Consider the following 118,731-nt stretch of genomic DNA (forward strand, 5'->3'; position numbering starts at 1 on the left):
AGGAAGAAAGAAAGAAAAAGAAAGAAAAAGGAAGGAAGGAAGGAAGGGAGACAGAGAAAGAAAGAAAGAGGAAGAAAGGAAGAAAGAAAGAAAAAGAAAGAAAAAGGAAGGAAGGAAGGAAGGGAGAGAGACAGAGAAAGAAAGAAAGAAAGAAAGACAGAAAGAAAGAAAGAAAGAAAAGAAGCCTATAATTACTATTGACATTATCTTTCCTGGAGAAGAGGTAGGAAGACTGAGTTAAGAACACTGTACCTTTTCTACTGTTTTTTCTAGCCTATGAGTTATTTGATCACTAACTATTCTCATTTTGACAAAACCCGTTGCAGTGCAGTTTCCCTGGAGTGCTATTCAAATAGCAGAAATTTGAATTATCTACTATTTTCAGAGCAATTTGGCTTAATTTTTTTTTTTCTGAGACTGGTCAACCAGGTTAAGCTTAGGGAAAACTGTGCTGTGAGGTATCAGGAAGAATTTAGTTCAGTTTCTGGACTTGCCTGATCATAGTCAGTTCTAAAAAAGAAACACTAATGAAACCATGGGCTGTCAAAAGTAATTTAGTCATTCAGTAAATATTTATGGAGCACCTACTATGAGGCAGGCCCTGTGCTGCATACAGATGGCTGCCTGTCTGTGCACTTTTATTTTTATAATAATAAAAACTCACCAATAATTGTTCCTTAAATAATCAAAGAGATAAGGACAAGGTCTTGGATCTGGAATGATGTAGAAACTTATTTTTCAATGTGTATGACTTGCCATATATACAACAGATAAAAGAAAGATTATCCAGATTATATAAGTATTGTCTAAAATCCCACTAAAATCATACCAGAGAATGGGCAATTTACAGAAAAGAGAACCTAAATTGCCGGTAAACACATGAAATATACAGTGGAAGATTATGTAGTATTTAAAACGAATGAGTTAACATAAAAATCTTCATATGATCCAGCAATTCCACTTCCGGGTATTTACCCCAAAGAATTTAAAACAGGGACTCAAACAAATCCGCACACCCGTGTTCATGGCAGCATTGTTACCAATAGCCAAAAGCTACAAACACCCCAAGTGTCTATCAACAGATGAACAGGTAAACAAAATACACAAACATACAACGGGCTCTATATTCAGCCTTTAAAAAGAAGGAAATTCTATCACACGCTACAACTTGGATGAAGCTTGAAGACGCGATGCTAAGTGCAATAAGCCAGACACAAGAGGGCATATGTTGTATGATTCCACTTATATGAGGCACTAGAGTAGTCAGATTCATAGAGACAGTAAGTAGAATAGTGGTTGCCAGGGGCTGAAGAGGAAGGAATGGGGAGATGGTGTTTCCTGGGTGCAGAGTTCAGTGGAAAATGAAAAAGTTCTGGAGATGGATGGTGGTAATGATTGTGCAATGATTGTTCAGGACTTAATGTCACTGAACTGTACACCAAAAAATGGTTAAAATGGTCAGTTTTATGTTATAGATATTTAAACACAGTTTTAAAAGCATTTCTAAACTTGGATTCCAAAATAACTATTTTTTAAAATTTTTAATTAGGCTTATAGGATATTCTTGCTTCCCCTCCCATCATTGAACTTCCTCAATGAGCCTTCACTATTAAAAATGCAAGAGGAAAAAAAATGAACAAGGTCGACAAAGAAAGAGGTCTAAGATAAATCATTATGTGAAAAAGGATGATTGCAAGTTTGATATATACAATATTTTCCAGGTATACTAAGGAAAAGAAACACATCTTATGTGTAAAAGGATAGAGAAATGTCTCCAAGGAAATACCCCATACTGGTCACAAAAGTTACTTCTCAGGAAGAGAATGGGAGATAAATGAGAACTCCTGATTTATCTTTATTGTTGAATAATTTAAAATAGATCCATAATTTCCCAGTAATGGGGAGGAAGGCTGGGGTCTCCTGCCCAGTGGGCTTGGCAAGTGAGGCCTCGGACTGCCACATCTGACTTTGATAACATCCTACAAAGTGAAAAACAGGCTACTGCATGCCAGGGGTATAAGGAGACCATTCTGATTGCAAATATCATGAACCAGTGTCTATAAAAATAGAAGCATATCTGTGAAGTCCCCAGTTTCAGTTTTCAGTGTGGAAAATATTCTCACCACGGTTCTACTTGGGTGGTAACAGCTCAGCTTTGAGCCAGAAATATAGGAATCTAAATACACATTTTATTGGTGTGAAGTAGGCAGACTTAACCTCTCCAAACATCGGTGTCCTCATCTGTAAAATGGGTATAACAAAAATACAGATTTGGGGAGGGGGTGAGGATTATAAAGCATCTAGCATACACCAAGCACCCAGTAAGTACAATTAATATAAAATAATGAAGTCTCATTTCTTTAAAAGGGTACTTCAAGTTAAGGCCTCTCAAAAACCAAAGCCAAAGCTATTTCTCTCCCTTGCGCAGTAGCTGGCATTTAGAAGGCAATCAATAAATAGAACCCAGGGCCTTACCCACTGGATCCTTGGTTCTCAAACCTCAGTGGGCATACAAATGATCTGAGGAGCTTGTCAAAAATATAGATTCCCAGGGGAATTCCCTGGCGGTCTAGTGGTTAGGACTCCATGTTTTCACTGCCAAAGACATGAGTTCAATCTCTGGTTCGGGGAACTAAGATCCCACAAGCCGTGTGACCAAAATAAATACAGATTTCCAGAGTCCATACTCAGAAACTGTGATCCAGTTGGGTTGGAGCATGACCCCAGAATCTGCATTTTACCTTCGGTGATGTATAAAGCGAAGTTAAGAAACCCTGCTCCAGGAGTAATATTTGAAAAAGGTGAGGCAGAGTTCCCCACCAAAATGTTCTTTTCTCTACTCTGTCTCCCCCTCCTTCTCTACAAGAAAATGATTACTCCTTTTCTTCTCCCTTCTCCAGAGTTTTGGGAAGTACAGTTTCCAGAAAGGATGGCCTTGCTATTTCTTGACAAAGTCTCAACAGGACAGTCTTTTGCTTTTTTTTTTTTTGCGGTACACGTGCCTCTCACTGTTGTGCCCTCTCCCGTTGCGGAGCACAGGCTCCGGACGCGCAGGCCCAGCGGCCATGGCTCACGGGCCCAGCCTCTCCGCGGCATGTGGGATCTTCCGGGACCGGGGCACGAACCCGTGTCCCCTGCATCGGCAGGCGGACTCTCAACCACTGCGCCACCAGGGAAGCCCATCAACAGGACAGTTTTTAAAAGAAAAGGGAGGGGAGGTAAGAGAAGTGGCTAAGGAAGGAAGGAAAAAGAGACAGCTTCTTGGAGATAGGGTGGAGGAAGTAGCAGAGAACTCAAACCGAAAAGACTAAAAATCCTTAAATGTCCCATCTGATGGGCAGACAAACCCTTTCTATCCTCCTGGACAAAATCCAGAGTTCTCCAGTTGGGAGAAATAGCGGAGATGAGAGATAGAGAAAAAACAAAAACAGGCTGGAGGAAGGGGGTGCTGATGGGGAGGGAGGGAAACTGATGTCCTGCGGTCGGTGGTAGCAACATAACTATGAGTTCAGGCCAAGGCAAAGGGTCTCCTTTTCAGTACCTTTTGAACAAAAATAAATAAATAAAAATAAAAACTCACCTAATGCTTTTTTTTTCTGGTCTCCCGCTGCTCTGCAAACACCAAGTAATGAATTCATCTGCCCAGGACAGCCCCTCCAGAGGGAGGTAAACAGTTACAGGCCCTTAGGCCCCATCGGCTAAGTAAACCAGAACTACAATGGGCTAGAAGTTAAGCAGCTTGTGTGAAGAGAGGCTGCATAAAGTTAATTAATCGTGTCACGGCTGTAGCTGATAAAGCAGGTCTAGTGGGTGGTTATAGTTCACAGTCACGCAGCTTTAGGTGAAAGTTGAAAATTAAAACAGCTGCTTCTCCAGTAGATTTGAGGTTCCAGAGTCAAACCCTATTAACACTAGGGCTTCAAATGAAGGGGCGGGTTGATTAGAGAAGCACGAGGACTAGGGGTGGGGGGTTGGCGAGAAGAGGGCTTGTTAAAGTCAGTCACTACGGCAGCCATTAACCTGGAGTTTTAATTCAGAAGACAAGAAAGACACGTGAAGCAGTGCAAGGCCTGTGAACAACATCCAGAAGAATCCATTTGTCTCATTCTACTTCCAGAAGCCGTGCAGCTCTGACCCCTCCCCCGCCATACCTACCCTCCCTCCGTCCGATATGCTTAATCTTTTTTTTTTTTTTTTTGCTGTACGCGGGCCTCTCACTGTTGTGGCCTCTCCCGTTGCAGAGCACAGGCTCCGGACGCGCAGGCCCAGCGGCCGTGGCTCACGGGCCCAGCCGCTCCGCGGCATGTGGGATCGTCCCGGACCGGGGCACGAACCCGTGTCCCCTGCATCGAGCAGGCGGACTCCCAACCACTGCGCCACCAGGGAAGCCCCTACTTCATCATTTTTAAAACCTTTTTATTACGGGAGACTTCAAGCGTACGTATGACCCCCAGGCTCCACTTCAACCTCAACAATTACGAACTCGGGGTGAATCTTGTTTCATGGAAACCAGTGGTTCTCAGACTTGAGTGGGCATCAGAATCACCTGGGGGGCCTGTTAAACCACAGATTGCTGGGCCCTCCCAGTAATCTAATTCAGTAGGTCTGGGGTGGGACCTGAGAATTTGCATTTTCAAGTTCCCAGGTGTTGCCAATGCTGCTTGTCAGGAAGCACACCTGGAGAACCACTGAGCTCTGTACCCAATCACTTTCTCCTTCAGTATTATTATGAAGGCCAGTCCTAGGACAGCATATCATTTCATCCGAAATATTCAGTGCTCTAAAAGGTAATGCCATTCTCTCACACCTAAAAAATGATGGTAACTCATTAATATCATTAAATATCTAGTAAGAGCTCAAATCTCCAAATACCCCATAAATATCCTAGTTTTTTTTTTTTTTTTTTACAATTTGTTTACTTTAATCAGAGTCCAAATAAGGTGTACATATTGTGACTGTATGATAGGTCTTTAAGTCTCTTTTAATCTTTAACCATTAACATTCCTTGAACTCTTTTATTCCTTGCAATTAACTTGTTGAGGGACCTCTATTATTTTTTAAGAGGTAGAACATGGTGGTAACCTCTCTGGAGTCTTGGCTACATCACAAGCCTTGTGACCTTGGCCAAGTTAGTCAACCTCCGTCAGCACAGAGGTACTGGTAAATGTTTAACAGCCAGTCCAGGGTGGGGCGGGGGAAGGGTACAAGCCCTAATTTGTACATTTGCCAATTTCTGTGGTGTAAATGCCCCCACCGTGGCCTATTCAAGCCACCGATGTGATGTCACAAAATGGAGAGCTGGGAAGAGAAGTGTGCAGTAGCACATTATTACACAATATTTCCACCATGCAGGTAAAACATAAACCATCTCCAGAGCACAGATGCTATTGAAAAGTAACAAAATAGTTAGGAAGTGATGAATGTTGGGTATTTATTACCTTTGTTTTTAATGTAATTTATTTAATTATATGCTTATGTATTTAATTTTTAATAACAGTTGTGTTTAACCACTAGCTTGCCGAATTCCTGAAAGTTTACCAATCAGCCCTGGCTCCTGCACACAGCTGTCTCTAAGTCTCGTCTTTCTTACCTGGGAAATGGGTGATGTAATAGCAATAACGCTTAGCGGTGAGGATGGAAGGAGACGGTGCCCTTGAGCACACAGTAGAGATTCAGTGCATGTACCTGGTGAGGTGGATATCAGATAGAGAGTTACTTGCTCCCCCTGGCTGGGCAGGGAAAGCAGCGATGTGGGGCTTGTATCAGATCACTAGATACAGGGGAACCGTTTTCAGAATTCCAAGGGAAGCAGCAGCCAGAAAGGTGGGAGCTTGGTCACCTAGGCCCAGGAAGTGGCCCTTGGCCCTGCCTTGATCACCACGCAAATTCCAACTGCCCAGAAGAAATGCACTTGCAGTGAGGTGATTCAGGCCCGCTCCACCCCTCCACTTTACACAGAGGCCACTTAAACTGTTTGCTAAAATCAAGACCCTTCTTTTGAGGTAGATCAGGTTACCCAGCAAGGTGATTATTGCTTCTAATGGTCTGCAAACAGGTCCTCAACGGTTAACCCCTCCATCCTCTGGGGACACTGGGCCAAGCCGGCCTGGGCAGAAGCAAACACAAGCGCCAGGGGCTCAGGGGTTGCGAGATGCTAAAAGAATAAGGCTGGACATAGGAGGGCCCATTGCTAGCTCAACTCCAAGATGAGTGCTTAGTGCCTCCATAGTTCCCCAGACAGCCTGTGGCCCACTCCTGGAGGTCTCAGATCCCTAGGAGGCCCTGAGTTTAAGCCAGGGGCTGGAGAATTCATAGGCAGACCAATCACTGTCCACAGAATAAGTAAATAAAAGAAGCAGGAGGGAGTGGCACTAAATCGTTCACGCCTGTCAGACTTGGAGTTTTCAGGTCACTACTTCCCTTCAGTGTGAGCTTGGACAAGTTATTGAACCTCTCTGAGCCTCCATTTCCTCATCTATACAATGGGGATAACACCGGTTTCCACTCTGTAGAGTTGTGGGGTGAATGAAAGATAACATGCGTAGAGCACTTAGCCAAATACCCAGCACATAATAAGTACACAAGAAATAGTAGCTGCTAGGGACTTCCCTGGTGGTCCAGCGGTTAAGACTCCATGCTTCCACTGCAGGGGGCACGAGTTCAATCCCTGGTTGGGATCCCACATGCCGCAAGGTGTGGCCAAAATAAAAATAGTAGCTGCTATTATTATTTTAACGCTTGTAGATTCTGTCATAGTTAATAAGATGCAAATCAATTTAAAGACATTACATTTAATTTGGAACATCCCTGGTGGTGCAGTGGTTAAGAATCTGCCTGCCAATGCAGGGGACACAGGTTCGATCCCTGGTCCGGGAAGATCCCATATGCCGCGGAGCAACTAAGCCCGTGCACCCCAACTATTGAGCTTGCGCTCCAGAACCCGCAAGCCACAACTACTGAAGCCCGCGAGCCACAACTACTGAAGCCCATGCACCTAGATCCCGTGCTCCGCAACGAGAAGCCACTGCAATGAGAAGCCTGCGCACCTCAACGAAGAGTAGCCCCCGCTCGCCGCAACTAGAGAAGAAGCCTGCATGCAGCAATGAAGACCCAACACAGCCATAAATAAATAAATAAATAAATAAAAGACATTACATTTAATTAAAAGTAGCTTTCCCTTTCCATGTACTTTCTCATTCAATAGATATTAAATGTGTCGTAGGGAATGTCTTTGGGGTGTTTAGACTTGGTCCTCATTCCTGGGGAACCACTGATCTAGCTTCTGGGAGAGCAGCGCTTTCTCCATGCACCTCAAGAGGTCTCAAGCCCATAAAAAGTGACAGTGTTTTACACAGCTGAAATGGAAAAAAAAAATGCAATAGGGATCAAACAGCATGACCTTAGATGTGGAGAAGAGAGCGTCTGGGATGAGGTGGAATGGGAAGATCTACCTCCCTTAAGAGAAAAACTAACTAGAGTGTGTATTTAGAAAAATATGATGTCATCAGAGCATCCTTTTACCCCTTAGTGGTGTCCACGAACTCTTTCTAAGCACTCTAATATGGAAAAACAATTAATATTTAACAGGAAATTGTTGACTCAGAAATGGCCATCTTTATCTGGGTGTTTAAGACACAAAAAGCCTTCCTTTGGCTCTGTGCATTGTCGTGAAGCAGGGTGCAACCCCGTGGATAGGGTGAACCCGTTTATGTGGAAGTGTATGCCTAGAAAGAGTCTCTGGCAAGTTACTGCATGAAATAGCTAACAGCAGTTGGCTCAGAGGTGCAAAATTTGAATGTAAGAAAATAATAATTTTTGCTTACTTCATTACTTCAGTATAAAGTTTTGCAACAATCATGGACAAAATATTTTTTTCTATTTTTTTAAATTTAGATATAATATTAACATGCACAGATATACAGACTGATCAGTTTTTAAAAATGCATATATCCACATAATCCACACCCCCATCAAGATACAGAACATTTTCATCACCCCAGAAAGTTCCCTCACGTCCCATCCCAGTTAATCCTCTTCTCCTCTATACCCCTTATATCCCCCCATTCTTCCAGCCCCTCCAAGCAAACACTGTTTGCACTTCACATAAGCAGAACCATACAGTATGTACTCTTGTGTCTGGCTTCTTTCTTTTTATTTTAGAAGAAAAGTATTTTTTTTAATTAATTTATTTTTTGGCTGCGTTGGGTCTTCGTTGCTGCACATGGGCTTTCTCTAGTTGTGGAGAGTGGGAGCCACTCTTCATTGTGGTGTGTTGGCTTCTCATTGTGGTGGCTTCGCCTGTTGTGGAGCACGGGCTCTAGACACGCGGGCTTCAGTAGCTGTGGCATGGGGGCTCAGGAGTTGTGGCTCGCGGGCTCTAGAGCACAGGCTCAGTAGTTGTGGCACACAGGGTTAGTCGCTCCACAGGATGTGGGATCTTCCCGGACCAGGGCTTGAACCCGTGTTGCCTGCATTGGCAGGCAGATTCTTAACCACTGCACCACCAGGGAAGTCCACGTGTCTGGCTTCTTTCACTCATCATAATGTCTGAGAGATTCATCCGTGTGGTCACGTTTATCAGTAATTTATTCCTTTTTATTGGTGAGTAATATTCCATGGCATAAACCACACTTTATGTAGCCATCTGTCAATGGACACCTGGGTTGTTGTTTTCAGTTTTTTATTATTATGAATAAAGGCCAAAAAAAATTCACATCCAAGCCTTTTTGAGGGCATGTTTTCTGTCTCTTAGGCAAATACCTAGGAGTGGAATTGCTGGATTAAAGTTGACTGCTTTATGCATTCCTCCTCAGGGACTCATAGGCCACTGCCAGGATGAAATGGAGGCAAAGAGAGTTGGGGGGAAAATGTAAATCTGAAACGAGGAGGATGTGGCATTTTAAGGCAGAAGATACCATAGATGGTAATTTGGGTGACCTCAGCCTCAAACTGGCTCTTTGTCTTTGGGCAAATCAATTACTCAGGGGGAATTCCCTGGCGGTCCAGTGGTTAGGACTCCACACTTCCACTGCAGGGGTCACAGGTTTGACCCCTGGTTGGGGAACTAAGATCCCGCCTGCCGTGCAGCGCGGCCAAAAATAAACAATTAATTACTCAGGGTTCCAACTTTCTCATCTGGAAAAGAGGAGCAGTAATGTTAGAGATGGAAGGTAGGAACAGACATTTTCAGGTAGACATACCAAGAATGTGGGGAGGGGTCATTATCAGACCTCTTACCCTCTGAGGTGGGAAAACATGGTCAGCGTCTCCAACACTGAGCATAAGTGAGGAACAGATGCTGTTCATCATGGCTTTCTGGATGTGGCCAGGGAAGAAATGAATGAGTGATGAATCCAGCTCTGTGGGGTCTCCAGCGCACAGCTTGCCAGAGCCAGTTTCCTATCTTCTGCACCTCTTTTTCCTTCCTCGGCAACCCAGCAGAGCAGGGGATCCAAGCCCAGATTTCACACGCAAATATCTAAATTCTCCAGGGGATGAACTTGGTGCTGGAGTGGGGCGTGCTGTGTGGATGGTCGAGGAAGGCTCAGGGATGCCCTTTAGTGCTTGTCGAGGAGCGCACTGCCAGTGAGACTTCAGCCCTGGACCCCAGGCAGGCAGCACAGCAGAAGCTGTGAGAGGATCCCTGGTGGGTCATTGATCACTATCTCCCAGGTCCTGTAGTTACTCCTGCACATGTTTGGTCTTCCCTGCTGCACTATGATCTCCTAGAGGTTCGGAGGGCTGTGTTTGCCTTTCATATCTCGTCAAGTTCCCTGGAAATAGTGAGGGTCCACTGACTATTGAATAAGTGAATGAACCATCCTTTGGCCGAGGCAACATTTTTCAAGCCATGCAGGATGGCTGCCCTGCCCAGGTGAGCTAATGCTGGGAACGTTATTTCCCGAGTGTTAGATTTTCCTACCGCCCATTCCAATATAAGTCTCAAAGTTCTAAGTCCCTTCCATGAAAATTTCCCCTTTGTTTATAGGCAGGAATATTTTCCCTCTGTGTTCCTGCCTCCGGCAAGATCTTAAACATCATCAGGGCAGAAAAGTACACACTCAAATCAGAACTTTGGGCAGGAGGGTGGGGAAAAGGGAAGAGGATGTGAGCGTTAGGATTTTACAGATTTACCCACCCGGCCAGTGGTATGTCTGTGGCTCTGATCGTGGTAATTTCTCCTGGATCTATTAGCTCTTATTTTGTCAAAATGACTCGCTCTTGCTTTTCTTTCCTTGCTCCTGAAGGCATGGCCTTGGGAGGGAGCCGGTTTGGCAGCTGTGAGAAACGCAGGAGCGGGAGGGAAGGCAGAGGCCTGATGGTAACGCCCGCCGCAGCTCCTGCATGAATGCTGAGGCCCTCTGATACAGTCCCCAAGGAGCAATGGCACCATGGACTTAGATTTTGTTTCAAAAAAAGAAAAAAATCAACCTAGCCTGAAAAGTAATCTCAGGTTCTTTGGATTGCAGTCCTGGCCAGCGCTAACCGGGGTAGCCTGGACAAGCCACTTCACGTCCAGGCGCCGCAGGGAGCTTTCCTTCAGAAACCCGAGGAGAGCAGCTCGATGACACAGATGGAGAAGTTTGTCCTCAGAGGTCACAATGAGAGGCACTGAGGACTGAGGTTTAGGGCCGCAGAGAAAAGCAACTCGTGAAACCCTGCACTCAGCTACTTCCTGTCTCCTCCCATCTTCTCTCTCACCAGCCTTCTTGTTCCCCAGCCAGCTAGAACAGCCCCCTGGCCACACACACACACACACACACACACACACACACACACACACACACACAGTGATTTCCCACTGGGCTCCAGGTGCACTTGATCTGGAATGCTCTTCCCTCACCCCTGCAGGGTTGAAGGCTTCCCAGCCAGGCCCTGGAGCTCCAGGATGAACAGGGTGTAGACAGGCCTGGGGTGGAAGGCCAGCCCCACTCACTACTAGGCCTAGGTGATCTGAGCGAGTTACTTAATCTTACTTTCCCTGTGTGTGAATGGAGCCAGTATTACCTTCCTTTAAGGGGTATTGTGAGGGCTAAATTAGAGGGTATATATTTAGCATACTGCCAGCACATAATAGGCGCTCAAATAAATATTTAAGTGAATAACCGTCCAGAATGACCCATGGGTGTTTGGGGAGCCGTGAAGTCTTGGATATGAAGAGGAGCTGAGATCATGAGCTCTGTGAACTTAGGAACCACATCTGTCTTAGTTCCCTGACACGGTGCCTGGCATAGAGTTGGTACTTGATTGGTGCTCGTCCAATGAGTTATTACATAGGGAAAGCCGTGGAGGGCAAACTAAAAAATCCGGGGATTACTTTGTGTTTTTACTTAACTAACATTTATTATGTGCCGACTATATGCCAGGCAGCTTCTGGGGGGGAAAGAAGCCAGGCTCTGCCCAGAAAAGCCAGGGCTTAGGATCCAGTTGGTGGCAGGAGCAGGGATGAGCGTTGGATGAGCTGGAGAAGAAGGATGAAGGAGGCTGGGGGATGGGAGGCTGGCCTGCCAGCGCCCAGCAGGGCTGTGAGTGTGCCAGAGGCACTGGTGTAGGAGATAAAAAGGGGAGAACACTTAGCAGGTGAGGGGACAGGCAAGACCTAGGGTGAAGTCAAATTTTTTTTTTTTGGGGGTACGCGGGCCTCTCACTGTTGTGGCCTCTCCCGTTGCGGAGCATAGGCTCCGGACGCACAGGTTCAGCAGCCATGGCTCACGGGCCCAGCCGCTCCGCGGCATGTGGGATCTTCCCGGACCGGGGCACGAACCCGTGTCCCCTGCATCGGCAGGCTGACTCTCAACGACTGAGCCACCAGGGAAGCCTGAAGTCAAATTTTTGTAGTCATATTTTCTCTCCCTGTACTTGGCCATGGGAAAGTGAGACCTCATTTGCCCCATAGTGACAGATTGCTTGACCTGGGAGGAGGAAGCCTCCTCTCCTCCCAGAAAGGCAGCAGGTTTGGTGTCAGAGACTCCCACGGACCCGGAATTCCAGAAGCTTATCTGAACCTGGAAAGCAGGGGACTTCCCATTGCCCCCGGGAGACGGCAGCAACCAACCCCACCTTAACTAGAAACACTGTCCTGCCCACAGCAAATGTAGAGAACAATTTCCCAGCGTAACACAAAATGCCATAGTCTGAGACCCAAGGCCTGGAGACTTTCTGAGAGGGATAGGAGTTTGGGCTGAGTTCAGGAGGCGCTTAACTGATTATTAAGCAAAGACCTTTCACTATACTAACTCAGGGTGTTTCCATCTGTGCCTCCTTAATGTGCAATTAACTGTTCCCACTTTATTCCATATAATTTCTCCCCCTCTGTCTCTGTCTCTTTCTCTCTTTTCCTCTCTCTCTCTCATCAATCGTGTGAGATTTGTATTTATCCATTCATTTAATAGTTAATTATCCATTGAGTGCCAACACGCTGGAGATGAAAACAAGTTAGAATTCCGGCTCTCTAGCTTGGCAATAGTTATTAAAAAGTTAAATGTCATCACAGTCTTTGATTCAGCAGCTCAACTCCCAAGAATATATTTTAAAGACATATACCCACAGGTGTCAACACTTATATGTAAAAAGATAATCCCTGAACCGTTTGAAATAAAAACTCAACATTAGGAACAATGCAAACATCCTAGGGAACTGATAAAATAGATGGTGAGAAATCTAAACAATGAAATACAGTAACTGTCAAAAAAAAAAAAGGATAAATTTTATGGAATGAGAAGGAAAGATAGCCAAGAAAGCTTATTCAGTAAAGAAGCATGTATATTATATACCACTTTTGCTTTTTAAAATTTGTGTACTTATATGTATACAAAGTCTCTCTAGATTCTACAGCTCAGCTGTTCAACATGGTAGCCAGTAGCCACATGTGGCTATTAAACACTTGAAATGTGGCTAATCTAAATTAACCTAGCAGTGCAAAATTCACAGCCAATTTCAAAGACTTAGTATGAAAACAAGAATAGAAAATATTTCAATAGTTATTTATTTTGATTACATGTTGAAATGATAACATTTGGATATATGGAATTAAATAAAACATAATATTGAAACTGATTTTAGTTTTTAAAAAAACTGGATTTTTTTAGTGTATTTACAAGAAAACGTAACATTACATATGTGGTTCACATTATACTTCTATTAGACATCAAGCTCTATTTCTAGGTCAGGAGCCGGCAAACAATGGTCTCAGGGCCAAATTGGGCTGAAGCCTGTTTTTGCAAATCAAGCATTATTGGAACACAGCCATGCCCATTTGTTTAGGTGTTGTCTATGGCTACTTCCCTGCTATAAAGACAAAGGTGAGTAGTTGTAACAGAGACCATATGGCCGCAAAGCCAAAAATATTTACTATCTGGCCCATAACAGAAAAGGGGCCTCAAAGTTGCCCCAACATTTATTTTACAGGAATCTATAGAAACCACAACCTACAGTGATTATCTTTAGGGGCTGAGATGAAGCAGATTTTTAGATTTTTTTTCTGGTATGAATGTATTATTTTTATCAGCGGAGGAGAAAAACAATTAAAATAACTTCAAAAACCTTCTTTCGAGGGGTGCACATTCTAGTAGGGGGTCAAGCAAGTAAATAACTAAAGAGTCAAGGGAAACTACAAGGTCACTGTTAGATGTTGGAATGTCAAGTGGACAATAACAATAATAATCACCAGTGATTACTCAACACCTAGTAGGTGTTGGCCACCATGTGCAAAGTAAGGCTTTCTATATCTTATTTCATTTTATCATAACATCCTCGTTTTACAGTTGAGGAAACTGAAGGCTGGAGACATAAATAACTTGCTCATGAAACAAGTGCAAGCTGTTAACCACACTGGACTCTTCCAGGGAGTCAGCCTGGAGAAACGATCTGGGTGACCTTTATTATCGCTCTCCTTGACTCTATTTATCTCTCTAACTAACATTTTCATCTGTTTTCCTATTAATAGGCTTGAGCCTGAGGAAGGCAATGTGGGTGTTCTTCTTCTCTGGGATGTGCTAAATGCCTTTAAGAATCTCTTCATTATAAGCATTAACCTGTTGGTAAAATTCTGCAACTATTCAAAAGCAAAAAGTATCTTTCCCATTCCAAGCACCCTCCTTCCCCACATCCCCTGTGCCCTAGCTGGAGGGTGTCCTCTCAGACTTCATACTTAAAGCATATATAATGCTTTTAGCAGAAGCAGTGCATAATGATACTGTCAGGAGAACTGCTTTTATCACTTAACACTAGAGCATGGACCCCTTTACGTGATAGTGCTCATAATCTACTTAGTTTTTTGTTTTTTAATAGTGGCGTGTTATTTTCATAACCCCTTTTTAAATGAAAGCATCAATGAAAGTTCTGGCCGAATACTAGAAAAATAACTTTTAAGAATCACTTTTACCTTGTAACCTCTGTTTTCAGAGAATGGATTTATGTGTATGATTTCTCCATGGACACAGCAGCAGGCTGGGTACAGCTCTGGATGTGTTGGAAGACAGACTCCACATCAGTTTTCAGTCTGCAGCGGCAGCCTGCCGACGAAGAGATGCAATGGAACACAATTGTCTTTGGCTGTTGATGTACTTACACAATCAACAGTGTCATCATACACCTGTAAAACCCAACATAATAACTGTCACAGTAATTATGACTTGGCAGGGGAATGTCAAAGTCATGTCCAGGCAGGGTAGGCTGAAGAATAATGCCTTAGTGTCTGCCTCTCTTTTTCTACTTTTCCAGCCACTGAGCTAGCTTAGGCCCCTTCACCTTGTCCCTGGACTCCTATCTAAGTCTCCAGGAGTCTCCTAACCTCAGACCTCCTCTGCTACAATCCACTTGTCATACAGTGGCCAGATTACACTCCCCCAAACACTGCCCCTGGCCCAAATACCTGAACTAAATTCCTGGTCTTTATCTTGGCATCCTAGCTCCTCCTTAGTGCTGCCCCAAGCTATTATTCTGATTTTAGCACTGAGTTGCTCTCTAAACCCATCTCCCTGTCTCTAGGCAAAGTGGTCCTCTTTGCCCCCAACTCACCGTGCTCATTCCAGACCCTGCCTCTGCTGAGTTTCCTGCCTGGCTCCCACAATCCTCTCGTTCTATCTAAATCCTTCCCTAACTCAAATGAAATTCTCCTGAAGACTCCTGATTCCCTCAAGCCCAAATGTTTCCCTTGTCCCAACATAAGGATGATTCCATGTTCATTCTCTAATCATGGGATGGTTTCAATTGTTATCTTTTATACATAAAGATCATGTACCCCCCCCAACTAGACTGTACTAGATCAAAGTATGTATCATTTTATATCTTTCTCATATCATTTATATCTTCTATAGAACATATCACAGCACCTTTCATATGATACATAGTCAGTAAAAGTCAGTACAGATCGATTAAGAGGAAACTCACTACCTCTGATCCAGTAAGTCAAGCTATGTGATCTTCTCTTCCTGGAATTGCAGAGACTCCGTCCGTCCTCTCCATGGGCTCTATGATACCATCGTCACTTAGCAGGAGAACTTGGAAATGTTCCATGTGAATACTTAAAGAGCCTTTTCCTTCCCTTCCTTCTTCTCCGCTTCTACCTTCCTCATCGTTGCATGCTAGTCTGTTCTAAGGGTGTACCGTAATTTATTTAACCGTTTCCTATTGATAGTCATTTACATTATTTCCAACATTTTACTATGAATAAATGCTGCTCTGAATAATTTTGTAATCTGTGAATATTTCTGTAGAACAAGTTCCTTAAGTTAAAATTGTTAAAACAAATGCATGTTCATTTGTAGTTTTGAAATATATTTTCAAATTGCTCTCCTTGAGGGGATATAACAATCTACACTCCCACCTATAAAGTTTGAGAGATAGTCATTGTATTTAATGTTTGCAAAATATTCTGTTGAACAGAAGACCCATACTTGATTAAGCCATGCCCTTATTTCTGTATCTTTAAGCTCTGTCCCTATTCAATAGAGAGACCTACTTCCATAGCCCTAGGAATTAAGAACTTGATCCTTTGACTTATAAATCACACAGCTTCTCCACAAAACCACCACAACAACAGCAACAAAAAACCCCAAGCACCCAACTCTACTTTATATGCAGGGATGTCCTCCTAAAACAATACGTAAAAATAACATTTTTGTAAATAAAATCAAACAACTAACAAGAAAAGTCAGCATAATTCGGTAGAAACAATACAGATTTTAAGGTCAAAGGAGTAATTTTTCATCTTTCTAAGTTGTATGATCTTGGACAAGCCACTTAATCTCTCTGAGCTATGATTTCCCCTCTGAAAAAGGACCTAGTATTACGTGTTTTGACATGATTGACAATGTGCGGAAAGTGCATCTAAGCTGAGCTGATATGCAGCTGAGGAACCATGTCTTACTCACTGTTTCACCCCCTGTATCCAGAGCAGCTCCTGGGATGGAGCGTCTACTCAATATGCAGCGGATGAATGAAGCATATTTCCACTTGTCCACAGGATAAGTGACCTGTCCAAGGTCAGGTAACAAACGACCAAGAAAATTTAAAGGTAGCCAAGGCAGGAGTCACACAGGTATATCTGACTGTTATCTCTCTAGCTGACCAAAGACTTCATAACTGTCCTCAGCTTTGCTTTATTCCAAGTGAAGAGCTGTCAGGAAGACATCTTCTATAAGGTTTTTCACAGTCACTCGCCTCCCTTACTTATTCATGTATCCCATACTTTCAAGACAGTGTTTTTTTCTCTAGAGAAGTGAGACTTGATTTTATATCTGGGCTCCAACTCTGCCTCTTAGCCTTAGATTAAACCTGTTCTTTAAAATCATCCAATTCCCAACTCCGTGTATCTGGCCCTTTCCTTTGGGTATAATATTATATTTATACCCAAATAAAATATTCTCTGACCTCTGTCCCACCTTCCCTATCCCTTTCTTAACTCCCCACCAATGAAGTTCTGGGACCCATATTAATTTTCCGATATTATCTCAAGCTTTCACGGTTTTGAGTCTGCAAGCCAGCTCTGTAATTTGATGGTAAGACCCAGAAAATTTAAATTATCTGCCCAAGTTTACAGAGTGAATTGGGGGCCTGGATGGACTTAAACTCAGGTCCTCAGGTTCCAGGTCCAGAGCTTGGTCAACAGCCTCTCCCTCATGCTCACTCCCCACAATTTTACATTTGCGATGTGCTTTTGTTTCTAGTTGCTCAGGTAATCATCATAATAATCTCAGAGGGCATGGCCTCATCGCAGTTGCTGGGGGGCAAACCACCTCAAAATTCAGAGGCTTAAAACAAAAAGCACTTCCTACTCTAGCTCCTGCATCTGCAGTTCATGTGAAGGTTGGATAGGCAGACCTGCCCATCTTGACTGGGTTTGTTCCTGCAACTCTGGGTCGGCTAGGCGACTCTGTTCTAGGCTGGGCTGGGCTGGGGCAGCTTCCTTGGGGCAACTCTGCCCCATGTATCTCTCACTCCGCTCCTGGGACCAGTGGGCCAGCCCAGGCATGCTCTTCTCATGGAAATAGTAAAGATGCAAGAGACCGCGTCCAATGACACAAGCACAATTTCAAGCCTCTCCTAATATCCTATTGACCAAAGCAGGTGTTACAGTCAGAATCAGTGGTTTGGAGACGACACTCATCTCTTTATGGGAAAAACTACAAAGTCACATGGCAGAGGGCAGAGATATAGGGAGGGATGGAGATTGGGGGCATTAATACAATCTACCAGCTCTCAAATATCAAGCCATCCTAGGTTAAGCTAATTTTTCTTCACACCTCCAAGCACAGGCCAATGCTCTAAAGCATGGTCTCTCCTTCTCATAGGTATCAGAGCACATGCGTGTAGCAAGAACGGGTTCTGACGGCACTTCCTTTGCTGGTAACTTCAGCACAAGGCCACACTTTGGCCTGCTGCAGCAGGGTAAACAGAGAATGAGGGTGACAAGCCGGCACTGGCTCCAACCTCCTGGCTCTGTATCTAGCTGCGCCCACCCTAATGGCTTCTTAGAATGTGATTCACTGCTTTAGGAAGAGAAAAGTAATTGACAGTGTAATTTAGATTGGGAAAATTGCTCTGAAAAAAAAATTAGAGAGCAACAGACCAAACACTTTGGCTTGAAGGGAGTTTTATACCAAAAATCCAGGGAAAGTGAACAAAGCAGGAAAAGTGATGTGGCGAAATGGAAGGGTAGTTGGGCACCCTACGGAGGCAGAAGCGAGAGGCGGGGGAGAGATCTAAAACCAGGAAGAACAATGAACAATACAAAGAAAGTCCGAAATAATTACAGAGGAGAAATATGGAAAAGCAACAAGCCTCACGGTTTCTGTGATTTGTTTTGATTTCTGGAAGGGCTCAAGAAGGAAGACTTCCACATGTAATGCCAAGTTTTTAAGGAAAACGTCTCCAAGAGATTTCTTGCACACCCTACACTTTCCGTTGCCAGAATAAATACACTAGGAAGCTGATCACCTACGACATGAAATCCAAACAAACTGAACAAACTCAGGGAAACCTGAGAAGATCCAATTTCCCACTCAGATAACTTTGTGATCATCAGTTCTGTCTGGTTTAGATTAGAAGCTCACTATACAGAGACCTTCATAATTATACAAATAACAATATTCACATGTGAATATGCTGCGAATGTTAAATTAAATAATAATAGTAATGTCACTAGCCACAAAGTTGTACTGACTAAGGCCACACACGTGTGCATCTGTGGGTTAGGAGAATAGCTCAGTGCCCTTAGCTGCTCGATGAAAGCCTTACCTAGCCTCTCCCCCAGGAGTGTTTGGACTTTCTCTAATTTTCTCTCATTCAGCTTGTTAAACCATCCTAAATCTTTTTTTCTTGGCCCATTTCCTCACCTGGGAAAGAAGGAAATAAAAATACATGACTATCGGGCTTCCCTGGTGGCGCAGTGGTTGAGAGTCCGCCTGCCGATGCAGGGGACACGGGTTCGTGCCCTGGTTCTGGGAAGATCCCACATGCCGCAGAGCGGCTGCGCCCATGAGCCATGGCCGCTGAGCCTGCACATCCGGAGCCTGTGCTCCGCAGCGGGAGAGGCCACAACAGTGAGAGGCCCGCATACCGCAAAAACAACAAAAACAACAACAACAAAAATACATGACCGTCAAGGTCCACTTCAGCACACATAAGTAATGCTGTGATTTTTCTCCACCGCCATCCCGGCTCATTCCACTGTACATTGAAAGAATGAAATCAGTGTGGCATTAATCTTTGTCCAGGTATTTAGTAGCAGAAGTCAGTTGACACACATATCTAAAATAAAAACCATGATTGACATAAAAAAATAATAATAATAAAATAAAATTAAAACCTCTGTGGTGGTACAGCATGAAAAATCTCTTCAGCTTAAGCTGTCCCAGTTACAAACTGTGTACCCTTGGGCAAGTTACCACATCTCTTTATGCCTAGCTTTCGTCGTCTGCAACATGGAAGAAAGAAGAAAACCTACTGGTATTGGGTGTTATGAGGTGTGAAGACTGAATGAGGTCATGCACAAGGCATTAATGAGGGACTTGATCCGTAGACAGCACTCCATACATTTTTTTATTATTATCAGTAAATGTGATTTTGGCACCCCTTGGGATGGCTGGTGTTCTTTCACTAAGGTGTGAATGCTGAGAAAAGTTGTTTATAAATGAAAGATCTTGTTTAAAAAAACAAAATTTTTTCATCCGTCTTGACTTGCTAACGTGAAATAAGACTTATGCATGCAACACGGGAAGTAGCAGCCTGGGTTGAGGCATAAATGTAGCCTGGGTTTCTTCTTATTTTCTTTCATTTTGGTTTATCTGTTTCTATGCATTTAGTTTGGTTCATCCTACTTCTCTACTTTCTACCAGTGAGACAGTGGTTCTCAATGGTGACTGCACACTAGAATCATTTGGGAGCTTTGAAAATCTCTGTACCCAAACTATCTACGCTGTTAGAAGTCAGGATAGTGGCTGGGGTGTGGGAGGAAAGGGGAGCGGCTAAAAGGAAGCATGATGCCAACTTCTAGGGTGCTCATGAAGCTCTGATTCTTGAGCTGGGTGGTGGTTACACAGCTACCTTCAGTTTTTAAAAATTGTGATGTATACTTAGGTATGTTCACATTTCTATGTGTAGGATATACTTCAATAAAAAGTTAAACAAAAATCCCTATGCTGAAGTTGCACTGAAGAACAATTAAATCAAAATCTTTATGGGTGGGACCCTGGTGTCAACATTTTTGTAAAGCTTCCCTGGTGATTGCAACTTGTAGCCAAGGTTGAGAGCTGCTACAGAGGTTCTTCTGACCACAGTGGGCCCAGATCTCAGAAGTGGCATTCAAGCCAATTGCAGCAAGCCCTTTGGAGCAGCCAGGAGTCAGTGGGACTGACCTGGTATTTGTTTAGGCAGGTCCCAAATCCAGGTGGTATTACTGGGGCAAGAGCTTTGGACCTGGATAGAAATCTAGGTTTAATATCCGGCTGTCATTCTGGACATTGAGAGACTTTGGGCTAGTCACATAGATAACATCACAGAATTGCTGCTTCCTCATCTGTTAACTGGAGCTCACGCTAGGACTCCTCCTTACCTTGGGTGGCTGTTCCTTCCCGTACATCAAGGGCTCCATAAGTGAGCTATTATTATAAGATGTTGCGAATTTGCTAGTGACCCACAAGAAGCCACTTTGTCTTTGCCTCAGAGATCCTGCAGAGCTGCTCGGCAGTGTTTTTACATTGTCCCTGTTATTGCTCCTACCACTCAAGAGGGTGAGTGCACCCTCTTGTACTGGACCAATAAGGAAGGAAGAGGTACTGGTTTAGGTTTTTGTTGTAATCAATGACTTGCTCATTGCACATTGATTTGCAACCGCACAGACTCAAGAGCACGTAGATGGGATAGCGGCTATTGCGTGGCTGCCTCTGCCCCTGCGTGGCTGCCTCTGGGTATTCCCTTTGGTGGGGCTTAACTAAGTCAACCCAGTGTTCCATCCCTTGAGAGAAGACCCTAATTTCTCTTGTCTGCACCTTCTGCTTACCTCACCAGAGAAAACATACAGATGGCAAATAAGCATATAAAAAGATGCTTCATGTCATATGTCACTAGGGAATTGCAAATTAAACCAACAATGAGCAATTGCAAATTAAAACAACAATTAAGACAAAATTAAAACTACATGCCTATTAGAATGGCCAAAATCCAAAACACTGACAACACCAAATGTTGGCTAGGATGTAGATCAACAGAAACTCTCATTCATTGCTGGTGGGAATAGAAAATGGTACAGCTACTTTGGAAGACAGTCTGGAAGTTCCTTACAAAAGTAAACAGACTCTTACCATACTTTCCAGCACTCCTTGGCATTTACCCAAAGGAGTTGAAAACTTATGTCACACAAAACCCAAACACAGACATTTTTAGCAGCTTTATTCATAATTACCAAAACTTGGAAACCACCAAAATGTCCTTCAGTAGGTGAAGGGATAAATAAACTCTGGTATATCTAGACAATGGAATATTATTCAGTGCTAAAAAGAAAGGAGATATCAAATCATGAACAGACATGGAGGAACCATAAAATGCATACTACTAAGGGAAAGAAGCCAATCTTAAAAGGCTACTTATTCTAAGATTCCAACTAAATGACAGCCTGCAAAAAGGCAAAACTGGGGATTAATGGTTGCTAGGGGTTGGGAGAAGGAAGGGATTAATAGGTGGAGCATAGAGGATTTTTAGGGCAGTGAAAAGATTTCTTATGATACTATAATGGTGGTTACATGTTATTATACACTTGTCAAAACTCATAGAATACAGTACCAACAGTGGACCCTAATACAATCCACGGTCATTGGTGATACTGATGTGTCAATGTAGGTCCATTTATTGTAACAAATGTACCACTCTGGTGTGGGATGTTGATGATGGGGAAGGCTGTGCATGTGTGAGGGCAGGGGGAGTATATGAGAAGTCTCTGTACTTTCTACTCATTTTGCTAATGTTTTGTTATTTGTAATTTCTTCTAAAAAAAAAAGAGGATATTAAAAAAAAAAAGAAATGAATTATCAAGCCATGAAAAGACACGAAGGAACCTTAAGTGCATATCGCTAAATAAAAGAAGCCAATCTGAAAAGGCTACATACTGAATGACTCCAACTATATGACATTCTGGGCAAGAAAGTAAAAAGATGTGATAGTCAGGGGTCAAGGGTCAAGGCAGGGTGAGGAAGTGATGATTAGGTGAAACACAGGAGATTTTTAAGGCAGTGAAACTATTCTGTAGGACACCGTATCGATGGATACATGACATTATTTGTCAAAACCTACGGAACTGTTTAACACAAAGAGCGAATCCTAATGCAAACTATGGATTTTAGTTAATAATGGTATATGAATATTGGTTCATCAATTGTAATAAATTGTAACCGCACTAAGGCAAGATGTTAATAATAGGAGAAACTGTGAGTGGGAAAAGGAGAGGATATATGGAAACTCTCTGTACTATCTGCTAAATTTTCTTTTTTTTTATTTTATTTTACTTTATTTCTTTATTTTTGGCTGTGCTGGGTCTTCGCTGCAGCAGGCAGGCTTTCTCTAGCTGTGGTGAGCGGGCCCACTCTTCGTCGTGGCGTGCGGGTTTCTCACTGTGGTGGCTTCTCTTGTTCCGGAGCATGGGCTCTAGGCACGCAGGCTTCAGTAGTTGTGGCATGCGGGCTCAGTAGTTGTGGCTCACGGGCTCTAGAGCGCAAGCTCAGTAGTTGTGACACGTGGGCTTAGTTGCTCTGTGGCACGTGGGATCTTCCCGGACCAGGGATCGAACCCGTGTCCCCTGCATTGGCAGGCGGATTCTTAACCACTGCGCCACCAGGGAAGCCCTATCTGCTCAATTTTTTGTAAACCTAAAACTGATTTAAAAAGTTGTTTATTAATTTTTAAAAAAGTGCCACAGATGGCTTGAGCAGTGCTGTATATGCCACTTCCTTAGGCAGTAAATGATCTCTGCAGAGCGCCTTTGGGCAACAAGAAATGATGCAGCATAGCCCACATAGACAGAAGGGTTTTGAAGCCACCAAGCCTTCAAACTCATCCCCCCACTAGAGTGTGAGCAGGAATGACAGAAGGGGGAACAGAATGTGGTGTGTGGAACCCTGGGTCCCCCTTTTAGCTACAACCAAGAAGTCACTGAGCACAGGAAGGCAACCTTGCAGGGGTAGCACCGCTCTAAGAAACAAGCGACACTTCTGATTTGTTTTACCCAAATAACTTAAATAAGCAAACAATAACCAAGTGATACATCCTACATGATCTTCGGTTTTCCCATTGATACAACTGACGGTATTATGCATTACAGATGCTGCTGTGTTGTTTTCAAGCCTTCCCTGAAAGCCTTAACAAAAACGTCAAAACATACTCGCATATGATACTGATGATAAGGAAGTGGATATGTGTGATCAAATGTGAGATATCTTATTAAGGAAAGTGTGGGAGGGTTCTTCTTTAGAATATTTTCAAAAAGCTCTTCTAAACACTAGATACGTTTTTTGTTACTTTTACTGCTGTTAGTCTCCTACTTGTTAACCTGGAGCTTTGTCTAAGGACCGCAGGGGTTTTCTTAACCTTACAAGTAAGTTTCTGTTAAACAGGACCTTGTCACGCCACTTGTCGCTATTGATAGAATTTGTTAACCCAGCAGTGAAAGCAATCTGTCCTCTCAATGCATGGTAGCACCTCAATAGTGGAGATTCTGTAATGAATTTTAAAATCAGAGATGAGAAGCCTTTCCCCCACCCACCTGGCATTGGAAAGAGAAAATTCAGTAAGACAGAACAGGATGCAGAGATTAAGAAGTGGGTTAGAGCCCACGAAGTTCTAAGAATCACAACTGTTGACGAAATATTAAGCAGACCAGACAATAAGTGAAATGAGTCCAGGTTGAGTGAGACTGAATGCTTTCCCCAAGTCCCACATGGTAACTGCTTTTTTTCTTCTGTATGGAGATAAAGAATTGGGAAGAGATTTCAGATTTCTAGAGATTCACTTGAATAGTTCCTACTGCACTGCTCACTGGGACAATATTCTTTCTCCTCCCCAAGGTGGCCATATGCAGCAGCAGTTCACCCCATCCATTCACTCTCATCACTTAGAATGGAGTTGTCCCCATTCAAACATCGAGCAATGGCACCGTGAGACTTGATAGGCTCATGAAAGCAAGGCTGATGGGAGCCCTGGGGTGCACCCCCAAACTAAAAGGACTCAGGTTGCAAGATCTGTCACTTAAGAGTCACAGCAGGATATATTTTTGGTAATTGAAACCTAATTTGGATTGTGTTTTTGGAAAATGATAACATTTGTTTCCTAAAAACTAGAAAATTTTTTAGCAGGGAGTGGTGGTTCTCTCCAACTCCACTTTGAAGCTAAAATGGCAAACTGTTTAGAGTACAAACTTTTTCTTCCCATGGATTTATGTAGTAGATGTTTCAAAATGACTGGCAAATACATAGAATAGAATTCATACAAAGTTAGAGGCAAAAGGGTGCTCCAGAACCCTCTGGTTGAATCTCCTCACTCTATAGTTGAGGAAAATGCGATCCAGAGAGGATAAGTGTTATGCTCAAGGGCACATAGCTGGCTCGCAAGATGAGACTTGAATCTGGATTGCCCATGTACTGGCCAATGCTCTTCCCTCTTTACTGTGCTCTACTTCCCAGCACCACAAGAGGACACCTATTGCGTCTTGCAGAATCTAGACTATTTTTTGAAAGCTTGGAACTAAACTTGTGACTAATTAGAATACAGTGTTCCACCACCTTTAAGTCACCAGCTAAAATCCACTGTTCCCTGTCGCAGCACGCCCGAGGCCTTCTGGGTAACCAAAGAAAGATTATTGTCTCAACTCAGTTCTCTGTGTCTAGGTACCCACAAAATGGAAATCACTTTACTTGGAGAAGAGCAAGAGGACAAGATGAGATGAAAAGGAAGCATGTTTAAAATGGATAAAAGGAGGCACTTTTTTCCCACTACATACAATTGAACTGGGGAACTCACTGCAGCAGGATATTAAGATCAATGGTGAAGATTTGTGTTTTAAAAGATTAGACATTTCACATGCATATCATCAACAGCGACACTCAATAGGATGAAAGTAAGATGGATGAAAGTTCTCAAGCTTCAGTGCATAAGTTGATCACCAACTGGGTCAGGTGAAAAGAAAAAAAGTTGTCTACTGGGTTAAAATTTCACAGAAAGGCAGATCTGGGGGGTTCCAGTCATTGCTGCTGTGTGACAAACCACTCCAAAGTAGTGGTGTGAACCAACAGGCATTTTATTATTCACATGGATGCTGTGCATCAGGAATCTGGAGAGGGCACAGCAGGGATGGCTTGCCTATGATTCATGACATCTGGGGTAGACTTGAACAACTAGGGGTGACTTGAGGTTGGGGGATGGAATCATCTGGAAGCTTCTTTACCTAACCTGGGATGACTTGAAGGCTCACTCAGCTGGGACTGTCAAGTGGAGCATCTATATGTAGGTGTCCCAAGAAAAAGCACTTCCAAAAAACAAGTGTCCCAAGAGACCCAGATAGAAACTACATGGCCTTTTATGACCTATCCATGGAAGTTTTAAAGCATCACTTCCAACACAGTCTATGGGTAAAAACCATCACAAGCCCAGTGAGATTCAGGAGGAGGAGACTTAGGACCTCCTACATCCCTCCCCCATGGGGAATGGCAAGATCACGTTGCAGAAAAACCTGTGGGATAGGAGAGGTTTTTGCAGCCATCTTTGGAAAATGCAATCCCCCAGGGAAGGGGTGGGTGATGTGAGGTTACAAGAACACACAATCTAGTGGAAAAAACGGACATATGAACAGAGAATCACAGTACAATAAAATAAATTTCAAAGTAGTTATTTCCCCCTCTTTTACAAGAATTCTTTTTTTTCCCTTTGATAAGAGTCATCACATTTAAATTTTTTCATTCATTTTCTGTCTTCCACTAGATGGGAATCTCCATGCATTTAGTTTCCTACTGTAACCCCTGTGCGTAAAACACTACCAAGCCCAAAATAGGTACTCAATAAATATTTGCTGAAAGAGTATATGAGTAAAGTGCTGTAATAGAGAAGTAGTGGGAGGGCTGTGGGAGTACAGGCAATAACAAAGCACTCAGCTTGATGGAAATGACATTTGAGTGGGTCTTGAATGCTCTTGAAGGATAAATAACAATTTTTCTGGTGGAAAAAAGAGGGAATAAAGTTTTCTCCTTAAATCTCCTCCAGAGACTTCATTAGCCAAGTGTAAGTGGGCAGATCCTCATCCTAAGTGTACAGACTGCATGTAGTAGTTACAATGCTCTTGGTTGCAAGTGAAAGAAAACAGGGACTCAAATGTATTTAAAAATAAGCAGTGTATTGTATCATATAACAAGAAGCCTGGAGGCCAACTGTTCAGGCAGCCTCAATGCCATCCTTCTTCACTGGGTCAGCTTAGCTCTTTTGTGGCTGCAAGATGGTGCCCACAGTGGTAGGCATCACAGGCAGACGAAACAATACCCAGCAGGGGAGAGGACTATTTCTCCTTTGGAGTAAGATCTTTCCCATAGGCCCCTGACAGACTTACCTCACATTGGCCCCCACACCACGCCTTATTGGCCAGAACTGTGTCCCATGCATGTATGTAACCTAAACGCTGATAAGAAGAAGGGGAGAAACACGAGCAGTTGGACTAATCACGTGTTACTCCTTGGGGCTTGATCTGAAGCTCCTGCCTCTCCTGAAGCACAGGGCTATGCAGAAAAGGGTGGATTCCCCAAGAAAACAGAACAAAACAAAACAAATAACGGGGGTTTTGTTAGGAAGGAAAAAGGGGAGATGACTCTTCGGCACGTAATCAACAGTGTTTGCAACATTAGGCTTGGAGAAGGTTAATGTTCTGTTTTCTTTGTGGATGGATATTACCTAACACTTTTATTTATTCTTTTTCATGCTTTTTGCTCCTTTCCTTTCTCCTCTGCACTAGTAGTCAGCTGAATAAATCCAGAGCTGTATCAGTAGGAAACAGTGTCATGTGTGCAGTGTACATACGAATCTAATTAATCAAAAATATGTTGATTAGACGTGAGTGCACTTTCAGGTAAAAACCTTGATTCAGATGCTTCTGATAGCATAGCCATGCCCAGCTGTTCACCACTTGAATCATGCTCTTTCATGGCCTTGTACCCGTTACTTGTGCTGATTCCTCTGTCTAGGAAGTCCTTCTCAATTTCCTTACCTATAGTGGATACTAGGGATTGCCTCTCCAGCCTCCATTCTATCCTCCTAGTAATTTGCTTGAAGAGATTGAGAACTGCAAAACTACTTTTTTCAGACTCCCTTGCAGCTAGGGTCTTGATCTGAAGTAAGTTCAGTCAATCAGGTGCACTTGTGTAAGATTTGGAGGCAGATGCAAGGAGAAGGCAGCAATCTGTTGCTGTTGCTGTTGGCCAGCAAGGTTTGAGCAATAATGTTAAGAGGCATTTAATGCTGTTGGACTCAATGTCCTGTTTCAGTGGCTAGTCACCAGTTTCATGGGTGTGAAGAGCCCTTGCTGCAGCACCATCCCCACTTCTGGAACATAGCTACTGTGGTAGGCCCTTGAACTCAATAGCCCAGGGGTACCCCCCTGACTTCTGCCCCTCCAGCTCATCAATTTTGTAAGCCTCTGTTTGGTTCTCAGTATTAAATATTTCTCTGTTTGAAACACCTAGAGTGGTTTCTATTTCCTGTAATAAACCCTGACTCATAGATCACTTAATTCATATTCAGCCTTCCAGGCACAGCCTGGGTCTTCCCTGAGCCACCAGGTTGGGCCAGGTGCTTCCTCGGTTCTCCCACCATGTCCTGCCTGGTAAGCCCATGCCTCTTCATCTTTGCACCCCTGACACCAGTGTTTGGCTCACAGCATGTGCAGCATCAGCATTTACCGAACTGAAGCTCCCTCTGCCAAGATACCAGAAAGGTCCTGAAATCTAGTCTAAAGGGTGCCCACCTCACGCCTGGTCTGCAAAGCCCAAAGAACAAGTGGCTCTAGACTTATACCGGATTCTAGATGAACCCAGAGCCCTCAGCTTTTCCGTACTTTAGTCCTCCACACAAGAGGCCACACCAGAACTGAAAATTTGACCTGGTCCCCAGGAAAGGGATGATAAGGAACAAGGGAAGTTGCTTATCTCAAGAGTTACTCTCTGGTGGTTTTCAGGACCCTCTACTGCTGGGCCTACAATGAGGTCTGCAATCAATGGCAGCAAAGCCTTTGGAGCGAGGAAAACCCAAGTTGGAAGGTGTGTGCCGTTGTGTAGCAAAAGCTACTTTCTGAACCTCAGATTCTTCATCTATAAAATGGGGTTGATAATATCAACCTCACGGGATTCTTGGGGATAAAAGAGATTATATATGTAAAATGCTCAGCACGGTGCATACACATTGGAAATGCCTAATACCCATCAGTTACTCTTATGGCCACCATTGTTGTTGACTGTGCCATTACTGTACCACAATTCTGTTACATATTTTTTACTTCGTATACATATACTTTCCTTCAGCCCAAACAGACTCACATGCAATTAGACTAGAATGTGCTTCTCTATACTTTCTCCCGAGGTGTTCCACTTTACATCATGATGTGATTAACCCTTTTCTGCAGAAGATCCAGCTAGGCCCAAGTTTGGGGCTGTGCTGAGGAAATAACAAAACCATCTATGTCAGTGGCTCTCGACCCTAGCTGAAAATCAGGATCACCTGGAGAGTTAAAAACAAAACGGCAACAAAAATAAACAAATAAAATGAAACCAAGAAACAATGTCTGGGTCCGTCAACCAGAGATTCTGATTCAGTAGGGCCCAAGCATCAGTATATCGTAAGGCTCCCCAGGTGATTGTAATGTGCAGCTGAGAGCCATTGTTGAGAGTGGGAAAGATTAGTACTTCCATCGCCTCTGGGAAAGGACAAAGAAGCTCTTACTTTTCTATGATCTCCACCACAGTGGAGGAGGGGAGAGGACTAAAGATTATATTTGAATGATTCCACTCATAATGTGAACAAGGCATTCTTACTATGAACCTGGATAAATGACTCATCATGTTAACCCTCTGATTAGTGTCTGGGTTTCTCATCCAGAGGTGTCTGATCTGATGAGAAGAGGAGTTATCAGGAATGCTCTAGGACATGGAAAAAGCTAGTCTGGAAATACCTGTGAGGGATTTCAAGTTGGCTTGTGGGTGTCTGTCCTGTGCCAGCCCTGTGCACACTCGCACACTTGCGGGCTGGGGCTGATGTCAGGTGTATGCACTTTGATCCAGGGCAAGTGAAATGATCCCTGCTTTGGCATAAAATCTAGCTAATATCTAAATGCTAGAGATAGCTGGTGACAGCTGGGAGTGTGCTCAGACATAAAGTACAGGGATACCTCATTTGATTGCGCTTTGCAGAATTTGCTTTTTCACAAATTGAAGGTTTGTGACAACCCTGAGTTGTCAGATGATGGTTAGCATTTTTTAGAAATAAAGTATTTTAAAATTAAGTATATACTTTTTTTTAGACAGAATGTTATTGCACACTTAATAGACTGAAGAATAGTGTAAACGTAAGTTTTACAGACATTACTGGAAAACCAAAAAATCCATGTGACTCACTTTATTGTGATATTTCCTTTATTGCAGTGGTCTGGAAGCCAACCCACAATATCTCTGAGGTATGCCTGTACCTCTAAAAAATGTAACTTTTTTCCCATTATTAAAGTGATACACAAAAGAAAATAGAGTGGGAAAACAGAAAAATAGCATGAACCCAGTAGAAACTAATAACAGACTTAAATAGAGTTACGAGGTGCTAGACATGGTTTTAAGCTCTTTACCATATAAATTCATTTACCCCTCACTACAACTCTATGAGGGGTAACTCCACTTTACAGATGAGGAAAGAGGACCTGGAGCTGTTGTGTGACTTGCCCAAAGTGGCAGCTAGTAAAGGAAGAGCCAAGGTTTGGACTCATGCTGCATTTAACAGGGTATGGTCAACCTCAGAGATATATATAGCTCATAAGGTAAGCTTTATCCAAGGATTCAATGCCACTTGCTAAAGTTTAAAAAGTTAATCTCAGTTGCCATTTATTCATCCATTTATTTCACAAATATTTACCAAAGGCATCTATGGGCAGCATATTGTTCCAGGCTTGATTATCAAGATATTGAAGAGTATACAGAGGCTACCTGTCCAGTCATTCCTATAGCATTGAACTCTCAAGTGTCTCAACAGACTATACATGCATAATAAATACAAGTCTACTAAGATTAGAAATGCGATAACTATTCTCTGATTACAAAATCCAAAACCAATACTTCAAAACTTTCGAAATGTCACAGTCTTACTAGGTGGAATGTTTAGCATGATCCTCTGTATTTTCATCAATTAATAAGTACACCTTGGACAACAATTTAAGTTGAACCTCATGAATTCCACCTTGTAGCAACATGTTTAATATAGCAGTAGTGTCTTCAAGTCAGAAATTCGGTGTTTTTGGATGGATGGATGGATGGATGGATGGATGGATGGATGGCTAGATGGAAGGATAGATGAGTGAATTAATAGCTAAGAATGCGTGGCAATGTTCTAGTTGCTTAAAAATTGCATCTTTAAAAACAATTCAGTGTTTTCCAGTTTGTTAAACAATAACTATGACTCAGAAGAAAATTGTGATTTCTGTCCTTTCCATGGACTAAATATGTAACTTCAAGGAAGCCATTATGATGCCAGTTCCATCTGATGTGAGGATCAAATGAGCTAACTGAAATGAATTATGTAGCACCCTGCCTAATACATGTTAAACAGCATATTTTAAACTGCCTTTAAAGTGAAATACTATATGTAGAAAAGCAAAAATTCAAATGATACAAAAAGCTATACAATGCAAAATACGTTTATTCTGGCCAAGTTTTCCTGCTATTATTACTACTATTATTAGAGATCTCCAAGCAAAAATAACGTCTCCCTGTTGATTAAGAAGGGAGAGGTTTACAGACTAGGAGATAACATCCTTTGAGTCAGAACCAAGTGAAATAACACGTGTATTCTGGCTAAATTCCAGCATGAGTGATTAACATTCTCCAACTTCAAATAATTTTTATTATTAGCCAACACTTGTCCATCCCCAATAATACACATGTTGCATACAGGCCACAGAATGAGGCAGCCTCTCTTGGCATGTTCACAATCTGTGCATACTTTCCACTGAGGGTTTCCCTTTCTTCTTGATTGCTATTCCATAGCTTTTCAACTCCCACTACTTTCAACCCTGGGATGTTTGCCGACACTGAGTGCCAAGTAGTTCCAAAGAAACAAAAAAAATATGAGCACCTGTAGAATACCAGGGAATGAAAGAGGTAAAGTACATTTTAAACATATTTATTAACAGTTTTGATGTTTGTGAAGCGATTTATATTTATTTCTTTGAATTTTGAGGCTGGGATTAATACACATATTCCTCATTATTTTTCACAAAGTCTTGCTGATAAGCAGGAGGAAGAGGGCTATTCTGCAATTTTGTCTCCCCGTCTGTATAAGTGGGATCCAGGACACAAGAACGACTCAGTCCTAAAGTGCAGTCCTGAGTCCCTCAAGAACTCAGGCCCTCCTGCCTTTTTTCCGCCTTCTTCCCAGTAGAAGGAAGGGGTGGGGGGAGCGGGAAACAATTCAAACCCTCTTTGTAAGCGTGTGAATGAATCTCAAGAATGCTAAACACCTCAGTCTTCCAACCTAATTAGAACATGTAGAAAAGAGACATTTTTAGGACATTTAAAACTTGCAGCATAATAAGCCATCTGGAGAGCGCCACAGTGCGTCCCAGTGGTCGAGGCGCCCAGCAGGTCTTCGCGCGGGCTACCCGCTGCTCCGTGCGCCCCGGATCCCCGGCGGCGCGCGGGTGCGCGGCTCAGCAGCGGGTAGCCCCGGGGGGGGGGGGCAGCCCCTGCCCATCACAGAGCCCGGAGCCAGTGTTGCTTTTCTCTGCGGGCGACTTCGAACTGCCTGGATTTTTAACCCGATAAACTGATAAAGGACTAACACGTCTGGAGTCTTCCAAAGACGGAAAGAAAATCACTTTCTTGTCGCAACAGTAAGATTTTGTTACGAAATGCAAAAGTAAAGGTTAAAGCCTGGGAGATAACCGGTCGCATATGGGGGGACGGGGGAGGAGGTGGTAAAAATTGTGGATGTCGCGTCCCAACTATCTCGGTTCGAATCCCAGGTTTGCCATTTGAGAGCCTACTCTGTGTTAGGCGCTCGGAATACCGCGCTGAACGAGATTATCTAGGTTGTGGCTTTCTTGGGGGAACTATCATTAGCTCGGTTGCCTTGTTACGCTTCTAAACTCTTGTTTCTTCCCCTATAAGGAATGCCTGCCTCCTAGAATTGTCGTAAGTTTCTGAGACATCCTGTATTAAGATGAGAACGATTAACGCGCCGTCTGACACACAGTAGGGCTCAGTAAGCATTTGTACTTCTCTCAATTTGAGCTCACCTGGTGAGGGCAGCGCAGAGAGGAGACAGGTGTCACAGTTAAGAATGATTCTTTGAGCAGTTCTTTTAAACAAGCGCTGGACTCTAAGGATGCTTACCTGCAGATAGGAGACCTGGTAGGTGCCCTGGAAGCTAGGGTTCATAAGCGAGAACATTACGGGAAAGCGAGCCCCGCACCAGTGGGAGCCAGCAGAGAACTCAGGAGGGACTTCTAGCTAGGGTTTCCCGCTCCGGGTCTCAAGAAGGCGTGATTAGCATTCGCCCCGCCCCCCATAGCTTCCCGGCCGGCGATTGGCCCACGCTCCTCGGCTGCCAGCTCCAGGCGGGGCCGGAGGGCGCCTGGGGAGAGGCCGAGCCCGCGGGGCAGTGGGCGGGGACGCGCGGAGAGCGTGGCGGGGCGGCCCACCAACCGAGCCCCAGCGCGAAGGGGCGGGGCCGGGGCGGAGCCTCCCGGCGGGCATTAGAAGCAGGTGACCCAGGCTGGGCGGGAGAGGCCAGTCAGCTCAAGGCAGTGACTCCGCTGCGGCCAGCGCCGCCGCCGCCACCGCCGCCGCGCGCAGTTCAATACCCGCCGGAGGTGGGCCAAAGGGTGCTAGAGCGCGGGGGAGGAGCGGAGCCCGGCGCGTCCCGGGAGAACCGCCACCGCCCCCAGGAGTCCGCTGGAGCGCGGATCCCCCTGCAGGGGAGGAGGAGAGCGGCGGGCGGGACGCGGCGGCGGGCGCGCACCATGCAGTCCCGGCGGGGCCAGCGCTGGCTGCTCGCCGTGCTGTGAGGCGGCGGGATCCCCCGGTCGCCGCACACCGCCTTCCTCTTGCCCAGGTGCTGCCAGGCGCGCTCGCCCTTCGTCCGGCTCCCGGACCCTGGTGGAACGCACGGCCTGCCCCGCGTCCTGCCCCGCCCGGATCATGCGGGGGGGCCCGCAGGAGGTGGGGGCGAATGACCGGTCTGCGGCGACCTCGTTCAGGGGACGACCCCCTCTTTGAGACGCCCCCACCTGCTGCCATGTGCTGCCTCCTCGGGTACCCAGCCTATCGCCAAACTTTCCCGATGCCAGCCTGTCTCTGAGTCGCGTTTCTGAGCGAAGTGTCCCAGAGACGGAGGGCCCAGGCTGGCTACGGACTATCTGCTTCTCTCGGGATCCTCAGAGGTGAGAGCCCGCGCCTTCCCCTTCTCCCCGTTCTTTTCCCGGCCCTCTGCCCTTTTCCCGGGGGCTGAGCGCTCTGACCTTGGGGTGCAGGCTGGCAGGCCCTGCGAGAAGGGAGGCGGGGTGAGGGGCGGGGAGTCTGTAGTTTGGTTCCAGGAGGTGGGAGGGGAGGGGAGGGAGATAGGTTAACTTAGAGTTTTGGAGACCGCTTGCGGGGATAGCGCCTTTGACACCTCTCTATTTGGGAGTGGTTGCAATTTTTCTTCTCCTCCACCTTCTTTTTTAAAGAGTACTTTCCTTGGAATCGGAGCCCTAACCGTCCCTCCCCAGCCCTCTCCAGCGAAGAGCTGAGCGCTCCCTGAGGAGGCAGCGCCCTCACGAAACAGTTTATCTTTGGACGGATTTCTTTAAAAGAAAAAGAAACCAACAGGTTGCCAGTCCCGGCGCCACACAAGTCGGCGGAGAGGGAAGCCCGGATCCCGGTTTCCCCTGCCTGAGCTGGCCCCGCGCTGGCTGCGGGAGACGAGGGGAGGGAGGGGGCTATGGCTCGGCCAGACCCGTCCGCGCCGCCTTCGCTGCTGCTGCTGCTCCTAGCGCAGCTGGCGGGCCGGGCGGCGGCCGCCTCCAAGGCCCCAGTGTGCCAGGAAATCACAGTGCCTATGTGCCGCGGCATCGGCTACAACCTGACGCACATGCCCAACCAGTTCAACCACGACACGCAGGACGAGGCGGGTCTGGAGGTGCACCAGTTCTGGCCGCTGGTGGAAATCCACTGCTCGCCGGACCTGCGTTTCTTCCTGTGCTCCATGTACACGCCCATCTGCCTGCCCGACTACCACAAGCCGCTGCCGCCCTGCCGCTCGGTGTGCGAGCGCGCCAAGGCCGGCTGCTCGCCGCTCATGCGCCAGTATGGCTTTGCCTGGCCGGAACGCATGAGCTGCGACCGCCTCCCGGTGCTGGGCCGCGACGCCGAGGTCCTGTGCATGGATTACAACCGCAGCGAGACCACCACGGCGCCCCCCAGGCCCTTCCCGGCCAAGCCCACCCACTCAGGCCTGCCGGGGTCGCCGGCCTCGGGGAGCGACTGCGCCGCCGGGGGCCCGTCGGTGTGCAAGTGCCGCGAGCCCTTCGTGCCCATTCTCAAGGAGTCACACCCGCTTTACAACAAGGTGAGGACGGGCCAGGTACCCAACTGCGCGGTGCCCTGCTACCAGCCGTCCTTCAGCCCCGACGAGCGCACGTTCGCCACCTTCTGGATCGGCCTGTGGTCTGTACTGTGCTTCATCTCCACCTCCACCACGGTGGCCACCTTCTTAATAGACATGGAACGCTTCCGCTACCCTGAGCGCCCCATCATCTTCCTGTCAGCCTGCTACCTGTGCGTGTCTCTGGGCTTCCTGGTGCGCCTGGTCGTGGGCCATGCCAGCGTCGCCTGCAGCCGCGAGCACAGCCACATCCACTACGAGACAACGGGCCCTGCGCTGTGCACTGTCGTCTTCCTGCTGGTCTACTTCTTTGGCATGGCCAGTTCCATCTGGTGGGTCATCCTGTCGCTCACCTGGTTCTTGGCGGCTGGCATGAAGTGGGGCAACGAGGCCATTGCGGGCTATGCGCAGTACTTCCACCTGGCCGCGTGGCTCATCCCCAGTGTCAAGTCCATCACTGCGCTGGCACTGAGCTCCGTGGACGGGGACCCGGTGGCCGGCATCTGCTACGTGGGGAACCAGAACCTGAACTCGCTGCGCGGCTTCGTGCTGGGCCCGCTGGTGCTCTACCTGCTGGTGGGCACGCTCTTCCTCCTGGCGGGCTTCGTGTCGCTCTTCCGCATCCGCAGCGTCATCAAGCAGGGCGGCACCAAGACGGACAAGCTGGAGAAGCTCATGATCCGCATCGGCATCTTCACGCTGCTCTACACTGTGCCAGCCAGCATCGTGGTCGCATGCTACCTGTACGAACAGCACTATCGCGAGAGCTGGGAGGCTGCGCTCACCTGCGCGTGCCCCGGCCCGGACTCTGGCCAGCCGCGCGCCAAGCCCGAGTACTGGGTGCTCATGCTCAAGTACTTCATGTGCCTTGTGGTGGGCATCACGTCGGGCGTTTGGATTTGGTCCGGCAAGACTGTGGAGTCGTGGCGGCGCTTCACCAGTCGCTGCTGCTGCCGCCCGCGGCGGGGCCACAAGAGCGGCGGCGCCACGGCCGCCGGGGACTACGCCGAGGCGAGCGCAGCGCTCACGGGCAGGACCGCGCCGCCGGGCCCCGCCGCCGCCGCCGCCGCCTATCACAAGCAGGTGTCCCTGTCGCACGTGTAGGAGGAGGCCGAGGCCGAGGGACCGGGACCGGGGCCGGGAGTTGAGGGAGGGAGGTTGTTTTGTTTGGTAGCTTTGCCAAGGTCACTTCCGTTTACCTTCTTGGTGCTGATGCCCCCTCCCGGGGCAGCTTGGAGAGAGGGGAGAGGGACGGTTTCAAGGGGAGTACCTGTCCCAGGACTTCTCAAAGGGGCTCAGCTCACGTCTGTTCTATCTTACTGCCTTTTCAAGAGGAACCCTGTTTTTAATTTATATGTAGTTTTCTTAATTTTTAACTTTGTTGCATTTTGGCAACAAAATTTACCTTTGCTTTGGGGGCTTTACAATCCTAAAGTTGGCATTATAATGAAGTTCCACTTGGTTCAGGTTTCTTTGAACTGGGTGGTCTAAATTGGGAAAATATATTTCCTATACTTGTCTTTAAAAATAATGTGAACAGTGAAAGTTGCTGTGACTGGGAAGTTGTTCCGTGTGCTTTTCCAGGTTGTTTCTCCTTCCACTGCTTAAAGTGTCCAAGATGCTTTAAGGTGAGCTGCTTGTCCCTGTTTATAGTTCCTAAGTTAGGGGACACCCTAAGTCATACCAAGGAGGGGTAGCATAATGTGGTTAGGGCCTCCGGAAAGTGACAAGGTTAGGCAATGTTTAGAGATTCTAATGTGACCGTCCTAGCTTCGTTTAGCAAGCTTCGGTTTCTTTTTTATAGTACTTGTAATCATTCTCGTTCTTAACAGTGCCAGCTTTGCTTGAATAAGTTAGAGGTAGCATTGCAGTGTCCGGAATAAATATTTGGAAGAATGTGAACCTAAGGGATGGTGATTGGTTGAACTTGAATTCTAGACTGTTAAGATGGCAGCTTTGTGCCCGAGGAGTGGGTGGTTCTTTTTTTTTTTTTTTAACATCTATAGTGAGTGGTTCTTAATAGGCTTTGGTGATGCCACTTTTTTAAACTTGTGTTAAAACTTTGGTAAAGATAAACCCCCTTCCTTCTCTTCTGGAAGGACTTAGTGATAGTGCTGAAGGGGGTTCCTTTTTACATTTAAGGACTAAAATGGATATAACTCCTGTAATTAAGTAAATTTCCAACACCTGTCTTATCTGCTCCACACCCCCCCCCATCCCACCTCCTTTATCATGTTAAACAGTCTTTTTGCTTTTCTTATTCCTCCTCTCCTGGAGGGCTGTGATTAGAAACCACACCCACCCTTGAATGAGGTGCTTGAACGGGGGGAGGGAGGCTGGCTACCTGTGAACAAACACTGGCAGCGATGAGGGAAAATAAGTGTCCCTGGACTTTGGACTAGATTACAGCCAGATATTCCAAAAGCATCGAGACACTGCTCTCTGCGGCCTCTGGAAACAAATGAAACCCATAACACCCTTGCATAAGCTTTTAAAACATGGATCAGTGTAGCAAAAGGAAAGCTGTTCCCCCCGCCCCCCTCGCCTCAATATATTTTTCTCTTCCTCCTCTTCTGAGAAAGCCTATATAGTGATGAGCACACACTTTACTGTTAGAGAATTCTGTTTGCTTTTCTAATCTGTTGAACCATTCCCTCACTTATATATGAAAGCCTATGTATTGATGAATACACACGTACACACACCACGCACACATACTTTACTGTTAAAAATTCTGTTTGCTTTCCTAATCTATCTAACCATTCATTCAAGAAGAGTGTGAGGCCATTACTGGGGAAGGGGGTGACAGTGCATTGGCCAGCAGAATACCAGTGACCAGGACTGAGTGGGAACTAAATTTAAGAAGCTAAAATGGCAAAAACAATTAAAATTTGGGGATGTCTCCCTAGAGAAACAAGTGTAGGGATTTGCGCTTCATTTATACCAAAGTTGGAAAAGTCAGATTTAAGCCCAGGCCAGTTTTTACATTGTGGATATTAAGTAAACAAGTGTATACTTTCCATAGTGGATTTAAGCACTTTGCTGGTGGAAAGAAGCCTGTTGTTATAGTTTTCATGGACTTTCAAAAGCTATTCACGTTTATAAAAACGCACTGCTCTTACACACTCATCCTCTGAATCAAAATGTCAGTATATTCGACAAAACCTTGTACACAGAGCTACAGAACTTTTTGCACATCTAATTCCTCTACTTGTTCAGAAGAAGCTTCTTAGAACCTTGAAATAGATCCCCTGCCTGAGGGCCAGTTCCTCTCTTGTTTTTCAAATGAGGAACTTTTCTGATCACCTTGACCTCTTCCCTCAGTTAACATGTCTTCCCAGAAAGCACATAGATTATTCTGCTGCCTTAGGTCATTGTGACTAATTTGGGTTTTTCCTCTTCCTTTTTTTTTTTGTGGAGGAGTGTAAAGATGACGCAGAATGTATCTAAAAGTTGTGGGATGATGTGGTTGAAGTGATTTAATTCTTCCTTTTAAAACAACTATTTTCCATTTTGGCAACATACCAAACCTAAAAAGAACAACCAATTTACTTAAAAAAAAAAAAAAGACAGTTAAGACACAGGATACTAAGCCAAGGAGAGGCAATACAGGTAATGCATTTGGAGATCTAGGTCCAGGCCAACTCTCAGAGCTGCCTGTTTTCAGCCTCTGTTTTCACCGCTGCTCTCCCCCTCCCTTACCTCAAAGATGAAGCCCACCTGCTTCCCTCAAGTTTTACCTCAGCCACCCCTCCTGCTACCCAGGGCAGAGAAGCCCATCTATTTATGGTCGCCCCCTATTTCCATCTCATATGCTGTTTTCTTCTGATTTTTATTTTTATTAGGCAAACAATCCGTACTCATGAAAACAGTTACAAAATGAAAGGTTGTGGGTTGGTTTAGCAACTTCTTCACAGCCAGCTCTGTGATTTTAGGAAGGATTTAAGGCCCAGTTTAGTTTCACAGGTACAGCTTTTGGGCTGTCCCTTTCATGGTTCAATTGTAAGCAACGTCCCCCGTCATAGATTTTAGGGGTAAAGATTTAGAAGGAACTAATATGTGACCTCTCAGTAAATCAGTTGCCAAGACTTAGGAAGTTGTTTTAATTTATATTCTTAACCTCACACTTTGAAGTTGTCTAAATTGGCTGAAAATAAGTATTCTTGGTGCCTTATTGGTTTATCCTTGCAAACCTTTGTCATGTTTTCTCGTAGTCATTTCCAGTGATAAGCCTGTGTGTGTGTTGTGTGTAATTGTGAGCAATGTACAAGCTTAAATAATGTGCTGACAGCACTGTTTCCAAGTTGGTATTCATTAGGCCGTTTCCTCCTGGGCTAGGGCTGCACTAATCCTGACACCGGCTGCCAGGAGAAAACCTCATGGATCCCACACCGCACCTTAATAACAGCATCCGTGACCTGCAGTCTCAAGTACAGAATGGGAACCCCAGAGCTAGGAAATGTAGTTGTATATTTTAATGAACTGCTATCCCTGCTAAAGAGGCTTCTTTCACTTTTGTGCTCTACAGAAAGACCAAGGGGGGTAGGAGGGACAAAGCTTTGAATAACTGCTTTCTAACACCGAATGTGGCCAACAGGATAGAGAACATCACAAATCTAGGCAGGTGTGAGGTACAGTGGCTGAGGATTTCCTGCTCCCCCTGCATGCCCTTTCTTGCCTCCAAAGTCCAATCAAGTGATCCTGGGAAAGAAATACACCTAGGTTGAGGAGGGTGGTTTTGAAAGCAAAAGCTACCAAGACATTAAAGCAGGGTGAATGAAGGGTAGGCAGGATGAAAGTAAGTAACCTGGCTCAGAACTCTCAAAAGCTTCTAGCAGCTTGATGACAATTACAGGATTTATTTCAGTCTGTGGTGCATCGTTTGAAGACGATATTACTTCATGTTGTTACAAACTGTATGTATAGTATGTATGTGTTGTGGGTGTGTATATAAATAATATATATTATATATATGAGAGATTTAGTGACTTTTGATACGGGTTTGGTGCAGGTGAATTTATTACTGAGCCAAATGAGGCACATACTGAGTCAGTAGTTCGAGTCCAGGGCATTCAATACTTTTTCTGATTTCCGTGTATGTGTAGTGCCTGTCCCATGCGGTATTGTCAGTGTCATGTCAAATCCAGAACTCAAAGCAGAGCCAGCGATATTTTATTTGTAGACAATCAACTAGCATCTATAAAATGATTACTGGCAGATGATTTTAATTCCAGGGTCCCTAACACTAGCAAAAGGAAACCCAGAGCATCTTGATAAGAAGTTTTCTGTTTTTGTTTTGTTCCTGGAAGTCAGTAGAAAAGCAGTTGTATGTGGTTATATTAGTGTCAAGATACTTAATTTGCTGACCTTATTATTTCAGAAAAAAAAATGTATGTATTATATTTGTGGGAAGTTAAAATAATGCTTTGAGATTTTTATCAAATATGGAGAGTAGTTATTTATGAAAAACAAAGAAATGTCTATTTTTGTTTCTTTGTTCCCAATTCATGTAGATAAATTTTAAAGTGCATTAAAGCAATGGTAAAGCAAATAAGATGCTGTACAAGTATTTTTCTCATGCTTTTATGGAGAGACACTGTTTTCTAAGAGTATCTGAAGGAGGTATGTGCATTCTAATTTCATGATCAGATTTCTCAGATGTACTTTGAATATAAGTGGCAATGTTTTTATTGATAATAAAATCAAGGAAATTCCAATCACCAGAAGGAGAACTAATGAAAACATGTTTTACCTGAATATACTTCATAGGTTTCTCCTGCTGATCCTGTGATTGTTTCATGATTCACTTGAAGAAATGAAGGAAAATACACGTAAGAACAGAGACATTGCCTGAGATTGTGTTCTATTTTATCAACCCTCCATCTATACTCTGTACTGAAGCAATTTGGATAGAAGTGCTGCTCTTGTGTGTGTCTGGTTTGCAGTCAGAAACCCCCAAAACTTTATCATTCAGCAGTTAGATCCACAACTTTGTATTAAGGTCTAAATACAAGTCAGGGAACCCAGATAAGATAAGAAGATGTATGGTTCTCCCTCTGTATTTGTGGGTAATTGGTTCCAGTAGTCTCCCTCCCCCCGTGCCGCCCCACACCAAAATCCATGGATGCTCAAGTCCCTTATATAAAACGGTGCAGTATTTGCATATAACCTATGCACAACCCTCCCATCTTCCCCTGCACCCTCCTTTGTACTTTAAGTCATGTCTAGATTACTTATAATACCAAATACAAATCCTAAGTAGTTGTAAATATAATGCAAATGGTTGGTGGTGTGCAGCCAATTCAAGTTTTGCTCTCTGTAACTTTCTGAAATTTTTTTCCCTAAATATTTTCAATCCATGGTTGGTTGAATCCACTGAGGCAGAACCTGTGGATACGGAGGGCCAACTGTAAATTGATTTAGAGTCGGCACTTCCCTGACAATGTGGACAGATGCTTAGTAAACCTGAGATAATTAATTTAGCATCAAAGTGAGTACTATGAACATTATTAGATTGGTACATGTTAGGGCATTTGGGAGAACAGAAAATACAGCAGTTGAGCTGGATCCTGGTGCAAGAGCCACTGTGTCTTACCCATACAGGTCTCTAGTTGGCACATCTTCCCAATGCTTTCTCATTGTTCATTCCCCCCAGTGGGAAAGGGGGGCACTGTTGGACTTAGGAAGTTGGAGAAATAGGTAATAATGCTTCTTTTAGTGATTTAGTTACAGAGCTCTTACGTGCAACAGAATGAGCGGAAGTAGAATGGTTCTGTGCATAGACTTGGGAGCTAGATTGATTAGGGATTCAACTCCCAGCTCCATCATTCATGGGCTGTTGATCCTGAACAAATTACTTAAGCTCTTAGTACTTCATTTGTGTACTTCATCTTAGTACTTTCTCATCTGTGAAAGGGGGATAATGATAGTACTTATATTTTAGGGTTGAGAGGATCTAAAAGATTAAATCAGGTTAAGGTAAGTAAAACGAGGAAAAAGCAGCCATTCAGGCGTGGAATGGAAAGGGAATTGAAAGACTAGGTTTCAAATTTGTGTCTGCATAAGAATCATTTGGGGTTCCTATTAGAAATGTAGATTCCCAGGCTTCAGCTCCAGGAATTGAGATTAATTTGGGATCCAAGAATTAGGTCTTTTTGTTCTGTTTTAGTAAACTTTTAGAATTATTTTAGGCTTACAGAAAAGTTGCAAAGATATATCCATTTTGCCCTAATATTAACATATTATCATAGCACATTTGTTAAACTAAGAAGTCAACATTAACGCTCTACTGTTAACTCCAGACTTTATTTGGATTTCACCAGATTTTCCACTGATGTTCTTTATCTGTTCTAGGATTCCACATTGCATTTAGAGAAGCTTCATTTCTTACAGGGACTTTCAGCCCATGAGAGGCAGGTGTGGTCTGGAGACCACATCTTGAGAAACACTAGGACATGTCAAGGGCTGAGGAAGGTCAAATTGCCCCATCCTCACCACCATCCTGGTGGTGGTGGGGTTGGATATAGAAATTTGACTTGAAGAGTCGGGATGGAATCCTCTCCCTTAGATGAGAGGGGTTACCTTAAGAAGTGAGGCATCTATTCCTAATGCCAGATGAGTTTTGGAGTTCGGAAGGTGGGGTTGCTGCCTAGCCTGAGGAGATACATCTAGGGTTGTGGGCAGATCAGGGGAGTGAGTGCAGCAAATTGGGAACAACTACTTTGTGGGAACACAGGAGGGCTCAAGTAGTTGATTAAAGGGGATTACCAGGGGCCAGTTAGCCTGTGAGACATATAACTCCTGTATTTCCTGGAACCTGGTGATAATGTTTTAGAAATGGGTCATAGTAGTAACCAACATCAAGCACTGCCACATTGGACACGAGCAGAAAGTCAAAGGGTGAAGCTGAGATGACCTTGTTGAGAGAGTGCAGCGGGAGGTGGACGAAACACTGACGCCCTGTGTTTGGAAGAGTCGGTTCCCCCAGTGAGGAGATAAAGGGCCACCATCTGGGGAGCTAGAAGTAAAGGTCGGTAGAATTGAGAATGGTAAGATGAAGGAATAGACGTTGTAAGAAAAAGCTAGCAGAGTAATTTGAGGTCTTGAAGTAGAGGTCGACCTATTCTTGAGGACCTTAGATTCTGAGGCTGTCTCTAATCACATTCAAATTACTTAGCTGCCCTCACAGCAGTTAGTCATCACCTAACCTGTTCCTTTTTTTTTTTTTAAAGAACATTAACCTCTTTCCATTTGACTCTGGATTTCTAATTTCTGTGCTACTTCACTTTCCTGGTTCTTTCTGCATGTTAGAGACCCTAAACCATAAACTGGTATTCATAACATTTGTTTCATATGAAGTGCATGTTATCTCATCTGCCAAACCCATTTAAAATGGACTAGTGGAAATTGCCTCAGAAGCCAAACAGGTTGCACCTGTGTACAAGGGACAAGGTGTCTCTGAAGGGCTCCTAGATCTTTTGTATTCTTGCTGGCAAGGTGTCAGGCTGGCCAGGTTGGTAAGTGGCTAACAGTTAAGATTTTAGGTGATCTAATCCTTAACTTGATTGATAGATGCTGGGTGTAATCTACAGATTCTGCATAGAAATTAGCACTTACCTCTGGGAGAGCCCCTACCAGCTGTCCAGTGCTTTACCAAATAGCTCTATACTCAAGAATGTGGCTTCTGGGTGAGGGAACAGTCGTAGTCATTTTACATGTGGTTAGAGAGAAGGCTTGGGTGATGAAAGATTTTAGCTAACCTACACGCTATAGGTAAACATTTTCGAAAACATTGCATAACCTGAATACAGAGTGAATTGTTTTCCAGTAAATACTGGCTTCAGCATTTTTCAAACATCAAGGAATGGTATATTTTATAGAATGGGAAAACTAAGAAATGAAACTTGACCTGTTGTAAAACTAGGATTTAGTGCTGTTGAATTTCAATAATGGGCATACAGGGTACATTAGGAGTAAATGTCAAAGAATAGGGTCATGATGGGATCTGACACAGGGTGGAAAAAATTTCTCTTAACCAGAAACACTGGGCCCTAAGAAGTTGTCTTGGGGTCAACCATATGAATTTAACATACAAAAACGGCAATTTAATTTGGTTCAAACATACATTTCAAACCTCTGTCTTTTCCTTGTAAAGAATAAAGTTCAGTTCACGATATGCCAGAGTTAAAATTGCACAGGTGTCAGTATTCCACTAGAGAAAAAAAATTTTTTTTAAAAAGCGAAAAAATAAAATTTGAGTTCAGGTAGTCAGATATTCTTTTATAGTCTTACTACTTTAGGGAACAAACCCTTCCTAGGTATAAAACCCTGGAAAAAAATGCCATAGTTGCCACCCTATTAGTAACTAGTTTCCATGCCCCATATTTGTCGGAGAACCTACTTTCAGTGATGTTTAAATTTTTACCTTAATTTGCCTCAATTTCCCATTTATTAAAATGACTATTGCCTCTAGAATTAAAGCTGAAGGGAAAAAGCAATTTTTAGTGATTCTCCTTATTCTACCAACTTGTTCTTGAAGCTACAGTCATGTCCAATGTCCCTACCCCCAATTTTTTTTGTTTTAAACCTTCGACCACTCGAGATATGTCAGCATTTCTGCTAACTGGCATATTATTACGCGGTGCAAACTATTGATATAAACAGTGACTTGTGATAGATTTTTTTCCCTTCTGTACTAAATAAGATCATTTCTCCTAGTCAGCAACTTAACAAGAACAAAGTTAAAGATCTGACCTTAGGAAGGAAATTAAGGTGGATGAAAACATGGCAATACTATCAGGACTGATGGAATATTGCTCAAGTGCAGTGGCTAGGGTCTAAAAGAAACTTTAGAGATCTGGTATGTTTCCAACTGAATGTAAGTGAAATAGCATGTTAAAGTCAAATTACGTGGCTTGTTTGAAAGTCACCCTCTTAGGGGCTTCCCTGGTGGCGCAGTGGTTGAGAGTCCACCTGCCGATGCAGGGGACACGGGTTCGTGCCCCGGTCCGGGAAGATCCCACATGCCGCGGAGCGGCTGGGCCCGTGAGCCATGGCCGCTGGGCCTGCGCGTCCGGAGCCTGTGCTCCGCGACGGGAGAGACAACAGCAGGGAGCCCCCCGCCCAAAAAAAAAAAAAAAAAAAAAAAAAAAGTCACCCTCTTAACAGCAACCACAATTCTACTGCTTCCTGTTCTTCCATTTTCTTTCCTGTTCAATTGCTTGAAGCCCTCAAACAACTCAAGTTCTGATTCTACAGTATCCCTGTAATTCCTTTCTCTGTGTATTTACCTACTTTTATCTTTCAATGTGCATTTCCATCTTGGCACCATAACAATTAAAAAATGCCATCTAATGCATTATGCCACCGAGCACTGTAGCCAGTGATTTTAAGTGTACTAGATTTTCTTCAGGTTGAAAAGAGCGTAAGCTGAACAAGTGACTACATCTTAACTAAAGGCAGGGGTCAAAACAACTTATGGTTAGTTTGAAAATGGTTTAAGGCCCGACTATCAGAGCTGATTGAAAACATCTGAGTTAGACAGAGTTGTTATGTGAATAGTGAGAAGTGTTACAAACACAGTAGCCATATATTTTAATTAAAATAGAGTTTATTAGCTTTTCTTTTAATATAAACATGAGGAAGAAAAACCACATAAGTTGTAGCATTCTTTTCAAAATAAAACTGCAATCAGTACTTGAAGCTCCAAATTCCATAAACAATATTTTTTGAGGTGGTAGATTGTAATATTTTATATACCGTAATTTATCATTTATGTCTCTGTCCTTTAAAAATGATGGAACCTGCAGCACTCAATATAATGTGAAGCCTTGCTATAAAGAGAGAAAGTATTTCTGGCCCAGAAATGCTTTGTTTACAGGCAAAATTCCTAGGATTACATTTGAGAAGGTAGGAGGAGAAAGATTTCACATAGTTGAGAACACTAACTTTTTTTTTTTTTAATATTTCAAGTTTAGGTGACATCGTTACCAATCTCCTAAAAGACTGATTACTGGACCTCCCTGCCTTTTAAAGCCTGAGGTAAGGGTTCCTAAGGTTTACATGTTTCCTCTTAAGTAGCAGAACTTGAAGTGAGACACCTACACACAGGTTAACACATAGGATAGAAAAGCTGTTTCGTATCACTTACTCTATCACTACTATTAGGGTCCAGTTCCTTTCAATTTATTACATGTGAATTAACACTGTTGTTCATAATTCCTTTACCAAATCTAGAAAAAAGAAATGTAGGTGATCAAGCAGGTAAGCAGCCCAGCCTTGCAAAGGACTACTTTAGAAAGAGGAGGGCAGGTCTATGAAGATACAAGGTATCCCCTTAAGTCTTAGTGCAATTTTAAGCTTTGAAACTTGTAGAAGTATAAATGCCACAAACTTACAAAACATCATTTGAAAGTTTAATTGAATTTCTTCTAAACTCATTTGCTTTACAGTGGTTAGTTTCTGCTTTGTAACAAAGTGAATCAGCTGTACGTATACATATATCCCCATTATTTCCTCCCTCTTGCATCTCCCTCCCACCCTCCCTATTCCACCCCTCTAGGTGGTCACAAAGCACCCAGCTGATCTCCCTGTGCTATGCGGCTGCTTCCCACTAGCTATCTGTTTTACATTTGGTAGTGTATATGTGTCCATGCCACTCTCTCACTCCGTCCCAGCTTACCCTTCCCCCTCCCCGTGTTCTCAAGTCCATTCTCTATGTCTGCGTCTTTATTCCTGTCCTGCCCCTAGGTTTTTCACAACCTTTTTTTCTTTTTTAGATTCCATATGTATGTGTTAGCATATGGTATTTGTTTTTCTCTGACTTACTTCACTCTGTATGACCTCACTACAACTAACTCAATTTCGTTTCTTTTTTATGGCTGAGTAATATTCCATTGTATATATGTGCCATATCTTCTTTATCCATTCATCTGTCAATGGACACTTAGGTTGCTTCCGTGTCCTGGCTATTGTAAATAAAGCTGCAATGAACATTGTGGTACATGACTCTTTTCGAATTATGGTTTTCTCAGGGTATGTGCCCAGTAGTGGGACTGCTGGGTCGTAGGGTAGTTCTATTTTTAGTTTTTTAAGGAAGCTCCATACTGTTCTCCATAGTGGCTGTATCAATTTACATTCCCACCAACAGTGCAAGAGGGTTCCCTTTTCTCCACACCCTCTCCATTTATAGTTTTTAGATTTTTACTTTTTTAATATGGAACGCTTCACGAATTTGCGTGTCATCCTTGCACATGGGCCGTGCTAATCTTCTCTGTATCGTTCCAATTTTAGTATATGTGCTGCCGAAGCAAGCACGTTTGTAGATTTTTTGATGATGGCCATTCTGACCTTAAGCTCTTAATTTTTTATTTCAGCCCATTGTTTGCTATCCTCAAGAGGGGCTGAAACAAAATATTAATATTAAAAGCTTAATGTTTAAAATTTACAAACCTAAATGAGTTTAGAAGAAATTCAATTAAACTTGCAAGTGACGTTTTGCCAGTCTGTAGCATTTATACTTCTGCAACAGTGTTCTGGAGTATCCAAGCACACTATATTCAGGCTTGCAATTGCACTGAGACTTCTGGGACACCTTCTAGTTCACTGCCAGCTTGTTAATTACTGGACCACCATGTTGGCTGGAATTATGAAAATATCCTTTAATACAAGTATGTAACAAAGAGGAAAATCATCACAAAATCAGAAGCACCATCATAGTTAACAAGAAATGCAGCACGGACCCAATAGAAGTAAATAACCTACTTTCTCTGTTTATGATCCCACACATGCTAATATGCTAATAAGTACTGCCTGCAAAGAATGTGGATGACAAGTGTTATTCAGCAGCTTTTTGGTTTAAACTGATTGCCAATAATGACTAGCAGCTTCAGTGATATAGTAGGGAGGAAGAACCCTTCAAAACCTAACGATGCTACAACAGTCTGTTCCTAAGTTTGGCTTTATGAGTTGTTAGGAGTCGCATTTTTTAATGGTAATACTGCACTGATTCTAAAGGAATATGCAGCAGTATGGGACAGTGAGGCAAGAAAAACAGGAAAAATTATATAGTTAGTGTCTTTAAAGTCTAAAAATTTAAACTATTAATTAAAAAACCTCACATAGTTCACAGCTATCGGCCTACATAGTAAGCAGATATTTGTGCGTGGATTGGGAGCTTTTAGCTTTGGAGTGGTTTTTGTAACTCTGTTTACATTAAAAAGGACAGAAGAGTGTGTTACATTGACGAGGTCCCGTTCTTTCCTACAGCATAATCTTCGCTTGTCCATGAGTCTCTTGAATTCAATGTCTTTCTTTAAGGTGAAAATACTAACTTTGCTGGTTTCTGAGCAGGAGAGGTGATATTTCTCCAGTCCTTGTTACGAGGGGTTTATGATGTTACAACCCCTCACTTCTCCCTTAAGAGAGGATGGCATTGGAGCGCTGAATACCAATGAAATTATCAGCGCTGAAAGACCTTCTCATAGCAGCTCTACACAAGTCTTTGTATTTGTCTTCACACAATCTGGAAATGGCCTAGGAAAGTCAATCAGGTAGAACATAGGTACAATTAGGGGAAAAAAAAATGTTCGGACCTTAAAAAACCAAAAAAGCATCATTGATAAGGCACACATCTACATTCGTTTAGATAGTTCATAGTTACTGCTACTTTGGATAGCTGATATCTACACTAACTGACAATTCCCTAAGGTAATAACCTTTAAGGGCTATGATTAGATTGCTGGGGCAAGGGATAACTTGCCCTAATAACTTGGAGTTACTTAAAAATTGGGTTCCTAATGATAGGCTCCTAATAGCAATATCATCTGTTACCTACACACTTGATCCTTAAACGTAATGGACATACACTTGGGCAAAATCAGTGTTTACTCAGCTATTCAACTTCTATTCAATTTTCATTAGTTATTACGTACTCTAAGAAAATTTTAATGAGGTAGGTATGTGCTCAAGGTAGGAGAGGTCTAATGACTGAAGCGCTGAAAGGTGCTATTTCACTTGCACATAAATTATGGTAGAAAAACATCGTATTCTAAAGTACCACCAAGGTACCACAGAAAGTATCAATTTTAAATGTGTTCATTTCAGTTGTGAATTTTGCTGTATACCCACCAAAAATCATAAGCCATAAATATTACTTTGTTCCATGTACGTTACCATTTGCATTAAAAACTCATGTACTTTCTACATCCAGTATCTGAACCCACATTATACCTTCCAAGTATAGGTCTCTCAGCTTAGCCACCGATGCTTTGTCTAATAAACTCATGGGACTGAACTGTGATACACACACACACACACACACACACACACGAACTGCAAGCTGAGTAAAAAACAGTTAAGAGGGACTTCTCTGGTGGCGCAGTGGTTAAGAATCCGCCTGCCAATGCGGGGGACACGGGTTTGTGCCCTGGTCCGGGAAGATCCCACATGCCGAGGAGCAACTAAGCCCGTGCGCCACAACTACTGAGCCTGGGCTCTAGAGCCCGTGCTCTGCAACAAGGGCAGCCATTGCAATGAGAAGCCCGTGCACCGCAATGAAGAGTAGACCCCGCTCGCCGCAGCTAGAGAAAGCCCGCGTGCAGCAGCGAAGACCCAATGCAGCCATAAATAAATAAATTTATTTATTTAAAAAATCAAGACAGTAGAAATAGTAGAAATAGTCCAAAACATCAATTATATATATAAAAAAAAAGACAGTTAAGAGTGGTAAGTAGATTATGTAGGTACATATGATTAGGGATACAATTTTAAGAAATTATTCATGTATGGTTATATGTTAAGTGTAGAGGTTCAAATGGAAAACCATTAAGAACAGATTAAATATGACTTAAAGTATTCTGAATTATGGTTACAGAAGAGACAATTTTTTTTATAATGTGAGATCCCTGTATAAACCATAAAAGACACAGGAAATATGATGCCAACGGGTTAATAAGCTCTTCAAACTGTTAACAGCTTTCCATTTTCCTAATCACTGCTTAATATAATTTAGCTACAGATGTGGCTTCGGTGGCTGACAGAAAACCCCAGTTAGTGATTTCACAGCCTTACCTCTAAGTTCTGTGCTCTTTCTTTGCTAAGAGGAGTGAATAGAAAATTCAGGTTGTTGTCATCTGCTAAGGAGCGAAGGTCAAAGTAGTATTTGGCATACACACTGGCGGGAACATTAATATTAAACTGAAGTAGCTCCAGGAAGTGCCTTTCCATCTCATTCCTGGGGGAGGAGAAGACAAAACCAACACAGGACAATTTTAGTCAACTGGGCTATCTTCAAAAATACCATTCTGAGCTACTAGGATGGCTCTAAATACTGTTTTGAAACAAATAATGGCTACCCTGCTGGATTAATACCCTAATGTTCAAACAAGGTACAGCTATTTGTGGTCCTTTCTGTGTCCCAGCACTTTGAGTTTGGGACAAGGGGGAAGAGGTTATGGCCCTCTTATGCACTCATGCTGCTGACTCAGGGGCTCATTCTTCAGAGTTCCATTAGTGCAGCTGTACGATTCATGCTCCACACTCACTCACAAGGCCCCGCTATAGTGATCAGATGAAAGGAATGATGTATGCTGTTTATTAGCTCTGAAGAACTTGCAGACATTTTCACCGGGCTGATGACAGGAAGGGGCTTATTGAAGTAGATGCGAGCCAACAAAAGGAGTGGGCACATCACCACGGCAACAAATGGATCCATCGGGAGCCACTGCTATTATCTCTGAGGGGGGAAAACTCTTGAGGCAACAAGGATTCATCTCAAATAAATAAATAAATAAGCTACATTCGATGGGAAAGGGAATCCCCCCCACCCCCGCCACAATGCATGGGGCTGTGTCAAAGGACATAATGCAAGTTTCTGTTCACCTTAACCTTACTAGGGTGAGTTGTTGTCACCATGACAGGACAGGATGCACTTTTTAAGCTTAGGAAGGCAGTAAGATTATGTCTCAGCTAGACTAAACCCACTTTACGATATGACCTCTGATAGAGCAGTTGTTTTCCCCCGGTGTTAGGAGAGCAGCCCAGGATGTTCAGACCTACCGCCCCCTGCCAGGTGCCAGGACAGACTGCACACGCCCACAGGGGGCAAATTCAATGAAGTGGGAAAGCAGAGTGTTGGGAGCAGGCTTCTGCTATATGACCATATCCAGCCATTTGCTTGCCAAATGTTTAATAACTATAAAATTAGAGTGAATCTTACCACTTTTCACAGCAATCACTTTAGAGAGTTGATTATATAAATAAAAATGATTATATAAATAAAAATGATAAATACCCAAACAAACATGCGAGTGGCTTATTTTACAATACATTTGGTTTCTTGGTTTTAAAGTGTTAATATTTTATCCATTGGATAAATCAACAAATGCTCCATGTTCTCCTGTATGGAGAGCAGAGTATGAGCAGAAATGAGGTTTCTCATTTGTTCAACTTTAAACCTAACTGAACCTACTTCCAAAATTAATTTCCTGTTCGTAGGGCCAGAAGTCTATAGAAATGTAAATCAGATAATGTTTTGATAATCAGCTAATCAGGACTTAATTTACTACAGGAATAAATGCACTTCACTATCCCTTTTATATTTTCTCCACTAATACATTTTAATTGTGTGGAAATACAGTACTTCATAGGATTAACATGTCTATTAATAGAGCTTTAATCACTGAAGAAAAGCATTATGCCTATAGAATATGCATCTTCTGTGTTTTTTGTTGTGTTTTAAATGGCTAGATGGCTGAAGAGCATACCATTTACAGGCGCAGCAAATTTTCTGAACAGCAGCTGCTCAGTTTAACTTACTCTTTTGAAGGGAAATATATATTTAACAAGACACATAGATGTTAGAAAGTTTTAAGGAAAAGCAGATAGGCAGCAATTTTTCAATTCAGACTCAAAATGAGACCATTACAAATAGTGGTCAACAGCAGAGGGATGAAACAAATGTGTATTAAACACTTTGCTGTAATGCTTTCTGACTTCCAAAGATCATAAACAAAAGCAGCCTATTATAAACATAACTCCTGGTGATTCTCTGTTCTACACGGAAAAGCGTTGTTTAGAATTAGTTTCTTCATAGCTGGACACTGCCGCCAATGCTCCTGGGTTCGCATCTATGAACACCCACACATTTCCCTGCATGTTCTCTGATGTTGTACCTGGAACCAGAGCCCCAGTCGGCTCAGTTGCAGATTCTGAGAAAATTTCAGCTGCCACCATGGCAGGGATGGTGTTCACGATTACAAATTTTCCTTCCTTCAAGGGACCAGTTTAAAGACTGATGATAGTGTTGGTCAACGTCACTTTAGTTTCTGCAACTTCCAAAAGTACTTCTATTCATTTCAAATTCATTATCTGCTGTTACACTGTTTGCTAAGATTGCTACCAGCAATATCACCATGACCACCCGGTTTACATTATCACTGAAGTGGACATTTTCACCAAAAGCCACTTTGACAGCTACTGACAGTCACTGGTCCCATCTCTTAGTCACAACTTTCCTCGCTTCAGCTGTAAATATGCACTTTGGTAATTGTGAATTATCTAGAGTAAGGGGCAAAGGTAACAAAAACAAACTCTTGCTCCTGCCTGCCACCTTGATCGGCCTCTGCTGTCCAATATAATCAACAGGTGTCCTTTCACATTTTCCTGCATGTCACCCACAAAGACATTTTCACTGTCAAGCAGGCACTTCGAGAGTCTGCTGGAATTACCTCTCTGGCTCATCCTGCTTCCCACCCTTGGGGCCCTTCACCAGAGCCAGATTGGAAGCCTGGTGTTTCATGCCAATGTGAGCGTGCCATCTGTGAGGAGAACCTGCCTAGTTAACTCAAGGCCCCACAAAGTGCTGCTGCTGTGTTTGCTGAGTGCCCTGGGTGAGGCCCCAGTGATGCTTCCCGGCCTACCTGAGAGGCAGGCGTTTCCTAACTCAGCAGACTTTAGGGGAGGAGACAGGAACACAGGGATCTGAAACCTTTATATGTGGCTACCTGTACATCACAGTTTCTGTAACAACAGAACCTCAGATAAAAAGGAGAAAAAGACCAGCAAAAGCAAATACACAATGTGTGACTCAGGTTGAAATTATAACCTGTCAGTAGTCTAGAGGCCCTAAGACCTTAACAGTGGCCACTTGCTTCAAAGTCCAGGCATGTGCCCCTTAAAAATGGACTGGACCTGGTAGACAGCTTTAAGAAAGCTGTGAAGTTACTTGCTGTACCATGTTGTTCTGGTAGTGAGCTTGTAAAATGTTTGGCAAAAACCACCAGAAAAACAATTTCAAGTTATCAAGCAGAATATTACAACAATAACACATCAAGACCTACCAATTAATGAGGGGAAATACAAATTGTTATACTACAGCTAGATAGAAAGAAGTCTGCAATTTTATGTCTATTTCAGCTCTCTGCACAATATAACATTTCTTAAAATGTAAACTTTATGGGAGCAAATGAGGCATTGGAAAATGGTTACAAAGTTCACCGTAACCTTACAAACTCACATGTCCTCAACTGTAATGTCCTTGAGGATCTGGCAGTAGTCCACATTCCATACAGCCTGATCGTCCCAAACCTTGGAGGCAAGAAGAATGGCTCCCAAAACAATTCTTTTCCAGTTAGTGGGGCAAATGTCGATCTCAGCATAAGTTAAAAGCCTTTCTAAGTAAACCTGCAAAAGTAGAGCACTGATCTTTGATTTTAGTTCAGTTTAAGTGCTGTGATAAGAATTGTTAGGAATGACAGATTTCATCTCTTTTTGACATGCCTTTTATTCCTAGGTTCTACAAAGACTTTGCTCAGCCAAGCCAAGGCCAGAGGCCAGGTCACGGCTGTAAGTCAGACATTTCTGTTAGTCTGATATTTCTACTCTGCCCGTGTGAATTTCCAACCCAATTTTGGTCACAGGAATGAAAGGACATCTCGGCAAAGGGCATTCTAAAGACACGCATTGTATTATTACCTACCCACTTGTAAAGGGCAGCACATACAGCCCAGGGTCGATTTCAACTGTTCAGTAAATGCTTGAGTGCCTACCACGTGCAATGTACCTACCAGACTGGTGGTGGTTGCATGGCGATTTTACATAATGCTTGAGTGTGTAAAATTCTGGTAAGACTGAGCACATCTTTATCTTCTCTTCAGAGTAACCAGTCCTTTTGTGGCATGAACTTGAAGATAAAAACTGGTGGTCAGGAGAGCCTCCCAGTGGCTGCTGTGTGGCACAGCAGGACAGGCAGTACAAAGGGGCTTTACAACTGTCGAGTATTCCCATATTTTAGTGCCTTTTTAAGGAACACACATGCATACAAACGGTAGTCCTTTTCATATCCCCTATTTTTCACATCTCCATTATCATTTCATTATTCATTTCTGTCTTCCATAATCTGCAGCTTAGTCAATTCTTTTGGTTTTAAGGTGGGAAGAGCTGCCTGTGTCTGTATCCCTGGGGCTCCTCTAAAACCTGCTGGTTTGTGAGATGATTTCATGGTTTCTTTTACATGTATCAAATGTCTATCCCACAAAGAACTGGATGGAGTTAACAGCTGAGTAAAGATTATAGAGGTAAGCTGTGATTTGTTGTTACCTCTGCCGAAGAGTATATATGCCATTTGACAAAAAGAAAAATGTCCAGTTTTAAAAAGTATGTTTACTCTCTGAAGGGTTATCAGATTGACAGCTCAGATTCGCCAACGCTCCCCAAACTCTACTGTGTTTTCAAACACAGGTATTGAGATTATATGTTCTTAGTGAAATTCTGCTCCCATTCCCCAGAGAACTCAGCACTCTCTAGTACCCTAAGAACGACTCTCCCTGCAAGGTTCAACTCTCTACTTTATGGGACTAATCAGAGGCACTGAAACGACACTGGCAATCTCTCAACTTCCTCTCACCTTTATACTGGCAAACTTGGTACACGTGCCGATATTCATTTATCCCACTTGCCCTCCTGTCTCGGAGGAAGCGAGATTTCTTTCTTTTCACTGAAGCTAACTCTTCTCTGAATGAAGTTGATCCCATCTCACTTCCGCAGAACACTGTTCGCACAGTCTCTTTTTAAACAACTTCACCCTCTCTGTCAGAGGCTTCCTCCAGTGTGAATGCTTACATGTCCCCAGCCTGTCCCCCGTCTGTCCCCCAGACGGCGTCCTCATCTCCCATCCTCTCCTTAACCCACTTCAGTCAGCCTCCTGCCGCTACCACTCTACAGAGGCTACTCTTGCCATGGTCACCGGTGCCTTCACACAAACAACCCAGAGCTCTTCATCCCAGAGCTCCACTCCCCAGGCCTTCCCTCACACTGAAAGAGCACTGCCACACGCCCAGTCGCTGGGACCAAAAACCTGCACTTGAGTTATCCTGCTCCAATCTGTTAGAACTTCTTGTTATCTCTACCTTCACTGGTACCCTGACCGCTTTTCTGTCACTTCTGACTTGTATCGCTGCCACTGCCTAACTTCTCTGCCTCCACTCTGCCTCCCAACAGAGTACAGTCTGTTCTCCCCAAAGCAGCCAGGAGAGCCTCTTAAATTAAGAGTACTTTATGCGGCTGCTCCAGATCTGCCAGAGGTTTCCCATCAAACAAATACCTTCTTCCCGTGGCCTGCAAGTTACGAGGCCCTGTGCGGTACGGCATTGTCCTTCTGTGACCTCATCACCTATGTTCTTTCCCTCGTTCCTCACTCTGATCACAATGGCCACCTTGCTTTTCCTTGAACACACAGCATGTTCCTGTCTCAGAGCCTTGCCCTCGTCCCCTCTGCCCGTAATGCCAGCGTTCCTGCTCTTCCTCAGTTCAGCCAGGTGCTGGGTTCAAACATCACCTCTTCAGAGAGGCTCTTCCTGATTTTTCTAGGAAGCCCCTCTAATCACTTTATCCCTTTACCTTGCTTTCTCTTCTACCTTGCTTTCTCTTGAAATAGTCATCTTTTAAAAAATACTCATTGGGGCTTCCCTGGTGGCGCAGTGGTTGAGAGTCCGCCTGCCGATGCAGGGGACACGGGTTCGTGCCCCAGTCCGGGAGGATCCCACATGCCGCGGAGCAGCTGGGCCCGTGAGCCATGGCCGCTGAGCCTGCGCGTCCGGAGCCTGTGCTCCGCAACGGGAGAGGCCACAACAGTGAGAGGCCCGCGTACCACAAAAAAAAAATAAATAAAAATTAAAAATACTCATTAAAAAAAAACATAGTTTGCTATACACCTGAAACTAACACAACACTGTAAATCAATTGTACTCCAATTAAAAAAAAATACATTTACGTCTTCCACAGTTGCTCCATAAAGGCAAGAACTTTATTTATCCAACCTATTCTCTCCTCCACCCCCCACATGTAGAAAAGTGACACAGAGTACGTATTCGGTGGGTATTTATGACATGAGCAACTTCTTGGTAGCATTTAGCGTTTAGACCACATTCTTCTTGAACCTCTCCTGGTGTCTCTTATGATTTTCTGCTGGGTTTCCTACCACTGTAGCGGCTCCTCTGGGGATTTGTCCCTTAAGTGCTGATAGTCCCTACAGATCTATCTTCTACCCACTTTTTTTTTTTTTTTTTTTTTTTTTTTTTTGCGGTACGTGGGCCTCTCGCTGCCGTGGCCTCTCCCGTTGCAGAGCACAGGCTCCGGACGCGCAGGCTCAGCGGCCATGGCTCACGGGCCCAGCCGCTCCGCGGCATGTGGGATCTTCCTGGACCAGGGCACAAACCCGTGTCCCCTGCATCGGCAGGTGGACTCTCAACCACTGCGCCACCAGGGAAGCCCACCCACTTTTCATTTTACATACTTTCTCTGCATTTGAACAGCTACACTTAATTCCCTCCCTCTAGCTCAGATTCATGCTCCAATCCTATATATTCAAATGATTACTAGACACTGCCATTCTGCTGTCTCGCAGGTACATCAAGCTTAGCTTGGCTACAAAGAAATGCCCCTCTTCCAACCCAAATGCTCTCCTTCCTGCATTTCCTAGCTCTCCACATGCAAGCACCATTCCTGCCTCTCTCAAGCATGTGCTAAGCACTCCAAGTGGCCTGTAGCTCCAAGAAAAGGCCTGTGTCTGATCCAGTACCCACTGAGGGGTCTCTTTTCAAAAGGACAAGCCTCCTCTCCTAAATTCTGCCTTGATAGGAGCAGGCAGTGAATGGCCTAAGTATTCCTTCCCTGCAGGCCATGCAGCTGACTTTCCCCCCTACAGGTTTGCTATAGGGAGGAGTAACACAATCCCAACTACCTCTCACTTGAAAATGATTTATTATTCAAATGATAAAATCTTACCATAGGAATTCAGAATGGATGACAGAAAGGTCCTTACAGCTGTCGCTTAGCAGGCTAACTAGAGTAAAGCCTTTTGAAGCACTACTGGCACCCTAATCCTGGGCAACTTCACATGCAGGCAATAGGAGGACAGCAGGGATGGTTAACACCATTATCCGAGGATCAGGACACACATCAGAACTGCCTAGGCAGTACAGTCTGGGACTCAGCTTCAAACTACACGGAACCTGTTTCTGCCTGTGGACCAGATAGTTCAGTTATCGCCCCACCCTACCACCACAGCATGCGTCATCTGTGTGTGCGTGTGTGCACTGCACGTGCATGTGTGTCCTCAGGTGTGGAAGGAGAAGCCAAAAATCTCTCCTGCTGCCTTTAATAGCAATTGTTTTGTGATGAGAAAAGCAATGGCAACATTTAAAATCATAATGATTATTAAAGCTCAAATGTGTATACTTTACTTTCTTTTGATAGGTTTCTCTTAATAAAGTTCTAATGATCATTTCAGGAACCTACTTTCATTTGGGAAAAACAGGACCATACCATGTGTACAAGACAGAAGTTTCTACAGACGCTTTAGGAACGAAAAGATCTTACCAGAGTTACTATTGCACATTCAGCCGTTAGTTGTGCGGCACTAAAAAGAGTGCGAACAAATCTGTAAATGAATTTGTGTTCAGGATCATGCTTAAAGTATTCCTCTGGAACCTTTTCTCGCTGAAAGGAGAAAACATGCAATATAAGTATCCCTTGAAGAAAAATACTTAAAAGTACCCTTAAGATAGCAGTCTTCACACTTGGGCCCACGTGCCCCTCAAAAGAATTTTGATTGGGTGATATGTCTTGTAGTCTTTTAAACATAAACAATGGGATCCTAAAATACCACAGAGATCCAATACTCACCACCATTCATTAAAGAAAAATACAGGCACAACCTCAGAAAATTTATATATTTCCACCTTCCTCCCCACAGAATTCTAACCAAATGTAAACTACTGGGTTGGCCAAAAAGTTCAATTGGTTTTAAGTAAAAATAAAAGACACAGTTTTCATTTTCACCAAGAATTTTATTAGACAATATATTCACTAAACGAACAAAATTTTTGGCCAACCCAATATTTTTAGGCTCAAAAGTCTTGCTGATCACCATATGTCACATTTTCTGTCACACATTTCCAGTGTCCTGTAACCATAAGGCTCTAAGAATGTGCTGTCCTATACAGCAGTCACCAGACACATGTGGCCACAGAGCACCCGAAGAAGTGAATTTTAAAACTTTGTCATTTTAATTGGTTTAAAATTTAAACAGTTTTCTAGTTTTCTTCTTAAAGGTCTTACCATATTAGGTTTATTTACAAATATTTATATTGTTTGATGCTATGGAAAATCATCCTTTCAAAAGATACATTTTCTGTTACTTGGGTATGTTTACTTACCTGCTCACTATTCATACAAAGTGCAACCCGGTTCTTATCCATCAACCCCTTATACAACATGCCTTCGGTAAAATGACTAGACACAACATGGCGGGGGGAAGAAGACTTAAAGGAAGATGAATTTGACTTCGAGCTGGAGGAAGTAATTTTCTTCTAGTAATTAATTTCAAAGCAAATCAGCATGAAATAAACACAACTGTATAAGAGAAAAGTACAACTTCAATAAAACTGACACTTACTGTGAGTGGATGTGATCTCTCATCAAAAATATCCAAGGATCTATCTGCATCTCTATAAAATAAGAATGTGCATTTAAAAAATTAATTCAGGAGTTACTATCTTAGTAAAATATCTGCTAGGAGTAGAGAGAGGGGTAGAGGAAGCTTAACCTTCAACAAAGCAAACAGTTGTATAAACTCTTCTCCTGGATTCCGCCCTTAGAAAGGTTTCCTGACCTATTTTTACTCAGCACATCAAGTTCTGTGAAATCTTTTCTACAACAACCAGCCAGAGTTGCCTTTATAAGCACTGACCCTCCCTAACAGGCAATGCTTGTAAGCCAATATATTTTCACTCCTCTAACCTCACACTGGAATATGCAAGAACATCTTATAAAGCAGTGGTGGTGGGCAATAAATTCTAACTTCAATGAATGTGAATATGACATTCACGGTTTTTTCCCGTTTTTTTTCTCTTTAGCTCTTTATTGTGTATTTCTTCCTGTCTCTTTTAAATAATTTGTTAAAAATGTAATTGTCTTTTTATTTTAAAAGAAACCAGGCTTTTTATTTAAAATTTCACCACACTAATACATTGTGCTCATTTAAACAGCGGTTCTCTAAATGTGGTCTGCAGGCCTCTGGGATTCTCCCCTATCCCCTCTTCGGGAGGCCCAAGAGGTCAAAACTGCTTTTATAAGAATACTAAGACACTACCTGCCCTTCACATTGTGTGACATTTGCTATGGATGTATAAAAGCAAAAGTGGGTAAAACTGCTGGTTTCTGAGCATGAATCAAGGCAGTGGTACCAAACTGAATTAGAAGTCATTCAATTATTCACTGCCACTTGCAGTTAAAATTCTGCTTTAAGAACATCCTTGATAATAGAGTAAAAATTAATAGTGTTCTTAAACCTTGGTCCTTCTTTTTAATATTCTGAATAAGTGGAAAGTATGCATTAAGCACTTTTACATACTGAAATATGGCTGTTAAGGAAAAGCACTTGTGACTTAGTGGCAAGTCATTTTTTTCATAGAACATCATCTTTATTTGAAACACTTTTTTCATCGAACACCATCGTTATTTGAATGTACAACTGACAGTCATTCTTTCAAATATGAACAAAGTGAGCCTGTCACTTCAAGGAAAATAACTCTAAAGTTACTTGTTGTCAATGATAAAATTCAAGCCATCAAGCTAAGAATATCAGGATTTTTGGAAAACTTGTACCTTCTATTGTGAACTTGACAACTTCTCAATACTTAAAAGACTTTTCTGGTAAGATTGGTGGTGATACTAACAAAAGTGAGTTTTTGACACTGTCTAAAGAAATGTGAACCAATACTTTCCAAATGACCAACGTATAATATTATAAAGTCACGTACAGGTAAAAAGATCTACTCAGTATGCATGACAGATCAATGGGTATTAATTTAACACAGTATTTACTACAAGTTCATTGATATGATTTAGAATTCCATTTTAACTAATTTAAGAAACTAGCACATGCAGACTTTTGGTATAGTACCAAAGAATATACCAAATTATCTGAAGGCTTTAAAAATACACCTTTTTCCAACTATATATCTGCACGTGACTGGATCTTCTTCATATGGTTTCTTCAAAACAAATGACTGAAGACAGAATAGATATGAGAATCAGCTGTCTTCTATTAAGGAGATACTTTTCTCTCAACATTTTTTGTTGTGGAAAATAGTTATTTTTCATTAAAAAAAAATGACTTATGTTAAACACTGGGGTTCCCAATCAGGGGTGATTTCGTCCTTCTGGCCATGGCTGGAGACAGTTTTGGTTTTCGTAATGTGGAGGGAAGAAGGTGCTACTGGCAACTAGTGAGCAGAGGCCAAGGGTGCTGCTATGTATCCTATAACACACAGGACAACACCCCAAACAAAGCATTATCTAGTTCAAAATTTCCATAGTGCTAAGGAAAACCCTGTTTTAACATACAATGGATTTAATTTTTTAAATTCTCAATTTCAATTTCTAATACAGTAAATTATCAATATAACCCATATAAACAAACACTCTTTGGGATGCTCGGTAACTTAACAATTAAGAGTCCTAAGATAAAAATGATTCATTTCAATATTGTAATAAAAGCACTCTAATAATAAAAGCTTATGCCAGTAACGTCTATAGTTATTACCTAACACTAAACTTGATACCTTGTAAATTAATTAGCTGGAATAACAAGATAGGTTTTAAAAGAGCTCACCTGTTCTTTATGTGGTAATATATTGCTAAGGTCACACTGTGGAGGGAAAAAAATACATTGTAATAACTGATTTTTATCATATCAGGCCTGAAGACATTTTTAAAAAGGGGTTAGCAAGGAGGGAAGACCTTCCAGAGGCCCAGTGGCCCTGAAATCCTCTAATTCAGAACAGTACCACATGGGTGCTTTCCCCCTTGTTTTAGGTTCTTCGGCTTTTAGCAAAATTAGGAGACCCAAAATGCTAGATATGCTGTTAGAAGGCACGTTTTGGTTGATTATTATAATATATAAATTATTACATATTTCCTCTGTCATTTGTCCTTCTACCCACAAAACCTTCTGTCATGTACAAGTTATATCTATCTAGACACATGCTTAAATTTAAGCCATATAGTAGTTTGTATGTGTGTGTATGGGGGGGGGGGTTTTGTTAGCCCCTGCATTTCAGTTGATTTAGTTCGCTATCCACCTACCCATCCGTTTTCCATTATTTCCCTAAAAGTAAATAATAAAAGCACTCTATACCAAAATGACTTAAAATCACTTTTACATAATTATTAGAAAATTTCATAGCAAAATTTTATAGCCACAAAACTGATGATAGGTCTAGCTATCCTGAAATAAGCAGTGCTAATAATACAGCATAATACTACACAGTATACTATTAATGACAGGTATTTCCAAATTATTTTAAATAAAGTATTAACGAACAGATAGATACAAGTCCTTAGGTACTCTTTTTTTTTTTTTTTTTTTTTGCAGTACACGGGCCTCTCACTGTTGTGGCCTCTCCCATTGCGGACCACAGGCTCCAGACGCGCAGACTCAGCGGCCATGGCTCACGGGCCCAGCCACTCTGCGGCATGTGGGATCTTCCTGGACCGGGGCACGAACCCGTGTCCCCTGCATCGGCAGGCGGACTCTCAACCACTGCACCACCAGGGAAGCCCCTTAAGTACTCTTTTTTAAGTTACTATATTCCTAAGTTATTCACAGATGTTGTATATTAGGCAACAAAGGGGTTCTCTGGTTAAGTTTTATGCTCCCCTTTGCTCTCAGTGTCTAAAATGAAACTCAAAATAATTGAGGGAAGGCAAATCTGAATTTTATAATAGGTCTATAGAATCTTAGCACTTGTATTAAGGCCTGTAACACTGTTAGCATCAAAGATGGATACTTCTATAGTGCTTCAAAGTTTCATCTTCAAATTGATTTTAAAATCACAGAATTAGAAGTTTTATGATGGAAAGGACCACTGAACCGTAGATGACATTTAATTAAACAACCCATTTTACAGATAAGGGAACCAAGGCTTAATACTGACTTACCCAAGGTCCCACCAATTATCAGAAGCAGTTCTCTTTCTCCTGCCCTCTAACCAAATAGTGGCTCCCAAGCTCGGCTGCACACCGGGATCATCTGAGAAGCTTTAAAAACTGCCTGGCTTCTGCTTCAAGATGTTCTGATTTAACCGGCACTGGGTATGACTTGGGCATCAGGATTGTTTTTAAAGATCCCCAGATGACTGCAGTGTGCAGCAAAGTTTAGGAATGAATGAGTTAGGGTTAAGATCAGAGAATCACTCGGGATGCTTTTGTCCATATGATCATGCTTCACATCATTCCCCATCCTGTCAAAAGGTGTGTGTGCATGGGTGAGAGACAGACAGACAGACAGGCAGACACTGTGTCTTGGAGGCAGGGGCAGGCGGATGGACTTTGTGCATCCTGAAACATATATCTTGAAAAGTTGCATAAGTGATTCTAATAAGGCTCACCTACCCCACTGAGAACAACTACCCCACTGAAAACTAACCCCATGATAAACATTTTCAAAATCATTCCTAAAAGCCAACTGGCCCTATTTATTTTCTCAGTAAACCTTTATTTCACCAATAATGTATGTGATGAATGATCATTTTAAAAACTTAATGAGAGCAAATTAAAATTTACTATACTTCCAAAAATTAGACTAGGTTGGAAAAAAAAAGGATGAAACCTACTTGTCTGAGCAAGGTTAATCTTTTTTTTTTTTTAATTTTATTTAATTTTATTTTTGGCTGCGTGGGGTCTTTGTTGCTGCGCACAGGCTTTCTCTAGTTGCTGCAAGCGGGGGCTGCTCTTCATTGTGCTGCATGGGCTTCTCATTGTGGTGGCTTCTCTTGTTGCAGAGCATGGGCTCTAGGCGCATGGGCTTCAGTAGTTGTGGTTCGCGGGCTCAGTAGTTGTGGCTCGCGGGCTCTACGGCGCAGGCTCAGTAGTTGTGGCGCACGGGTTTAATTGCTCTGCGGCATGTGGGATCTTCCCAGACCAGGGCTCGAACCCGTGTCCCCCGCGTTGGCAGGTGGATTCTTAGCCACTACACCACCCGGGAAGTCCCTGAGCAAGGTTAATCTTCAAAGTACTTTTGAATTATATACTGGACATCAGACTCTTTTGAATTCAAAAGAAGCTGTGACTCTAGCCAAAGTAGAGTGGTTTTTGTACCCACAGATTCAGTGTCTTCGCTGAATGAAAACATTCCGAGATTATGTGATAAGTGCCCAAACTCAGGACTTTAGAGAGAGATGGGGCTCAGTTTTTGCTGAAACATGATTTGACTGCAACTATTATTGTAAGCAAGAGAGGAAAGTTACATTATTATGACTGTGAACTTGCTGTCTTTAATTAAAGTAGAAGTTACTGATAATTTAAATAGCTAAAAAAAAAGCTGGCACATTAAAAACCAATTAAAAATATAATTAGCATATAAACTTAAGATGAAAAATAAAATTAAGGATAAGGATATTAATATTTTCAAATAGCATTTCCCAAACTGTGTCCTGGAAAATCAACGTTCATATCCTAAGGAGATGTTAATGTTTCGTGGACAACCGCGAGGGAGGAGGCAAGAAGCTCTGCATCCCGTTTGGTTTTTTTCTCTTAAATAAACTTGAAAGGTTCATCATTAGGGTGTTTTGAAAGTGCGTCTCCAATTGTGGACTATGAGGTGCTCCCAGAAATTAAGGAATAGTTTTCGTCATCATGACACTGTTCGTGTCTTCTTAAGTATAAGCCTGACCACAGACATGTTTCTGAAACCTCATCTCTTTTATTGTTCTCTGCTGTGATTGATACGGTTGTGTGTTGGAGATATATTTATATATATAAACAAAAATTAAATCTATTAAGTTAAAACCTCAGTTGAACAAATTTCTTCTACAAAGGAATTAAGCTTGAGTGTATATTTCTTAAGACTGGTTTGATATATTTTCCCCCTCTTTGGGGGACAGGAAGGAGAAGTAAAATTTCATACAGAAATAGTGCAGGAAAAAAAATGCACAGTGGGATAAATCTGACAAAATCCAATTAAATTTAAATGCAGATTCACTTTGGTGCCAGTAGGGGACAATCTGTTCCTTCTTCTAAGAGTAGCTTCCAAAGTAGTATATGTTGTTTTAGGACTACAGCTCATAAAGAAATAATTTTTTCTAGAAACAGCCAATAAAAAGTACCTCTCTTTCTCATTATGTTCAACAATGTCTTAACAACAGAAATGCGTCAAATAAAGATTTATACTTTTTCTGGGATTTCTTATTTGCTAACTGGCTTTCCCTTCTATCATGCACTCTAAGATTACAATGGAAACTGAAAATTCATATTTAGGTCCTTGAAATCAATATATAGTTGACACCAGTTTTTTAACCTGATCACTGAAAAGGACAATTCAAATGGATGAAATTATGTATGGCTAGGATGCTTTTAGCGATAAGGGGGTCTGTCACTCAGCCCTTGGCAACCTAGTTGTACTCACCATTTTATTGTGGTTCTAAGATTAGGCTGGCTGACTGTGCTGTCATCTAGAAATATTGTTGAGCATGAGCTATACTTTTTAGTAAGCTGCCCTGGAGATACCTGAAGGGGAAGGGAAATAGAAGAAAATGTCACAGTAAGTTAAACCTATAAAAGTGTGTTTTTTTCCTTGGTTAAAATGTCAAACGATAAAGCATTAAGATTTTTCTTACACTCCATGAACTCCCTGAGTGTGATATCATGTGCAGCTCTATGGGAAACCTCTATACTCTGACTTCCACAGACAAGCTTTGAGAAATGAGTTATAAAATGCTGCTTTGATATAGTACCTATAATCAAACCTGGCAAGCACCTATTACAAATTACCTTTATAATAATGTAAAAAGTTTAGAATAAGATTTCAGGGTTTTCTCCTTAAGCAATGAAATGCAGCTGAGATTTCCTATTTCTATTCATTTACTACAATAAAACGTAATGCTTTATATAATACCGACATAGGAGTATTTCACTGCAGTAAATGAACACCAGTAATAAATGTATTACTTCAGGAGACAGTGTGACGAAACAAACGTTTTCGAATCAGAGGCTGGGCATGCCAGAGCTGCTCTATCACTAAAAAGCTGGGGGCCGTAAGTCTCTCTGGGCCTCAATTCCCTTATCGGGAGGACAAAAAGGTATTGCTTAAAGATCCTCTCGCATCCAAAAAAACGGATAAAACAACTCGGAGAATTTAACTTCTCACTTCATGTTTAAGTAAGACTGCCATTACATTACTCAAGTGAGAACCTCAGAGAATACTTTCCATTCATTTCAAAATTGTGCTAATTCTGTTCTGTGTGATATCTGACACTCCTGCCTCACCCATGCTGCTCTCTGCCTGCAATGCCTTTTTCTTCCTCCTGTCCCAGCAAGCTTGACCCCATCTTCCTCTAGGATCCCTTTGCCAGCAGGCATACCACAAAACTTCTCACTTTCTGCACACTCACACATCTAGTTTACCAACTGTTCCATGGTCTCAGCTGCTTGCATAGTACTACTCTCTTAAGTAAACAAGCTTCTCCAGGTTAGGAAGATTCTTCTCCTACCTCCAGCTACTGAGCACAGAATCTGGAACAAATTAGGATTCAACAAGGGTTTGAGAAATTATTTAAGATCAGTTACAACTAGAAGGTAAATCTTACTAAAGATACAAATTCGTGAGAGTTTATCTACAGTGGTATTGGATAGGTGACAAAGAATTTTTTGAGACCCTCTAGAGAATGAACTCTCTTTAAAACACTTTAGAAGTATCCATTTATTTGTGAAGAGCCCATGAACACGGCAATAATCAAATACTAAAATGGCCTAAACTATGTTAGGACAATTCTCTTCCTTAAAGTAAGGCCAATAACCAAATCCCAATCACTGAAAGCAACTGGAAGGAACAGTAGCATTCTTTAATACCACAGAATACAAACAATTTTAAAGCTGGGTTTTGTTTTTGGTTTTCGTTTGTTTTACTAATTCAGATGAGCCTTCCTTCCTCCTACTAATATAAAACAGTCTTCACCATGCTGTCACACTCTCCCATCGGCGTCCTCCACAAATACGTGAAAGGTGAGGCAGGGAGAAAATCTAGTTGATGCTTTTTAAAATACAGAGCATTTAAATAAAAATTGCCAGTATCCAATAATCAGAAATATCCAAATGGTACATAAAACACCATTTTGCTTGTTTCAGATGCTTTATGCAAAGCCACTTATTCCTTATTAACAAAAAGTTCTAGATGTAACATATTTGAAAAGTACCACTATTTGGAAGACTAATTTCTCCTTCAAGCTAGAAATGTTTTAAAGTAAAACTCTGATATGGCCCTTAAGCTATTTGGTTAATGTGTAATTTTAGAATCTCAAAAAACAGATACAGCATGAAAAATGAAAATTCACTCATTCAAATACTTTGATTCTAAACGAAGCAGGTTATCTTTTAAGGTCACTACTATTAGGGTATAATATGACATACACTACACGTAATAAAAGTCAATTCTGACCAAAAATCTATATATATGAGGGGAATAAAAATAGTAAGGAAATGTACCAAAATATAGACTAGTTGGTAGAGCTCCGGGTGCTATTTATCCTGTTTTCCTCTATTAAAAAAAGTTTTTTCTATTATGAAAGTATATTTATTTGTCTTTGGAAATATTAGTGCTAAAACATTTAAAATTTTTAATTAGATGTGGTCTATAGTCCTATGGGGGCTCATTTAATGTATCAGCAACTTACAGTCTACTGGCTCGATCCTACAGAAGAAACACTTCCACAGGCCTACTCCTGAAACTATTCAAACTTTCCAGCATCTAGTATTCACTAAAGGATGGCAGAATTGAAGCCTCTGAGCAAAGCCTAGATATGTTAGCTGCCAGCAGATTACTTTCCTCTCATCTTGCTTGAAAATTTAAGATAACTGTCCTTTATGATTAAAGCCTTACCATAGCTGGCTCACAACCTCAATAAACTACACTGACACACATAAGGGTATAAAATGCAAATACAAAAAAAATCAAGTAGCAAAAAACACTACTGACAGTTTAATGTTCATAGGTATTATTTCAATTGGTCACTGAAGAAGAGCATTTATCTTCATTCAGCACTAAGGACAGAACAGATGGACTTTTACAATCTTTACAAGGGGAAAGGCTGCTTAGCAGACTTCAGGTTTAGTGGTGAAGACTAGAAAATAACCATACCTAGGAGGCTAGTGACTAACAACCCCCAAAACTTATCATTGTTGAAATCCTGCCCCCACCCAATGAATCTTCCCATTGTGCCTACTGCCTCTGATTTTAACCCACTGAAAGAATAAAGCTGAAGTTCACTTTTTTCCTCCCCCTTTTCACAAGTTTTGGATATGTTTATTAAGAATCGATGACTTTAACTGAAAAATTTGTAATACTCCATCTATGTTGCACATTAATGGACAATATGGTAGGGTGAGTGGTTTGAACAGAATTCATACTCAAGGCCTTAGTAGAAAAGTATAATATTCTAATTATAGGTATAACCAAAAATATTGTCTGAATTAATATCGTTAATTATATTGAATTAAAACTTCAAACTTAGAACGTGTATTCAAAGAATACATCTAAGTTTGAGTAGACTGACCACAAATCTATTTCCTCTCCCCCTTCTTTCAGAGATATCATCTCATTAGAATTAAAGGCACTTTAAAAGGCTATACATAAGATAGGGTAAACAGCAGATGATTTTCAGTGTTTGAAAGGTGAAAAGACTAGATAAAGGAGTGGTAACTGACATGGCAGAACAGAGGAAGCACAACCGTGGTACCTACAGAGAGTGACTAAGACAGGAACAAGAAAACCAGTTTGTCTTACAGAACCCAAGGCAGGCTCAGAGGTCAGAGGTGTGGTCCCCAAATCCTTGCAGTGAGGCCCATCAGTTAACGAGCTGTCCAAGTGATGCTTCCAATTAGATCTTAACAGCCAGCCAGGGACCATCACACGTTTGAGGGAAGCCCCCAACAAGTAAGAGATCAAAACAGGAAGAAGGAATGGGACTTCCCTGGTGGTGCAGTGGTTAAGAATCCACCTGCCAATGCAGGGGACACGGGTTCGAGCCCTGGCCCAGGAAGATCCCACATACCACAGAGCAACTAAGCCCGTGTGCCACAACTACTGAGCCTGCGCTCTAGAGCCCATGAGCCACAGCTACTGAAGCCCACACACCCTAGAGCCCGTGCTCCACAACAAGAGAAGCCACCGCAATGAGAAGCCCACGCACGGCAACAAAGAGTAGCCCCAGCTCACTGCAACTAGAGAAAGCCCGCACGCAGAAACCAAGACCCAATGCAGCCAAAAAATAAATAAATAAAATAAAATAAAAGGATGCTTTAAAAAAAAAAAAAAAAAACAGGAAGAAGGAATTGATGGGAGTGATAAAACTCAGGAGCAAATGAAAACTTGAAATTGAATCAGTGAAAAAAGGAATGACAGGATATAAGAGAACTCTATAAATTGAAAATAAGGTAGACAAAACAATATATTCAACAGGATTAGAGCATAGTCAAGGAAATCTCCAGGAAGCAGGACAAAAAGAAAATGCAAAGCAGGAGGGGAAAAAAGTTAGCGATCTGCTAAGTCTAAGACTTCCAACATCTGAATAATAGGAACCTGGAAGAAAAAAACAGAATATCAAAGAAACACACAAAAAAGGTCTATACCAAACCAAATTATGAAATTTCAAAATCCCAGGGAGACAGAAGGTACTAAAAGGTTCCAGAGAAGGAAGGGATGGGGGGAAATGACTAAAATCGGTAATGTACAATGTATCATACAATGTCAACAGGTTTAAGAGCAACATTGTAAATGAGAAGATGAGAGGGAAATGTCTTTAGAACTGCAAAAATTAGTTTCAACCTAGGATTCTATACTTTATCAAATAGAAGGAGTTTCAGAGAGGCTAGATCTCTATAAACTTTCTGCCCATGTGCCCTTTTCTCAGGAAAATGTGCTCCAGTAAAACAAGGAAGTATAACGAGGGAAACAGAATCTAGGACATAGGGGATCCAACACAAGAGAGCAGAGTTATGTGAGATCCCAGATGACTTCACACAGATATCCCAGGAAAAGAGGCACAGAGCAGGCCTAGGGGAACACCAGTCTATATGGGAGTAGGAAGACAAAAGATTGGGGAAAAGTGTCTCCAAGAAAAAAATGGAACAGATGTGGCTTAGTAGATGGAAAATATTTTTGATAGGCATGTGACAAATGGTAAAACATTTGGGGAAAAAAATAGCTGTTAGAAAACAGGCAAGTGAATATAGTCAGGAAATTAATTCCACAGAAAAAATGAAGAATGTGAAAGCAGGGAGACCGGGCAGGGAGCTACTTACTGCATCTGGCTGTGTGAGATCACGTTGGCTAGGAAAAGGGGGATTGGATTATCCCAGAGAAGTGCAAAAGTGCTCCAATGTCATTAATATTTAAGAAAAAGAATGAAGGGTGTACAAGGAGGAGGCACAGTCAGAGAACTATATGGCTCAGCAATGCACACACAAATTTGCAGAGTCGTAGTAATGTAAACATTGATTCTGATTTAATAAAAACTGATACATGTTGAGGGAACACAGGCAGGGAAATAACGTCATGGTGGAGTGAAGAAGCTAAGCTTTCACCTACTATGACAAGAAGTCAATGGACAGTGCTAAAAATTAACCTACCTATTATACTTTTATTACTTTGGTTAGAAAATAAGATCAAAAAAATAAGGCAGAATTTAAGGCAGATCTTTATACTACAACCATATTATTGAAATTTAACTTAAATGTCAGAACCCTTAAAAAATGGGCACTACTAAGTCAAAGACTTTCCTGAATACATTTGATAATTAGGAAAATAGAGATTTAGAAAATCTACAAAAAAGATTCTACAGTATTGGATCCATCATATTTTTTAGGAATCATGGAGACATATTTTTAATTCAAACTATTAATTTCTTAACTTTTCAACTGTTTACTTACATGGTTTAAATGGTTGCTCTTCCTCTTTTCTCGCACTAAGAATAAAAAAAATTAACTGATGAATTCTGATACAAATGCCATAGAAAAATAAAAGTAGTCGCTAATTATTTGATGGGTTACCAATAACACAATGAGATAAAATTCCATTCTATTTTTTAAAATTATTTCCAACAAAATATATAATTTAAATCACCCAGCAAGATGAGTCCTATAAATAAAATCTAAAAACTTAGTTTTACCTTTTTGACCTAATAGATATTCTGTATTAGGTACAAATGAAGGACTCCCCATTTACAAAAGAAAAGGACAAAGCAAATTAGGCCAGGTGAGAAACTTAGCTAATAAAAAAATTTACCTGCTGCCTAGCTGAACTACTAGCCAGTAGTATTTTCTAATTCTTCATTTACACACAGCTTACTTTAATTACCACAATCTACAGATGACGACCCTAAGAACTAGTTTCTGGCCAGGCACTCGTCTCTAAACGCACCAGTATCTCTGGAAGCATCCTGAACCACTTAATGGTAACCTACTCAAATACCTTACTGAAAAAATACACAACTGGAAAGTAACCTATGTTAAAGGTAAATTTTAAAATGAGTGTGCCAACCTAAATGAACACATCTACAGCACACAAAACTGTTTTGCTCCAACAAAGGCCAGAAAAATAAAAGCTTGAAGAGGGTCTCAGGCCACACTCTTGCTCACATTGCCTCCTTTAACTCCAGACGGGCATCAAAGGCACGGATTCCTTAAGGCTGAAGAGAGAGACAGGCATGGGGCAGCTTTTCTTTTACTGTCTCCAGAGCCCCTCTACATGTGAGCAGCTCATGGCTCTGGAAGAAACTGAGAAACAGAGCAATCCTAACCAGAAATGAGTGGCTCAAGTACAAACACTAGAAAAATGCAAGTTAGAAACCCCGGGAGCTTCCAGGTTGGTGAACATGTAGTACCCTTGCAGAAGGCATCAAAGCTCTGTGCCCTGTCCCCATGCCTGGCCCTTTGCATCTCTTCCATCTGGCTGTTCCTGAGTTATATCCTTTTATAAAAACCAGTGATCTAATGGAAAAAAACAAAAAACAAAACAACAACAAAAAAAAACCAAACCTCCATTTTTTATTGTGCTGCATCACTTTAAATATTGTGGAATGTTCACTTCTTGTATTCCTGCTCTCGTTATCAACTGAAAAACTTGGTCATGTATGGCTTTTTAGCAAATAAACTAGGATTTAACATAACACTAAGGAAGACAAGCAGGCAAGCAGGAGTGCAAAAAATTCTACAGTTCTGATTCCCATCTTAAAACAAGGAGGACAAAGGAAATTTATGAGTTTCACATGCTGAGGATAATCTTCTGGGAAACCCCATAAGGCATGTTGCTCTCATTACCCGGGCACAGCACTACATTAGGATGAGAAAGTTTTGAATAGCTTAAAAGTTCTGAGTAGCATAAATCTGGATGTGAGATAGGCTCGTCTGGTTGAACACTGGGTAAAACAGGGCCAAAATCACAAGGCTCAATTCCCATATATAACAACTGATTTTTCTGATTTGATCAAATGAAAACCTAACTGTGACCTAAACCCTATCATTCATCTTTAACATATGTGCTCTTTGGAGCAAGCGGAAAAGGACAAAGTAGCACGGAGAAACAGACCACATCTAAATCATGTGGCCAGTTGACTATGTTGTTAAAGAGGTGGCAAAATGTATAAACAGACAGTCTAAGTGTTCTCCTCACTAAAACACTGACAACTAAAGGAAAGTGTATCATCAACATATTAAAATAAGACAAGTGAATACATGAAAAAGTGAAACATTTAAACCACTGTAAGAGTTTTTCTAAATACTTCCTATAATACACAAAACAAAAACAGTTTTCACTCTTTTTCTCAGGGGAAAAAAAAAAACATTGTCTTACCATCCGTTTGAGATTTGCTCAGGAAAATTGTGCTTGCCCTTGGGTGGTCAGAAGGGTTTGATTCCAAAGCTAAGTCTGTACAGGAAGAAGAGAAAAAGGTGTGGTGATTTAGTTGAGTAGAAAAATACGTGATTTTAAAGATAGCAACACATTGATATAAACCAGTTTTAATAGCCTTGAGAAGAGCTTTTAGTAATGACAAAAAGGCAATTTTAGTAAAGGCACAATATAAAAATTCTATTGGGAAACAGCAAAATTGTAGAAACTCTCCATACATGTGGAATAAAACCATGGCTATGTCTTAGACTTCTTTCACTTGCACCTAAATAATCGATGCCATTTTTAGATGAATCATATATGTGACTCCCCTCCTACTTATCAATTAAAAATTCAGTCACCCTCCTTTAAAGCTGATATTACTAGCACATTCCAGGAACAGTCTCAAGAAGCAAGTTATGCTGTGGCCAACTACTGTCAGATACCAGCTCAATGTATCAAATATGCCAAAACCAAGTGAGTTGCTTTTGGCAAATGTTCTTCAGACAATCAAATGGCTAATTCTAACTCCATTCAACAAATGAACTCATTTAACTGGCTGTGGTTTATCTGGGGGCTTTTCATCATGGCAGATTTAAGAGGACTACAAAAAAGTTCAATGTTCTAATCTATAGGAACACTTCCGTGACAGTGATTTTTAACTTTGCCCTCTATTTCCAAAGCTGAACTCTCACTTCTTCATTCCATGCTGCATGATTAATTTGGGGCTTCAATAAGAGTACTTCCTGGAGCAGATCATAGGGCTACTTGAAAAAAACTTTTGGCAACACCTACATAAAAAGGTGGGTCTGCCTGTAGTCCACCTTGCACCAAGGTGGTACAGTGTCTTCTGTTTAGGCAGAAATACAAAACAAGCACAAGCTACCACATAGGATAATAAGGTTGTTGTTTAAAACAAACAAACATAGAAGCCCTATGACACTTCCTCAGCAAAGTCCATCTCAAACCAATTAACCAATCTTTTAAGAAACTGGACCACGATTCAGATTAAGAGTAATGGTTAAGGCAATTATTTCCCAAACCACATAATAATTGATCTGTTTTTGAAAGAGGGGTTTGATGGTCAAAGTGAAATACAAATATATCCCTGCCTCTTAGAGAATCAAAAGAATACACACATTGATATATTAAAAACTAATTCGTCTAGTAGTGAATTCTGTCTAACCCAGCATTTCACAAATGTATCTACCTAGAATCCCCTTTTCCCACCCAGAATTTTGCACGAACAGTAATTTTGGACTTCCCATTTTAACAGGAATCTGAGCCATCCATTTTAATGTTACTGCCAGCACTAGTAATTTACATAGCTAAACCAACTGCTTTGTTCTTCATGAAAATTCCTTCACTGAATTTGAAGTTTATCAAGCTGCTTTTGAAGAAAATATTCTATTCAACATTTTTATGTAAAAGACCCATACAATTATTTCAAAGTTTTTTTCTCCTACATATTTGAAAAATTAGATAATGGGAAAATAAATTATTTCAGCTGTACACAAAATGACAGGCAGAGACTTTCACAGCTGCCTCTAACCTATGGCTTTTGAAAGGATTCATGACTACTTACCTATACCAAAAAAGAAAGTAAACAGACTACATTTGAATCTAAAAAATAAGCAGAAATGTTTGCAAAGTAGCTATATTATTTACCACTGTCTATGGCATGGTAAAACTTAACAATTTTCAATGGAAGTCCAGGAAAAGTAAGTGCCAGAATCAAAGAGAAGCTTTAACACACACACACACACACACACACACACACACACACACACGCCAAACCAAGATGTGCCACTACAGATCTAAATACAAAAATCAAGAAGGCTGGGAGAAAAGAAATGACAACATGCAAAAAAAAAGTAAACTTAGCCCAAGTGACCAGAAAAAAGCTGGCACTCTCCCTACTCTGTCCTAGGGGGTTCAAAGGTGGGCACAGGACCCAGGACTGGCCAATCAATCACAGCTGTCCTGGGACTTCCCAAGAAAAGAGAAAGGCAGAACTGTACTCTAGGATCCTTAGCTTGTCTTGAGCTGCTGGACACTCCCCTTGCTATCATGAGGGGAAAGGCTTTTCAGGAGACATCAACAGAGGAGAGCCGAACTGAGGAGATCATTTAACTCCTGGGTCAAGTAGTGCTTAACTCTGTGAATTTCTTTTAACTTGCAACTGAAGGAGACCTGGTTAATCAGCAGTACTGATGATCACACTAAAGGTGGGGAAAAGTAAAAGTCACTTGCTCATTCCTTTAACAAATATCATGAACAAAAATCTGCATGAGCCAAAACAATGCTGTTTAAAAATTAAACACAACCATTCACAATCATTAACACAGTGATTCACAACCATTACTTTTAGTTGCTTTTCTTATACATTAAAAAAAGCTCTAATTAGTGTACAATTTATGTCTTCTTGTTACTAACAAGCGCTCTGCATCCCACTGTTGCATATTTATTGTTTAATGAATACACACTGGCCCATCAAGTGTTATTCCTATACTGGACTTAGCCAATCCCCTATTGCTGGGGATTGGTGCTTACAAAGTTCTATTCTTAAAATATTATGAGGAAAATCTTCATGTATATAGTTTTTTAAAATAATGGTTTTATCTCCTTAGCAAAGATCTTTGGAAGTGGGATGACCAAGCCAAAAGGTTAGATCACTTTCACGGCTCCATGTACAATGCTAAATTGCTTCCTAAGAAGGTGGGGGGCACATTAGGGTATAATGCTACCAATCATGACATTCTGAGTTCCTACCCTTGCTTTGGATACTTGAAAAAAAAAAATTCCTACTGATATGAATGAGGAACCTCACCATAGATCTAATTTGTATTTCTTTTGATTACACAGTTTGACCATTTTCCCACAGTTATCAGTGTTATTTCCACTTTGGTGAGTTGGCCTATCATTTGAATGTACTGTAAACACCAGGGCCCTACTGCTGTCAGTTTGCATGAGGTTTTCAGAAAATATTAATCTTCTGTTTATAGCCTATATAACTAACAATTTTCTATATAACTTGCACTTTTTGCTAATGAAAAATACCACATCACTATTTTATAGAATGGACTTGTGAGCCATTAGACAGTAAACTCATACATACACACAGTATTTCTGCACTTTCCATTAACTATCTATCTTCCCAAGAGCCTAAGGAGACTATGTTAAAACCTACCACACTCTTCACCATCACAAAGGTAAGACTGCCAACTATTAAGCAAAGCTTGACCGCCCACCATCCCTCTCATCCCTCTCCCCACCACGTGCACACACAGTAATTTAGAGACTTCAGGAAATTACTGTGCATTCAGGAAATTACATGGATTCTTCCTAAAGTTATTTCTTTAGAAACCTCTGAGAATGTTTTACCCAGGAGAAATATTCTTGAGCTCATGATTAGGGGTTATGATTAAAATTGTATTTTAAGACCCATCACTTTAGTATTATCAATTTAAATTGCAACTTATTTGACAGCATGATAGGTCGATGTAGAAAAAGTATGATTAAAAAGAAATTAAACTCGGGTCTTAATGTAAACATTCCTCAGAGGAAACCTGTAAAACACCACCAACACTGAATACTGTTTTTCCTCCAATCTAAGATTCTACCAGTTGTTAAGATCCATCTCAATTGCAGTTGTTAAAAATGTGAAAATACAGGCAACTTAGAACAAATGAAATGCATTACTGAAGGCTAAAAGTGTTAAAACTATGCTATCAAACTGTCAATAAATGATTTTTCCTTGTTAAAATATGAGAGGGAGAGGGAAGTGACCAAGAAAGCATCTGACAGAAGCAGCATATTTCAGAAAGATTAATATCAACATATTGATTTCGATATATTCCAAATAAACAGGAGGTGTCAGCAGTTTCTGGGCTAACTGCTGAGCACCAGTTTACTTAAAGGTAACCAGTGCATTTACTGAACTGCCCTAGCATCCCTATACTGTACAGTGTATTAGTTTTATGGCTCATAATACAAATATTACAATTCTTACAATTACCATGTAAACTGATGATTTCATCTCCTTGAGTCCACACTTTCCACCCCAGTCAGGGAGTCCCTGCCAGCCAGCGCTGAGCTGGGCTGCCTCACCAGAGGGTACACAGCAGGCTCTGCGCCTGCCAGTCTACTGCTCACCCAAGCCTTGATCCTGCTTTCCTAGCTTCTGACAATCCTGGCTTCCAAACTTCCCAACTCTGGTTTCCAACTGCTTCTGTACCTGCCTCTACCTTGGTTCTCAGTTCTGCCTTATTTTAATCCTCAATCAGTTTTACAGTGATCATGACTGAGAGGTGACATATAGGTAGGTACACCTGGCTTTATATATTGCTAAAGAGTACTTTACTCAGTTTCTTGGACTTTTAAGAACCTTTCTGGGTTGCAAGTTACCTTCATTTCATTTCACATTATGCAGTGTTACTGTTTTAACTCTAAAGTTTTATTACTTTAATACGCTAAAACAACAACAAAAGGGTGAGAAAAAAGGCAGTATTGGGCCTCCCTGGTCGCGCAGTGGTTGAGAGTCCGCCTGCCGATGCAGGGGACACAGGTTCGTGCCCCGGTCTGGGAAGATCCCACATGCCGCGGAGCGGCTGGGCCCATGAGCCATGGCCGCTGAGCCTGCGCGTCCGGAGCCTGTGCTCCGCAACGGGAGAGGCCACAACAGTGAGAGGCCCGCGTACAGCAAAAAAAAAAAAAAAAAGTAGTATTCTAAAGAAGCTCACATAATGTCATCAATAAATTCTGTTCCTATATGCCATGCATTTGGAATTTACAGTCCTACTAACAATATTCATTTTTAAAACCTTGGACAACTCAATTTATACCTAAGAGAAAAATTACTACACTACCTAACTCAGAACATGGTGAGAATCAAATGAAATGCAAGAGCAATCTATATACTACAGCCTATTTTAGGCCCTTATTAATATCTCTTTTTTGTTCAAGCCACTGTTGGCTCTCACCTGAGCTACTGCACCAGCCTCCTAACTGGTCTCCCTCCCTGCTTCCTTCCGCCCTTACAGTCTATTCTCACACAGTAGCTAGTCTCATCTCCCTCCACCCTCTCTACCCCATTCCCCTGCATATAATGCTTCAATGGTTTCCCGTTACAATTAGACTAAAATTCATATTTTTTTGTCAAGGCCCACTAGGCATACAAGGTCTTAATCCCCTATATTCCTCCTGGCATTCATTCACTCAGCTGCAGCCACCCGTCTTTCTGTCCTTTGCACGCATCAAGCATATTCCCTTCTTAGGAACTGCAGAGAAGCCTCTTCCCCCACATCCTCACACGGCTCTCTCAGGACTGCTCATGGGTCGCTTAAGGAGAGAAGCTCTCTTTAACCATCCCTTGTAAAACTGTCCTCCTCCCCAGCCCATTACCTTCATTTTCTTTCTTCTCAGTGTCTCACTACCTGACATTATTCTTGTGTTGTCAGCCCCCAGGCACCTCTAGAAAGTAAGGACCTGAGTTAGGGTACAGGCTTTGTCTTGTCTAACCACTGTCTGTCCTGCCTCTGGAATGGTGCCTAATAATCATGTTTCAGTGTACCCAAAACCAGTTAAGTTTCTCCCAATTTTCCCACATCATCTAAGATTTCTTCTAATGCTGTCTTTTGATGTGTCTGTCACCTAAGACCAGAGTTAATTTCAGATCTCTTAGAGTAGTAGTTTAGTTACTCAGAATCAAAGACACAAGACAGGTTACCAAGAACCACGAAAACCTAAAAGAGGAAATCTAATGTTCAGTGAAAAACCAATGGTAACTTTAATTTGGGAAAAGAACATTTAATGTTAAAATACTTTAACTACAAAATGACTCACCCTATGAATTTAATTAAGTCGTAAGACAAAGTGTACAATCAGAATGCTATAGGGAAATACCAATACAATGCGTCAGTTTTTATCTGTGTCCCCTGAATAAAGCATTATAATGGGATTATAAAAGATGCTCAACCATAAAGGCTGGGTAAATGAATTATGCTCCAACCATTCGATGGCACAGTAAACAGGTGGTAAAAGGCAGGCTGTAGAGCTATGTGCAGTTGCATGGAAATACATCATCCTGGAGCACTCTCTAGGTGTCAGCACAGTTCCAGGAGCTTCATGTCATTACTTTTCATTACAAAGTGGCACATAAAGAACAATCTCATCTTTGTAAAATAAACACAGTGTTATGTTTATATGCATACAAAAGGTTCAGGAAGAATCAACACCAAAATATTCATAAAAATTCTGGACATTCTGAGTGTGAGTGAAGGACTTTTCTGTGTTTTCTAAATCTTTTACATCAAATGTTTATTAATACTGTCACCAAAAAAAGTAAAAAAAAAAAAAAAGTGTTTAAAATAGCTACTGGAGAGAGGAAAGATCTGTTGCTCAGAGGTTTTTCCACATCATATTGCCAATTCCTTCCCTACCCACTCTTCAGGGGAATGGGAGGGAGGGGTCACTTGAGAGAGCACCTTTCACCAGAAAATTAGCAAAGCTCCTAAGGTCACAACATAAAGGCTGTATGAAAAGTTGATGAATAAAAATAAAATCAGATAATACAACCTTAGCATCTTATTTTCTATTATGACACTACCATCAGTTATATTAGATATACTGTTAAAGACAAAGAAGTAAAAAAAATTCTTTTGAGTCTATCTGAAATCTATACTACGTTCTTAGGAGTTACTTTTTTGAAATGGCTTGAAGAAATGATGTTCTTCTCCAATGTTTCTGAAGAACAAGACAGAGCATCATTTATGTACGATTTTCTCTAAGTAACCAAATAATTCTTCACTATAGAAAAGCCAAAATGTTTCATATCTGAGTAGGTATTTCTCAGTTTCCAGGGAAACTGATATAAAATTGTCTGAAATAAAGACATTAAGAGCAAACTTCCAATGTGCCTGTACTTTATATTTGGCGTTCTGACCTTGTTTCTATGGAAACTTAATTAATAGGCAAATGCTGAAATTGAGGTTTCTCTTATCACTTTATTGAATGCCCCCCCAAAAAAAGACAAATTGAAATGAAATTTTAACAATCATGTTAAACATAAAAAGGTAAATTCTGTACTCATGAACTCTATTTTTCCAGTTCCTGATTTAACACTCCTTCCTTATCATACATAGTCGTATGCTAAATGCTTAGTACCTTACCTGCCCGCTTACCAGCTTCCCCTTATGTCCCTCTGTCCAGGGCATTCTCGGCTTCAATTGGATTTCACCAGAACAAACTCTTTAAAATATATCAACATGTTTACCTGACTGGTAAATTTAGGCTATTTCATGACTTCTACTTTTATTCATATCCATTGCAATGAATGTACAGACATAGAATGGAGAGGTAAATGTTGCTTCTGAGTTGTGTACAATAAACTGGAATGGCAATAATCAAAACTGGAGTATGCTGAGATAGGCCTAACTTATGGATAAATTATAAAATATAAGGTGCGCTCTAAACAGTTTCTTAAGCATCCCAAGAACTGAATTTGGCATATCTACCACCTCCCAAGTCTGTCTCTTTTGTTCAGTAGCTGTGTTACACAGTCATTTCAGATCTCTAAGTCTTGGCTTCTTCATCGGGAATAGAGGGAGAATATACACGGGCCTTATTTGTAGATGGAAGGGCCAAGTGAAATACACATGAAAATGCGTTGTAAATCTTAAAAGAATTCTATAAAGGTCCAATTTTCATCTCTCATCCTACACTAGCCAACTACTCACTGCTTTTTAAAATCTTTTAGAGGCTTACCTTATAGCAACAAGCAGAGCAGTTTTCACAAGTACTTACACGCTTGTTTAAAGCTACAATTAATTCACATAATTTGTTCATTTTTTCACAATATCTAACTATTCTGAAAAGGGAGTAGTTTCCACTTACAAAGCCACGTCCATCATAAGGGTGAATCCACAGGCTTAATTATTTTTAAGGAAATTAAGTAAACCTAACTAAAATTTAAACAGAAGAGCTGTAAGACATTTCGTCTATGAAATAATGAAATAATCTCTGGCATTTAAATGAAACAAATGGGCCAGTGGGGCTTTAACATCTTTATGGTACAATGTTTTATACTTCAAAGAACACAGTCTTTATTAAAGTGCCACTATGCTACCCAGAAATTTTTTTTTTAACCTAGAGCCATCCCTTTCCGAAATTCTAGAGGCAAAAATCAAACATTTCCTCTCTTCTTTCTCTCCTCTCCTCCCCGACAACACCCACCCCCCCAGCCATTTAGTCTTCAGAATTTTACCTGAATATTCTTAAAGTTGAATAGGATTCTACTGGTGGGTGGGTGGGGGGCGCGGGGGAGGGAGCCATGGAGACACTTTTCTGCTTAATGGATGTGGCATGTTAACTCCCAAACCTGTACATTACAAATTACAATCTGAATGTTTTTTCTCCTTTGAAACTTTTGTCCAGCAGTCTCAGGAACCACGTCGCCCCCCGCCCCTTAGAACGGGCAACGGGCAACGGGTAAATGAAGTCGGTTAAGGTTGTGTAGCTGAAGACATACTTGTGTCAAAGTGGGAATTTTAAAGTAATCAGAACTCCATGGGGTCTCCTTTGGTAAAGAAAAAAAAAACAAAACTATTCTCTGCAGCCGTGGCATTAACGTTTCACACAGTTCACAGTTATTTTAAGCCCCCTCCCACCATTTTCTTTCCTATCGTGTTCAAATTATAGTTAGAAGGGATAAAGTAGCTTCTATCAGGGCGACTGAAAACATTAAAATCCGAAGAATTTTACTTAAGAACACCACATTGACTCTGTCCAGATCTATTTTGAATTTAAATGACAAATCCTATAATGTTTGTCTTAATTGTCTCGAGTATCAACTACCTTAACGAATGAAGTCTATCATCAGGCCCTTACCTAGTTCCTTCGGTTAGGTGCCATCTGGATAGGCAGACGGGATGGATACGCCGAAGTTAGAGTATTTAAGTTTTCATTAAGAAAAGAGAGAATACACCAGAAAGTCTTTGCTAAGTCCCACGAGATGTTAAATAGAATCACGAACAGGAAGGGCCGCGGACTGGAGGGTCTCAGGCCGGGCTGGGAAATGGGAACGGGGGAAAGAATTGGGCATTCGGGTAGGGAAGAGGAAAGGAGACTGGCCGGACGCGACGGGTAAAGAATAAGGGGTGGGGACGCCAGGCAGAGCCAGCCTTCGTCCCCGGTGCCCAGCCCTGGGAGAGCCAACTCCGGGCAAGAAGGAGCCCTAGGCGGCGGCTCCCTCCCGGGGGACCCTGGGGGCGGCGGAGGCCAGAGGTAAGCCCGAGAGCAGACGGCGCCGACCCCGCGAGGAGCGAGGCGCGCCCGCCGCTTCTTACCTTCGGGCATCTCCCGGTCGCTGATGTGCTGCAGGTGGTGGCCTTCGCCACCTCCGAAATCCAACTCGGCGGGTTCCACGGCAGCCGGCGCCGGAGCTACTGCCACCGCGTCCCCGGCCGCCGCCTCGTAGACCTCAGACTCGTAGTCCGGCTCCGCTGACCCCGTGCGCCGGCCCAACTTGGGGCTGGCATTGGGGGACACGCAACAAGACAGCGAGTTCCCCATGGGGCGCCTCCACTCCTCGCCGCCTCCGCCTCCGCTTGCCCCCCGACTCCGCCGCGCTCAGCAGCCGCCCCCTCCCCCAACAATGGCGCGGCGGGCACTGGCAGCCCCGGGCTATGCCGGGGCTGCGCCACGCATGCAGGCGCGACCTCGCCCGCCGCTCGCCCGTCCGCCCAGCCGCCGGGCCCCGGGCAGGGCTCCGGCCCCGGCCGCACCCCCGCCGCCCCCGCCTCCCCGCAGCCAACTAGTCTGTGAGGGCGGCGACCAGACCGGCTTATTTAAAAGGGGTGGGGACCAGACAAGCGCTGAGACGCACAGCCACTGCCGGGAGAGAGCGCAGCCGGAGCTCCTCCTCCTTCCGCCGCCGCCTCCCGACTGAAAGTAGCTAGCCTGGCCGGCCCTTGCCTACCGGAACGTGTCCTTCGGTCACCTGGTTACGACGGACCAATCACGACCAGAGTTCCCTCCACGCGCCCTCCTCAGCGCGCAGGCATGTGACTCACAATGCCCCGCCCCCTCCCGCGGCTGCTCCGCCCCCCGAGCGGCGCGCCCCGGACTCCGGTTTCCATTCATCTCTCGCGCTCCGAGCTTTCCGATCCTGCGGGAAGTGCCGCGGGAGTTTGTTAATCGAAGCCGTCCTGAGTCAGTGAGTGGGCTCTGTAGAAAGCCCCTGTTCGTAAAATGCCAGTTCAGTTAGCAACTCGGTTTCACCGGGTCGACAATTGACTCATTTGATGTATTGCTCAACGAACTTAGTTACACCCCAATTTTTGACCGTTTTTTGTAACTGAATGCTCCTCCTGTCTTGCCTTCCAAAGAGTGTTAGTTTCCGCCTGCAGTTTAACCATAGCAACCACCGGGGCCCTGGTCCTACTCTCAATAAAGAGCTGTGGCTGTGTCTTGAATGAGTCTCGAGGACACGTCACCCCTCCACTTCCTCATCGGTAAATTAGGTACCGAACTCCTCCCTCCCACCTCTGAGACGCTGGGATTCAGCAATTCGCTTTTCTCGCCCGTTTCTCTCTTCCACGGCAGGAGTTTCCAGGTTTCCCTACTTTAGCCAACAACAACGCATTAAAGCACGATTTTCTCATACAAACTTGAGAGTCACAAAGTGGAGTACCACGGTCTTGATTTGATGAAGATTATAACGATAGTTAACGTTTGGCAAACACTATGCGCCCGACCCCGTTCCAAGTGAGGTACTCATTTAATCCTCGGGAACAAAATCCTCAGAAACCTTCATTTTACAGATTTTACAGAAGCTGAGTAACGTTCCCAAGGGCACACGATTGATCAGGGGTGTGGCCAGGATTTGATCCCTGATTGTGTGGATCCCCAAAGGCACCCTATTGTGATTATCAGAAAATAAAGGTAGAAGTCAAATTTGGTTGGAAGTGGCATAGTGTATCAGGATTTTCTTTTTTTAAGGAGGAACAATTTTTTGATGTGGATTTTAAAATACTTTCCCTCCATTCAACGTTGATTAGTCCCTCCTACATGCCAGGCCTACATGCCTACCGTCTGTGGGAAATAGTCCTGCCCTCAGGCACGGTGAGAAGACAAAGGCTTAGAAAGCCCAATTGTCTGAGGTCACACTGCTGCAAAGTACTTAAACCTGAAATTCAAACCTAGGTCTATTAACCCCAAGTAGATGCTGGGGTGAAGAGCTTGGTTTTTTTCCCAGAAACATGAGAGCCATTGAATGTTGTGAAGTTAAGGAGTCACTATCAGGTGGTTTGTAGTGAGGTCACTCGACAGTAAGTAGGACTGATGGAAGCAACAAGACCCAATAAGAGACTTTATATTCATCTAAGAGAGGAGTGAGGGTTCAAACTAAAGGCAGTGGCAGAGATTGGAGTGGAGGGAAAGGATCTGAGGTCATTTGGGAGGTAGAATAGAAGGGCTTAGTGGCTCGATACGGAGCGAGAAGGGGAAAAGAGAAGCAAAAATGGCTGCTACGATTCTGGCTTAGGGAACTACGTAGAGTGTGGTTACTTTTTCTTAGATAGTGCAGGAAAAGGAAGAGGTTTGGGAAGGAAGATCATTTTAGGTTCTGTTAAGTGGATCATGGAAATGGAGCTCTCTGGTTGAAAGTAAACCTCTGCAGGCTAAGTCCATTTTGTGATATCCCAACTTATGTTTTCAAAAATAACACATTAAATCAATTAAAAAATGTGATTGGGGAAATTCCCTAATGTTGACAGCTAAGAATATCACATTTTTCATGGAGCAACTTGGAATCTATGGTTTTAGTAAATGAGGCATCCTATGTAAAATAAAACTGGTAAATGAAAACAACATTTAAAATTGTGTTGTCATTAGAGTATACACAAAGTAATTGAAGCTGTAGGTATAGAAGTGATTGCCTTGAGAAGACATGTATAATAAGGAAAGGAAGAAAGGAAGGAAAGCAAGAAGGAAGGAAGAGAAGGAAGGGAAGGAAAGAAGGGGTCTTCGAAAATAGGGAGATTTAAGTGGCATTTAAGTAAACCTGCCAAAGGGAGCAGTGGCAATCAAGGGACCTGAGTATTAATCAGGAATGACTGATCACGTGAGTCCCATGAGGGTAGGGATCACATCTGCTTCTCATTTCTGGAGCAGAGCACCTGGCACAGTACCTGGCCAGTAGATGCTCCATTCGTAATTGTCCAGTGTTGTTCGTGGGGCAGGAAAGCTACAAATACCATTGGCTGTCGCAAATGGGTGGCTGGGGATGTGTGCAAGCTGGATGGCAGGCAGTGAGTAAAGAAATGAATAGGGAACAGAAGTGCCCTTGACCAGTGGGGAGGGCCGTGCTGTGCATCCCTCTGCTCTCGCTGCAGGGAGATGGCTCAGCAACTTCTCCTGAGGAGGTTCCTGGCCTCCATAATCTGCAGGAAGCCCTCTCAGAGTCAGTGGGTGCCCCTTGCCTCCAGGGCCCTGCAGACCCCACAGTCCTAATAACCTGACAGTAACACCCAGCCAAGCCCAGTCAATATACACCACCAGAGTCTGTACAACGACCTTTAACATCCAGGATGGACCAGACTTTCAAGACTGAGTTGTCAACAATGAGACACCAGTGGTTGTGGATTTCCATGCACAGTGGTGTAGTACCTGCAAGATCCTGGGGCCAAGGTTAGAGAAGGTGGTGGCCAAGCAGCATGGAAAGGTGGTGATGGCCAAGCCGGATACTGATGACCACACAGACCTCGCCATGGAGTATGAGGTGTCAGCTGTGCCCACCGTGCCGGCCATCAAGAATGGGGATGTGGGGCTTCCCTGGTGGCGCAGTGGTTGAGAGTCCGCCTGCCGATGCAGGGGACACGGGTTCGTGCCCCGGTCCGGGAAGATCCCACATTCCGCGGAGCAGCTGGGCCCGTGAGCCATGGCTGCTGAGCCTGCGCGTCCGGAGCCTGTGCTCCGCAACGGGAGAGGCCACAGCAGTGAGAGGGCGGCGTACCGCAAAAAAAAAAAAAAAAAAAAAAAAGAATGGGAATGTGGTGGACAAGTTTGTGGGCATCAAGGATGAGGACCAGCTGGAGGCCTTCCTGAAGAAGCTGATTGTCTGACAAGCAGGGAAACGTCCTGACTGCCCCCGCCCACCTGGGCCCCGTGGTCCCCGGGGACCCAGATAGAACCCACAGCCCTTCTGTCCTGGCCCTTTCCACCTCCTCCCTCTGCCTGGCCCCTGTGGGTCCGTGCTTTGGAGACCAGGCCTCCAAACAAACACAGGAGCCTCAAGTGCTCCCAACCTGGCTGACCGCCAGGGTGGCCGCCCAAGGAGCGGTGCCACCTCCGAGCTGGGACAGCCGTCTCCCCACCCACTCTCTGCTCCCTCTAGGGCTTGTCGCCGTGCTCCCAGGATGCTGGGACAGAGTCCTGGGGCCAGCCTGCAGTAACAGCTTGGTCTCCCTGCTCCCTTGTGATCTGAACCCCAGTGCCTGGCTCATCTGCCTCCTGCATTTTTCTTTCCTGCTGCTTTTTTGTAAAAAAAAAAAAAAAAGAAGAAGAAGGAGAAACGAAACGCAAACAAGTGAGAGTAATATACATAATTCCCTCATTTTTTGTAGGTCTGTAATAAAGGACTTTATGTGATCCCCTCTAAAAAAAAAAGGAGAAATGAATAGGAGGTGAGAAAATGGAGACAAGGATTCTCTTCCCAAACATTTGGTTGAGAAGAGAGCTGTGGTAGTCATTAGAAGGAGATGTACAGTTAAGAATGCTTTTTTTTTTTAAGATGGAAAAAAAATGTGAGGATATTTATATGTTAAAGGGTGAGAGCTGATAGAGAAAAAAGGAGTTTGAGGTTAGAGATGGCAGAATTGACAGAGCGAGGTCCCCAAGAAGGCAGAACTGGATGCATTCCAGGGCAGGCATAGATTAGCTTTGGACTGAGAGAAAAGCAAGGAGAGAGGACTGGGTGACAGACCTCCATTCTGGGTCTGTCAGAACTGAGACATTTCTGATAGAGGACAGGTTTAGGAAGAGCTCATCTGACGACCCCTACTTTTCTCTATTATAATAGGCTTCTGTTTGGAAAGCTACACTGGGAAAGAGAGGATAATGTGTAGAGAAGTTTACACATCAGAAAAGCTCAATATACCTAACAAAAAAAGAAACAGTATCTTCCCTCAAAGTTGGATAAATTGAAAAGAAATTTGAGCAAAAACCAAGGAGCTCAGGTATAAATAGGTATGTCACAAAAGTGGAAGATGTGAACTATTTGTTCCTCCAAATAGTTAAAAGACATAGCAACAACTTTGGGGGGAAGAGTTTAAAAAATTAAGAAGAAAATGACATGTAATTGCAAAACGTGGGAACTTTACAAACGCTTTAATCACATAAGAGACCAAAAAAAGACCACAGGGAATACTCTTCTTTATTAAAAGGATACCAGGAGGAAAAGGTCACCTCGAATATCAGGGAAGCAAGGATGATTAATATTTAATTTAGTTGTTTAAAAGATGTAAGTAAGGTTTGGGGACAAAAACAGGCAACAGATTGAAATGCGGGAAACCACGGTGGAATGGGAAAGGATTCAGTGAAGTTCAGTTTCAGTAAACAACATCTTGTTAAATCCTTAGGACCTAGTGACTACATTCCATGACAATAATAATATTGTCTGAAGTCCTAGGAATGTCATTAGATACCATTTTGGATGATTCTTGTAGACTTGAGACAACGCCTAAGATCGTTTCAAAATAGTGCCTGCATTTAACAGCAGACGCATACAAAAATAGGTAGGTGTGACCTTGAAAATTAAAGAATTTTTAACTTGCTAAGCAGAAAAAAATACTAGGAAGCATCGTTATGAAAATAGATTTGAAAATATTTTGTTTTAAGAGAACATTGGAGAGCAGTAAGAAAAAACTGTATCCTTTTATGACAGTGGCAAGTCTGGGAGAGCAAAAGGAAGCAAAGAGAAGTAATGTGGTTTGAATTAAGCAAGAGTTTGATTCTGTGATAGAATCTGACACCTTGCATATGCCTACTGATGGCTGAACATTCCCTGGGAGAACTTTATGATTAGTGTTTTACATGGATCTGGAGTAAGCTCCTTCATTCATTCATCTTATTCATTCAGTAGCTGTTCAATACCCGAGCCCTTACCACAGGCCACACTTTTCAGGTTCAGAGAATGTTGCTTTGACCAAGAAAAACAAGGTCCCTGTTCTCATGAAATTTATCTTCTAATAGGGGAGTCAACAGACAGTCTTCTCCATCACATCTCAAACTCATGGCCCAGGATGGCTATTGGTCTCCAGCTATTGTGACTTCATTCCAGACAGTAGGCTGAAGGAGGAGAAGGGAGATTTTTCAGAAGATCCACATAGTAGAGTGCTTACATATCATTGGTTTAAAGCTTAGTCACATGGCCACACAGAGCTGCAAGGGAGGCTCAGAAAATGTAATCATATAGCTGAGTGACTAATGCAGAAGGAAGAACTAGATATTGAAACTGGATATTGAAAGCACTCTCTGTAACGAACAATCTGTAAGAAAAGATTAGAGAAGTTTCAACTTCAAGAGTGATCATGATAAAATTTCATAGCCCTTTGCAAGCACGTATGAAAATTTTATACAAGGAGTTCTGTAATGATCTTGTCTTAAGCTAAGAGGACAGAAAAAGTGGAGAGAGGCTTAAACTCTAGAATGAAACTAGGTTAGATGCAAGTAAGTCTATGATGGTCAAGTGAACAGGATTATATATTTGTGTGTTGTAACTAACTGGATTCTATCTTGAGTATTACGACTAGTTCTTATAGAAGAGGATTCTGTGTGTAAGTAATATGTACATTTTTTCTGGACATAGAGTTCCCTTATCATCATATTCTCAACGATGTATGTAAACAAAAAAAGTTAAGAATAACTATTATACCTGATTTGATGTGGAACAACTTGACTTCTCTCATTCCCAACTTCAGAACATTATAATCCAGATTTTTTAGTAAGTAGAGCATTCAATGGTACTGGTATAGTCAGTACCATTGTAGTAAACTACCCAGTGTCTCTTCTATGTGTCTTTTTCTACTCCTTCTGAGCTCTTCTCCCACCTTCTCTCTTCTCACAACATCTAGGCTTCTTTCTGCCAAGTAAGTCCGTTGAGATGAGAATGCGAGTTTAGTTGAAATAATGCTCTAAAAAAACCCTGAAAAGGTGTTAGTTTACCATACCATCAGGGCAATTAATGCTCACTGGACAGGTCAGTTCTGGCCCCAAACATCCCCTGTGGCTACAATTCCAAAGCAAACATCAGAGACAAACTTTCTGAGACAAGTTCTAGGAAAAAGGCTGCAGTTTTAAGAGCGACTAGGGGTTTCCTTTTGCCTTCTTGGGATGGTTATTTTTCTCTGCCATTTAATGGTTTATTTACTTCCATTTGTCTAAGTGTTACAGGAAATCTAAAATCTTTCTCAGCCCACTGTTAGTGCTTCCTTCAATCACCTCCAAGTGGGGGTGGAAGTGCCTTTCTCTCCTGGTTTTCTAAAGCAGATGCCAGCTCTACTCCCAGCTCCAAAGACTGTAAAAGCATGTGGTCTGCACTTAACTAGTTTCATAGGAGAGCTCCCCTCTACACTTGCCCAGGAAACAACTCACTGCCAAATCCACTTAGAACAAGGCAGAGTGTTTAAAAAAAAACACATTAGATGCTTTCAATTGTATTTTTCTTAATCATGCCAATGTGCCTTTGCTCCCAGCATTTCCATATTTCCATTTGTTTCCCTTGTGTGACATCTTGGTACATTTAAGATATTTCAGTTTTATTCTCTTAAAGTTGCCTTACTGAAGTTAGAACCATTTTCTTGCAATGATTTAACGTGTTCCCCTCAGTATCTCCTAGTAGCCTTTTTGTCAACAGCTTCCTCAAATGAAGTTGATATTAGAAGGAGGAATTTCATTAAACTTGACAGCACGGAAAAGTTTGAAGATGTCTTTTTAACCAGGTTTGCCTCCTAGAAACAAAGATCATAGACTTTAGGACATGAACTTTTTCTCATGATGGCCCTATTGTCCTGTTCTGGAGACAAATCAATTTTTATACTCATAGCATGGCATCCACCCTGAAGTACCTCTAGAACTTTTCTATCAGAAGGGATTAGGACAGCAAACTGGATGGAGGTAGGGGCCAGGGAACTTGCCTTAAGAGTTATATTTGAATAGAAAGAACACTTGGAGAAAAACCCAACGACTTAGGTTACATTTGGGGGGCGGGTAAGGCCTTGTCCCTTCTAGCGACTAGACCTGGCCTCTGTAGGGTGCTCATTTGATGAGCCTAGGTTGAGTAATGCCATACACCCCATGAGTTGTTTCATTCCAGTTGTACTTACTACGTAGATAAAATCAAATACTCCTCTGAAAATAATACTTTGTTTATGCAATCAATGCTTTGCCCAGGAGAGGCAAAGAAAAGCTGAGACCACAGAAGCAGCTGAAGCCAATGTCCAAAATGAGTCTACCCTGTTCTTTGCAACTGGTTTGCTCTGTCCCACCTTGGCCATCTGGTAAACCTCTACTCATTCTTTGAGGCTTAACTCAAGCATGTCCTCCTGGGCACTGATTCTCTGACTCCCTCAAGGCTGTGAGATTCTACATCTTCAGTGCATGAGTTCCTTCTGTAAAGCAGCCTTGTATCACATTGTGTGGCAATTGTTTGACACCCTCATTAAGCTAGCCACTCCCCTGAGGACAGAGCTATTTTATTCAGCTTTTTGGTATCCCTGGCACTAAGTATAATACCTAGCTTGCGGCAGTCTCAATACATTTTTCTTGAATGAACAGATAAATGAATGAAAAAGTTGAATTGAGAGCACCAACAATCACAATTTGAAAACTGTTATAATTATTTTTTATTTTTCAGTCTTCTCTATTCTCTTTTATGCCTCTGCTTCTAGTTTCTGTTCCCCTGCAGCATTTTTAAACAACAACAGTCATTTTCTAACACTCACAATTTTATGGGTGAGGCAGGGCACAGTGGGGACTGCTCATCCCTTTTCCAGGACAGCTGGGGCCTCAGCGGGAGTGGATCTAGCAACTGGATGTGGCCAAGATGGCTCACACAGGGCCACACAGCTGGAGTGTCTGTCCTGGCTGTTGGCTGGGCTCCTCGGTTCCTCTCCGTGTCACGTCTCCTGAGGCTGGAATGTCCACAGTGGCTTCTTCACTCCTATGTCAGGTGCCTGGTCTGCGAAGGCTGGAACATCTGGGTCTGGCTAGACATCCCTCACCACATGGTGGTCTCGGAGTAGTCAGACTTCTTACTAGACAAGGATATGTAATCCCAGTGTGTTTTACTTCTCTGGTAAAGACATTAATCTAAAAATATGGGGGAGGGACTTCCCTGGTGGTCCAGTGGTTAAGACTCTGTGCTTCCAATGCAGGGGGCGCAGGTTCGATCCCTGGATGGGGAGCTAAGATCCCACATGCCGCACGGTGAGGCAAAAAAATTAAAAATTAAAATAAATAAATAAATAACAATATGGGGGAGGTGTAGTGAGCAGCATTCCTTCAATTAGAGAAAAAAACCCTCAAAGCTAACTTCTTCACTGTTATGAAGTTCGTCCAGACCATCACCTTACAATGGATTATGCTAAATTACTGCAACCATATCTAATCATTCAAATAATTCCTTTCCCCCCTTGGTCTCTTGAGTTTTTTGGTAACTAGAAAGAACACAGATTTCTGCAGAAACAAATTTGCCATAGGTTCAGTTTATTTCGTGATGTCCCAACTTATATGTTGAAAGTAACATATAGTCCATTAAATCAAATGGAGAAGAGTAATAGAGGAAATTTCCTAAAGTTTACATGCTAAGAATATCTTACTTTTCCAGTGATAACTTTGACAGAGCAAATCAGAATCTATGGTTTCAGCAAAGGAGGTGTCCTATGTAAAATGAAACCATTGATGAAAACAGTACTCTAAATGTTATTACCACTGCTACTTTTAATTAGTAATTTCCATGTGAACGTGTACTGTGAAGTGCTTGACATGCAGAAATGAATACCCACAAAACCCCCATGATACAGTAATATAAAAGTCCCTCAGGGAGACTCTCAACATGGGACCAAAGGCCCATCTGACCCATTACATAAGGATCTTCCCTTCTGGGAAGTAGGTGGAATGAACACGCTGTTTGCTATTGCCTGTTTTTGAAGCAAGGTATGCCAAGGTCTGTGTGCCCTTCTCCCCTGAAGTATCAGGGGAGAGGCCTGAAACATCTGCAAGCTCTGTTTAGCGCTCTTTTGGGTAGAAATCATGCTTTGCTGGCATTTTATGTTTCTATAAAAGAATAGGGAGAAACTTGCCTCTCAGAGTCCTCAATGAGATAAGAAGGTCGTGGTTAGGTAGCAATTGTGATTAGGTGTCTGTTGAGGAGAAAGACATAAACCGGATCAGAAAAATATACATTCCCTACAGGTATCCTTACAGGGCCTTGACTGAGGGCCAAATCATCACAGAGAGAGCAATGCCACTTCTGAGGCTCAGGATAATTTGGATAATTAATTATAATTAAGTAGCTATTAATAATGATTTGAATAATTGAAGGTTCCCCACCTTCAGTCTGTGGGCTGGGAGCAGTGCCACGCTGAGCCATAATGGAGCCTGAAACAAAGGAGAAATTAGTAATACTTATCTGGCTCTATTAAAATTGTTGATATATTGTTCATTATAGATTTTTAAACACATTTTCATTAAAAACATTCCATTAAAATATTGTTTATCTTGATCATTGTTTTGATATCCCCTTAAAAACTTGGCACTGGCAGCAAGTGCCCCATTATTCCCCCCATCCCAGGCCCTGTACCCAGAAGCAATGTGAGGGGTACTTTTTTTTTTTTTGGTACGCGGGCCTCTCACTGCTGCGGCCTCTCCCGTTGCGGAGCACAGGCTCCGGACGCGCAGGCTCAGCAGCCATGGCTCACGGGCCCAGCCGCTCCGCGGGATGTGGGATCTTCCCGGACCGGGGCACGAACCCGTGTCTCCTGCATCGGCAGGCAGACTCTCAACCACTGTGCCACGAGGGAAGCCCGAGGGGTACTTTTGATATTGCTTGGTCTGCCCTTGACAGAGAATAAAGGAAGAGTCAAACCCTTGGATTGGTCCCTGACTTTCTGTGTCCTAAAATTTCTAAATCATTGAGCTCAAAAGAATCAAATTCCAGTCTGGGCCAGAGATGGAAGGCAGCCCCAAGTCTTGAGTGTACCACTATTACCCCATTTTATAGATGAGAAACTGAGACTCAGTATAATTGACAGGTATACCTAGATGACAAATCTAGAAGGTGGAACATGAAGACTTGAATCCAGGCTACGTGGATTCCGTGGGCTGTGCTCTCAGCTGCTGGGCTCCAAGGGACTGCCCATGTACTGTTTCCTACCGTTCCCCAGTGAAAAAGACAAATAATGTATTTTTTCTCTCTTAACATAACAGCCAGTTACGAGTTATGAGTAAATATCTTCTATTAACTTTTAATAAATTTATTGTCTTTTTACTCTTACAGAAGTAATATATACTCACTAAAGAGAAATTAGAAAATACACATAAATGAGAAATCAAAATCCCACCCCCAGAGCCACCCACTATTACCATTTTTTTGCATATCCCTCCAAGCTTTATTTTATTTTTTTGTTTTTTGTTTTGTTCTCTAAGTCTTATTTTAATAAAGATAAATTATATGTATATGATTTTAAAATGAAACTATGCTACACATGCAGTTTTTTTAAATGTGCTTTCTTCACCTAACAGTATACCTTGAACATCTTTCTCTGTCATTGCTTTTTGCAGAGTAATTTGTAATGGTTTCATAATATGCATTCACCCTTTCATGAATATTTATTGAGCGCCTGCTACTTTCCAGGCATCAGCTAGGCACTAGAGATACATCGGTTAACAAAACAAAGAATTTGGCCCTCTAGGGTTGACACTGAAGTAGGAGACCTTCAAAAATGAATAAATGTGTGTCAGTTAATAGGGACACTACTTTGGATGTGTCAGGGAGTCTTCTTTGATAAGAGGCTAACACGGGCTTAACTGTCCCATAAAACTGTCCCCCTTAAAATTTATATGTTGAAGTCCTAACCCCCAGTACCTCAAAATGTGACCATATTTGGAGATAGGGTCTTTAAAGTGGTAATAAGCTACAGTGAGATCATTAGGATAACCCCTAATCTATTATGACTGGGATCCTTTTAAGAAGAGGAAATTTGGACACAGACACATAGAAGGAAGACCATGTGAAGACACAGGGAGAAGTCGGCCACCTGTAACCCAAGGAGAGAGACCTGGAACTGATCCTTCCCTCACACCTCTCAGAGGAAACCAACCCTACTAGCACCTTGATCTTAGGCTTTCAGCCTCCAGAGCGGTGAGAAAATTAATTTCCATTGTTTAAGCCTACCCAGTCTATAGGACTTTGTTATGGCTGCCCCAGGAAACTAATAAATTCAGAGAAAGAGGTCTGAATGAAGTGAGAAGGTACCAGCCCTATGGAGTCTGGGGACCAGGGAGGGCCAAGGCTTGGTAGTTTGCATTAGAGGAAAGCAAAGGGGTCTGGGGCCTGGAAGGGTGGCTGAGGGGAGAAAGGAAGCAGAGAAGTCAGAAGAGGCAGCAGGGCACCGCTGGGTCCTCAAGCACCCTGCAGACCTTGGAAAGAACTTCAGATTATACTCTGGGGAGACAGGAAACCACTGGAGAACAGTTGGACCTGACATACTTTAACAAAGGCCCTCAGCTTCTGCATGGAAGCCAGATAAGATGTATCAAAAAGTTTGTAACCCTTTTATTCATCAATTAAATTATTTAGCAGTGCATCTTAGTGAAAGGAACGAGAAGCAGGGAGAGGGGTTTCTGGGACACTGGCCCCAAGCCTTAAGCCTTCTTTGTATCCCCACCATCCCAACTGGCCATCCCACTCCCCGATCTGACAAACTGTATAAACTGTCATTTTAAACCAGCTTCAGACTTTTTCATGAGTCCTTCTCCACAGGGTCATACAGTGGGACCTCTCCTCCCCCAGGCTGAGGCCAGCTGGTTGTTATCCCTCCCTTCGCTTATGTCTGTTCCCTCTCCCTGGGTCTCACACCAAGGTTGCCAATCCTCAGGTTCCCTCCACCCAACTCAAGCCTTCTTAACTCACTGGCACCAACTGCTATCTGCCAAGATTCCATCTTACTCTTCTCTCTCCCTCTGTCCCTCCTCCTTTCCCTCATTCCTAGCTTTTCCTAGGAAATCGAGACATGGAAGCCTCCCCTGATATCTGAAAATGACATTTCACAGAAGTGGACAATCCCCGTGTGAACTCACGGTTACTCAGCCCAGTTGGAAACCTCATGCCTTCCTAACAAGTCAGAGATAATGGCTGCGTGGGCAATAACAGCCCAGGGCTGGACCAAGCTTTGACCAGCGTGCTCCTGTTAGGAGACTTTCATTAGTTTCCAGGCTCCTCTTAGGCTGCTGAGAGGTCCTCTCTTGTAGAAAGAGCCCTCATCAGTAGCTTCCTTTAAGAATGTGTGCACTTATTTTTGTCTCCTGCTCAAAATCTATGTCCTCCATTGCCTCCCACCCAAGGCCTATTGATTCTATCACTGTGCACTTGTCATTCTATTCTAGGCTGCACTTTTATTTTTGTTTGTTTTTGTTTTTTGTTTGTTTTTGCGGTACGCGGGCCTCTCACTGCTGTGGCCTCTCCCGTTGCGGAGCGCAGACTCAGCGGCCATGGCTCACGGGCCCAGCCGCTCCACGGCATGTGGAATCTTCCCGGACCGGGGCACGAACCCGTGTCCCCTGCATCGGCAGGCGGACTCTCAATCACTGCGCCACCAGGGAAGCCCCTAGGCTGCACTTTGACTGTTATTCACTGAAAACAAGGGATCAAACTGATCTTCTTTCTCAAAGAGCAATAAACACATAAAAGTGGAAAAAAAACAAATGGATTCCATTAGTAAGTGTGCCAGTTCAGCCCAGACTAACAGGCTAATCCACTCTTTGACCGCAGGAGAGAGTTGACGTTAAAAAGAACAGGCAGTGGTACCTATATAAGCTGGATATTCCCAAGTGCAGATGCCCTGGGCCTACAAAGGGGAACACCACGAGGGCCACTGGCCCTGGTCCTCTGTCACAAAGGGCCTCAAGGCCACCAGGTTATACCTATAATTACAGAGAAGCATTGGCAGGTTTGAAGAAAGAAGATATCACCACCCAACTTAATTCTGGGTCTCATTACTGGGCCACATCTGTTGTGTATGATGTATCAATATTTTTAATAAATCCCCTAATGACTCCTTTAATCATTTTGGGAATGGCATAATTATATTGAACTGGATAAATACACGTGTACATGTGTAGGTTGAAACAGTTTACTCCTTAGATATTGACATTGAAAATATACCACAAATTTTGTAACTTTCATTTCTATTTTGCACTTCTTTTCCTTCTTTTTCTTTCTTTTTTATTTTGTTTTGGTTTAATATAGGACTGGCCTGGGCCTCCCTTGACCTCTGACAGGCCCCATGAAAACCTGAAACCGAGGCAAGGTGACAAAGTCTGGTCCTTCAGCACTAAGGGCCTCCTCATGTTACTTCTTTACTTAGAAAAATAAAATGTTGTTGCAGAAGACCCAGAGCCACAAATGTTCTTCCCAGGTGAATCAATTTCCAGAATTCTTAGATTTTTAGTTTAATTTAGCCATCAGGGAATTGTGTAGACTGGAAATATCTAGGCAAGACCAAAACAAAATCTCAAGTGGGCATCTGTCTCTTCCAGGTGAGTTAGAATCACATATGCCTCTGCGAGGAAGTGAGTGAGGGAACTGTTCTCACCCCACACAATCACCGCAAAATCAGATACAGGGTGAGTTAAATAGTTACACATCTTGCTGCATATCTTACCAGATTCCCATTTCTATTTTTTTTTTTGAGCAAAATAGCAAAGCACCTAATATAGGTCATTAAGTATGTTTGCAATACTATAATTTAATCTTTGTAACTGCCATTGCTAACCAGACACTAACATGCCCATATGCTCAGTATAGAAATGACGGCATGAAACTTTTTAGCAACTCCTTGTACTTCATAATAATACTGGGTCATCTTGAGTGTGAGGGATCATGACGCTGTCTGTATGTAGTTTTAAATTCCCTAGTGATGCCAAATGTATTTGTGTCAACAGATACTGTTCCAAAATACCGGAGTTCAATTTAGCTGAATACCAGGGGACTGACTCAAATGACTGCAGGAGAAATAAATATATCTTTAACTAACTCAGATGGCAAAATGTTGAAAACTCAGAAAATCTGTATTACAAAGAGCTGGAAAGTAGTAAAGTAAGACATTTCCAGAAAGGCTAATCAATTTAGTGTTTTCTTTAATTATATTATTGGAACCCCTTTTAATTCACATCTTTTCTCAGCCATATGTGAAAAACTGTTTTTTACCAACTTATGATAGCATCTAATTAATTATGAATAATAAATCATTGTTAGAAATGTAGAAATCTGTTTTATACTACAGAACTATTCAATATAGTAAAATACTAATAATCATAGTAATAATAATCACCAAAGTAATATGTAACTCTGATTGAGTACTTAATATGAGCTAGAAGCTTCACTAAGTGCCTTTATGGATTGTTTTATATGAACCTCCCAACAACCTTGTGAGATAGGTAAAATAATTTGCTATTTCCTATTCTAATGAATGGCTAAGGTTTTTATTGAGAATTTTCTGTGTGTCAGGCACTGTACATGCATTAACTCATTCATTCCTCACAACTCTCCACAAAGCAGGTGCTCTCGTTATTCCCATTTTAGGCATGAGGAAACTGAGGTACAGAGTTGAAGTGACCCGCCCAGGGCTAGTAAGCTGTAAGTGACATAGCCAACACCCAAACTCCATCTGGCTGGCTCCAAGCTCAATCTTTCCTTACTAAACAGCTGCTCAACACCTGCTATATTCTCTTTGAAACTTCTGTGTGCCAGGCACTGTAGCAAATGGTCTTCATATGTTAATTATCCCTCCTTGAGGAGCTCGTTGTTTTCCCATTTTTCAGATGAGAAAAGGAAGGCACAGGCCACTTGCTCTGGGTTCTAAACCCAGTCTTACCTGACTCCCGAGGAAAGTGCTGGCCACAGAGACAGAAAGTAAAGAAGCTGCCATCTTCAAAAGACAGCTCTAGACAGCACCCATCATCAGTCTTGTGGCAAGCCTGACTTTTTATGGGCTTGCTCAGGCTGGGAGAGTCAGAATCTATCCGCCTGGGTCCACCCGTTTCTTAGATTTTTGAGTCATTTGTTTAGGCCAGTGGTTTGAAAAAGTCACAGACGGGGAGTATAAGCACAAGAGAAACTATTCTTGCAGAGTGAAAACCAGCTTGTAGTTTTTCCTGTTATTCATTTTGAGCTTCCTCTTCCTTACCACTGAACATTGTTTAAGGAATTATTTCAGTACTAAATTACAGTAATTTCTATGTCCTTAAATTTCTATTTTCTTAAATTTCTTTCTGACATACACTTGCAGCCTCAGCTTTTTATTTTAAATCTTGTATTTCTCTACCGTATGTATTCTTATATGCTTATATTCCAAATTAAGTCCAAGCTACATGAAGTCAAGGTCTATATCTTACTCATCTTTTTAATCCTTATAGGACCTCACATCTTATATTGCATAACGTGGGTGTTTGCGAAATATTTGGTAAATTAATCAACTTCATAGGCAGTATATTTGGCACTTAATGATAGCACCTAAAACTATCCTAAAGGGCAAGTAACTACAATCCCAGTACACAAAATCACATACATAAAGATACAAAATCCGTATTTTGATACATAGCTTCAGCTTTTGACGGCCACCTTTCAAAAATTTGGTGATGGTGCCATCCCAGCCTGGTGCCCTGTGCAAAAGACATTTCCTCTGCAAAATGGTGTTTCATTTTCCTGAACTGTGTACAGGATTGTCACTTTTCTTTGTTTCTTCAGAAATGAGTCCCTTCATACAATAAATCATTTCTTCTTTCTGAAGTCATCTCAGTCTATCTTATTTTATATATAAATAAATAAATAAGTAAATAAATATATATATATTCACAAACTGACTTACAAAGCTTGAGTCCTCAACCAGGGCTCACTGTGAATGGCACCCTCTAGGACTAGTCAGTGTATAAACGCGTAACCACACACAGTGCCCTTGAAGTTAAGAGCTCTGTGCTAGAAGAATCCAGCACTTAGAGCAGAGAATTCAACAGGAATTTGCTGTCCTTTGATTTTTTTCCCCCCTGCTGTATATTATTTCCAGATTTTAGCATTATGACTTTTAAATTCTTTTCTCTGCAATGCAGAACCTAAATAGACAAGCAAAACAATATATCTAGTGTGTAAGACAGAAAATCAGTTGTTGGCCTACTTGAAATAGGTTCAACTTAATTTTTTTTAATTTGGATTTTTTAGGAAGTTGTTATTGTGGGGTAAATTTGATACAGTTGATCACATAGGGTTAGTGTTACTTCTCTTAGCTGAAACAAAATGAAGAGCTAGAGTTTATAAACGTGGCTCCAATGGGTACAAGCTCTAGTTGAATGGACATTTTGGTAAGCTAACACCATTTTTTTTTTTAATCTTTATTAGAGTATAATTGCTTTACAATGGTGTGTTAGTTACTGCTTTATAACAAAGTGAATCAGTTATACATATACATATGTTCCCATATCTCTTCCCTCTTGCGTCTCCCTCCCTCCCACCCTCCCTATTAACACCATTTTTGAATGTAGCTACAAAAGTTGTCATCAAATCCTAGAATTATAATGGAAGAAAGTCTGGGAAGGAAGTAATCTAATTCGCCTGTTTTAGTGCAGATATATTCTAAATATCAAATGAAATAAACTCGAGTTTTCTCTTTACTGACTTAGATCCTATACAAATAAGGTAGGTGAATTCCCTCATGCTTCTTCTTTCCTACTTTTTCCTTTTACACACACACACACACACACACACTTGCACATGTGTGTATGGTTGCCAAATTTTCTACAGTGCATGTGATCTTGACAATCAGAGGAAAAAAACGCACAATAATAAGTGTATATAGCACATAGTACATACTCAATAAATTTTGTTGAATGGGAAAAAAATACATTTGAAAACATGAATTATAAAATCAAGTCTTGTCCCTTGATTAAAAAAAAATTGTATGGGCTTCCCTGGTGGCGCAGTGGTTGAGAATCTGCCTATCAATGCAGGGGACACGGGTTTGAGCCCTGGTTCAGGAAGATCCCACATGCCGTGGAGCAACTAGGCCTGTGCACCACAACTAAGGAAGCCTGTAAGCCACAACTACGGAAGGCTGCGAGCCACAACTACTGAAGCCCACGCACCTAGGGCCCATGCTCTGCAACAAGAGAAGCCACCACAATGAGAAGCCTTCACACCGCAATGAAGAGTAGCCCCCGCTTACCGCAACTAAGAAAGCCCATGAGCAGCAATGAAGGCCCAACACAGCCAAAAAATAAATAAATAAATAAATTTATTTTAAAAATCATAGATATAGTCTCAGGGCATAATCAACCCTGTGAACAAAGATTTATGCACAAATATTTATTTCAGAGTTATAGAAATGAAAAAAATGGAAGCAATCTGAATAGGCAATAATAAAAGAATTATGAGATAAATGCTATATCCATGAGGAAATATTATGCAACCCTTTAAGCTATATTTATAACAACTTTAAAGGACATGGGTAAATACTCATGACATAATGTTAAATTTATAAAATCAAAGGCCTACTAAATTGCATTTCAGTACAAGTTTAGCTCTGTAAGGACACAGTGCACAGAAAGAAGAACTGGAAGGGAATATACTAAAATGTTAATAGTGTTTCAGGGTAGTGAGACTATTGAGTTTTTTTTGCCTCTTTACCATATTTCGGAATTTGTCTCAAATAATAAAGATGCATTATTTTGATGATGATAAAAGAGTTAAAAACTAGAAAACTGTTTCTATGGAAGAGAATTTATTCATGTAGCAGCTCAAAATCAATGAAAAAATTATGCATTTATAATATAAACTAAACCCATCAGATGGTTTTAATTATAATGCTATGAGAGTCACATAATTGAGTTTCCATTATCCCCACAGGTAATCTGTTCCAAAGTATAACAATCAAAAAATGTCAACTTTACCTTCAATTCTTTCGTTTCTATTTGGATCCATTATGACTCAGTGACTGTGGGAATATGTGCGCTTATATCACATTCTAACATCTTTCTTATACTAAATAATCTATTCGTTTCATCTTCTCTTCCTTGCATTTTCTTAATTTATTGTCTCTTAATTGTTTTATTTTATTCTGTATTATCTCAAGTTCCTGGGGTGCTAATTCTTTCATTTATTGTCTCCCGACTCTCCCTCATGGTGGATCATTTCCTCATGTAGTCTGTAAGTTTTAATTGTGAGCATATCTTTAGCAGGTACATTGTTTCTTTAGATATTTCAGGTGCTTTGCATTATAAAAGTGTCCTCAAAAAAAGATTTTGTGTTTGCTTCCAGCCCAGCTCTCGGGGATTCCACCCCGTTCAGGACCCATTTTCATACTAATTTCTGGGCTTGGGATTCTCATACCATGTGGATGGTATTAATTCAGATCTTATACCTCTGCATAGGTTTTTTTTTTTAGAAATTTATTTATTTTATTTATTTATTTTTGGCTGTGTTGGGTCTTCATTGCTGCGCGTGGGCTTTCTCTAGTTGTGGCGAGTGGCGGCTACTCTTCGTTGCAGTGCGTGGGCTTCTCATTGCGGTGGCTTCCCTTGTTGTGGAGCACGGGCTCTAGAGCACAGGCTCAGTAGTTGTGGCACACGGGCTTAGGTGCTCCACGGCATGTGGGATCTTCCCGGACCAGGGATCGAACCCGTGTCCCCTGCTTTGACAGGTGGATTCTCAACCACTGTATCATCAGGGAAACCCCTGCATGGAGTTTTAATTTCTCAGAGGAGACTCCTTCTTATGCACAAAGTGCCAAGGGCACAAGCTTCCTTTATGCAACCAGTGTGGTGTGTCTGATGCTCTCTTCACAGTAGGCCAGACCTCCAGGACTCTGCTCTTAAGCAGAGGTCTTGGTTCTAGTTCCCCACCTGGTGTGAGCCCTCAGTCATGGCCTTCATCCCTATATGGATACACAGCCATACACAGCCTGTGACTGGGCCCAGTGTCCCCAGAACTTTGATGTCATCTCATGCACATATTGCTCTAGTTCTGAGTTCCATCTTCTGTTCTGGTGCCTAGGCATTTCCTTTCAAGCTATACATATATTTTAAAAGTTTTTGCATCTTATCCAGAAATCCTATGGTTTGGAGTGAGAGGAGTTCTGTGGAATTCTTGGAACTCTGGAGTGGGAAGAGTTGTCTCAGCTGGATCTCGAGTCCTCAAGAGGGTTTCTGGACAAGAGCATCTCAGACTATATTATTAGCACACCTCGGGTGTTGCCATCCATTTTGAGGGAGTCACAAGAGATTAGTCATTAACAACAGTTAGAGCATCTAACTCTTTCAATTTTTCACCTTTTAAAACAAATTCAAGACTCTTCCTGTATGATAACAATGACCTTCATTTCCTTAAATTCTTTAGTAGGTAGAAATGCTCTAAGAATGTCATCTTTTGTGTATGTTGAGGTGGGCAAAAAAGCTAAGAAGTTACTCTGGACTGTGTTCACCACCCTTTTAGGCATCATCTGAAGACATCCTCAACACCAAACCATGATCAAATTAATTCTTTAAAAATAAACATAACGACAAGAAGAAAACTAGATTTACTTTCTGCATCTTTCCCAAGATTTTTCTTATGACAAATTCCAAAGTGAAGCTTCACCCAAATGAAACATAATTGATAAAGTATGTGCTGTAGTTGCTCAGTTACCATAACAGGGAAATGATGTGGGCTTTTCCCCTCACAGCAAGTCCAGTCCTGAACTTAGGCAAAGAGCTCAATAGAGGAGAAATGAAAGCTACCTTAATGGGGCACCTCTCACCTTTTGCCTCTTGTCCATGCCAGTGGCTACTCTTGCTCCTGAGATCTCTGCCATTTGCACCCACCTTCTCCTTACTGTTGATGAAAAATTTAAGGAGAGGTCTGGATACAGATAAGCACAACCCAAAGGCAATTGATTGGTAGGTTCTCATTTTTAGCTACACCACTAAAATGAGTTTTCCTTAATTATATGATACATCAAAAGAGAGTAATGGTAGGAATTATCTTTTTTAAAAAGACATAACATCGGGCTTCCCTGGTGGCGCAGTGGTTGCGGGTCCGCCTGCCGATGCAGGGGTTCGTGCCCCGGTCCGGGAGGATCCCACATGTCGCGGAGCGACATTCGTTTTCAGTTATGTAGGACATCACCAAGATTTTTGTAAGCTTTTTTGTCACCCGTCATCTCATTGGCTTTACGAGAGTCCTCTAAGAAAAGGAGAGGGAATTATTACTCATCTCACAGCAGAAGCTGTCAGTGCTAAAGGCTCTCAGGTGTCCCCTGGGCAAACCTGGGGCATCTGGGTTAGCATTGACCTGAAACCTTCCTTGAGTCAAGTTTCCCTTTGCAGCCATGATCTTGATTCAGTGGTTCTTTCTAAACTTTGCTTCTCTTAGCTCAATAGTTGGGTCTCACCCTCTCATTCTGATCCCTCTGTATCTCAGCTCCACCACTTACTGAAATTCCCACGCATATCACTGCCCTCCCACCATAAATCTTCCCCCGGGGCTTTCACAGGAGCCAACTGCACATTTATCACTTCAATTGTATTGACCATTGGCCACAATCTTCTAAGTCCTAACAGATGAGGCCGGATGATTCACGCAGGAATGGTAGGAATGACTGTGACAAATCTTTGGAAAGACAAACACGACTTGGTACGTCATTTGTGATGGGAAAATACTCTAGCATGTAAAAGGCATCTGAATTTATTAGCTTGGTGTAGCTATAATGTAACCACTAATGTATGGGATTTTTTTTTTCTCACAGTCTGATAACAGCTTTATTGCATGCAAGCCTTTGTCGTTTATTGCTTCCTATGACTGTAAAGAGAGAAAAGAGCATGTTATGCCTTGACCGGCTGACTTAGATTTGTGATTTATTTGATCAGAAATGTGCTCTCTAACCACAGCACTTCAATTTATGGTTGCAGTTGGTTGGACAGTAGATGAAAAAACATAATTAGAGAGCACTTAGGAAATCGAGCTGCTTCCCTAAATTACAGTTTCTAATTTGGTCATTATTTTAGGCCCCAACGCTGCTTGAGTTCTGATTTTTGCCCCGTAAATTTATAAAACTGATATGGATAAGTCAGAAGGGCTAACTAGGTGATGACAAGGCCGTGGAGTCTCCTTACGTTGCTTCAGCCTGAAGAGGGACATCTGTCTGTCCAGTGTCACACTTTTGTATGTGAGGAGCAGGAAACAGCAGGGAGATGAAAGGGAAGTGCTGGGAGCTACAAGTCTGTGGTGCAAAGATGAAAACACCTGTGGCAGGGACAGAACGTGGACAGAGAGGAGAGAGGCCTGGTGCTCGGCTCTGCCCCGTGCCTGGGCACAGAAACAGTGGTGCAGCATTAGTGTGCAGAGGACGTAAGAAAAACAGATCTCCCAGAAACAGACTCACAGACACAGTAGAACAGACTTGTGGTTGCCAAAGGGGAGGGGGAGTGGGGAAGAAATGGATTGGGAGTTTGGGATTAGCAGATGCAAACTATTATATATAGAATGGATAAACAACAAGGTCCTACTGTAGAGCACACGGAACTATAGTCAATATCCTGTGATAAACCATAATGGAAAAGAATATGGAAAGGAATATATACATGTATAACTGAATCACTTTGCTGTACAGCAGAAATTAGCACAGCATTATAAATCAACTATACTTCAATAAAATAAACTTTTTGTTTATTTTTTTTGTTACTCGTTTTTAAATATCTTTATTCACAAACCTGTTATTATCGGTCAGTTCAAATGCCATATGTATGATAAAATAGATTATAAGAAGTATCATATTTACAATGAAATCATTACTTTATATAGCTGAATCAACTGATAGGCTACCTCCTGCAATAATAACTTAATGGGTCCAATTCTACCTTTTGAATGGACCAATTTTATGATTCTCCTAGAAAGTTTTGAGTTGGGTATAGTTTCTTGGTGCTTCTTTCTGTGATCCAAGGCTTAAGAGAAAATCCCTGGAAACCAGCAACTGGAACCAGGCCTCTCCAGGACTGAGGAGAGACAGGAGTGAGAAAAAAAGACATCCTGTCACATCTTAAAGTCCTACAACTGCTATGCTTTGCAAGAGGAGGAAAGAATCAGTCCCAAGAATTATACTGAACATTTCTCAAACATCAAAATCAAGGATTAATCTCTAAAACAAGTTTGCAGATAGAAGCTCTCCAGCTAGTCATTAACTAAAATGCATATGCAATACAGTCAAGGATGCTGTGCTTACAAAACCACATACATCTTATTTATCTCTAATTTTATTTATTTTATTTTTTTTTATTTTTTTGCGGTACGCGGGCCTCTCACTGTTGTGGCCTCTCCCGTTGCGGAGCACAGGCTCCGAACGCACAGGCTCAGCGGCCATGGCTCACGGGCCTAGCTGCTCCGCGGCATGTGGGATCTTCCCGGACCGGGGCTCGAACCCTTGTCCCCTGCATCGGCAGGCGGACTCTTAACCACTGCGCCACCAGGGAAGCCCTATCTCTAATTTTAAAATAATTCATTGCCTTATTGGGTATGCAAGTGAGCATTGGAGAAAGTTGTGCATCTGCGATACCGGCTGGTGCTAAGGATTTCAGTGCTTCCAGAAGATGGGGGCTAGAGAACTTAACCAGGCACCAGAGGGGTTCTTCTCTCTCAGCCAGGATGCCCCCATTTAGGTCACTTTTGAATTTCGTTTCAAGCTTGTATTGTGCAAATTCTAGTCTTGGTTGTGGATGGTCTCCAAACATTTCTTGAGTCACTCTCTGGATTCTCTCTTTTTCTATTTTGCTTTCATGAATGATCCTTGAATCCATATTTATATCTAGCTCAAGGTTTCTTTCTTGTAGAGGTGTAGTAGAGTTGAGTTTCAAAGGTCTGATTATACTGTTTAAAAACATTAGCCTTAAAAGCGTCCAGATACTGGCTTCTGAGGTCCATTTTCACAGTCTGATGGTGTTTGCTAGCAATTGTCAGTGCCTGACCCAGAAGGGGTAGATTGCTTTTCAGTTGGGAGGAAGAAGTGAAGGCATATGGAGTTTGGGAATAATACACCACGTAAGCAGGTTTGTACTGGTTTGGCTTTCCATACTGTGTTCCCCAGGCAATTCGAATCCATACTGCATTCTCCTCGGCACCTCTGAAGCTGACTGTCACATTTTTTAATGCTCTCTTAAGAATTTTTCTTAAGAATTTTGAATTGTTCCATATCAAAAAGGTCAATGTCTTCACTTGGTCCTTTACTCATCTGAAAAACATCCCAAACTTTCTGATGCCGATGAAATTGAGTATAAATGATGTCTAAAAGGGCTGCATCATTGAGACTTGCACGGTTCTCCTCACAAGGCAGAACCAAGTCCTGAACAAGAGATTCCTTTCTCTGCCGGAAGTTTTCAGTCTGCAGTTGATTTTCAGACAAAAAATTCCAGGTTTTAGTATTGTCATCATTTCAGTCATTGGGATTTTCAAGATGGTCCTCCTGAAAAACTCGGAAACAGTTTCATCCATCTCTTTGGCACTTGGGACTTGCGGCAGTCGCCAAAGAGTCGCTTCAGAGGCGTGGGACCAGGCTTCTTCAAGGCTCCCGCCACACTTGGGGGCCTGATGCCATGCCCCCAGGGGTTCTCTTACCGTGTCCCACATGGCCGGCCGGCTCTCTCCTCATCAGCTGCTCCCCAAGAAAATAAATTTTAAAAAAAGAAAAGAAAAGCAGATCTCCAAGGCCATGACTCTGAAGAGTGGCTGGCATATAATGTTGATAAGGATGGTCTGGGGTAGACTAAAGAAGAGAACACCTGAAGTTGGCAGAAAGAATAACTGTGGGTGGGATTATTGATTTATTTTCAGTATTTAGCAGATATACTGAATCTCTTTTATCTTTTAATTTTTAACATCTTTATTGGAGTATAATTGCTTTACAATGGTGTGTTAGTTTCTGCTTTATAACAAACTGAATCAGCTGTACATATACATATATCCCCATAACTCCTCCCTCTTGCGTCTCCCTCCCACTCTCCCTATCCCACCCCTCTAGGTGGTCACAAAGGACCGAGCTGACCTCCCTGTGCTATGCGGCTGCTTCCCACTAGCTATCTATTTTACGTTTGGTAGTGTATATGTGTCCCTGCCACTCTCTCACTTCGTCCCAGTTTACCCTTCCCCCCTCCGTGTCCTCAAGTCCATTCTCTACGTCTGCAACTTTATACCTGTCCTGCCCCTAGGTTCTTCAGAACGATTTTTTTTTTTTTTAGATTCCATATATATGTGTTAGCATACAGTATTTGTTTTCTCTTTCTGACTTACTTCACTCTGTATGACAGACTCTAGTTTCATCCACCTCACTACAAATAATTCAATTTCATTTCTTTTTATGGCTGAGTAATATTCCATTGTATATATGTTCCACATCTTCTTTATCCATTCATCTGTCGATGGACACTTAGGTTGCTTCCATGTACTGACTATTGTAAATAGAGCTGCAATGAACATTTTAGTACATGACTCTTTTTGAATTATGGTTTTCTCAGGGTATATGCCCAGTAGTGGGATTGCTGGGTCATATGGTAGTTCTATTTTTAGTTTTTTAAGGAACCCCCATACTGTTCTCCATAGTGGCTGTATCAATTTACATTCCCACCAACAGTGCAAGAGGGTTCCCTTTTCTCCACACCCTCTCCAGCATTTATTGTTTGTAGATTTTTTCATGATGGCCATTCTGACTGGTGTGAGGTGATACCTCATTGTAGTTTTGATTTGCATTTCTCTAATGATTAGTGATGTTGAGCATCTTTTCATGTGTTTGTTGGCAATCTGTATTTCTTCTTGTGAGAAATGTCTATTTAGGTCTTCTGCCCACTTTGGGATTCGGTTGTCTGCTTTTTCGATATTGACCTGCATGAGCTGCTTGTAAATTTTGGAGATTAATCCTTTGTCAGTTGCTTCATTTGCAAATATTTTCTCCCATTCTGAGGGTTGTCTTTTCGTCTTGTTTATAGTTTCCTTTGCTGTGCAAAAGCTTTTAAGTTTCACTAGGTCCCATTTGTTTATTTTTGTTTTTATTTCCCTTTCTCTAGGAAGTGGGTCAAAAGGATCTTGCTGTGATGTATGACATAGAGTGTTCTGCCTATGTTTTCCTCTAAGAGTTTTTAATGTCTGGCCTTACATTTGGGTCTTTAATCCGTTTTGAGTTTATTTTTGTGTATGGTGTTAGGGAGTGTTCTAATTTCACTCTTTTACATGTAGCTGTCCAGTTTTCCCAGCACCACTTATTGAAGAGGCTGTCTTTTCTCCATTGTATATTCTTGCCTCCTTTATCAAAAATAAGGTGACCATATGTGCGTGGGTTTATCTCTGGGCTTTCTACCCTGTTCCATTGATCTATATTTCTGTTTATGTGCCCGTACCATACTGTCTCGATTACTGTAGCTTTTGTAGTATAGTCTGAAGTCTGGGAGCCTGATTCCTCCAGCTCTGTTTCTCTTTCTCAAGGTTGCTTTGGCTATTCAGGGTCTTTTGTGTTTCCATACAAATTGTGAAATTTTTTGTTCTAGTTCTGTGAAAAATGCCATTGGTAGTTTGATAGGGATTGCATTGAATGTGTAGATTGCTTTGGGTAGTATAGTCATTTTCACAATGTTGATTCTTCCAATCCAAGAACATGGTATATCTCTCCATCTGTTTGTATCATCTTTAATTTCTTTCATCAGTGTCTTATAGTTTTCTACATACAGGTCTTTTGTCTCCTTAGGTAGGTTTATTCCTAGATATTTTATTCTTTTTGTTGCAGTGGTAAATGGGAGTGTTTCCTTAATTTCTCTTTAATATTTTTCATCATTAGTGTATAGGAATGCAAGAGATTTCTGTGCATTAATTTTGTATCCTGCTACTTTACCAAATTCATTGATTAGCTCTAGTAGTTTTCTGGTAGCATCTTTAGGATTCTCTTTGTATAGTATCATGTCATCTGCAAACAGTGACAGCTTTACTTCTTTTCTGATTTGTATTCCTATTTTTTCTTTCTCTTCTCTGACTGCTGTGGCTAAAACTTCCAAAACAATGTTGATTAATAGTGGTGAGAGTGGACAACCTTGTCTTGTTCCTGATCTTAGACGAAATGGTTTCAGTTTTTCACCATTGAGAACAATGTTGGCTGTGGGTTTGTCATATATGGCCTTTATTATGTTGAGGTAAGTTCCCTCTATGCCTACTTTCTGGAGAGTTTTTTCATACATGGGTGTTGAATTTTGACGAAAGTTTTTTCTGCATCTATTGAGATGATCATATGGTTTTTATTCTTCAATTTGTTAATATGGTGTATCACATTGATTGATTTGCGTATATTGAAGAATCCTTGCATTCCTGGGATAAACCCCACTTGATCATGGTGTATGATCCTTTTAATGTGTTGTTGGATTTTGTTTGCTAGTGTTTTGTTGAGGATTTTTGCATCTATGTTCATCAGTGATATTGACCTGTAGTTTTCTTTCTTTGTGACATCTTTGTCTGCTTTTGGTATCAGGGTGATGGTGGCCTCGTAGAATGAGTTTGGGAGTTTTCCTCCCTCTGCTATATTTTGGAAGAGTTTGAGGAGGATAGGTGTTAGCTCTTCTCTAAATGTTTGATAGAATTTGCCTGTGAAGCCATCTGGTCCTGGGCTTTTGTCTGTTGGAAGATTTTTAATCACAGTTTCAATTTCATATTGGTCTATTTATATTTTCTATTTCTTCCTGGTTCAGTCTCAGAAGGCTGTGCTTTTCTAAGAATTTGTCCATTTCTTCCAGCTTGTCCATTTTATTGGCATATAGTTGCTTGTAGTAATCTCTCATGATCCTTTGTATTTCTGCAGTGTCAGTTGTTACTTCTCCTTTTTCATTTCTAATTCTATTGATGTGAGTCTTCTCCCCTTTTTTCTTGATGACTCTGGCTAATTAATGGTTTATCAATTTTGTTTATCTTCTCAAAGAACCACCTTTAGTTTTATTGATCTTTGCTATTTCTTTTCCTTCATTTCTTTTTCATTTATTTCTGATCTGATCTTTATGATTTCTTTCCTTCTGCTAACTTTGGGGGTTTTTTGTTCTTCTTTATCTAATTGCTTTAGGTGTAAGGTTAGGTTGTTTGAGATGTTTCTTGTTTCTTGAGGTAAGATTGTATTGCTATATACTTCCCTCTTAGAACTGCTTTTGCCGCATCCCATAGGTTTTGGGTTGTCTTGTTTTCATTGTAATTTGTTTCTAGGTATTTTTTGATTTCCTTTTTGATTTCTTCAGTGATCTCTTGGTTATTTAGTAGTGTATTGTTTAGCCTCCATGTGTTTGTATTTTTAAAATTTATTTATTTATTTTTGCGGTACACAGGCCTCTCACTGTTGTGGCCTCTCCTGTTGCGGAGCACAGGCTCCGGACACGCAGCCTCAGTGGCCATGGCTCACGGGCCCAGCAGCTCCACGGCATATGGGTTCTTCCCAGACTGGGGCACGAACCCATGTCCCCTGCATTGGCAGGCTGACTCTCAACCACTGCGCCACCAGGGAAGCCCGTGTTTGTATTTTTTACAGATTTTTTCCTGTAATTGACATCTAGTCTCATAGTGTTGTGGTCAGAAAAGATACTTGGTACGACTGCAATTTTCTTAAATTTAGCAAGGCTTGATTTGTGACCCAAGATATGATCTATCCTGGAGAATGTTCCAGGAGCACTTGAGGAAAAAGTGTATTCTGTTGTTTTTGGATGGAATGTCCTACAAATATCAATTAAGTCCATCTTGTTTAATGTATCATTTAAAGCTTGTGTTTCCTTATTTATTTTATTTTGCTTGCTAGAACTCTTTTAAATCTTCCCCACTTTTTGTTTAAAATCAAAGGATTGGTTGAGGCTGAGGCAATGACAGTTGTGAGAAAAAGTGGGAACTTTAGAGTTTGGTGCTTATGGGTTCTTATTCAGAAATCTCATAAAAATCCAGAGTAGACACAATATAAAGAGATGAGAGGCATCAACAAAGACAGCATCTGAAAAATGATGAGGAGATCAAAAGATAAGACACTGGACACCCTTCAAATGCTATTTCTCCTAGCATTTGAGTCTTTTTAAATCTCACTATCCTCAAGTAATCCTTAAAAAACACAGTTTATTTTCCATTTAGTGACTGACAAAGGGCTATCAATTCTTCACGTAGGCAATGTGATGATTAATTTTATGTTAGATCATAAAATGTTAGACTGGGCTAATGGATGCCCAGGGAGCTGGTAAAACACTATTTCTGGGTGTGTCTGTGAGAATGTCTCCGAAAGAGATTAGCATTTGGTTGAGTAGATTGAGTAAAGATCTGCCCTCACCATTGTGGGTGGGCATCATCCAATCCACTGAGGGTCCGAACAGGATAAAAAAGGCAAAGGAAGGGCAAAATCTCAGCTTTCTCTTTTTGAGCTTGAATGCCCGTCTTCTCCTGACCCCAGACATTAAAGCTCCTGCTTCTTGGGCCTTCACATTCCAGGACTTACAGCAGTGCCCACTCCTACCCTTCCATCCCACCCACACCCCCTTCCACTTTGCAGGCCTTTGGACTCAAACTGAATTATTCCACCAGCTTTCCTGGTTCTCCAGCTTGCAGAGGACAGATTGCGGGACTTCTCAGCCACCAAAACTGTGTGAGCCAATTCATATAATAAATATCTTCAGTATATCTATCATCTATCTATCTATCTAACCATCCATCTATCAATCCATCCATCCATCCTATTGGTTCTCTCTCTTTGGAGAACCCTAATACAGCCCATTTCTTCACATAAAAAGTATTCTGTTATAGGGAGAATATGAAGCAGACTGAAAAGTATAATCAGACTTCTCTTCCTCTTCTATTCCATTCCCTTCCCTTCCTTTCTCTTCTTTTCCTAAACAATTCAGTCCTAAAGTTATTAGGTGGGACAAAGCAAGGCATGTGTCTGTGGTAGTAGGGGTTGAGTGTGGGGAGCCATGATGGCCTGGCATGGGGCACCAGAGTCGGAGCAGAGAGGAAAGGGTGCCCATCAGCGAGGCAGCCCTGTGCAAATGCACAGCCCCAGTGGAATACCGAGGCCATTCCATGGAGGTGGAGGTCTTAGGGTAAGGAAGTAGGGTTGCCAGATTTAGCCAAGGGAAAAAAAAGCCAATAAAACAAAACTTGACACCCTATTAAATTTGAATTTCAGATAAACAATGAATAATTTTTTAGTATAAATATGTCTCAAATCTTGCATGAATTGTTTGTAGTTTATCTGAAATTCAAATTTAACTGGACATCCTGTATTTTATCTGGCAACATTACGAGGAGGGCTTCCACACAGAGGGTGGCCTGCTGTTGGGTGTGGAGTTCCAGTGGGTGAGAAGGGCATCCATGAAGGTGGGAAGTGGCTTGAGCTGGGGAGTCAGAGCTGGAGCAGAGAAAGAGGGCACTAGCACGGGAGATGGGGCAGCAGAGGAGGCGTGAGGTTCTTAGAAAATCAAGGTGTCTGCAGGGCGGTGCTAGCTCCAAAGGCTCTAGAGGAGAATCCTTCCAGTGTCAGATGGCTTGTGGCTGCAGAAGTCCAATCTCTGCCTCTGTCCTTGTATGGCCTTCCCCTCTTCTCCCTTTGTGTCTCTCTTCTCTGTGTGTGTTTTTCATAAAGACACCTGCCATTGGATTTAAGTTCCATCCAGATAATCCAAGATGATCCCACCTTAAGATCTTAATTACATCTGCAAAGACCCCTTTTTCAAGTAAGGTCACATTCATAGGTTCCAGGGGCTAGGATGTGGACATATAATTTTGGGGACCACCATTCAATCCACTTATAGTTATATATAGAAAATTGATCAAATAAGCAAATGTTTTAAAGATAATAGAAGCCTGGTTTTTCCTAATGGAGAACAATATAAAAAGATATTGGATTGGAATTAGGTGTGTCAGTGTGAACTTATACTTTTTAATATATAACTAGAGAAATAATTCTAGATGGAAACGTCTGCCTGTGTGTATACCTGTATGCTGTCTACTGGCCAGCAACATCCCAATAGCAATGAATACATCTAGCACCCAGGTCTTGGCTTCTAAATACCATTTTCCACTAAAGGGAATCAAGTTTCCTTGGAGAAGTGGCTGATTCCAGGGCCGGTGCAAGAAAAGTACAAGGCAATCCTAGAATATTTTGTTGTACCAGAAAACAAAGAGGTTTTCAAAAAATAAAGAAGACATGTCAAAAGGACACAGAAGCCAACTTGAACAGGCTCCCAGTTGCCAAATCGGGGACAAACTGAACGTGGACATAAATAATGATAACAGTGGATTATAATCCATGAATAAAACATGAATCTATGAGTCCATACTGATCTAAATGAATGAGTGAGTAAATTCAAAGTTTGATGAGAAACAGAATATTTTCATAGTTCCAAAGTACCTCCCCACAAAGTATTTATTAATTACAAAGGGGAAAAGAATAATTTTACAGTGAAGAAGCCTGGCAGACACCACCTTGATCAAATGGTCAAAGTGAACATCATCAGTAATGGGACAAATGTAAATCACATACGACCTGGTAGACTGCAAAGAGGAAAACTCAGCATTAGTTCTGTTTTTCTTGCCAAATATTCATAATAAATTTCAGCTTAATCATGAGGAAATATAAATTAAACCCAAATTGATAAAATAAAAAAATAACAGGCCTGTACTCTTCCAGAGTGTCAAGACCATGAGATCAAGAAAAGACTGAACCAATGTTCCAATATATAGGAAAACTATACAGAGACATGACAACTGCATATAATGCCTGACTCTGAATTGGATGCTTTTGCTATAAAGGAATTAGGAATTATTGGAACAATTGGCCAGACTTGAATGGAGACTATAAATTATTAGATGGTAGTAGTGTATCAGTGTTAAGTTCTGGATTCGGGTTGTTATTCTATGGTTAAGTGGGAGAGTGTTATTTGTAGGAAAGCACACAGAGAAACACTCAGGGGTGATGCGGCATTGATAACTTACTCTCAAATGACTAAAGAAAATAAAATTCTTTGAATTGTACTTTCAACTTTTCTGTAATTGTTTCAAAATTTAAACCTGTTATTTCAAAATTTTAAAAAATGAACAAGTACAGTCAGAAAGGCCAAGAAGTGTGTTCATATATGTCCACTGCAGCATTAGCTATAATATCAGGAAACTAAAAACATTGAAGATGTGTAACAATTTGTACATGATGATCTCAAGTGTGTTTTAAAATATGGAAAAATGATTATAAAGAAATATATTAAAATGTTAAGGTTATGTATATCTATGTGGAAAAACTATGATTTTGTGTTTTTGCAGGGGCATGTATTATGTACAGAAGGAATGTTATGGTTCACTAGGACTAGATAGTAGAATTTAATTATAAAGTAAATAGAAGTGAGGAAAGGGATTAGATGAAATCGTATGAAGTAGATAGGAGAATTGAATCATACAGAGAAATTGCACATATGTGTCTTTAATTTCTGCCAAGTCAACTGTGCACACTCAAATTGTATTTTTCCTACAACCTAGAGCTGAAATGCAAGCCCAACAACCTCATCTGTTGCCTAACAATAGAAACGGTGATGGACTCCAATGCTGTAGGAAGAACTGGCTGCACTGAATTCACTAAGAAATGGTAAAGACTAGACTAATACTGATTATTGCTGTACTCTGGGCAATTCAACACCTTTTCCAGGACAATTTTCACTTGACATGCTGTGTAGGAGGTAACCTTTGGTTAAAAAGTGACTCTAGCTTTGACTTTAGGTTAAATTTTAACATTTACTTTAATTCCTTCTAGGGATCTTAACTACATAGTCTAAATCTTTTTAAAATTGAGATATAATTCACATAGCATAAAATTTTTGTTTTAATGATCCATTTTTAACATGGTGCAGGATATCCACAGTGAAAAAAGAATTTTCGTTTTAAATTATTCTACAGATTTGTTTAAAAGAAATGGAAATTCAAATTTTAACATTTGGAAAGAAAAGTGATTAGATCAAATCAATGGGAAAAACGTTTGACTGGCCCCTTCATTAAAAACAACCAAGGTGGGGACTCAACTGAGCCTGGACATCGTAGCCGAAGTATTGATAGAAGTAAACAAAGTTTATCTTTATTGACACCCTCGCAACACACACACACATACACACACTTTTCTGTGTCCTTCTGTCTCTCTTTGGCACTTTTCCCCCCCTCACTTCTTTTTGCCCTACCTCTGGACAAACTCCCTTTCCCCACTCAGGATCCACTACAGGGAGAAGTTACAGTTTACTATGTGTGAGGCCATGGGCAATTTCACAACCTCTCCAAGCCTCACTTTCTTCCTGGTAAAATGGCTGTAAGAGTAGTTCCAGCTTTGTTACGATATTGTGAATTTTTTTCTTTTTTTTTTTTTTTTTTTGCAGTACGCGGGCCTCTCACTGTTGTGGCCTCTCTCGTTGCGGAGCACAGGTTCCGGACGCTCAGGCTCAGCGGCCATGTCTCACGGGCCCAGCCGCTCCGTGGCATGTGGGACCCCAGGACCCCTCCCCGGACCGCCCCCCCGGCCCGGACCGGGGCTCGAACCCTTGTCCCCTGCATCGGCAGGCGGACTCCCAACCACTGCGCCACCAGGCAAGCCCCTGGGAATATTTTTTAAAGGATTAATATGAAGTGCTTTACATTAATTCTTTAACGTTACTTTTCTTTTGTATTAGTTTCCTGTCATTGCTGTAACAAATTACCACACACAGTGGTCTGAAACAACACACTGTGATAGCTTAACAGTTGTGAAGGTTAGGAGTCTAACATGGGTCTCACTGGGCTAAGATCAAGGTGTTGGCAGGACTGTATTCCCTCTGGAGGCTCCAGGGGAGAATCAATTTCCTTGCCTTTTCAGCTTCTGGAGGCTACCTGCCGTCCACGGCTCGTGGCCCCCTTCTTTCCATCCCTCCAAGCTCTGCTTCCGTGGTCACATCTCCTTCTTTGACCCTCTTGCCTTCCTCTTATATCTAAGGACCCTTGTGATTCCATTGTGCCCACCCACATAATCCAGGATAAACTCCCCATCTCAAGTTCCGTAACTCACATCTGCAAAGTCCCTTTTGCCATGTAAGTTGACATATTTGGTCATGGATATCTCTGGGGTCAGCATGCATTATTCTGCCTACCACACTTTCCCTTTCCTCCCATATTTCTTAACTCCCAGGTATTCCCAACCTGGCCTAAACCTCACTTCCTTGCTTGAGTTCTCTCAGGTCTCCTACTCATGCCTCCACACTTCCAGCTATAACTTTCTCCTTCTCTTCCAGTTCAAACCCTACCCATTCCACAAGTCCCAGTCAAATCATGAGTCCTTTGGTAAAGCCTTCCCAGGCCATCGGCTTATAAAGATAGCTTCCTAAATCCCACTGCATATAGTAGCTGCACCTCTCATTTGGCAAACACTCTGCCTTCTGGTCATATATTCATGGCACACAGGTGCTGCATATACACTGAATGAATAAATGAATCTCCACAAGACAATAAGAAATTGACAGCCATGTCATTTTTTTTAGCTTTATTGAGACATAATTAACATATAACATTGTGTTAGTTTGTGTACAATATGATGATATGATATACATATATATACATTGCAAAATGATTACCATAATAAGGTTAATTAACACATCCATCGCCTAACATGATTACCATTTATTTGGTGTGCAAACATTTAAGATCTACTCTCTTAGCAATTTTCAAGTACACAATACAGTATTGCTAACTGGGACATTAGCTCCCCAGAACTTATTCACCTATAACTGGAAGTTTGTATCCTTTGACCAACATCTCCCCATTTCCCCCACCCCCCAGCCCCTGGCAATCACCAATCTACTTTAAGAACTGTGTCTTAAGCTACTTTCTAATCCAGCACTGAACAGTGGTTGAGGCGAGATATATGGCAATGATGAAAAGATAAAGCATGTCCAGGAGCTCCAGGGAGGAAATGTTCCAGAGTCCCATCTGTTTCTTTAGTTTAGAGCAATACCAACTTACTTCCTACAAACACATCTAGGGCAAGGGGTCTTTACGTATTCTCTTTGGGCTGGCGTCAATGATAACTTTAGCAACACTTTATCCTGGACTCTTTCTGCCCAGCTTCTCATGCTCTTTTGATTTGGTACCTGTGTGTATGGACAATAGAAGCTCTTCCAGACACAAACGGCACCTCTGAGGAGTGCTCCAGAGGCCACAATGGTCTACAGAGGGTAGGGTAGAAGTGAGAAGTGGGAAAACCCTCTCATTCTACCTCAGGATATTCTTCAGAATCTGTGGTCTGCCTTGGTTTGCACACCACTAGCGCATTATTTACTGCCTGACATTTTTCATTCTTTTAAGAGTTTTGGAGAGGGGGCTTCTGTTATTCTATCTTATGCCCAAAGATGGATATCACTATTTCATGTGTAATTCTGTCTTTTTAGTTTATGATGACCACTTTCTGTAAGTAAGTGTTTTTACTTTCTATTACTATTTTGACAAAAATATCTTTATCAGAACTTTCTTCGTTGGCTAATAGCATTCACTGGGCAGTTCTTCCCAGTCAAGGAAAAGGGATAAGAAAACTTCTTGGTTACTTTTGTACTTATGATTCTAACTACCAGCCTGAAGTTCACATCAAAATACACATCCACACAATGCTATTTGTTGTCTCACATTTTTGACAGATGAGTTGAAATCTTTTTATATAATTCAGCAAACTATTAATATATGAACACTTTGCTGGTTTTTGTGAAATAAATAGATGAACAATAAACAGTTCTGGCCATCCAAGGGAGATCAGACATGAACGTAAAAAGCTGCACATGAACTACTTCAGGCATTCCTTCTGACTCACCACTAGTGATAGAGAGGGCCTTAGACCAAGAAAAATTAAACCCCAGATTAAAAACAAAAAAAGTCCTTTCAATTTACTGGGCAAACAGCCAAAACTGAAGACCTCTCAGGTTTCAGATAACAGTACAAAGAATCTTTACTGATTAGAAATTTGCTCTCCCAGCAATATACTACTTTTTCTGACTTCATAGCTATTGTGCCATTTCTGTGACTGTGTTTTACAGTTGGGCACAGAGGTGGAGTTTTGCTTGTGTTCAATCGTAGAGGATGAATTTGTAACTTTCCCCCTTCCCTTTGGGGAAAAAAATCAGGAAGGAACTTAAATACAAGGCTTTTCCTCCCATTTTACATTCAAACATGTCTTGCAGGAAATGAACAAATAGTGATTCTCAAATATAACATTGTACTTCTATGTGCTGTAGTACAAAAAGAGCTTTACAGGAATTTTGTGTTCCGGAAGTTGAGATTTTTTAAGGACAAAGGTGGGACTTGGATTTTTTTCACTTCCTGCAGAATATAAATGCCAAATTCCTTAGCCTAACATTCAAGATCTCCAAAATCTCATCCCAGCTCACCTCCAGTCTTATCTATGTCCATCCTTACTCCATGAACCTAGCAATGTCCTGTGAGCCATGCTGAAGATTTTTATCTCCAAACCTTTTTTGCCCTCTAGACTGCCCTTCTATCTTTCCTTTTCCCCCAGTCCCACTGTCAAATTATCTATTTTTCAAGGTACATCTTCAAAGAAAAGGCATCTATAAAGCAAGCTGTACATAATCTCCAAGTTGAAATTTCCCCCTCTCTTGGGTTTTCATAATTTCCTGTAATTAAGGGTTACAGCTTTTGTAATGAGGAATAAAAACTTAAAAACGACTTAATTAAAAACTATTAACAGCTTATCAAATAAAACTTGAACATAGTTTTTTGAAAAGGGCAAGGAACTCTTTCAGAATCAGTTACATTCATGCCTGTAAATGCGTTCACTGGTAAGAAAAAAGAGATAGAAATGCCAGCCAACATAGGAAGCAGCAACAAGATAGAGTTGTCCTATGGACCACAAATTACTATTTTTAAAAATAATGGAAAAGGGAGAGAAAGCAATTAGAACACTAGAATTACCTTAAAAAATGAATATGACATGAAAAGAAAAAAACATTTTACTGGGAGATTTTAAAAATGATAAATTAATGCATGCATACTTCTGCAAAATTTCTTCAAATTAATATGTGGGTTTAATGCAAATACTAATAAAAATTCCAATGTGATTTTTTTTTTTTTTTTTTTTTTCGGTACGCAGGCCTCT

At 41.9% G+C, this 118,731-nt stretch overlaps 2 protein-coding genes, 1 non-coding gene and 2 pseudogenes across 4 annotated transcripts; 2 read left to right on the plus strand and 3 right to left on the minus strand.

The window, feature by feature from the left end:
• The first annotated feature begins 33,469 nt into the window (after window positions 1–33,469).
• On the plus strand, window positions 33,470–38,432 carry FZD5 (frizzled class receptor 5). The gene is made up of 2 exons (XM_029224690.1): window positions 33,470–33,658; window positions 33,944–38,432. Exon 2 carries the CDS (start codon window positions 34,198–34,200, stop codon window positions 35,962–35,964), a length of 1,767 nt encoding a protein of 588 aa, XP_029080523.1. The 5' UTR covers window positions 33,470–33,658; window positions 33,944–34,197; the 3' UTR covers window positions 35,965–38,432.
• Window positions 38,433–47,068: 8,636 nt separating this feature from the next.
• Window positions 47,069–47,175, minus strand: LOC114897366. The gene has a single exon (XR_003794090.1). It is a non-coding gene; the product is annotated as a U6 spliceosomal RNA (small nuclear RNA).
• CCNYL1 (cyclin Y like 1) lies at window positions 47,084–82,086 on the minus strand. Of its 2 annotated transcripts, XM_029224691.1 has the most exons (10): window positions 81,643–82,086; window positions 72,263–72,337; window positions 70,342–70,376; window positions 64,826–64,926; window positions 61,034–61,069; window positions 58,814–58,865; window positions 57,736–57,855; window positions 53,375–53,541; window positions 49,930–50,092; window positions 47,084–48,393 (listed from the first exon to the last, which is right to left on the minus strand). In XM_029224691.1, the coding sequence occupies exons 1-10, from the start codon at window positions 81,866–81,868 to the stop codon at window positions 48,277–48,279; spliced, it is 1,092 nt and encodes a 363-aa protein (XP_029080524.1). In that variant the 5' UTR covers window positions 81,869–82,086; the 3' UTR covers window positions 47,084–48,276. The 2 variants fall into 2 exon arrangements, with proteins under 2 accessions (XP_029080524.1, XP_029080525.1); XM_029224692.1 differs by lacking the exons at window positions 58,814–58,865; window positions 64,826–64,926.
• A 2,548-nt stretch (window positions 82,087–84,634) lies between these two features.
• LOC114896550 lies at window positions 84,635–85,419 on the plus strand (annotated as a pseudogene).
• A 19,654-nt stretch (window positions 85,420–105,073) lies between these two features.
• On the minus strand, window positions 105,074–106,302 carry LOC114896640 (annotated as a pseudogene).
• Window positions 106,303–118,731: the final 12,429 nt, after the last annotated feature.

Source organism: Monodon monoceros, unplaced genomic scaffold, assembly GCF_005190385.1.
Source record: "Monodon monoceros isolate NGI ecotype Baffin Bay Population unplaced genomic scaffold, NGI_Narwhal_1 Super_Scaffold_16, whole genome shotgun sequence".
Lineage (NCBI taxonomy): Eukaryota > Metazoa > Chordata > Mammalia > Artiodactyla > Monodontidae > Monodon > Monodon monoceros.

Coding starts and splice junctions, on each gene's coding strand:
- FZD5 (XM_029224690.1), top strand. CDS start 34,198: ATGGCTCGGCCAGACCCGTCCGCGCCGCCTTCGCTGCTGCTGCTGCTC.
- CCNYL1 (XM_029224691.1), bottom strand. CDS start 81,868: ATGGGGAACTCGCTGTCTTGTTGCGTGTCCCCCAATGCCAGCCCCAAG. Junction 50,093..53,374: donor GACATTACAGTTGAGGACAT/GTGAGTTTGTAA, acceptor CTCCTCCCCCAG/GAATGAGATGGAAAGGCACT. Junction 48,394..49,929: donor AAAGAGCACAGAACTTAGAG/GTAAGGCTGTGA, acceptor TGACTTTCCTAG/GCCATTTCCAGATTGTGTGA.